The 144,179-nt window shown below is 37.4% G+C and overlaps 2 protein-coding genes across 2 annotated transcripts; one reads left to right on the top strand and one right to left on the bottom strand.

The window, feature by feature from the left end:
* The first annotated feature begins 65,426 nt into the window (after nt 1–65,426).
* ALDH1B1 (aldehyde dehydrogenase 1 family member B1) lies at nt 65,427–72,872 on the top strand. Its single transcript, XM_003341592.4, has 2 exons — nt 65,427–65,667; nt 70,959–72,872. The coding sequence occupies exon 2, from the start codon at nt 70,966–70,968 to the stop codon at nt 72,517–72,519; it is 1,554 nt and encodes a 517-aa protein (XP_003341640.2). The 5' UTR covers nt 65,427–65,667; nt 70,959–70,965; the 3' UTR covers nt 72,520–72,872.
* A 3,195-nt stretch (nt 72,873–76,067) lies between these two features.
* Nucleotides 76,068–143,824, bottom strand: IGFBPL1 (insulin like growth factor binding protein like 1). Its single transcript, XM_001372394.4, has 5 exons — nt 143,130–143,824; nt 88,053–88,162; nt 86,564–86,680; nt 79,255–79,408; nt 76,068–78,675 (listed from the first exon to the last, which is right to left on the bottom strand). The coding sequence occupies exons 1-4, from the start codon at nt 143,629–143,631 to the stop codon at nt 79,259–79,261; spliced, it is 879 nt and encodes a 292-aa protein (XP_001372431.2). The 5' UTR covers nt 143,632–143,824; the 3' UTR covers nt 76,068–78,675; nt 79,255–79,258.
* Nucleotides 143,825–144,179: the final 355 nt, after the last annotated feature.

Here is a 144,179-nt window from a genome sequence, read left to right as displayed (position 1 = left end):
AAATGGCATAAGTATTACAACTCCATCACTCTGACCATGGTATGAAGGGAAAGTGCAGGCACTACAAAGAATGACCAGGGATGCAGTGTCACAAGAAGGGAGGCAGGTGTCAATGAGTACCAAATGATGGAAGGGGTGAGAAAGGAAAAGATTTTAAATAGAATAAAGTTTGTTATTTATTTAGGGAATGGATAGTTCTGGAGTAAGACATTGGATCAGTTGCCAGTTGGGTTGAGAGAACAAGGGAGAAGATAGCTGAGACTGTGAAGAGTATTTTATTCAACAGGAGTTGAGTGGGAATAGTATCCCAGGGATGGGAAGAGTAGAAAGCAGGAGGATATGCTAGCCATGGGGGAATGAATCTAGGAAGTCTAGCAACAGTGAAGTTCCCTGATGAAGACAGGGGATTAGAAAGTCAATGACTTGTGTTAACACGGCCCTCAATGGCTTCACCTGTCATATTGCTATTGAGACAAGCCTGGTGGTGGTGTGATCCTGGCTTCAATGACCAGTTGGAAAGCCTTTAGAGAAGTTAAAGGGTATATTATTCCCGTTTGGAAGCTGTAAAAAGCCAGATAATGAGCCAGACAAGTGAGAAGCCACCCTAAATACACTGAGCCCTTCATGTTAGGAGGGAGCCTCGAACAAAAGGGTTACATACATAATAACTAGCTATGTGACTTTAGAGAGAATCACTTAGCATTTCTAGGCATCCATTTCTTCCTATGTTAGATCAAATTATAACTAAAGTGCCTTCTGTCCCCTAAGATTCCCTGATTGTGTGTCTAGGAGTAGCCAAGTACATAAAGGATGGGGAGCCCAGATGTGCCCTCCACCTCAACCTGAACATGCATACATGCTACCCGTAGGAAACCTTCCTCTCTGTCATTCTCCAGAGGAGATTATACAAATGCACACAAATAGAAATGCCCGGGGAGGAAGGTACAATTTATGGGTGCTGTACTCACTAAAGCCAGGGAATTCACAGGGACCAGGAGAGAAATAATTTTCCAAATGTCTAATACAATACTGAATTTTCTGAATTTCACAGCTAATTTGAAGGAACCTATTTAGAACATTTTTCTTGTCAGGGAAAATTTTAAAATACATTCATTCAGTGTGACATGATAATTGAAACTGGCTGCCTGATGAATTTTTTTTATCTGTTTCCCAGCTATTGCATGATGGGTATATATTTGATGGGCTGGAACATTGCTTTGTTAAACTGAGAAAATAATATCAATCACCAAAAGCCTCCGCCAGTTCAATTTTCTGGGTCTGTAGAAAGGTGCATGTTTCTGGGTTCTTTGTATACAGTCTTACTAATTCCTTCTCTAAAGAGCTAGATGTATCTGCCCAACAAATACACGCCCGTCCGTGTTGATGTGTGTGCTTCTGCAGACATACACGCATCTTTATGTGCTCTGTATTTCATGTGCACATACAGAGTACCCTCTAGTGGTTACCTCAAGAACAAAAGGAGTCATCCCCAGGAAAATATTGTTGGCATTACTGGGGCCCAATAAAAGCCCATTTGCTCTATTTGCCACTGGGGAGGATTTCTGGGAGTGTCAGTCTGTAGATTTATGACTGTCCCTGAAGGACCAAGCGACTAATAAAGACCCAGATTGGATATTGCATTGCCATGTTATGACAGATGTAATATTGAGACTACATTTACAAAGGGCGACCAAGGGCAATGTGACAAAGACACAGCCCCGAACCCTGGGGCTTTATAGTGCCGTTTCTCTCTGCCATACATGTGGCACGGGAGATTGGGTGTACTGCAGCCTAGCAGGAATCCAGGGAGCCTCTCTAGAGGGAGGCGAATGGCATGTCTCGTTTGTTTTTCAACTTCAATATATGATAGCTTCCAGAGTAGAAGGTAGGGATAGCCAGACAGTCAGATTGCTGTGATAGAATCTCTGTGGTTCTCTCTGGGGTACAATAAGACAGAACACCATCTGCCTCAATCAGGTACCCCGGGTGTATTATGCATCTTGGACCTGGTTAAAGCTTGTGAAATCCAGGACAAATGCCTCAGGTCTGTTGTTAGCCAGGGTGATATTCTATTGGGTACCTGGGTTGTTGGAAGGAGATGGATGGCGTCTGCCATTTTTGTCCCCCTCTCCATGTCATTCTTTGGGTGACCAGATCATTATATCCATTTGGGATATCATCAAGCTATATATTTAACAGGACAAAGCAAAGTGGCCATGCACATAGGCAGATACAGGGTAGGTGCTATTGACAGTATGGCATTATTCTGAACCCTTGAAGTCCATGAAATGAGCCTTGGTATGGCAAGAGCCTTAAAATAAATGATCCTAATAAAAGCTCATAATAATATTCACTTCGTCAAGCAATTAGCAAGTGGCACAGTGGGTAGGAGTTTAGGGCTTAGAGTAATACTGACCTGAATTCAAAATCTGCCCCAGGCATGAGCGATATGACCTTGGTAAAGTCACAATCTCCATCAACCTCAGATTCCTCATCTATAAAAATAGAGACAATAATAATAACAACTCCTTCCTAGGGTCGTTATGAGTTCCAAAGGAGATGACATGTATCTGTGTGTGTGTTGGAAAAAATAAACAAAACCTGTGAATGAAGGTAATAGTAAAGTTATTGCTTCCAACTTTCAGAGCTGGCATAAATCATATAGAGTATATATGCATGAATATACACACACCGAGATATGTATGGGTATGTATACACACATGTACACAGAGTAATCCCCCCTTAGCCACAGCTGTGCTTCAACAGCATGCAGTGTCCAAGTGGCAGCTGTCTGCCCCCTGGCACCATCTCTCTCCTCTAGTCAATTATTTTGCTTTCACTTGGAGAGTTTTTTAAAGGCTTTTTCTGGGGGGCTGCAGGAGGCCACACAGTGCCAAGTCCAGGGGCCGGAGCTGAGAGAGAGCGCAGTGCTGCACAGTACAGTTCAGAGAAGTGTTCAAAGGTAACGTGAGAGCTGTCCACAGTTTCAGGCATCCACCAGTGGTCCTTGGAACATCTCCCCAGAGAAAAGGGGAGGCTGCTCTACAGTACTGTGTAATGATGTACAGTGTGCTTTATTGTTACTGTTCTTAATGTTGGTAATGTCTCCTATGTGTTTAATTTATCAATTCAACTTCATCATATGTATGCTTGAACAAGAAAACCATGCTATATGTGCGCTCAACAGCTGTTGGCTCATATCCATGCTTTCAGTCGTTCATGGTATGTCTTGGAATGTATTCCTGACAGATACAGAGCCCTACTGTGTGTGTGTTCATATATACATGTATGTCTGTGTCTATATGTGTCTATATGCGCACACACACACATAGTGTTTTGCAGAAGGGTAAAGTATTTATTATACTAGCAAAATGGTAGCTCTTGTGTATCTATCTCCAGATCTCATTTTGTCCCTGGAAAAGGCTCAGATAGAGCAAAGCAACACAGTTCCTGGACAGCAAATCATGACCGTGCGGTCGTGCAGAGGCATTAAAAGATCCAAAAAGGGAAAAGGATACAGTTTCCTCTGCTCTCAAGCAGCTTCCATTCTCCTGGGAGGGGAGTGGTATGGCGTTCACACATAGAAATAAACCCAACGTACAAAATGATGTGAAGGGCTTTCCTGAAAGGGAAACCACTAAGGACTGGGGGAATGGGCAAAGACCATGCTTAGGAAGGACCTCCTTCGCTGGGCATCAGAGAGAATGGTAAGGGATGGCGATGAGGATAGAGGGTGAGTTCTAACTCGTACAAAGGCAGGAAGACAACAGAGAAGATTCTGTGCTTGGTGAACAGCTGGAAAACAAAGCCTCTTACGCATCTTAATTTAATTGACCCTCACACCAGCTGTGAGAAGATGAGGAAGCAGAATCTCCAAGAGGTGAGGTTGGATGCCCAAGGTCACTCGCCTATGAATAGAGCAGAGCCAGCTCTTAAAGTTCAGGTTTCTAATGAGAATTCAGTCAGTTAATTAGCATTCACTACACACTAACTATGTTCTAGGACTGGGCTAAAACCTGGACATACAAAGGAAAAAAAAAAGCTGCTCTCAAGGAGACAACATGTACATAGCTAAGCACCCTGTATGGACAGCGTAGAGAGTGAGAGAGAGAGAGAGTGAGAGAGAGAGAGAGAGAGAGAGAGAGAGAGAGAGAGAGAGAGAGAGAGAGAGAGAGAGAGAGAGAGAGGGAGGGAGGGAGGGAGAGAGAGGGAGGGAGAGAGAGAGAAAGAGAGAGGGAGAGAGAGAGAGAGAGACTGAGAGACAGACAGAGAGAGAGAGACAGAGAAAGAGACAGAGAGAGAGAGACAGAGAAAGAGACAGAGAGAGAGAGAAGGAGGGGGAGAGAGAGAAAGAGAGAGAGAGAGAGAGAGAGAGAGAGAGAGAGAGAGACATAGAGACAGAGAGAGAGACTGAGAGACAGAGAGAGAGAAGGAGGGGGAGAGAGAGAGAAGAGGGAAGAGGGGGAGAGAGAGAGAGAGAGAGAGAGAGAGAGAGAGAGAGAGAGAGAGAGAGAGAGAGAGTATGAGAAGCAATCTGAGGGAGGATGAGCTTAGTACCTGGGGAGACTAGGGAAAAGCCTCCTCTGGGTGGTGGGATTTGGGCTCTGACTGGAAGGAAGCAAGGAAGGAGAGCATTTCCCGACTGGAAGATAACCAGGCAAAGGCTCACAGAGAGAAGAATGAGCATTGGTGTCCCAGTTCCTGCCAGTGGGCCAGTATAGCTGTGAAGTGTGTGGATGGGAATGAAGTGCTGGAAAAGGAAGAGGTGACTGTATTAGGGCCTGGAGAAATTTCTTGCTACTCTGGGAGGGAAATGCAAATCTAGACCTAAAGAGACAAGAGTGTGAAACTCACTCTTGCACTCCTGCCTAGGTGGCTTATTTATGAAAATGAACAAAGAGAGGCAGCCCTGAGAATAAGCTACCCTAATCGCACATTGTGCCCCATGATTAACCAAAAAAAAATGCTTCCCTTTGGCAGAGAGCTCGGTAATTCCTGTGCATGATCACATGATAACGATGTGCTGTGCAGGAATTGTATTGTTTTTCTCTATTTGAGCCCTGTCTAGGGAAGAAAATGAGATCTGGAGATAGATGCACAAGAGCTTGGGGATGCAGCCAGCCAGGCAGATGCTCTGTGTGCGTATGTGGGGGGTGAGGGTTGGGGGCTCTGGGAGAAATCATCTACAGTCAGTAGGACAAGTCATTATATTCAGTTCTAGGAGAATGATTTGGGACATAACATGACAGACGTAAGTGGAGGTGAGCCCACGTTCCTTCTGTAACCATCCTATTTTCTTCAACTGATATATCAGGAAGGTGAGACTGGTAAATGCCAACAACCTGGTCAGCCAATCCTTAACGACCTTCTGTGGCTCCTATGCTTTGGTGTAAGCCATTTCTAAGTGGTTTACTTTCCTTCAGAGTTCATGAAAACTTCCAAATCTGAAAGTACTCATAAAATTCTAATGTAAAATTCCAAAGACTGAAGAAATGGCTCATCCTTTTGAGCAGCCTTAATGGAATAAGATAATCTTTATGTAGAGATCTTTGGGGAGAGGAAATTCTTTACAGGAATGGGCTCTGATGATGCTAGAACCCTGTATAGTGCCCATTATTGGAAAAACATTGGAAAGAGTCAGAGACCCTGGGTTCAAATCATGCCTCTCTCATTTTCTGCTTATGTAACCTTGGGTAAGTCATTAAGCTACCCCAATTTCTGCATCAATAAAATTGTTGGAATATAGAGACTCTAAGATCCCTTCCAGCTCTAAATCTCTGATCTCATAAAATCTTGTGCTTCTGTAGAATTTTAAGGGTTGCAAAATGTTTTATTTATATTATCTCATTGATTATTCTCTTCTTATCTGCCTTTTTACAAGTTAGAAAACTGAGTTGCAAAGAGTATATGGATTTGTCCAGGTTCACACAGATAGTAAATAAGCAATTTGGAGGACATTTCTAAATTGATGAGGAAGGAAATGACCATAACAAGGAGAATAATTTATATAATGACAACAGCAGCATACAAACAACTTCAAAAGCTACAAGAATTATGATCAACACAATGACCCTTTGTGATTCTAGCAGGCCAATGATGAAATATGGTATCCATGATAGAGAGGTGATGGATTTAGGATGCAGAATGAGACATCTCCAGTTTTGTGTATAGTCACTGAGGGAATTTGTTTTGCTTGGCTATGAATATTTGTTATGAGAAATTTATTTTTCCATTTTCCCCCAATATGGCAAGAAAGAATGAGAGGGAAAGAAAATAGATTTCTGTTTTTTTTTAATAGAGAAGGGAAGGCTATAGATGTGGAATCCTGCATGCACTTGGATAGGAGGTCACTGTAGTATTGATTTTACTTAATTGTTTTACTTAGGTTACAAGAGACCTTTTACAAAGTGGAAATAATCAGTAAATGTTTGAAATTTAAAAACAAAATACATCAATAAAACTTTTTAAAAAAGAAATCTGTGAAGGCAGCTATCTCCCATCATCAGTTTTAGTGGTATAGTCCTGGCCAGTCCATTTAGAGCATTATACTGAAGTACTAGAATAGTTGGTGGAAAATGGAAAGCATACTCATTGCTTTCAATGGAGAAGGTTAAATAAAAAAATTCTAATAACAGTATTTTTTTCTAGGTAAACACTAACAGTATGACAATGTGAAAAGAGAGACAAGAAAGATTAAACGGACTTGGTGAGGACAAACACTAATAGGAAAAAACACTAGAGTAAGAGTTGAAGAATCTGGATTCTAATATTGACTCTGCTATTATCTACCTTTGGGACCTTGGACAAGTTCCTTTATCTCTCTGGGACTCAGTTTCCCGTCTATGAAAGTTAGATGAGATAAGCTCTAAAGTCCATTCTAACTCTAATATCTTGTGCTAAAGTTAGATAGTGACTGAAATACATTTTCTATGATAAACTAAAATAAATAAATATATTGTATAATAAATCCATACAAAAACAAGTCCTCCAAACTCTTCATCTTACTTTTACTTCCGGGACTGGGGACCATACCTCTATAAATCTACCTGGTCTTGCATTCATTAGCAAAAGCTAGGATCTGCTCACCAGGCATTGTCATTATCAATCAATTAACTGATTGCCTCTGTAGGAGTGTCTTCCAATAAGCAGGCAACAAGGTGGCACAGTGGAATGCCTGGTTCTAAAGTCAGGAAGACTCAACTTTCTGAGTTCAAATATGGTTTCAGACACCAGCTGTGTGACCCTGGGCAAGTCACTTAACCACATTTGCCTCAGTTTCCTCATTCATAAATTGGACCAAAGAAGGAAAGGGCAAACTGTTCCAGGACCTTTGCCAAGAGAACTACAAATGGGATTACAAAGAGTCAGATGCAACTGAAATAACTGAATAACAAGTACCAATAAGCACTATTACTATCATTCTCAACCAAAGATGACTGAAGACTACAAAGCCTGGGAACAACTTTATGTTTCCCCTCTGATTTATATTACTTCTGTTTAGGATTATGCATACCATCTAGTCACTCATAGCATGTCCTAGACAATGTTCATGCCACCCATATTGTTTAGTACAGAGGGGTAAGAAAAAACAAAATTAAAACTCATGGGGCAGATGAGTACACCACACCATTTTCCATTTTTCACCCTTCTTCCAAAATTAGTTTCCCTAAATGCCACTCTAGTCTGCTCTCTGCTTTGACGGAGATTCTTTACCATGAGTAATAATATTAATTAGCATTTAGTGCTTTTAGCTCACAGAAAATTTTACATATATCACTTGTTTTTTTTGCAGCAATCTTGTGAGGAAGGCACTATTAATAGCTACATTTCATACATTCAGAAGTTAAGTGACTTGTCCAAGGGTAGACAGCTAATTAAGTATCTCTCATAGATACTCAGATCTTCCTGATGTCAAGTTCAGTGCTCTAACCACTGTATCACCTGGCTACCCAAGTGTGAAGACAGCTGTGCCCTGGGCAGTGATTTCAGCATCTCTGATGGGTTTGTGTATTGTCATCTGTGTAGATGACTCTAAGATGGATAGATCTAGCCCTAACCTCTCTCCCAAGTTCCAATACTCTTTTACCAAGTGGCAGGTCTACCCTACCTATCCAAGCCCATTACAGACTTCCTTCACCAGCTTTGTGCCTTTGTCTAGATTGTTCCTCCACCTGAAATGTTCCCCTTCCTCACCTCCACCTCTTCCAAAGCCCAGCTTCCTTATAGAATGCATGGACGAATGGACCAACAAATGCTTTCAAGTATAGCCCACTTTCTTGAAATGTCATGTCAGAACAGGTAGCAAGAGTTGCATTTATTTGGTCTAAGTTTCCACAATATTGCAGGCTGGGGTTCCCTCCAGCTCTTGTTGCTTCTCCTGGTACTGTATTCAACAGCTTTATTTACTGATCATTTGGCAGCACTCACCAGCAATCAATCCAGTCCTCATATCTGATTCAGAATGAGAAGAAAATTAGAAGTTTGATGCCAAACAAAACAACCCAGCCAGGCTAACCAAGGCCAGGTTCTCCCACGCTGTCATTCCCGGACCAGCAGTCTAGGTTCAACTCTCTCTTGGCCAACTGCTTACTACATTCAGGTTGGTCCTGGGATGGGACAGTGTTGGCCTCTGGAATTAAAATGGTTATACTTGATTCTTATTCTTTAGTTTTTATTAGAAACCAATAAGAAAAGGCACTGATGTCTTAGAACAGGCAATGGTGTCTAGTGTTATAATGAGACAAGAGAGAGGACTGGACAAGAATTCAGGAGATCCGAGTTCTAGTCTCACCAGTGTCACTAACCACATGACCCTACGCAAGAACTTTATCTTTCTGGGTCCTAATTTCTTTTTCTGTAAAAGGGTTGCAAGGTAACACAGTGGAGAGAGTGCTGAGCCTGGAATCAGTAAGACTCATGTTTATGAGTTTAAATCTGGCCTCAGAAACTTACTAGCTGTGTGACCCTGGGCAAGTCACATAATCCTGTTTGTCTATTTCTTCATCTGTAAAATGAGCTGGAGAAGGAAAAGGCAAGCCACTTTAATATCTTTGCCAGGAAAAACCTAAATGGGGTTATAAAAAATTGCACACAATGCAAACAATCAGACAATAAAAGATGGGGATACCTGCCTTGTTTATAACATCGGATGATATGAGGTTCATTAGAAATAATTCATGTGAAGATGATTTTAAAACTGTGAGGTTTTAATATTATCATTATTACTTAAAAGTAATAGAAATAGTGAGTATGGTGTGATGGAAATGTCATTGTTCTCTGAGCAAGAAGAACTGAGTTTGAGTCCTGAAACCTTTACAAATTAGTTCTGCTCACAGTTAATTCTTTTCTGCCAGGAACTCCAACAGACTTCTCTAGGTCCTCTGACTCTGCTTTGCCTTATTACATTCCAAAGCTCTGACTAGCCAGGCAAAGCATGAATATATGAGTATATTTATACACATGTATTCATTTATTATGTCTAAATTCCAAACATTCCTCAAGCCTACCTACTTAGAACTCTGCCATAACCTTTGAGAATCATTGCTCTGTCAGATATTAACTCCCCGATGTTTAAAACAAATCAAAACAAAACACTTGAGGTGGAATTCTTGAGTCTGGCCACTGGCCCTCCCTCCTCTGACAACAAACTCAGATTACACATTACCATTTTATCCTATTTCCTGGTCTTTATGACATATCTTCTTCCCCTTTTGAATCTCCACTTAATACTTACTTTTATGAAATTTTAAGAATAATAATTTAAAAATAATATATTTAGCATTTCTATAGCATGAAGGTTTGCAAAGCAAGACATCTTTCTAGCCCTTGAAACCCTCTTGTTACTTATTAAGCATATCACAGTCCGCTCAGGCTCAGAACCAAAGTATCAACCATGACTTCACTCTCTCTCACAATCCACCCCATATCCAACCGGTTACATCCATATCCAATATTTATATCCATATCCAATCTGTCCTGTCGATTTTACTTTCATAACATACATCTTTGGCACTTCTTTCTTCCTCTGATATTGTCACAAACCAGCACAGAACCTTATTACTTCACACCTAGACTATTACAATAGCTTTCTGGGTAATCACCTTACTTCTAGTCTCTCTTCTCTCCAGCCCATCAAACTGATCTTCCTAAGTTTCAGCTCTGACCATCTTTCTCTCTTTTTGTGTGTGTGTGTCTCTGTCTGTCTGTCTGTCACACACACACACACACACACACACACACACACACACACACACACTCATCAATTCTGGTGACTCCTTTTCCCCCTCAATGATAAAATATAAAATCATCTGACTTTTAAAGCCTTTTATTACCTGATCTCCTCTTATCTTTTCACTTTTCTTACACCTTACTTATCCTTACATACTCTGTGATTCAGAGATGCTGAACCCCTTTCTTGTTCTTCAAACAAGAGACTCTTTCTCTTGACTCTTAAGCATTTTCACTTCTATCTTCCATGTTAGAATTCTATCTTCTCACTTCTGCTTCTTGGCTTCCCTAGCTTCTTTCAAGTCCCAGCTAAAATCTCACCTTTTACATGAGTAATTTCCTGATCCGGCTTAATGCTAATACTAATAATAATCATTATTAATTAAGAAGTAATAATAATGTTTCTCTCCTCTGTTAATTTCCTCCAATTTGTTTTGTACACTACATGTTGATTCATTATCGTTTGCATGTTGTCTCCTTGATTTAACTTGAGGCCAAGGTCAGTCTTTTTTTACCTTGTTCAGTGCTTAGTATAAATGCCCCCAGCACATAATAGGTGCTTAACAAATATTTGTTGACTGAATAACTGATTTTATATATGTGATATCATTTGATCCTCATAACAGCCCTGTGAGACGGGTGCTACCATTCATCACATTCCATTTTATAGCTGATGAATTGGGACTGAAAGGATTAAGGAACTTTCTCAGGGAGACAAAGCTAATAAGTGTATAAGATACTCTTCTAAATTAAAGCTTTATTTAGTTGTCCAGTTGCCTCTATGACCCATAAGCAAGAAAGAGCATAGATGAATGATCTGAAAAAGAAATCCACTGGTCATGTGTCCAGTGTAAATATTCTGAGAATTGCACCTAAGATGAAAACTCGTCTAAAAGTCCAAGGATATTGGTTAGAGCTTCTACTGAGTATTTATTGGAAACCTTGGATAAATATTACATAACAGTTTAAGAATAGATTGCAGTCTGAACTTATGAAAGGAATATGCACATCAATGAGATCCTCTGAAATTGTAAAGTATATTTGGGTAAATTGTAGGAGGACCAAGGGAGTATTATTTCCCTAGTCTTTCATACCTCTAATAATAATCCTAAAGGTTGGCTAAAGTATTTTTAAAGCACAGGACAAGGGCTGGATAAGCCACTTATTAGAACCTCTGTTTATTAATCTATAAGATTAGGCTTTATTACCTTAAGGCAATATGTAAATGTGATTTATTATTGTTTAACCCATGGATAATTATCTCAGTGATCTATCACAGGGCTGTTGTGAGGATCAAATGATATCACATATATAAAATCAGTTAGTCAGTCAACAAGAAGCTTATCTATTTCTTACTTATTAAAATAAAAACTTTTATCTAGTAACTATTATGTATTTAACTGGAGAACAAGAAGAACAAGAAGAAATAAACATACATTGAGGGTAATGAATAATTTTTGTCATAATGCATACACCAATGATAGGCAACATGATGTAGGTGTAGTGGTATCACATTCTAATATAAACAGGGATAACTAACCATAAGGATCCCTGCAGGCCACATTGACTTGGAAAATCACATATTTACACTTTCTGTGTTCTATTGTACCTAGGGTAACAAATGATCCTGATGAAATTTTTCTGATTGTTTTTAATACTTCATTATTGGGAATTTTAATTTCTCCTTATGGAATTGATTTATCTTTTTTTCTATTTTGTGCATTTGATTTTTTTAATTATTGATTTCCATTTCTTTATTTTACAGTGTCAGTATTATTAACTATAATTTCACATAAAAACCTTCAAGAATATGCTACTTTTGTATTTGTTTCTGACCTCTCATTTCAATAATTTAATAATTCTCCCTATTGTATAAAAATCAGATTTGTTTTCTACTTGTAATTTTTAGTCATTTTTTATCAACTTGGTTGTAATTTCATTCATTATCTTAGAAATTTATTCTTTTATTTTGAAATTTTCTTGTTGATTCTTGCTTTGGTATATTAATTTCTTGATTTTACAATTCTCTAATTACAAACTAAAACCGCTAGTTTGTCTCTTTCCCTTTTATTAACATCAACTTCCAGGGACTACTATATATTTACTTCTGAGTACTACTTTGGCTATATCCCATAAATTTCAATAAATCATATTTCTATTGCTGTGATCTTCAACAGAATGTTAATGTTTCTATAATTTGTTTTTTTAACCCAAACATTAATCAACAATACATTTTTTGGATTACATATAGACTTGCACATTTTCACCACATTTTCCTTGTTTATTCCTTATGATCTATAAATGTCATGCTTAAAATATTTTACTTTTAAAATTTATCACTAACTTCTTCATGCCAAATATGTGATTAACTTCTTTGAATACATGTATATATTTTTGTCATTTATTTCTCTCCATATGTCTAACACATCCAATTTCTGCAGCATTCCATTTAAGTCTATAACTTCTTCCTTGTTTATCTTTTTATTCAATTTGTCATATGGTATTTAAAATATAGGAAAATTGCTCAATGGAACAGAAGATAATCTAGAGGTATAGAATAAATTCTAAATTATAAAACCCTGAGAAAAGGAATCATTATTCAGTTTAAATTACTGAGAAAATTAGTTTACAGTCGGTCAAGATATATGATTAGATAGACAAAATATAGCATGTAGGACAATAAATTACAAGTGTATCAATGACAATTTTTTAAAAAATACATCATAAAAACTTATAACAAAGGTGAATAATATTGTTATGGCAATTTTACAAAGGGAGAAAATTATTTTCTATTGAATAAATAGAAGAAATTACAGGAGACCTTGGCTTCAACTTTTGTCACTTTCTAACTAGACTATTTCAAAGAATTTCTGATTGGTCTTCCAGCCAAGCTTATCTATTTTCTCTTTGATGCATACTCTTCCCAGCTACAAAAATGTTTTTTTCTTAAACACAGATCTGATCATGTTACTACCCAGTCAATAAATTCCAATGACTTCCAATTGCTTCTTGGATAAAATATAAATTCTGCCTATGACTTTGAAATCCCTTCATCATGTGGCGCTATTCTGTCTTCCCAGGCTCTTCCTGAACTCTATGGTCTTTCCCCACAAATGATCCTTTATTTTTGATCTTTTTCTGCCTTTGCTCTGGTGATCTCACATGCCTGAAATGTATTCTCTCTAAACCTTTGCCTCATAGAATCCTTTACTTCCTTCAAGGCATAGCTCAAACATCTCCATCTAGATGAATGTTTTGTAGCATTTTATATAACATACCTGTAAAATTTATTTAATCCTTTTACAACCCTATAGTATAGATGCTTTCATTAATTAATTAATTTATTTATTATTAATACAGATTCAAAAACTAAGGCTGAGAAGTTGAGCATTTTGTCCAAGATCACATATCTAGTAAATATTAGAGGCAAGATTTGAACTCAGGTTTTCCTGATTCCAAGTCCAACACTCCATCTTCAAAAACTACCTATCCATTTCAGTTTGTCTTTTTTGAATCCTCAATTGTTATCATCCTCCTTCTCCCATTACCTTGTATTGATTCTGAATGGAGTAATAAATATATATATATATATATACATGAGGTTTTTTTTCTCCAAATAGACTGAAAGCTTCTTAAAAGTAGAAATTGCTTTATTTTCTACCTTTGGCCCATAGTTAGTATTTTGTGAATTCTTGTTAATTACTATAAAAATGAATAATTTTTGTGCACCAAAAGAAAAAGCATCAAAAATTTAAGTGGTAAGACACAGCATAAGAAAACAATCTTTCACATAAATATTCCTGAGAAAAAACTGAAATACAAAAGTTCCAAGGAATTGGAACAAGTTCATAAGAATATGATCTCTTTTTCAATGGATATAGAGTCAAAGGTCATGAAAAGATAATGAGTGGACTTGGAGCCATGCTCAAATCTTGCCTCTAATATTTAATAGCTGAGTGGTCTTAGGTGGGTCATTTAATGACTCAGATCTTCATTTCCTTCATATATAATGGTAATAAACCCTACAATCTTGCTGAGTTGTTGTTAGGATCAGGAAAAATAATTTATGTAAAGTACCTTTGAAAAGTTAAAAGTTCTATTTTTTCCTAGAAAGAATAAAAACAAAACTTTTAATTACCATCAAAAATATTCAAACTTCCTAATAATCATACTAATGTAGATTCAGGTAACTGAAGAATAATATTAGATTCATGAAATTGGCAAAAATAATCAAAAAGGATTGAAGTCCATGACTGGAGAAAAATAGGCACACTACAGCATACGTCTAAGACAAGAGTTGAACATACCCTCCTTATATCATGACTAATCTTTTATTTACTTTGCTATACTTCCTCTCATTTATTTTAATTTGATTATAAAAGAAATTATAAATCATTTCAATTACATAAAATCAAAAAATTAATGCAACTATGATAAGAAGGATAACAGTTGACTGGGGTTGGTGGTGGTGGAATCTTTGTATTATCTTTAATAGGGTATGAATTCCAATGGTATTTAGTCGACCAGCAGAAATATATGTCCTAAAGACATGCCCCAGTACAAATAAGATCTAAGGATATTAACAATACTCAAAATGAGATTTGGAAAATTTTAATAAACATTTTAGGGATAGCCACATAATACAGGGGATAGAGCACCAGGTATCGAGTCAGGGGACCTACATTCAAATCTGACCTCAGATACCTCCTAAGTAGTGTGATCCTGGGCGAGTCATTTAACCCAAATTGCCTAGTCCTTACCACTCTTTTGCCTTAGAATTGATACTAAGACAGAAGACCAGGATCAAGAAAATAATAATAACCTTGTGGGAAAATGTTTCAAATAACTGAAAATAAGTATGAAAATCAAAACAACTTTGACATTTTACCTCACACTCAGGAAACTGGAAAAGAAGAAAACATTTGGGAATAATCAGTTGGAAGGGTTTTTGAAAGATAGGAGTGCTAATGCACTGTTGGTGGAACTGTGAAATGGTCTCACCCTTCTGGAAAGTAATTTGGAATTATGCAAAGAAAGTGGCTAAAATATCTATACACTTTGATCTGGAAAACTCAGTGCTAAATATATATTCTCCAAGAAGATTAACGATAAAAATGAAGGGCCCCATACATTCCAGATTATTTATAACCACATTTTTTATAGGATCAAAGAATTGAAAACAAAGTGATTCCCAACAACTGGGGAATGGAAAAAATAAACTGGAACATAAACATAATGTAATATTGCTGTGCTAGAAGTGACGATGAATACAATAAATGTAGAGAAGCATAAGAAGGCATATAAACTGATACAAAGTCAAGCAAGTAGTACCAGGAAAATAAAAAATACATAATTGGACAACATAGTAACAAAACAATCCAAATGAATTGCTGCAAAATTATAATGTTCAAGTGGAGCCTAAAAGATGACATAGAGAAGGTATCTCTGTCTCCTTTTCAGAGCTGAGGGACTATGAATGCTGAACATTGTATATAATGTCAGATTTTATTTCAATATGTGGGTTGATTTTGCCCTGTTTTTTCTCTTCTTTTTATTCTTTGTTATAAGTATTGACTGAAATTTCTTCTCAATGAAGTAATATAGTTGATACAAAACAAAAGGTATCACAAAAATATATTTTGTTAAAAATGAGCTTCCTGATTTCCCCATCCACAGTTTGCATCTGAAGCTAATTTTTAAAGCTATTTTAAATATTAAATTGTATAAAGGGATTTTACTCTTGGAGCTGTCACAAAATAATGCTCCTCATTTGTGTTGCATGTAGGGAGCTTATGAGCTGTGTTCAATATTTTAAACATCATGGCTCTCTAGTTATTTAATATGACTCTTCTTTTCAGATATCTCAGGTAAAAACAGGTAAGTGTGTGAGCTGGCTCTCCCAGTTAAAGGATTCTCCCTCCTAGAGGTAAAGGTCCACTTAACTCCAAGGGAAGAAATGGGGGGAAAGTAGAGAGCGAGTCCCTCCCTAGCTTTCAGAAAATTCAGATTCAGGAAACTGAACCCAGATTATAGGGGGGAATGATTTGACTCATGTCCACTATGTGCATTTAATCATAAAGCACTCAATTAAGGAGGAGATTAGCTTGATAGGCCAGAAAATCATCCTGAAAAGTCGAGGAAGAATGGTAGGCTTTTAGGGAAAATGACAGGGTACGTGGACAAATGAGATCACAATCATTGGTCTCTGTTGGATAATGGGATGCTATTCATTTTCATGATAAAAGAATTCTCCCCTTTGCCTAACTTATTTCAAGACCTTGCTTTAAACACTTAATGTGAGTATTTTAGATTTCTAAAATGCAGTGCTTTTCTGGAAGTCTGCCAGGATTTGAGGGGGCAAAGGGGGGAGAGTGGGGAATGGAAGAAAAGGCACTGATTGATTCAGGTGGTACGGATGGAAAGTGTTTGTCGTGCTTGTATTGTCCCTCACTATTATTCTATGCATGTTCAGGGATGCTAGATGATAAGTGCAGAATTGCTACACTAATGAACATCTGCCTTCTTTTCAGAAGCTAAGCTTTAGTGCGTGAGGAATGAGAAATAAAAACTGAGAAATGGGAGCCATCTGGTGGAGACTGGGTTTCTCACATTCGCTTCTGCAGCTAACAAAAGATTGGCTTTCATGAATGGATTCTTTGTTAGAATTGTAGATATAAATAGATACACACAGACATATATGTATATATAATGGATTCTTTTGTTAGAACTATGTATGTGTCTGCATATATGTAATATATGTACATATTCTTTTATTCGAAGAATCTCTTCATTGAGTTCTTCATCCTAGATTGGTCCATTTTTCCATCTTTAACCCATTTCCACTCGTCCACTACCACACAGCAGAGACCAGTTCAGAACCTCAATATATTGGCTGGCCATTATCCCGCAGGGGCTGTACTAAACCTGTTCCCCAATCTCTGTCCCCGCCCCCTTTCCCTAGCACAGAAGGGAGATGATCCTCATCTTGTTTCTTGCCCTTGTTTTTGATCTCTTGTGTTCAGTACTCACAACTTGAGTTCAGACTGTCCAGGAAACAGGAGTAAAGAAGGTTGCATTTTTTTTGTCTGCTCCCTTTTCTTAATACAACTAGGCATAATTAGTATTGCCAATCATATAGTACTTATTGAAGAGATGAGAAAAAAATACCTTGAAGGAGGGGCAACCCTTCATTGTCCCTGGTGCATTTAATATATTCATATCACATTTGCACGTGAAATGTATATGGCAAGAGATTTCTAGGTAGGGATTGCATAATAGCCCAGTTAGGCTTTCAGTCACAATTAATAGATGTTAAAATCAAAGATACAGCAAAGACAAGAGCCAGTCTGTCATATCACCAGCCAGGGTGCCTTTGTCTTCATCTAAGATTTACTACAGTGCAAGGATCTGATCCATTGTGCCAGGACTCCAAACTGACCAGAGTAACTCCTGAACTTCGTGGCTTGCCTAGTTTTATACTCAAGAGGACAAAGTCCTTTAAAAATCTTTTAAGAATTGCCCACCTCAGCCACTTCCTAGCTGTGTGACCCTGGGCAAGTCATTTGTCCCCCATTGCCTAGCCCTTACCACTCTTCTGCCTTGGAGCCAATACACAGTATTGACTCCAAGACGGAAGGTAAGGGTTTAAAAAAAAAAAGAATTACCCAATCTGTGGATTGAGAGTCAGGTCTACAGATAGAAGAGGAACTGGGCTCAAATCTAGCCTAAGACACTTCCTAGTTGTGTGACCCTGGGCAAGTCACTTCACCCCCATTTCCTGGCCCTTACTGCTCTTCTGCCTTAAAACTAATGAACCATATGGATTCTAAAGCAGAAGGTAAGGGTAAAAAAAGAGAATAGACCAACCCCAAAGCCAGGGGTGCACATGAGTGGGTTGATAAAATTTCTTTTGTGACTTCATGGGTCACTTATAAACGGATTGATAATTAAGAGCATTTTCTATCTATGTGTTTATCCCTACTCCACACACCTCATTCCCTGGAAAGATGCCTAATCTGACCATACTATCTTAGGATATATATAATCCAGGAATGCAATAAGTCCCCTCTATGTGCCAGGAACTATACCTTGAACTAAGGATCCAAAGACAAAAGCAGAATAGCCCTGACCTCAGTGAGTTTACATTCTACTAGGAGGATATAATAATTAGGGATCTAGATATACAGAAAAATAAAACCAAGATATAAATACAAAGTAATTTTAGGAATTACAAGTACTGAGGGAGAGCAGCTAGGTGACACATTGAATAGAAATCAAGACAACTCTTCTTTCTGAGTTCAAATCTGGCCTCAGACACCTACTAGTGGTATGACTTTGGACAAATCACTTAACCTTGTTTGTCTCAGGTTCTTTATCCATAAAATGAGTTAGAGAAGGAAATGGCAAACCACTCCAGTATTGTGGCCAAGAAAACCCCAAGAGAGCTAACATGACAGCAAAGGAAAGTAATGAATGCTGGAGGGCATGTGGCAAAATTGGAACATTAATGCATTGCTGGTGGAGTTGTGAATTGATCCAACCATTCTGGAGGGCAATTTGGAACTATGCCCAAAGGGTGCTAAAAGACTCTCTGCCCTTTGATCCAGCCATAGCACTGCTGGGTTTGTACCCCAAAGAGATAATAAGGAAAAAGACTTGTACAAGAATATTCATAGCTGAGCTCTTTGTGGTGGCAAAAAACTGGATAATGAGGAGATGCTCTTCAATTGGGGAATGGCTGAAGAAATTGTGGTATCTGTTGGTGATGGAATACTATTGTGCTCAAAGGAATTCCTTGTGAACTGGAATAGGAATTGATGCAGAGTGAGAGTAGCAGAACCAGGAGAACATTGTACATAGAGACTGATACACTGTGGCACAATCAAATGTAATGGACTTCTATACTAGCAGCAGAGTAATGATCCAGAACTATTCAGAGGGACATATGAGAAAGAAGGATATCCACATCCAGAGGAAGAACTGTGGGAAAAGAAACACAGAAGAAAAACAATTGATTGGTCAAATGAGTTGGTGGTGCTATGACTGGGAAAGTAGACTCTAAAAGATCACTCTAGTGCAAATATTAATAATAAGGAAATGGGTCTTGATCGATGACACATGTTAAATCCAGTGGAATTACACATCAGATATGGGAGGGTGGTGAGGGAAGGGGAGGGAAGGAGCATAAGTCTTGTAACCATGGAAAATTATTCTAAATCATCTAATTAAATAAATTTTTTAAAAAGAGAATAAAAGAAAACCCCAAGAGGGGTCATCAAGAGTCAGGCACAACTGAAAAATGACTAACAAGTTCCGGGGGAATCAAGAATGGGCTCTTGAAAGAGGTTGTGCCTGAGTTGTGCCTTGAAGAGAGTGAGGATTTTCAAGAGGAAATGGTGAACAGGGAGAACAGTTGAGGAATGGGGAAGAGACTGTGCAAAGTCATTAAGGTAGGAGTTGGAATGTTGTATACAGGGAGCCACAAGAAAGCCACTTTGACTGGAGTATACCAAAAATGAGGGAGAGTAATAGGTAAATAGCCTAGAAAAGGAAAAGTACAGCTAGATTGTGGAGGACTTTAAGCATCAGAGAAATTAATTTGAGTATCCTAGAGGTACTAAGCTTCTTAAGCAAGGGAAAAACATGACCAAGACACCCCCAAGAGGCCAAGAAAAGGGGGAGATCTTAGGTAAATGACTACTTCTTAGACACATCTGTGCTGTTATCCCATATAAATTCTATTTTCATGTATTTGGATCCACTCCAATATAGTTTTTCCTTTGGGGGTACAGATGAAAAAAGAGAATGATTTGAAACATCTTGGGTGAGTTAGCAAAGCAACCATCACAGTCTAGTTTAACTTAAAATAAAATGCTCTGGGTTGGACTTAGCAGCTGGGCTTCCCTTGAACCTCTCACCTCCCATAATTATTCTCATAGAATTACAAAAAACTTCAGAGTGAGGAAGGATCTTAAGGACAGGTCTGATCTGTCCCTGAACAAGAATCCTCTACATAACATTAAATTCTATTCAATAGTAATTAATTAAATGCTCTAATTTATTAAATGCCTAAATTTGTTAGATTAATTTATTAATTTATTCTGTTCTAAGCACTATACTAATTTCTGAGGGTATAAAGAAAAAATGAAAATAATTCTGCCCTTGAAGATAATTTCTTTGCTGATAATTTCCACATTTATATATGTAACCCTTATCCATCTTACATGTCTAGCTGCTGCTAAACATCTCCAATTGAATGACCTTAGGCATTTCAAGTTCAACAAATGCAAAATAGATATTATGGTCTTTCCCATACATCCATTTCTCTTCTTAACTTCTATATTTCCATCAAGGGTACCGCAATTCTTCCAATCATCCAGAATCACAACCACTATTTAAAAAACAACAACAACTTTTTGTCATTTAAAGATATTTTATCTTACCAATTACATGTAATAAAATTTTTCAAAATAAGTTTTCCGAAGTTACAAGATCCAAATCGTCTCCTTCCCTTCTCTCACCCTTCCCAGAGATTGTAAGAAATTTGATCTTCATTATACATGTATTATCATATAAAACACATTTCCATATTGTTCATTGTTCTAAGAGAATACTCATATGAAACCCATATAAAAAAACAAATAAACTAAAGTGAAAAAGAGTTTATTTTTATCTGCATTCCTACTCCAACAGTTCTTTCTATGGCAGTGAAAAACATTCTTTGTCATAAGTCCTTCAGAATTGTCCGGGATTATTGTATTGTGGAGGGTAGCTAAATCTTTTCACAGTCGATCATCCCATAATATTGGTGTTACTTTGTAAAATGATCTCTTGGTTCTGCTTATTTCAATATGCATCTTTTTAGTAGAGATATAAAAAACTAGAAACCAAGGGGGTGCCCATTGACAGGGAAACTACTGAATAAAATATAGTACATAAATGTAATGGTACTCAGTTATGTATGTCTTTCCATGTAGGTTCACAATGGTCTTTCCAACTCTTTCTGAAATTGTCCTATCCAACATTTCTTTCAGCCCAAAAGTATTCTATCACCATCACATATCATAGTTTCTTCAACCATTTTCCAACTGATGGATATCCCCTTGATTTCCAATTCTTTGCCACCACAAAAAGAACTACTATAAATATTTTTGTGCAAGTAGGTGCTTTTCTCTTTTTTTATCTCTTTGGGATACAGACTTAGTAGTGGTATTACTAGATCAAAAGGTATACACAGTTTTATACCCCTTTATACCCGTTTTATACCCTTTGGGCATAGATCCAAATTTCCCTTTAGAATGGTTAGAGCATTTAACAACTCCACCAACAATGCATTAGTGTCCCAATTTTGCAAATCCCCTCCTGTCAGGAACTGGCCTGATGATATTTGGGGGTCAAAGGCGAATAATGTGTGGTAAGAAGAATGAGATGAATATTGTGGGATCAGGCAGGTCAAAATGCTGATGGCAATCAAGGCAACTTTATTGAGAGTCACTACTGATTTTGTAGGGGGAGAAAAGCAAGCTGGGCTTACAGCACAAGCTTTGCACATCAATAGTAACAAGTAATCATTGACAGAGAGACCTTAAGTGATCATGATGCAATCTGCCAAACCTCAGGGATTTTAGGGGAAACATTGTGCAGGAGTTTGAGAAAGAGGGAGAGTTTCTATAGGTTTCCTGATACATACACAAGAATTTCCCTGGGTTACATGATACATACACAATCAGGGGTTTCTCTGGGCATCAACCATAAACATGACTTAGAGGAGAAAGGAGAGAGGAGAGGAGAGAGGAGAAAGGGAGGGGGAGCATGGTTAGGATTCTTCTGCTTTATGTCCCAGAACTTTCCTCAATGGAGTCTCAGGCTGTGCCTGCTACACCCTCCAACATTTATCACTTTCCTTTCCTTTCATATTGACCAATCTGATAGGTGTGAGGTGATATCTCAAAGAGGTTTTGTTAAATTTAAATTAATAACTCCAAGTATTATAAGGTTTATTATTAATCACTTGAAATAGAAGAAACAAAAGAGCCAAAGTATAAAGCCTAAGTAAAACCAGGTGGGTAAACTTCTCCTGCCTGGCTCTCACCCAACCTCCACAACTGCCTTCCTGGGAGCAGAGAGAGAGGGAAGAGCTACCACCACAACTTTATCTTCAAAGCATAAGCATGTAACATGAGAACGAAAAATGGGAAGCTGGGAAAGAGAGTTCTGGGGAGCAGATTCTAATTATACAGTTTTAATTTGCATTTCTCTATTAAAGATAAATCATAACCACTCTTTAACTCTCACTCAGTCCAAGCACATCTAATCAATTACTGTGTCTTTTTTACTTGGTTACCTCAATGTCTTTTAATCACTTCTTTTCTCTACTTATATTGCAGTCTCCCCAGCCCAGGTCCTTGGTATGTCCTCACTGGAGTATTACAGTGACCTCCTAATTAATTTCACTTTATCTAGTCTCTCCTCTCTCCAGCCATTCATACAGGTGCCATAGTGGTATTCTCAAAGCTCAAAGTTCTGTCATGTCCCAGCTCAATAGGATTCAATGGCTTCCTACTGCCTTGAGGATAAAATACAAACTTGTCTGTTTGACTTTTAAAGCTTTCCATTCTGGCTCTAAGCTGTCTTTCCAAGATGAATACAGATTGTTTTCCTTCATGTGTTCTCAGTTCCAATCAAATTGTCCTGTTTGTTGCCCCTCATACATTAAGTATCATCTCTTGTCTTTGAGTCTTTGCATTAGCTATACTTCCCCCATGCCTGGGATGCACCTCATTCCTCCCCACTGCCCCTATCTTCTCAGATTTCTCTGTAACTATTTTTCATCATTTCTCACAGTATAATAGGGTATTATTACATTTATGTACTATATGTTATTCAGCAGTTCTTATGTACCCCCTTAGTTTCCACTTCTTTACCAAAAGAGATATTGTCAATATTCCTTTTTTTTAAATGTAGGACCATTTCTTTTTTCTTAACTCTCTGACATATAGACATATATTGAGGGTTTTTTTTAAGATTCTTATTGAGATTACAGACCTATGGATAGCTCAGTCCCTTTTTAGGCATGTTGTTTTCCAGATTGGCAGGCTAAGTCATTATTCTACTAATAGTGCATCAATAAACCTATTTTCCCACCAACCCTCCAATATTTGCATTTTCCTTTATTGCCAGTTTTGCTTATTTAATGGGTCTGGTGTAGATCCTTGTATTTAATTTAATTTGCATTTCTTAGTTATTAATGATTTGGAACATTTGGCTATAGAAAGCTTAGGTTTCTTTCATTGAAAATCACTTACATTTTTCCTTTAACCATTTGTCAATTGATGAATGACTCTTATGAACTAAATCAATTACTTATATATCTTGAAAAAATACTTTTATAAGAGGAACTTGATGCAAAGATATTTTTCCAGTTGTTTCTCTTCTAATCTTGGCTGTGTTGGATTTATTTGTGCAAACATATTTTAATCTTATGTAATCAAAATGTTCTTTTTATCTTTTTTTTAAAAAAACCTTACCTTCAATCTTAAAACCAATAGTAAGTATTGGTTCCAAGGAAGAAAAGATGTAAGGCCTAGGAAATAGGGGTAAAATGACTTGTCCAGGGTCACACAGTTAGGAAGTATCTAAGGTCACATTTGAATTAAAGACCTCCTGTCTATAGACCTAGCTCTCTTGCTATACCATTCATTTTATCTTCCATGATCCTTTCTAAACCTTGTTTGGTCTTGAACTCCTCCCCTATCCATAGACCAGAAAGGTAATTATTTCCATTTTTCTTTTATTATTTTTGTGACTTAAACTTTCATGTCCATATCATATACCTATTAAAACATATTTTGGTATATGATGTAAAAGGTTGATTTAAATCTAATTTCTGCAAGACTATAGTTTAGTTTCCCAGCATTTTTTTCATCTTGTGAGTCCTTATCCCCAATAAATAGAATCTTTGAGTTTATAAAATATTAAGCTACTAGGATCATTTGCTACAGAATATTATGTATTTAATCTGTTCCATTGATCATCATCTTTATTTTTTAATCAATGCTAAATTCTTTTGACAACTTTTGCTATGTAGTAGTGTGTGAATTAAATATCTGAGGGACCTCTAGCCCAGCAGAGTCCTAGAAGACTCATCACAGTGAGTGGCCATGGGAGTTGTAGTCATGCATCTGGATTTGCCACTGTGGTGGAGGAGGTTCTTGGTCCAGAGTAGGTCACAGAAGTCAGGGGAATCTGATGTATGGGAACTGAGGTCATGGGTCGATTGAAGGATAGAGGGGAAGGGCTTAGACTGCGCTTGAAAAGCTGGTACATGAAACTGGGTATCCCAGCCATTCCTGGGGGTCTGTGGAAGAAACTCTCTCTCAGTCTTCCTTGCAGCACTCATCTATGTAGCCATGCCTAATAAAGGATGGCATGGTGGAGACCATGCCTGGCTGAAATCTGGGACCTGATCTTACTTTAAGTCAGAAAAGCCTGGAAACATTATTTCTCTCTTTCTTTTTCCTTGTAAGTACTTATACATTTAGTATAAAGTTTCCAAGATTAATTTTTATTCAAAACAGTAGCGTTTGAGATCTGGCATTGTTTGACTCATCATTCTACTTTTTGTAATTCATTTTCATTTTTATTTCATTTCATTCATTTGATGCTCTAGACAAAATTTTGTTCTTTCAAGTGAATTTTATTTTTTCTACCTCAACAAAGTAATCCATTGGCAATATGATTGGTATGGCCCTGAATAAGTAGATTAACTTAGATAGTATTATCATTTTCATTATATCAGGTCAGTCTACCCATAATAAACAATTACTAGTTCTCCAATTATTTAGATCTATATTTGTAAAAAGAATATTTTGCTATGTATCTAACCAAGTAGAATCTCAAATATTTTATACATAATATATAAATAAGTAAATGGAATTTCTTTCTTTTTTTCCTGCTAAGTTTATTGATAATATGTAGGAATGCTGATGGTTTATGTGAATTTATTTTATATCCTGCAGCTTTGTTGAAGTATAATTATTTCAATTAATTTAGTCGATTTTCTAAGTGCGCAATAATTACTTGAAAAATGAATGATTTTATTTCTTCTTTGTGTATACCTATTCTCTTCATTTCTTATTCATATCTTATTTCTGTAACTAACATTTCTAGCACTATGTCAAATAGTAGTGGCAAAAGTGGATAGAATTGCTTTACCTCTGAATTTATTAGAAAGGACTCTAGTTATTTCCCTTTCCATAAAATTCTGGCTCTTGGTTTTATTTAGATACTATTTAATACGTTAAGGAATGATCCAATTATCACTGTGCAGTATTTCATCAAAAACTTTTTCTGCATCTATAACTTAACAATATGTTTTTGTTTTTTATTTATATGCTAAATAACATTTATAGTTTCCCTAATATTAAACCAATTATGAATTCCTGGTATAACTCTACTCTGGTCATATGTAATGTATAATATTTATGATATTTTGTAACCTTTTTGTTATTTTTTAAAGTTTTGCATGTGTATCCATTAAGGATATTGGTCTATAATTTCCTTTCTCTGTCATGATACCCTGGTTGAAATATTAAAATCATATTTATGTCATAGAAGGAATGATGACAATAGCTCCATCACTGTAGGGACAGGGTGGTGGTGGTGGTAGTGGACATTTTTATAAGGATTTTGAGTAATGTTTTAATTAATTGGATTCTTTAATATAAAATTTGCTTGCAAATCTTTTTTGTCTTAGGCATTTCTCCCTGCTCCTTTGAAATTCATCTGGGACATCTTTAAATTCTTTTTCTGAAGCTGAAATGCTTAAATTCTCTATTTCTTTTCCTGTTATTCTGGGAATTATCTGGTTTTATAAATATTTATCTGTTGAATTTAAGTGTTATTGGAAAATGGTTGAACAAAATAATTTCTAATAACTTTCTTTTCATTTTTATTTGTAATTTAGCTTTATTCTTTCTTTTTAAAATTAACTTACCCAGTGGTTTAATGATTTTGGTTTTCTTTCTTTTTAATTCAAGTTAACTAATGGTTTATCTATTTTATTGGGAAGGTTTAAGTTTCTAGTTCATTTATTAATTAGGTTTTTTTGCTTTTTAAAAATTTATTTTATGATTTTCTGGATTTCTAGTTTGATATTGAATTGAAGTTTTTTAAATTTATTAGTTTTCTAGGAATTTTTTAGTTTTGTACTCAATTCATTTGTACTCAATTTATTAATCTGTTTTCTTTCTCTTTTATTCATGAAAGTGTTTTATAAATAAAAATTTTCTCCTAAGGATTGTTTCAATTTCATCCTCAAAATTTTGATGTTGTCTCATTTTTGTAATTATCTTCAATGAATTATCTAACATTTCTATTATTTGTCCTCACTAATGCTTTAAAACTACATTAGTTTCCAACTCATTTTTTAATTCTTTCTTGATCAGCTCTTTTGAAATATAATTTCATTTTATTGTGTTCAGTAAAGGATATGTTTAAATTTTCTTCTTTTCTGTATCTGTTTAAAAGATTTTTGCTGGAGGCAGCTGGGTGGCTCAGTGCATTGAGAGCTAGGCTTAAAGACAGGAGGTCCTGGGTTCAAATCTAGATTCAGACACTTCCTAGTTGTATGACACTGGGCAAGTCACTTAACCCCCATTGCCTAGCCCTTATCACTCTTTTGCCTTGGAACCAATACATAGTATTGATTCTAAGGTGGAAGGTAAGGGTTTAAAAAAAAAGTTTAATTCCTTCAAATATGGCCAATTTAAAAGACATACCATATATAGTTAAGAAATATGCTTCTTTCCATTTTAATTCTATTATTACCAGAGATGTTTCACATTTAACTGTTCTAAAATTCTTTTTAGATTCTTAAGTTCTTTTTTCCTTTACTTTTGGTTATATTTGTGTAACATTGAAAGGAAAATGCTGAAGTCCCCCACTATTATAGTTTTACTGTTCTTTTTGTCCAAGGAATTCAGCTAGATTTTCTTTCAGGCATTTAGATCTTATGCCTTTTAACCCACATATGTTAAAAATTTTTATTAATCATTGCCTGAAGTACCTTTCATTGTAATATAGTTTCCCTGTTTACTTCTTTTAAACAAAGATATTTTGCCATTGCCTTGTCTGAAATCATGATTAACATTTTGAAGTTCAATTAAAACATAATAGATTTTTGCTTAAACTCTTTATTTTAACTCTATTAATCTTTATGTTTCAAGTGTGGTTCTTATAAACAATATATTTTTGGATTCTAATTTCTAACCCATCTGCTCTTCCATTTTAATGGGTGAGTTTATCCCATTTATATTCAGTTATGATTCTTAATTGTGTATTTCCCTCCATCCAGTTCTCTCATACTTTATTCCTCTCTTTGTTCCCTACCCCTCTTTATAAATTACTAGGATCCTTTCTTTCTTTCATTTTAAAGTTCTCCTCACAATCCCCCTTTTTATCTTATAGTTTATTGTGCTTATGACTAATTAATATTTTCCTGAATCTACTCTCTTTTCCCCTCTCTTTCTGTTATTTCTGTATTCTCTTGCTACTACATTCTTTGAGCATTGTCTGCTATATTTTTCAAGGACAAGAAGTGTGGCTTGGGCTAAAGTGCAGTAGATTCTTACTGGACCTGGTCAAGAAAACATTCTGACAACTGCCTTTCTGGGCTTTCTAGATTCTCAACCCTGGTTTGGGTCTAGTGTGCAATATAGCTGTAGATTTTACCCTAGTTTGTGTTCTAGTGGTCTGTGGCTTACATGAACCTGTTAGCAAACTGTAGGTTTAGAGGGGCAGAGTGATCTATGGAGCCAAATAGATTGCACAGGAGATAGAGTGCTAGGGCTGGAGTCAAGAAAACTTAAATTTAAATCCAGTCTCAGAAACCTCTTGGTTGTGTTATACTGGTCAAAATAGTTCAATCTCTATCTGCCTCAGTTTCCTCAACTATAAAATGGTGCTAATAATGGCACCTATTTCACTAGGTTGTTGGGAGGATCAAATAAGTTATTAGTCCCTTCTCTTACATCTCTCTCTCTCTCTCTCTCTCTCTCTCTCTCTCTCTCTCTCTCTCTCTCTCTCTCACACACACACACACACACACACACACACACACACACACACACACACACACACACACACACACCACTATGGCTTATTCTGTTCCCAGAATCTAGTTCAAGGATTCCCTCCCCTAGGTTGGGGTCACAATGCTATGGTTCTGTTCTGCGCCTGGGCTTCCCAGGGTCTGCTTCTGAGATCCACTTCCCTAGATTAGAATGACAGTGCCATGTGCCCTGAACCCAGGGGCTAAGTCTGAGATGGGGTCAGAGATACAGTGGATGACCCTTCTCTACTTCTGGGATTTGTTCCTTGATCCTAGTCACCTGTTCCATGGCTCCTGCTCTAGTCACTTGCCTGTGGGTCAAATTTTCCATCTTGTGCTGGAAAGCTGATCCACTATGGTTTTCTCTTAGATTTCAGTTCACTACTTAATCTGGTGCTATTCTGAGATCTTTGTAGGAATAGTTTCAGGGGAGTTGGTCTAGACTGCTTCCTCCTACTGTGCCATCTTGGCTTGTCCTGCTCGTTTCTTTTCACATCTGTTGCAGTAATCACCCCCTTGTGCCAATATATGGAAATATGTTGCCAAATGCTAGAGTTTCTGACATTGATTCTATATTTACTTCCCCACTAACAAATTGAAGGGGAAGATACTTGGCTGTGTATAAAAAATTATCTTGTGATCATTGAGATTAAAGAGGCCTGGATTTGAGGAAAATTAATATTGTTCTGTATTATTTAACAACCAATGTTACTCTGTAATCCATCTTTTTCCTCATTTGTCAGACCCCACTTTTCAATCTCAATTCAGAAGTACTAGGCTACTTCTGAAGGATGTAAAATAGTAGAGTGATCACTACTATCCCCCAAGACAGACATCTGTTCCTTAACCAGCTTAACTTGGGCCCCTCATCTCTGTTTACCTCATAAACAGAGAACCAGCTCAGGTTGGGCTCTATTGTCCTGAGGGGACAGCTCCTGTCTTTGTTTTTCCTCATCAGAGTTAGAGATGACTTAGCCTCCAAGGAAGAGGCCAAACCAGGGAACCTGATTGAGATTATTTTTTTTTTCTTTCTGGCAAGATTGTGAGGACCATCTGGGTCTCATAAAGTAACTAGCATTCCATAAGTGTCAAAGAAGGGAGCAATTAGCCACATCTGAACACCAGTCCCCATTCCTGACCACCCTCCTCAGCCACAGCCTAATCCTGTCACCTGAAGGTTACTCCCACTTCCCCTTGATAAAGTACTGCCATAGGAAGGAACTCTCAATCTACCTCATTAAAATGTCTACCAATCTGGATTTTCTTGCCTTTGTACTGCCAGAAGGAAAACACACCTAGGTTTCAAAGACCCACGTGTGGGCCCTCTCTCCAGGTCTTTGGTTATCAGTAGAAACCATTGCCTTTAATTATTCGTTGCTGCTAGTCTAACTAATAAATTGATTATGCTCTGGTCCCTGGCTTCTTGCTGAGGTGCCAGCACTACTATTTCACTAACAGTATACATGTCACTGTCATTAAAATTGATACTTGTTCTTGAGAAAACTGTACATCAGCATCATTTTTTACTCACTGCAGATTATTATTAGCAGCAGGATTGGAGGGGGTAGATATATGATGATGATGATATTCAAAAAAGAAATGCTAGACCTCGATGACTCACTGAACAGAAGAGATGAAGAAGAGAGATGAGTCAAAGATGATTTCATATTTTCTAAGCAAGAATGATTGAAAGACTGGTAATGCCATTGACAAAACAAGAAAATTAACAGCAAGATATGATTTTGGTGGGAAAGGGAAGAGTTTTACTTGGAACTGTTAAGTTTCTGATGGCAACGAGACATCAAAGTAAAAATTATCATCAACAAGCAGCTGAAGGTGAGGAGTCAAGTCCCAGTGAAAGGTAACAAGTGGAAATACTGATATAGGAATAATAAACATAGAAGTGATGATTGAAAACATCAGAATGCATCAGCTTTCTGAGATATGCTAGAGAATGAGATACATTAGCAGAGAAGAGAGGAGAAGAGCCAAACAGAAGATAAGAGACAAGAAAAATATCTATCTAATCCACTAATAATAGCTCAGTTTAGATAAGCCAATAAATCTACTGATTTGCTATTGCACAACTCTACTTTAAGCTATTACCTCAAAGCCTACTCAAGCTGACAGTTTTCCTGTCTCAAGAGTAGCTCACAACTGATGAATGATTTTCTAATATTAATGACATTCTTATTTCAAGAGAAATTCAATATGTCATTGATATCATCATTTCATTCATCTTCTACACTAGCTATTCTGAAATTGCTTCTTCTAGATTAATCATTTCATTTGACAGTCTTTGGAAAAGTGATGATATTCACCAAGCAGAACATTAATTTTCCAAGACTGTGACTTACACAGCAAAAAGGATACCTAATACTATAGAACTCACTCTGGCTCCAGAGATCATCACCGCAATTCAGGAAACAACTACAATTTGCCCCCAAATTCTCTGTTCTTTCATTTTAAAAATGATTTGTATGGCACTATATAGACAGCCACAAAAATTAATTGTTTCTTTAATAATATACATAGGTTTAAGTATGCATGACTTAGTCTTTAATATTATGAGAGAATGAATCATATATATCTAATCCTTGCCTTGGGGCTTAGTGACCCAACTTGCTAGTTGGATCCCCAAATACTACTGCTTTAGGATTATATTGGTGGCTATGCTTCTAACACCAGCTTATGAATCTTCTCAATGGGTTTCCCTTTGACAATCAGCTTTACAATTTATGTGTCTATCTTAAGTTCTTCTAGACCTTCAACTTTTTATGAAAAAAAGTTATTTTAATTTTTTCTATGGTTACATGATTCATGTTTTCTCCCTCCCCTCATCGCTCCCCACTCCTGGAGTTGACAAGCAATCCCACTAGGTTATATGTACATACATTTATATGTCTATATAATCACTTGAACCCATTTCCATATTATTCGTTTTTCTATAAGAGTAATCTTTTTAAAACCAAAACCCCACATCACATACCATATAAATAAGTGATAAATCATGTTTTTTTTCTGCATTTCTGCTCCCACAGTTCTTCCTCTGAATGTGCATAGCTTTCTTTCTCATAAGTCCCTCAGAATTGTCTTGGACCATTGCATTGCTATTAGAAGCAAACTCAATTACCTTTGATCGTCCCATAGTGTTACAGTTTCTGGACATAATGTCCTCCTGGTTCTGCTTATTTCATTCTGCATAAGTTCATGTATAGACTTTCAACTTTTGTTGCCCCCCCTTATATGTATATCACACCAATCATCTAAATGAAAATCAAAGACTTTAATCAATTGTATATATTTGTCCAAATAAATGGTTTGAGATGAACCAAATATCCATATATTGCACTGAACAATATATTCAGAGTGAATTGTGCCATTTGCCACTATTTGTGACTATTTCTCTTTGCTTAGAGAGGCTGATTTTTTTCCCCAAGGCACTGTGCTAGATGACTATCGAGGACAAACACTACTCCCAAGGACAGATACCTGACAGATACCGGAAAAAAAAAAAAAGAATATAGAACAGATTCAGGAAACCATCATTTCATTTCTTTCTTCCACTTCACAGCCAAACTCATAGAAAGAATTATCTCTAATCACAATTTCCTTTAAATCCCTTGAAATCTGGTTTATTTCCCTACTATTCCAAAGAAAACTTCAAGTTTATCAATAATATTATATTGACCAGTCCTGATGAAGGTGCCTCTCATTGAGCACTTTTGGCCTTTTTCCAGTTGCCTCAAGATTCTGATCCTATAAATCATCTTCTCTTTTAGATGCTCTACTTTAGGTTCTGCAGCACTGCAGTCCCATCCTTCTTCTCGGACCTCTCTGATATGTCCTTCTCAGTCTTCAATGTTAGATCATCTTCCATATTCTTCCCTTTTAGTAGGAAGCTCCCCAAAATATCTTTTCTGAAACTTCATATCTCTCTTTCCACTCTCCCTTAGTGACTTCTTCAGTGGGTTCTCTGTGGGTTCCATTTCTATTCTACAGCAATGACTCCCATTTCAGAAAGCCTTCATCTCTTTCTTGAATTGCATTTGCCATCCTCAACTGCCAGGTGACTTTCTTCACCACATATCTAAGGCATGATCTGTGGAGTCCTCACAAAGCTTCCCTTTGGGTCTTGGCTGGATAGCATCTGCTCTTCTCTGTATGTCTACTGTTGATTATACGGACGAGCTTTCTCTCATATGCTTAGACATTGATCTTCTTTGCTGCTAGAAGTCATTTCCTGAAGTCGCTTCTGTCCTCAAATAACTGTATTTTTAAAAATCTGATTCTGTCTGAATTATGTCTGTTTCTCTTCCCTCACCAATGCCACAGATTTTCGTGAGATAACTTTCAACTACTGTGGTATCTCCTACTAATTGAGTAGTTCTACTGTTAAATGCCCTGGTGGGCTGGAAATGAAGGGGGTGAAGAGAAAGAAAACCATTTCAACGCCATTATTGATTCTCTTTTAAGTGCCAATTTCTTTCACTACACTGACTCAAAGCATAGATTAAAACTGAGAGCACGTTTAAGGGTCACCTAGAAACAGACACCAAGATTCTGGACTTCACCAAACAGTAACCAAATCAAAAATGTATTAAAATTAACTGAAGTTGAGACAGTTACTAACACTAAATAAGTGACTTGTGGAGTCTCCCCTCATCCACCTCTCAATTGGTAGAAGATCCAAAGATAATCCTCTAGCAGACTAAGGAAAATAACCCCAAAAAAGATCTCTGAATAAATGAAGTAATATTATGGGATAAGAAACTGCCAGAATAACCAATGGCGTTGTTAGAAGGAGTTAAAAAAGAACTAAAGGCAGCAAAAAGAAACTGAACTGGTCCTAGAATAGAAGTTGGAAAGCTTTGGCAGGGCAGTGATTAATAAGGGACATGCATAGTTCTAAATGTTGGGGGTATAAAAGCAAAAACATGGTTGCTTCCCTTAAGGAGTTCTAGGTCTATGGGGAGACATAATGCAAATAACTAAATACATCCAGAATACATACAGGGTAACAAGAAGTGGGCAGTGAAAGAGGTGGATTTAGTGACTCAAAAAGGTTAGTAAAAGCAGAAATCTGTTGTCTCTGTTTCTCTCAGTCTCAGAGGGCAAGATGGGTACCCTCAGTCCTGGAGATCCTACAAAGCAATCTGACTGCTATATAGTTATCACAAAAACTGTTTTCATGAGGTAAAATAACAAGGACTGGGTGTGGGAGGAGGGTCAAGGAGGTCCCTAGGCTAAGGAAGTCTATGCTCCACCCACCAACTATGAGGCATGCAAAAAGCTTTTCTTCAGTGTCTTCTAAACTATCTCACACCCTAACCTGACTGTAATGTAACTCCAAAATCCCTATCCCAGCTTCCCTAATCTATGGCCTCTCCAAAATAGTCTTCGGAAAAGGTCAATAGATCAAGTTGGCTGGATAGGTTTTCATGACCAGGTGAAAGGGTCACCATGGTTTACAGGCTACTCCTTACAGAAGTTATGGAGTAGACACATCAGTTCAGGTTCAAGCTGGGTTTCCTCTTCAGAGTCATACAGGGACCTTTACAACAAAATCAGGAACAGGCTGGAATAATTCAGGAACAGACAGGACTCAAAAATCAGAACCTACCCCAGAGAGATAATAAGGGAAAAGACATGTACAAGAATATTCATACCTGCACTCATTGTGGTGGCCAAAAATTGGAAACTGAGGGGTGTAAAAAATGGATTTGAACTCTGGACTTCAATCCCCAGAAGCCCTTGCTCCACTTCCCCAAAATACTTTGTAATCTCACTGAATTCTCACATGGGCCGAGATCGAGAAGGTATTTAACCTGATTGCAAAGGCTTTTGTCTTTTTTTTGGACTTCCATTTTGGAGCAGACGCGTCTCTTTCATGATGTGAGGTTATCTTGTCTAGGCCTCTCTAGCCTAGGCATGTGCTTTTTATTCTGTAATTTCTTTAGTCCTTAACCTTTAATAAACCTCATAAAAATATAATACTCCTTGCAGAGAGAAACTAATTTCTACCTGCCTCAGTTTCCCTAAATTTTAATCTTTACAGGGGCTGCCCTTCAATTGGAGAATGGCTGAACAAATTGTGGTATATGTTGGTGATGGAATACTATTGTGCTCAAAGGAATAATAAAGTGGAGGAATTCCATGGAGACTGGAACAACCTCCAGGAAGTATGCAGAGTGAGAGGAGCAGAACCAGGAGAACATTGTACACAGAGACTGATACCCTGTGGTACAATCAAACGTAATGGACTTCTCCATTAGTGTCAATGCAGCGATCCTGAACAAATAGGAGGGATTTATGAAAAGGAACACTATCCACATCCAGAGGAAACACTGTGGGAGTAGAAACACCAAAGAAAAACAACTGCTGGATTACATGGGTCAAGAGGGATGTGACTAGGGATGTAGACTCTGAATGAACATCCTAGTGCAAACACCAACAACATGGAAATAGGTTCTGATCAAGGACACAAGTAATACCCAGTGGAATTGCATGTTGGCTACAGGAAGGGTGAGGGAGGAGGGGAAGGAGGGAAAGAATATGATTCTTGTAACTAAGGAATAATGTTCTAAATTGACTAAAAAAAAGAAAGAAAAAAATTATAGACTGTAGCTTACGAAAAAAAAAAAAATCAGAACCACACAAGGAACAATAAGCAGAATCAGAGAGAGAGAAAGAGAAATAGCAGTCCAGAAGCTGGGAACTTTTCTCACTGCCTCCCAACTGCTCCTCAGGGCTGGCAGTTAACTCCCACAAGTCTCTCAGAGTTCTGAGTGAACCAGGAACTCCTCAGCTTCAGCTTCAACTCCCCTCTTTATCCTGGTTTTCCTTTCTTTTTCAGAATCCTTCTCATCTGCAGTCCAGCCAAGACCTTGTGCTTTTCACTCTGCATCTCTTTGTATTTCTTTCTCTCTCACTTCATTCTTTCAGCAGCTAGGTGGCACAGTGTACAGAGCACTGGGCCTGGAGTTCAAATCTAGTTTCAGATAGTTACTGGCTATGTGACTCTGAGCAAGTCACTTTAACTCTGTTTGTCTCTTCTGTAAAATGATCTGAGAAGAAAAATGGCCAACAACTTCAGTATCTCTCCCCCAAAAATCCCCCAATGGAATCACAAAGAGTCTGACATAACTGAAAAAAAAATAAACAACAAAAATGGGAGGTGATCTCAGAGGGAAGGCACTAGAAGTGGGTATGGAAGGCTTGGAGAAGAAGAGCACCAAGCCAATCTTCTTGGTAAGATTGAAACTAAAGCTGAAATTAAACACGAGCAGTCAGTAGTCAGAGGGAAGAAGAGAAAGCATTTCAAGCATAAGAGATAATCAAGAGAAAGAGTGTCACAACAAAAAGGCCAATGGTACTGAGCACTGATAGCAAGCACAAACAAACAAAAATAGAGAGCTTCTAAATTTTACTAAACTATTCCTGTGGGCTGCATATTGACTTCAAAATTCGCAGGCTAACATTATCTTTGTTCTATTATATTTTTATTTATTTTGCTAAATATGTCCTAATGGAATTTTAGTCTGGTTCTGACCCCACTCTGGAGAGTTGACACCTCTGTTACAGAGAAGACAGAAAAGGTAGGAAGGAGCCAGGCTATGAAGGGTTTTAAAAGCCCAACAGAGGAAAGTAAAAGGAAGCTGCTGGAGCCACTCATGGAGTAGGAATGGTCAGACCTAAGCTTTAGGAATGTCTGAATGAAAATGCTGCAATACAGATGGAACAAAAGCCCTGACATGTTGAACTGAGTAGGGATTTAAGGGTCAGGTTAGATATTAAATATTAGTAAAGTTTAATTCCACTCTTTTTAAATTAAAAATTGAAGTTCTAATCATTTTTTCCACATCCTAATGGATCTTCTTTCACCTCCCATGTTAGAAACCTCTGATCTAGGTGGTACAAGTAATATTTTCCCAGTTTTACAAATGAGGAGCCTGAGATCCAGAGAGTGGCCATTTTTGCTTTTTATCTTCCCCCAGCAGAGCTCTGAGTCTGGGACCAGGATCTGTTCCCTATTATCTGACTTTGAGGCACTTAACAGGTAAGTATGAGCACCTTTACCTTATATCAAGGGGCAACTACATGGCTCAATGGATTGAGAGCGAGACCTAGAGACAGGAGGTCCCGGGTTCAAATCTGACCTCAGACACTTCCCACCTGTGTGACCCTGGGCAAGTCACTTAACCCCCATCGCCTAGCCCTTACCACTCTTCTGCCTTGGAGTCAATCCATAGTATTGATTCTGAGATGGAAGGTAAGGTTAAAAAAAAAATTGTTCACAATTCCAAGGAATTGAAGCTGAAATTAGAGTAAGCTGCCGCCAGGTGGAGGTGGTGTCTACCTTGGAACAATAGGCTTAGTCTGAAATTTGATTTACTTGAAATGGCAATAAAAACAAACTCTTATGTTTGCAAAACCAGAATTCGCTACTCAAGCAAATAAACCCCAACATTAAACAGTATTACCAAGTTTTAGATTTAAAATAAGATATTTAGCAATTTATTTTTAAACAAAATGAACATCTTAGTAACTAGCAGCTCCCTTTTTCATTGCCTTAAATATTATCCATTTATTTCCATTGTTAATCTTATTCTCAGAACTTGGCTTCTGAAAGTCTTTTATAGCTTATCGCCCTTTATCTTTATATGGAATATAAAATATGAGCTTCTTTAAGAAGAACCTGTTTAATTCTTGCCTTTGTATCCATAGCACTTAGCAAGATATCTTGCACATAATTGCCACTAAATAAATTGAAGCAAATCTTTTGTAGTTTCATCTGGCATTAAATCCTTTTCAATTTTTTTCTCTATAGAGAGAAGCTTCAAAACCCTTAGCAAGATAAATTTTGTTGCCACAGACTTTTTTTTTTAGCCCTTACCTTGGGGGGAAGCTGGGTAGCTCAGTAGATTGAAAGCCAGACCTAGGATGGGAGGTCCTGGGTTCAAATGTGGCCTCAGACACTTCCTAGCTGTGTGATCCTGGGCAAGTCACTTAACCCCCATTGCCCAAACCTTACCACCCTTCTGCCTTGGAGCCAATAAACAGTATTAATTCTAAGATGGGAGGTAAGGGTTTAAAAAAAACACTTTACTTTGTGTCTTAGAATCAAGTATAAGTTCCAAGACAGAAAACCAATAAGAGCTAGACAACTGAGGTTAAGTGACTTTCCCAGAGTCACATAGCTAAGAAGTATCTAAAGTCAAAATTGAACCCAGGTCCTCTTGACTCTAGGAGCTCTATCCTGGAGCTCTATCCATTGTGCACCTAGCTGCTGCCATTGCCTTTGAAAAGGAAGACTAATTTGACTCTATGACTTCCTAAGCCTTAATTCCCATTTTTTTCTAACACTGGCAATGTCAAGTGTAATGGCTACCAAAATGGCTACCATTTAGGTATCACTGATGGAGGTTATCTCATTTAATCCTCATAAATATAACTTCTAGACCAGTGTTAAATGGTAGGAAGAACAGCACCCACCTCACAGGGTTCTTGTGAATATAAAAGGACAAAATATGAATAAAGCACTAAGCACAGTCTCTGGCACATAGTATTCACTATGTACTTGCTTATTCTCTTCCTTCCTCCTTTCCCTCTGAAATTATCCTTCAAATTATCCTGGATAGATCTCATTTGTATATAATTATTTGGACGTTCCTTGAAGGCAGGGACTGTTTTTATGTTTCTCTGTATCTCCAGAGCTTAGCACGTTTCCTGACACATTGTTGTTGCTATTCAATTGTAGCCCCAAATATCTCTGGTATGGGGTTACAATTATAACATATATATTTTATATATACTTAATATTATAACTGTCCAAGAGTTTTTCTTGGCAAAGATATGGAGTGGTTTCCCATTTTCTTCTCCGGCTCATTTAAAAACAAATCAACAACAACAACTAAAAAAAACCCTTTACCTTTTGTCTTAGATTTGCTACTAGTATCAGTTCCAAGATAGAAGAGTGGTAAGAACTGGGCAACTGGGGTTAAGTAACTTGCCAATAATGGCATAGCTAGAAAGTGTGTGAGACCAAATTTGAACCCAGGACTTCCCATCTCTAGCCCTAGCACTCTCTCCACTGAGCCACCTAGCTACTTCCTCCAACTCATTTTACAAATGAGAAAACTGAGGCAGACAGAGGTTAAGCAATTTACCTAAGATGATAGAGCCAGTAAGTCTCTGAGCCTGGATTTGAATGCAGGTCTTCCTGTCTCCAGGTCCAGTACTCTATCCTGAGCCACCAAGCTGCCTGGCACAGAATAAGCATTTAATAATGTTTCTATGGCACTAGACATCAAGGACTTCCTGGGAATTTTGTTTCCCCTGCCCAAAAAAAAAAAAAAATCAATCACAACTAGTGATTTTCATCTCTGACGACAGCATCCTCAAAATCCCAGGATAGGGTCCAAAGTGAATTTTTAAACCATTAGCTAACTGAGAGAGGTTTTTGGTTTTGTTTTGTTTTAATTTGAAATTTTTTATTTAATTAATTAATTTAGAATATTTTCCCATGGTTACAAATTCATGTTCTTTCCCTCCCCTTCCCCAATTCCCTTCCTGTAACTGACACACAATTCCACTGGGTTTTACATGTGTCATTGATCAAGACCTATTTTCCCTATTATTGATAATTGCACTAGGGTGATCGTTTAGTGTCTATATCCCCGATCATATCTCCCTCAACCCATGTGATCAAGCAGTTGTTTTTTTTTCTGTGTTTCTACTCCCACAGTTTTTCCTCTGGATAAGGATAGCGTTCTTTCTGAGAGAGGTTTTCATAGGATTCCATGGCTATATCTTAGGACTACATTGTGGTCAGATCACCTTGCTTTGACAATATGGTCAGACTGGCTGAGTTGCTTTGTTTAGCATCAAACTTTCAACTTTTTATTTCTCACTCTGAATCAGATGTGGTGACTAGCCTGCAAGCTGGTAAAATCTGTTCAGCATGTGGGAAAAGAAAACAAGGCTGGAGACAGCCAACAATTGGGATAGTATCCGAGCTTTTAACAAAGAACGTCAACTCTTGCTCAAAAGTTCTCTACTGTGGCATAATCCTAAAGCATGGGTTGAAAAATTATGTCCATGGGTCAACTCAGTGGCTCAGTGGTATGTAAGAGAGAATTTGTAAGGCAAGCATGTAACACAAAGCTGAGGACAGAAGAGCTGTCAATCAAAAGGAACATTCCATTTGAAATGTTTCCGGGAAAGGACAGTTGGAGCCAAGCCAAGCTGAACTGGGCTGAATTTAGTTCTGACCTAGACTGAGAGACCTTTTTTGGCTTCTGGAGCAGGGGAAGAAGCTTTTGAACCAAGTTTTAGCTGTTTGTGGCTGATGGTGAAGATCCTGAAGCTTTTGCTGACTGACTGATATTTATCTGGTTGGTTAAAAGAAGAAAGAAGAAAAAATATTTGTCCTCCAAACTCTCTGACTGTCCCTGTGTCACAGTTGTGACAGAACTGCCATTTTCCCAATATCCTCCTAACCTTCCTTGTATAGACTAGGGAAAACCCCATCCCTCTTACCTCATTCTCTATCCTTGTCCTGTCTTCCCCAATAAACCTCCTTTCATGAGAAAAGAATATCTTCTTTAAATCATAGTTCACACTGAGTGAATTGAATAAGGGAAAGGGGAAGCTGAGGCTTCAGAAGTGGGAGTAAATGAAAGGCATTGAGGGAGGAGGGTAGAGAAAATCTTGGTCCATTAGTTATCCATTAGCTATCAATAGGCACCCTCAAAAGTACCTCTCTATCACAAAGTATCGCCTTTATTACAGTGGATAGAAAGCCAGGCCTGCAGATGGAAAATTCTGGGTTTAAATCTAGCCTCTGAGCAAGTCACTTAACCCTGATTGCCTAGCCCTTACATTCTTCTGCCTTGGTACTAATACACAGTATTGATTCTAAGATGTCCATCAAAGGGTTTTAAAAAAAATAAAAATAAAAGTTATGTCTACATAACCTAGAGGGAGAGCATTAAAATGGAACAGGCACTAAGATGGGAATCAGAAGAAACTATTGTTCAAATTACATCTCCCCCACTTTCTGAGCAGCTAGGTGGCACATTGGATAGAGTATACAGTTTGGAGAAGGAAAACTCATTTTCATGTGTTCAAATATAGCCTTAGACACATAATAGCTGTGAGTTACTTAATCCTGTTGGCTTCAATTTCCTCATCTGTAAAATGAGCTGGAGAAGGAAATGGCAAACCACTGCAGTATCTTTGCCAAGAAAACCCCAAATGCAGTTATAAAGAGTCAGAGCCAACTGAACAATAACAAAATCACTTTCTAATTATGAACCATGAGCAAGAGATTTATCTTTCTGAGTCCTACTTTCCTTACCTATAAAATGAGACCGACAATATCTCTGGTACTTAGACCTCATAAGCTCTTATGAGAATCCAATGAAATAATGTAAATGAAATCTTTTCAAATTGTAAAAGGGTATCATTGTAGTTAAATAATATTGAGTAAGAGTCTGATAAAGCTATCAGGGGTTACTAAATGTTGATAGGAGGTTGATGAAAGTTGCTGAGATCAGTTTGGTAAACCAGCACCACTGTTTATTACAGAGGAGAAGGTTGGATAGGAGTAGGAGGAAGGCAATAGGAGATTATAACTCTTAATTTCTTATATTATATCTAAATCCAAACCCTAATCTAAAATCTCTTAGAATTTTCTTGCCTGACAAAACAGGCCTAACTAAACTACACTCAGCAACTAATATTAAATTCACTATCTTTCTACCTAGTTAATAAAATAAGACTATCTCCTCCAATCTCCGTAAACGGTATCTGAATTCAAACTGGTACTCTCTCCACTACTAGCTCTCCATTGCATGTAGTTTGGACATTATGGATGAAGCAGAGATGATCTCATGGGACACTCACTATGGCTTCATGGGTATGTATGTGCTTATCGCTTCTTATGGAGGGATAAAGGCTTCACTTTGCTGAAATAATGACCATTTCTGAGTCCTATGACTGAGAAGTTGCCAATTGTCTCATCTCAGAAATAGGCAGCAACAACAAATCAAGGTTTGTTTTATTGTTTCTTTGATTGTCTAGACTTAAGAAAGTGATGGAGAAAATGTTAATAATGCAGATTAAACTTAAAAGTAGGTCCTGCATTTTCAGAAAACAAGTTGTTACCAAGAAACCCCTGATTATTTCTTGCTATTCTTGACTTTTTGTTTGTCCAATGAATTTTGTATTTATTTTATCTAATTCTATGAAGTATCCTCTTAGTAATCAAGGTGTTTTGCATTAGTTCTAAAGATTAACATGAATAGTGTTGTCATTTTGACCACATTGGTACAAATCAGCCTTGAACACTAAATATGCCTCCAAGTATTTGAGTCTTCTTATTATATTTCTAAAATATAGTAAATTATTTTGAAGTTTTATTTCAATAAATGCTATATGCATTTTGTTATTGTAAACGAAATTTCTGTCAAGTAGGTATTATTGATTCTCTAAGAACATCACTGTAATGTAATCTGTAAATTGAGAAAACTTTGCATATTTTCTCCATTTTTCTCTCTTCTAATTGATATTGTTAGAACTATTATAAATGACATTGGAGACGGTGGATATCTTTGCTTTTTCCCAATGTGTGGGAAAGCTTCTGATGTTTCTCCATCACAATTAATTCTGACCCTTGAGTTTAGAGAGCTACTGTGGTGTCAAATTCAAATAGAAAAAGGCCATTAATCCATATAATAAAGACCCTTGATGGCTGTATATTGGCTTAGTTTTTTTAAAATGTGATATCTGTTTTATTGTATTTTTATTTTTAAAATATTTATCAATTATATTTAATCTGGTTGGTACAGTACTCTGGAGTCATGGGGACCACACATTTGACACCACTCCTTTAGATAGCCACAAAAGGAAAAATTCTTTTAGTGATATGATTTATTTTTTATTTTTTAACACAAGTGAATTCTATTTTGAAGGGCTTTTTCAATCTTTTGGTGAAAATAAGTTTTTAGACTTAATAATATTATAACTGTTTATAGCTTTCTTTATGTTGAAAAATCCTTGCATTCACAACAGAAATCCACATTGGTCAATAATGAATGATTTTAAAATATATTATTGTAGTCTATTTCCCAACATTTTATTTAAATTTTATTTCAAAATCCATTAGTAATAGCTTATAATTTCTTTTTGACCATATTTATGACATTGAACAGATCTGGTAGAGTATCTTCTTTATTTTGCAAACAGTTTATACAGTATAGGTATGATTTAGTCTTCAAGTTTTTGTTTAAGTGCACTTTTAAATCTACCTAGACCAGGATTTTTTTTTTATCCAGTATTCCTAATATCTTTAGAAGTGGTCTATGAAAGAAATTGGGACAGCTAAGTGGCTTGAGGGATAGAGTGCCAGGACTAGAATCAAGAAGCCTCATCTTCCTGAGGCTGAATCTGGTCTCAAACACTAACTAGCTCTGTGACCCTGGATAAGTCATTTATCCAACCCTGCTTGCTTCAGTTTCCTCATTTGTAAAATGATTTGGAGAAGCAAATGGCAAACCACTCTGGTATCCATGCCAAGGAAACCCAAGTGGGGTCAAAGAATCAATTTATTTACTATTTTTCAAAATAAATCAAGTTCTCTCATTAGGAATATTTTATCAGTAATTCTCAATAAGCATAGACACTTCTAGATAACTATATTAGAAAAGAACCAGGAGGCAACTGTGTGGCTTGGTGAATTGAAATGAAAAGTCCTAGGTTCAAATCTAGACTCAGATCCTTCCTAATTGGATGACCCTGGGCAAGTCACTTAACCCTCATTGCCTAGACCTTACCAGTCTTCTGTCTGGGAACCAGGACACAGAATTGGCTCTAAGACCGAAGGTGAAGGAGTTTTACAAAAAAGAGACAAAATGCTCAGAATGAATTTTATATAGGTGTTCAGTGAAGGAAATAGCCAGAAACTGATTAAAAACACTAGAGTAATGGTGAAGCATAAAACAAGACAGCCAACATAGTACATAAAATGAAGGCAAAGAAACAAATTCCAAGAGGGACTAAAATGTAGAAAACTAGACACTGCCAGCCATGATCTTGAATAAAACTTGAGTAAATTACTTCCCAACTTTGGACCTCTTTCCTGACCAGCTCTAAGAATTGATGATTCTGGGCTGCCCATGGCAACATGCAGATCAGCTAAATTCTAAGTCCTCTTTCCCTGGGCAGATGGAAGACACAACAGAACAATGGCAATCCCTTACCCAAATCCACAACTTGGCGGTTTCTTTCCCTTCTCTCTCTCTGCTGAACTAAATCAGAGGAACTACCTCGGGGGACAGTCTTAAATATATATTAGCAAATTCTCCTTGTATGGGAATTTGAATAGCAATTCATCATATTTGTCTCAGTAAGAGATGCAATCTCACGTGAACCCTTGAAAATGATTATCCCCAAGGAGTCAGCCCATGATACTATCTAACTCAGTCTTGTGATGGTTTTGCCACATTAGAAACTGAGGCTCACCAAGACTTAATGGTCTGCCTGGCTAGACCTCCCATAGAGAGAGATTGGAATGCTTTCTGGTATGTATACTTAAAAAATAAAATTAAATAATGTTTGATTCAAAAGGTAAGAATATATATTAAGCAATGTCAATATTTAGTCATTTCAGTCATGCCCCCATTTGGGGTTTTCTTGCCAAAGATACTAGAATGGTTCATCATTCTTTCTCCAGCTCATATGACAAATGAGAAAAGTGAGACCAGTAGGGTTAAATGACTTGCTTAGAGTTACACGCTAGTAAGTGACTGAAGGCAGGCTCGAACTCAGGAACATGAGTCTTCCTGACTCTGGATCTGCACTCTATTCACTGAGCCACCTACCTGCTCAATCATATACTCTGTGATATAATTAATAGAAGTTTGATCTCAGAATCAGAAGGATCTGAATTCAAATTCTGCTTCTGTCACTGTCATAAGAGGTTTCTGGCAACCATGCTAAATTCAGGTGTTGGAATGATAGTCATTAAATGATCTGACATGAGCAAGGAGTATAAAAAGGGTTTATTCTTAGCTTGTCAGGCTACAGCTCTCATACACATGGATCAAGGAATCAATTTATTTATTAATGCCATATTTATGCTATGTGTATTATATATATATACATATATATATATTTGCAGGTCCTTGGGCAAATCACTAAATCTTCATTTACCTCTGTTTCTATATCTGCAAAAAGAAATGAATAGCATTATTTCATAAGAGTTATTGTAAGAATCAAATGAAATATTTGTGAAACTCTTAACACAGTGTCTGGCACATAGTAGGTATTATAGAAATGTTAGTTATTGTTATTGTTGTCATTGTTATCTCCAATTAGAACATAAACTCTTCAGGCTATTTACAGAAAAACCCAAAAAGACTTATGTGAACTGATGCAAAATGAAGTTAAGAGAATCAAGACAATATTGCATATAATAACAGCAATATTGTATGATAATGAAGAAAATTGATATTGAATTGTATTATTTATTAATAATAATATTTCAATATAAAACCTTTCTTAAACATAAGTTTTGAAAGCCAGCTTGCTTCTAAACTAATTTATTCCCAGGTCTCAAGGCATCTAAATGCTAAGACCTTTTGTCTTTTGTTAAGGCTTTGAAAGGATTGAAGTCTTATTTATTTGTAATCAAGAATTCTCTCCCTAATGCATTTGAAAGTAGGATGGACCAAGATTTCTCTCATTTGGTAAAAATCCACCTCTCCTGTGATGAAGTAATGAGGCCCCGTAGGAAGGGAAATTACAAGAAGCAAGAGAATGATTGACCAGGCTTGAGACTCAGAATCCTCCTGAGCCTGGTTGAGTCAGAACTCCTAGGAACCACTCTGGAGCTGCAAGCAAGGTGAAGGAGAAAGGTGTGTGGCTGAGACTTCCTGGAAATCCATCCATCCAACAACTGGCCTTGAGGATTTACTGGCTGTACTGAGAGAATATCTCCAATCTTCCTGGTGGACAGTGTGACTGGGAAAAGATCTCTACCTTGCTGGGACATCTGAGGACATCAGCTGGACTCCTGTACCTGACTCGCCAAGGACCCTTTGTTTGTGACATTCTGGTTACCTGTTGGACTTGCCCTTAGGAATTTATGTAATCAGTTAAGGTGGTTAAACAGTGGCTTTAATTAGAGGGTAAAGCAGTCAGATTTCCCTTCTCCCATTTTCCTTCCTCCCTTCTTAATATTATTTATATGTGCTGTTTTCCCTTTGTATTACCTTCCTTCCCCCTTTCCAAAATATAGATTTAACAGAAGGAATTGAGTTCTCTAAGTCCATTTCTTCTTTCAAAATATCCACCAATGGGGACTTCCATGGGAACAAACTATCAGACCAATTAGAAAGAGAACACACCTTCAAATAAGAGAGAGTTGGGTCTCACTGAGGGTCTTTTGCATGAGAGACAAATGCAAAACCCCATCCTTTGTTAGCAGATTACAGGTCCCATTAATAAATTGTTATTTCTTAGGGAAATTACCTCGTATCATTTATTGGGTTACAATGATCAACTGTGAATGGCTTAGTCATTTTCAGCAATACAACAACCCAAGACAGCTCCAAAAGATTTATAGCGAAAAATGCTATCCACTCTAGAGAAAAAACTGTTAGAGTCTGAATGCAGAGTGAAGCATACTTTTTTACTTCTTTTTTCATTTGGATGGTTCTTTTCTTTGGTCTATGTTTTCTTTGCTGACATAACTAATAAGGAAATAGGTTTTACATAACTGCACATGTATGTCATGTGTATATCAAATTATCAAATTCCTTGCCTTCTCAATGATAAGTGAAGGGAGGAAATTTGGAACTGAATGTTTTAAAACAAATGTTATAAATTGTTTTATAGGATTATAATTGGAAAAATATTTTATAAGTTCTTTGTGAAGAGGAATTATTTTTTCTTTGTATTTTTATCCCCAAATCTTAATATAATGCCTAATAAAACCTTTCTTAAGCATAAATTTTTAAGGTCAGCTTGCTTCTAAGCTAAAGTAATTTATTCCTGGGCTTCAAGACATCTAAGGCTAGGACCTTTTGATTTTTGTTAAGGCTTTAAAAGCCTAGTAGATGCTTGACCAAAACTTGCTCATTGATCTGTTGTAAATTGATAGTTCTGATAGTCTAACCTCCCTTGTCTCTCTATTATCCCAACAATGAATAGGGCAGTGATGGCGAACCTTTCAGAGACTGAGTACCCAAACTGCAATGTTCACATCACATGTGAGCCCCTCTTACCCCAGATGGGGGAGGGAGGAAGTGCACCCATTGGGCTTCTGGGCAGAGGGGCAGGTGATATAAAAAATGTCCTCAGGCATATGTGGTGAGGGAGAGGGAAGCAGCCCCCTCTAGCACACATGCCATGGGTTTGCCAACATGGGAATCCACTAGACTTAAGAAGACCCAGACCATCCTAATACCATTCCCCACTCCTCCTTCCAATTCTATGTGTAATTAGAAGTGCCAAGCACTATCCTAACAGTGTCCTGCTCTCTCCCTCATAATACATGGTTAGTTGTTGTCCTTTGTACCCAAGGGGTCAATGTACAGTTTGTCTGACTTTGGCAATATGAGCCCAAAAGGGCTATACAATGAGTTGGGCACAAGTAGCCCATGAGAAAATTTGGGCTGAAGATGTTCTAAATTTGTGCATTTCACAATCCTTTGGAGTTACTGCAATTATTCTTTGCTCATAGAACACAGTAATTTCTTTGATGCAGACCCATCATTCTTAATGGTCCTGTGCCAAGTTCTTCAGAGACCTTGAGAGAGTATCCTTATAACAAATATAGACCTGGCCATAGCCTACTGCAGATACATACTGGCTTCCCTGACCCAGATCAAGTCACCTGTCTTTTTAATGGTCCCAGGTTCTGATATTTAACTTTTTTTTTTAATTCATTGCTCAACTTGAGCAGCTAAATGGCACAGAGTAGTAGAGACTATGAGGTCTGGAGTCAGGAAGATTCAGCTTCTTGAGTTCAAATCTGGCCTCAGACATTTGCTAGCTCTATGGCTCTGAAGAAGTCACTTAAAATCTGTTTGCCTCAGTTTCCTCTCCTGTAAAATGAGCTGTAAAGGGAAATGGCAAACCACCCTAGGATCTTTGCCAAGAAAACTCCAAACATAGAATCAAAAATGACTGAAACAAATGAACAATAACACCACTTAATTGATTTGTTCATTTATGTCATTCACAAATTAGACATGGCATAAAGTTTTAGAAACCAAGCCCTGAAAATAGTCCTTTGAAACCAACCCTGTGAATGGTGTTCAACAAAAAGCCGTAAAATATACTTGAAAAGGGATTCCCTCCACTGTAATTAAAAAATTATAAAGCCTGTTTCTTTTTCAGAGAAGTATAAATGCAAAGTTCTTTATAAAACCCAACTGAACAGTCTGATTTTGACCCAATCAGCTTCATGAATGGCACCAGGACAGATGAGGAAATGGGAGCTGAGAGGGATGAACCTTCTTGCCTGAAATAAAAAAGCTAATAAGTATCTGAGGTAGGATTTGAACTCATGTCTATCCTGACTATAAGACCTGGAGTCCTTTCCACTGCTGCACTCAGCTGCCTAAATAATATGACATCTCTGTGCCTGTCTTTCCTAATAAGAAGAATGTGCCTTATTCTCATGATAACATTCACATAAGGTCACAGAACTGTAAAGCTAGAAGGGAACCTTGAGATAATAGTGCCCAGCTGCCTGAAATTTAAGATGAGGCTACTGATGTCTAGTAAAGTGAAATGAGTTACTTAAGGTCATAATAAGATTCTTCCTCTACAGAAAAAACAAGATACCAGGAACTGCTTTAAAAACTATAAGTACAATAGTGGGGTTTACTCATAAACTGTCTTCCTGAAAATGAAGTTCAGAAACTTGTTTTTAAATACATGTACTTCCTCATACAGATTACATGTTTTACAAGGAATATATCCGTTGACAGTTACAATAAATCCAAGGTCAGTGGAACTTTTTTTATCTTTACCTTCTGTCCTAGAATGAAATCTAAGAGAAGAGCTGTAAAGGCTCGGCAGTAAAGACGTGTCTGAGGCCAGATTTGATCCCAAGTCCTCCCAACTCCAGGTTATTCATTCTATCTACTGTGCTACCTAGCTGGAAAATAGCTTTTTTTAAAGTATACACACACCCACACCCACCCACCCACACACACACACACACACACACACACACACACACACACACACACACACACACACATATATATATAAAATTTAACAAAGTTTTAAAAAACACATAGCTTGTTTGCAGGCTAGACCTCTAACTAGGACTTCTGATGGCTAGAAAAACCTTCATAAAATATACTCATACTAATTTTTTAAGAAATATTGAAATGAAAGAAAGTGGGGAAAGCTGCTGGACACTTCCTCATGAAGAAGGGTATGAAAGAAACATTAAAGATGCACCAGAGGCACTACTCATCTGTAGCATAGTTACTAGAAAAGAGAACAACTTCCTATTTTAAGTAATTATTCTTGCTAACTAGTTGCAAAGTTCAATACTTTCCATCCTACAGAAAAGGTTTAGAAACAATCCATGCCCTCTAAATTTTGGTGACCCTGATACAAAGCCCCAACACCATGCCCTAGTTCCAGCTCTACTTCAAGCTTACAGAAAGTACAAAAAGTGAAAACTCCAACACCCCTCCCCTACAGACTGTACAGAGAGATCTTTTGTCAAAGCTAAAAGAGGGGGGACTGACAGAAAACCCCAAAACCAAAAAAAGAGAGGAGCAAGAAGACAGTCAAATACAGGAAGTAATAAGGGGTAAATATGAGCAAACAATAGAAAAAGAAGAAATTACAATAGACAGCTTCAATACAGGCAACAAAGAGCAAACAGAACAGAGGAGGAGGGATCATCAAACAATAAATCAGCAATCCCCGTGAATTGGATACAGGCTTTGGAAGAACTCAAAATGCAATTCAAAACATAATTAAGAAAGCCTGAAGAAAATTGGGAAAAGAACATAAAAACTAAGATAAGTCATCTGGAAACAGAAAATAGTGTCTTGAAAGTCAAAAAAAACAGCTTGAAAATGAGGCAAAGGAGATGAAAGCTGAGGCAAAGAAGATGAAAGATGAGGTAAAGAGGATCAAAGATGACCTCCAAAGAAAATCAGACCAGAAGGAGAAGGATGACCAAAAAGCCAGGGGTGAAATCCAGTCCTTAAGAACCAGAATACAACTAGAATTAAGTGACCTCACAAGGCAGCAGGACACTATAAAACAAAACCAAAAGAATAAAAAAAATTGAGGAAAATATGAAGCATCTCATTCACAAAACAGAAGAGTTAGAAAATCATTCTAAGAGAGACAATTTAAGAATCATTGGTCTACTGGAAGACCATGACAAAAGAAAAAGCCTGGGCATAATACTACAGGAAATTATTCAAGAAAACTGCCCCGATATTCTAGAACAAGGGAAAAAGTGGACATTGAAAGAATCCACAGATCACCTCCTGTACTTAATCCCCAACTGACAACACTCAGGAATGTTATAGCCAAATTCAAAAACTATCAGACCAAAGAAAAAATATGACAGGCTGCTAAGAAGAAGTCATTCAGATACCATGGAACCATAGTGAGGATAACACAGGATCTGGCTGTATCGACACTGAAGGACCGAAAGGCATGGAATATGATATTCTGGAAAGCAAGGGAACTAGGTCTACAACCAAGAATCAACTACCCAGCAAAACTGACTATATTCGTACAAGGGAAAGTATGGTCATTCAACAAAACAGAAGAAGTCCAAGAATTTTTAAAGAAAAGACTAGACCTGAACAGAAAATTTGATGTCCAAGCATAGAATTCAAGAGAATCATCAAAAGATAATTTAAAAAGAGGGGAAAAAATAAAAACAAAACGACCAAAAAAAATCCAAAAACTTTTTTTAAGAGACTCAATAAGTTAAAATGATATGTATCCCTATAAGAAAAGAGGTCATTGGTAACTCTTGAAAATTGTTGTTATCACCTGGGCAGCTAAAAGAATTACACTTAGAGGGAACAGTGACAAACTGTATAAGATGAAATAACAAAACATAAAAAGGTATATAGATATATGTGTCCATAAATACATATACATGTGTGTATATATACATATATATATATATACACAACTAGAGCTAAAAAAAAGAGGATAATACTAAAAAATGGGAAAAGAAACAAAAGGGGATAAATTTATATGTCACAAAGAAGCTCATGGCAGGAGGGGGCAGAACATCAATACGCTGGAAGTCTAAAGAGGTTGGAGATAAAAATTGACCCCAAGAGGGAAGAACAATTCAATCCATTGGATCAGAGAATAGATTTGTGCCCTATAGGGGAGTAGAAGGGTAACAAATGGACTGGTGGGGAGGGAAGTAGTATAAGGGAGGGAGAGGATGGGGGGTAGTCTTAGAAAGACTGCAAAAAAATAAGGGGGGAATAAGAAGGGAGGGGGTAGGGTAGAAAGGGAAGTAAAATAAGGGTGGGAGCTAGGGGGACTAATTAAAAACAAAATTTGGTGTAGAAGGAAATAGTGAAAGAAGAAAAGGAAGGACTAGGAGTAGAAATCAAAATGCTGGGAAATACACAGCTGGTAATCATAACTCTGAATGTGAATGGAATGAACTCACCCATAAAATGCAAATGAATAGCAGAGTGGATTGAAATCCAAAACCCTACCATATGCTGTCTACAAGAAACACACATGAGGGACTTCCAGGTAATCATAGTGGCAATCTAGATGCGAATTTCTTCCTCTCCCCCGAACCGAACAAAATAGACAACCTCAAAAGAACATAAAAATCATCTTTGGAAGATTGGAGGGCCTCTCCAGCAGCCCACAGCAATGAAGGTATGTGAGATTTGAAAACTTCCACACTGTAAGAGGGAGAGAAAGATCACTGCCAAGCGTGAGCTGAGCTGAGCTGCCCTCCCCCACCCCAGAGTAGGGACCAACACACTCACCGGAGACAGAAAATGAGTGAGGAACATCTCTGCAGTGAGTGGGGAGCACTCCAGGGTCCTTGGGATCTAAAGAGGACTCCCAGAGAACTACCTCTCAGAGTGGTTTCACTGGAGAGAGCTCAGACCAGATCGCGGGGGCTCCTACAAACTGCAAATGCTGAATGCGCGGAGGCTCTAGAAAGAGTCTGAGGCAAAATCTCCACTCTTCGCTGCAGTGAAGGGGGGGGGGCACACCAGGGTCCCTGGGAACTGACAAGGACTACCAGGGAACTACCCCGTGAAGCAGTTTTACAAGGGAAGCCTGTGCAGGGGAAGCCTGCGCGCACGGGAGAGAAGAGACCACAGACTGCGTGGGCGAGCATGCCAACAAACTTCGGAGGCTGGGAAGAATCAACCTGAGGCAAAACCATCAATATCTGCCCATTTCACTCAGATTTCTGAATGACCACCAAAGGGATGGCTCAGAGTGCCCAAGATCAACCCTCCAAGAAGAAAGGGAAAAAAGTGACTATTGAAAACTTTTATGGAGCGAAAACAGATGAAAAAGAGGATGGAATGCAAACAAAATTAAAACGCCCCCCAAAATGAACTATCCACAAGCTCTGGAAGAACTCAAAATGGAGCTTATTCAAAGGAAGGAAACCTCCTGACTAGAAAAATGGGAACAAATTCAAAAAGAGGTCGTCAGCCTGACAGACAAAATCTCACAATTGGAGAAAGAGATGGAAGCCTCTAACAGAAGGGTAGACCAAACTGAAAAAGCAAAACCACTCCTTAAAGATCATAATTAAGCAAATGGAAGACAGTGATCTTGCAAAACAGCACAAATTAATAAAGCAAAGTCAAAAAATTAATTAAATAGAAGAAAACATAAAATATCTCACTGACAAGGTGACAGACCAGGAAAACAGAGGGAGGAGAGAAAACTTGAGAATCACTGGTCTACCTGAAAAACCAGAAATTAACAAAAACCTTGATGCCATACTACAAGAAATCATCGAAGAGAATTGCCCTAATGTTCTCAAACAAGAGGGCAAAATAGAAATTGAAAGAGTTCATAGAATACCCTCTATACTAAATCCCCAAAAGACAATCCCCAGGAACGTAATCGCCAAATTCAAGAGCTTCCAAACTAAGGAGAAAATATTACAAGAAGCTAGGAAGAGAAACTTCAGATTCAGAGGCTTGTCAATAAGGATCACACATGACCGAGCAGCAAACACACTAAGAGAGTGTAAAGCCTGGAACACAATATACAGAAGAGCAAGAGAACTGGGTCTTCAACCAAGAATCAGCTATCCATCAAAACCGACTATATACTTCCAGGGTAAAGTATGGGCATTGGACAAAATAGAGGATTTCCAAATATTCATAAAAAAATAGAAAGTACAAAAAGTGATTTATCTTTCCCAAGTAGAAATGGGGATTTGCTTTCCATCAATTACTCTGATGAGAATGTGCCCTTGTTTTTTTATTTTAATGTTCACCCAGTTAATTTCACATTTTCTCATAGACCCCTTCATGGATTAACAGTATGAAGGAGAGTTAGACTTGGAGACAGAGAAACCTGGAACTCAAATCTCACCTCCAAGATATTGTGGGTAAGCCACTTAACTTCTATGAAACCTGGGTTATAAGTAATAATAATAATAAACACTTTTATGAAGCTCCAAGATTTGCAGAGTGTTTTACCTATATTATTTTATTTAATAGTCACAGCAATTCTATAAGGTAGGTTCTATTATTATCCCCACTTCAGAGATAAGGAAACAGAGACACAAAGTAATTTAGTGACTTGCCTAAGGTCACACACCCTAGTAAATGTCTGATGCTGGATTTGAATTCAGATCTTTCTGACTCCAAGTCCAGCACTCTGTACTATGATACCTGAAAGGGGGAATAAAAATGCCTAAAGAACCTGCCTCACAGGATTATTTTGGGAGTAAGGGGAGACTCAATGAGTTAATGGTTGTAAGGTATTCAATAAACCTCCAAACACTGTCAGTTATTTTTATTAAGTGATTACGATTAAATATATTACCTTTCCTGTGTAACATTGCTGTGTTTTATTTGAATAAAGGTTAAAATGAGTGCTGTTTAAGAGATTGTTTCATAGTGTAAACACCAATGTTGATGATAGATGGATAGGCTTGCTTAACTGAAGGAAATTATGACATTTGTCCCTCTTTAAAAATCCTTTATTTAAAAAACTAAGAAAAAATCATTAACCCAAGGATTAAAATCATTGATCACTACTCAAAAACATGATACAATCCTTATCTAGGGTCTGATTAAGAGAGAATTTTTAAAAATTCATTGTTAGGAATTCTTAGCCCTTTCTGTGTCCTAGACCACTCTGGCAGTGGTTAAACTAGGCTCCCTCACAAAATAATGATTTAATGCATGAAATAAATTACACAGCATTATGAAAGAAACCAACCATATAGAAATGTGGCTAAAAAAATACCTACAAAACAATTGCTTAATTTAAAACTTCTGCTCTTAGATTCTAAGCCTATTGCTCAAACATCCTCCCAGCTTCAAAGGAAATTTCATTAATCCAAAAAATATCTTTAACTTGAATAATCAAAGTTAAAATATCATTAAAAATTTATCTATAAGATTATTTCCACCTCAAATCATGACTTTAATCATGGGAATTTGAGGCATAGGAGTGCCAGACTATCAGGAAAGAGATTTATGAATAGGAAATCTACAAAAGGACCAACTGTGAATAATAAATATTCATCGATAAATATCCATTTATTATGATGATTCTGTGAATTTCAAAACTACTCAACCCTGTTCAAACCATTCTTTAGAGGATGGGATTTGGCTATTTCCTGATCAATAACAATGGAGATACTTGGAATGACAGAATCAGGTCTTGGAAACTAAAATCTCCACCCTACTCAGGGTAACAGGATTTAGGAAGGGCTGCAGCAAAGCTCAAGATTTAATTATTTGAGAATATGACCTTCAACAGACATGTGCAAAAGGGACAGACCTCTGGGCGGTCTTGGGTTAAGCTAGAGCCACCATTGGCACAGGGGAGACACAGGAAGTGAGGTAGAGGACAGCTGAGGAGTCTGGGGACTTCCTGGGTGGAGGAAAGGAGGTTGTTGGAGCCTGGGTGCTTGGAGTGGAGGCCCTGAGACTGTTTCTCCATTTTGGTCACGTGAGTGATAGGGACTGATCTCTTTTCTTTGCCTCGGTGATCCAAGGCCTTGGGCCTTTGGCCCAGTTAAGCAGAGGGGGTATTTAAGCCCTATATCCCTTCTCTCCCCTTTCTCTTTCCCTCTCTCTCTCTCTCTCTCTCCCTCTAATACCTTTCTTCCTCCTGTTAGTAATTAAAAACTCCATAAAAGGTTGACTGCTGACTTGAGTTTTCATTTAGGAATTACATAGCTGAATTCCTTGGTGACCTTAAATTAATATATATCAGTCTTTTAATGTTATTTCCATGTCACAATTCTGTCATAAAAGAACCATTTCAAATAGTTTATTGCATGTAATTATATTGATCAAAAAGATTTTTTTGCCTAGAATAAAGTTAAACCCTCGTTAAAAATTAATCTGCAAGATTACCTCAATCGTATATCACAAACATAAATTGCTTTATCATCCTCTGCCCTTTTGGATCTTGAGCTTGAACACATCATTGAATCATAACTTGGTAAAGAGAAAGGATGGTCTGCAACTTTTAAAGCAGATGGAATGAAAAGAAAGAAAGAAAGAAAGAAAGAAAGAAAGAAAGAAAGAAAGAAAGAAAGAAAGAAAGAAAGAAAGAAAGAAAGAAAGAAAGAAAGAAAGAAAGAAAGAAAGAAAGAAAGAAAGAAAGAAAGAAAGAAAGAAAGAAAGAAAGAAAGAAAGAAAGAAAGAAAGAAAGAAAGAAAGAAAGAAAGAAAGAAAGAAAGAAGATAAAAGTCCTTTCCAAAGGAAGCAAATAATCATGCTACTTGTTTAGATATTGTGCACTAAATCTCTTCTTCACTGGATCACAAACCACTCCAGTCTTCACAGCTCTGATGGCATCTTTCCTTTGTGCCTTCCACTTGTAATTCGGTCTAGCCTATCCTACCCTCTGAGTATACATGGATATGTATACTCAGGATATCAAGGGAATATCATGGCATAATGAATAGAGAACTGGAACTTGCTGTCACAAAGACTAACTAGCTGTATGATTGGGTGGCTAGATGATGTAGTAGATAGCATGCTGAACCTGGAGTCATAAAGAATCACCTTCCCGAGTTCAAATCTTAGCTAAGACACTCATTAGCTGGATGATCTTGAGCAAGTCACACACTATTTGCCTCAGTTTCCTCATCTGTCGAATGATCTGGAGAAGGAAATGGCAAACCACCCCAGTATCTCTACTAACAGAACCAAATGGGAAAAGAGAAGGACATGACTAAAAACAACCAAACAACAACAAAAATCTGTATGATTCTGAGCAAGTCACCTAAGATCTTTGAGTCTGTTTCCTCATTTGTAGATTAGGCATTGTAGTATCTACCTCAAGTTTCTCGATGATGCTCAAATGATATATAAATCAAGAATTTAGCACCGTTTAAAATATTGCATATAAATGGTAGATATTATATCAGCTGTGGAATCCAATTTTCACTTTCAGAATAATCTCATTAAGGAATAAACATGGTTACTGAGAATGGAACCATCATGACCAAGTAAATGAAAGAGAAGAAGAGCTAAGGTATCTGGCTCTATAATCTAAGCACTAGGGAAAAAGCAGAAGGCTCACCTCTGTCTTATGCACCAAAGCATTAAGTCCTAAGTTTAGACTGGATACACAACCTAGAAAGGAGGCAGGAGAGGGTGGGCTATGTCAAGAGGTTGGCTATATCAAGGGACAGCCCAGAACAGAAACCCTGAAGTTCAATAATAATAATAATAATAATAATAGCACTTATCTTCCAGAACTGTTATATATGGGGAGGGGGAACAAGCTTGAAAGGTTCCATTTAATTGGTGCATAAGGAGGTATTTCACTGTTGGGAAGATGATATATTAGAATGGGAAATTATTGCCTCTACACCTCTGAAAGTCTTTGAGGACAAAAATGGACAAGCCCCTGGCCTATCAGGAAGTCCTGATAACTTCATGAAGGCTAGATGAGAGCATCTCTCAGTCTCTTTTTGAGCACCATACTCTCAAGGAACAGTTTCAAATCTTGAGACAGGGTTTCTTCAGAGAATTTCAAATGAGCCTCACCATTCTTTTTTAAATGAAGTTTTATCTAACTTTGATTTTAGATTATCTGACTGATGTTGCTCTAAATTGCAGTTTTCTTTTCTCTCACAACACCAAATGCCTGCTGGGCATTTCCCAGTGGATTTCCCATAGGTATCACAAATTCAACCTGTCCAAAATAGAAGAATTCTTCAAAATACAGATTATACAAGTGAGAAATAGAATTACTTTTATTGTTGTTGAAGCATTTCAGTTGTGTATTCGTGGGACTTTCAATGCTTTCAATGCCAAACAGTTTATATTCCATTCGAAGGGCAATAGAGAATCACTAAAGTTTATTGACTGACATGGTCAAATTTGTACATTAGGAAAATCGTTTTGTCAACTGTGTGGACTATGAGTTGGAAGCAGAGCGGAAAACCATCCCCTTAACTCCTAAAGTGGCGAGGAGGCACTGAGCGACAGTGGCATTTCTCTAGGTGGGAGTGGAGGGAAGGAGACAAAGAAGAAACCTGGAGGTAGAAATGAAACGGCAAGGTTTGGTAACTGATGGATTATAGGGCTAAGTGAAAGGAGGGGCTCTCTAAGGTGATGAGGTCACAGGTTGATACTAAATAAGAAAAAAATACCTTCTGTGTAAAGTGATAAACTGAAATTCTGACCTTAAAAAACTGAGGACGGGGACTGCTAGGTGGCACAATGGATAAAAAGTCAGGTCTGGAGTCAGAGGATCTGGGTTCAAATGTGGTCTCAGACCCCTCCTAACTATGTGACACTGAGCAAGTCACTTAATCCCATTTGCCTAACCCTTTCCCTTCTGTATCAGAGTTATTACTAAGACAGAAAATAAAGATTTAAAAATTTTTTTAATTAAAAAAAAACCTGAGGATTAAATACTACAGCCAAGATGGGAAAAGCAAATGAAAGTGAAGCCATGTCTAAACAAATGAAGGCCCTTGTAGAACAGACACTAGACTTGTCATTTCATTGGTAGAAATTCTGAGATAAGGATACTCCTTCTACCATTGCAAATATGGGAAATTGAGTCTTAAAGAGTTGCCTGGCTGAAAAATGGAAACATGAAAGACATAATCAATTATATACATATCTGTTTGCTGGATCCTTCTATGACATGGGGGGGGGGGGAAGAAAGGCTGAGATACTCGGAAATTAATTCAAAAAATTAAGAAGTTGCCTAGAGCATAAGAGGGTAAGTGATCTGACCAGGGTTCCAGAGGCATGAGACAAAATGGTAGCCCTGTTCAAACTAGCTCTAAGAAGAACTTTGTTTCCATATTGTCACATCATTACTTTAATACTGAATCTAACACTGTTCAGCAACTAGGAATGGTTTACATGTTTTTCTTAACAAATCTTTGCAGTTTATCTTTTTTATAAATTGTGCAATAGTTCAGATGTATTTATTTTAAAAATGTGTTAAGATAAATAGTCTTCCTGCCTATCAATGATTGCTATGAAGCAATCAGCCATTGGCTGATAGTCTGGGAAAGTCAACTTGATTTTGTTTTGAAAAGAGCAGGCATCAAGAGGTCAAAGCTCTGTGGTTCCATGGCCTTCACTAACCTCACATGCAGGGAGTTTTGCCCCATTTCCTTGGACTTTTTTCAGCCTTAAAATAATTAACAGTTGCTTTGGATAAGAGAATACTTGAAGTGAAATGATTAGGGTCATTAAAGAATACAACAGTCATAAAAAAATAAAAAAAAAAAACTTTGTGCAAAAAGGCCATACTCCACTTATCAGCATTCTAAAACATAGAATTGGATTAGCAAAGATGCAAGCCTTCATGTTATGTCTTATTATTTGGTTATTCTCCATGAAAGACAGCATGGCCTAGTGAATAGAGAACAGGCATAAGAGCCAGGAAGACTTGGGTTCAGTCCAAACTCTTACACATAGTGGCTGTGTCAACTCTCAGGACCACACTCAATCTCTCAATACTCTAAACAACTCTAAGACTATAACTTGCAGAGAAGACCATCTGGTTTGGTAGAGAGAGTTTCCTCACCTGGGACTTCCCTATCTCAATGAGATCACAGATTTAGCCCATATTTATCACTGTTGAATAATGAAGTGATATTATGATAAGAAAAAAGAGAGTAGGCTCCTTACACGATCAGTTCGTCTTCTTTCTTGGTTATACATTTCCCTGATGGCATCTTTTACTCCAATTCTCCTTCAGAGTTCCTTCTTAGTTTAATGTTGCAAGTTTGCCCATATTGACCATGTATCTTTCCATTGCCTTATTTTTAATTCTTCCATGTTCTCCGTCTCTTTCCCACTCAATCAGATATTTACAGAGCATCATTCCTATCTTGAAAAGTTCTGTTCCAATAATACTAAGAGCCATAAAAATAGTCTCAACAGAAATCTGGCTTATATGACGAAACTTCATTCCTACTAGTTAATATTTATTGAACATTGCAGAGCACCCTAACAGATACTGGTGACTGGAGAGAAAACAGAGTAAGTTAAATCTGTCACTGATACCACTGAAATATATGATACAATAGTTAAGTACTCAAGCGGATCTTTGATTTAGACCTCACAGTCAGTGATAGAGATCACAACCCATTCATGCCTGCCAATCTTGTGTCTCTTGATCAATTACCCATAGAAGTTTCCCACATGGAATCTATCCATAATGTGGCGTCCATTCTTGGCTTCCAGCTGACATGGTGAGGAGGTTAATGGAGCTATTCCCTGCCATCTCTTATTCTCCTTACATGATTAGTTCATCTTCTTTCTTGGTTATACATTTCCCTGATGGCATCTTTTACTCCAATTCTCCTTCAGAGTTCCTTCTTTGTTTAATATTGCAAGTTTGCCCATATTGCCTTATTTTTTTCAGATTTGAACAATATTTTATTTGGTCATTTCAAAACATTATTCATTGGAGACAAATATCATTTTCTTTCCTCTCCCCCCCCCCCAATAGCTGACGCACGATTCCACTGGGTTTCACATGTGTTCTTATTTTTAATTCTTCCATGGGTTCCATTTCTCTTAGTCTTTTAAAACCAGTTGACTATTGGCATTTAAAAAATGGGCCTTTGTCCTTTGGGAAAGGTTTGGAGTCATTAAAAGATCTTTGTTAAATAAGGCAACTATTTAGACTCAATTGGTCTTCTTATTATAATAATTGATTTATGTTGGTCAGATTTATGTAGGTTATGATAGTCTATATCTGTGTCATTTCTTCCATCCATTACTTATTTTTCCTTATCACTACTTTTTAAAAATAGGTCAGGAGTTCATTCCATTATATGAAACATCTTCTTAACAATCTTATTTTCTTCTAGCTTTGTATTAATTTTGATCTTTAGTCAGTAGTCTGGACACAAGCAACTAATTCAAGAGTGTTCTTTACATAAGTAATGAGCCCATTCACTATCTGTTGAAATATAATCATTTTCATATTCTGTTATTTGGGGTTCACCATGTCTAGCACCTATTGATTCATTCTTAAAGTTATTATTTATTGAATGCAATCATAAACCTTCTCATTTGTCTACAAGTCTCTGGCCTCTCTTATTCCTTAATTCCAATCCATGTTTTCAAAGATATTTCTTACTTTTCTCACCTACTTGTACCTTTATATGGAAGTTTTGATTAGTATGTTAATTTAAACTAAAAGGATTTTATCAATTAATTATTTCCCTGCCTCTTTATTATTTGCAACAAAATGCAGGTGTAAAAGCTCCAATTATTTTCCTTGTACTCTTCTTGCAAACATCTATTATTATCACTGCAATATAAGATATCTAAATGTCTCATAATATGATGCCTTTGAGATTACAATTCCTTTATTTGTCTAAGAAGAATTTGTGAACTAACTTTCTATTTAACTATGGCTTCCTTCTTTCTTCTGCTTTCATTTATAATGTGAAACTAAAATTTGATATGATTCAGCTTTTCTAATAGTATGTCTACTAATTCACCATTAACAAAAGATCTCACATTTCAAGTACCAATAGCCAGGACAGAATTTATGGATGGTCTAATATTTTGTGATTCTAAGCACGCCCTTCTCTGCTTCTGTCATTGTGCCAATTTTAAGAAAGAAATAGAAAAGGATACATGGAATTTAAGGACATTTTGAATTTCTCTTTGTGTCCTAAGTTGCCATAGCAGAAGAATTCATCCGTAAATGGTCAGTCTCCTGTGATATCTGTCTGAGATTAGTTGTTTTGGACCTTGGAAATCAAGCTCAGTTTGTTTCCAGATCTTTACTAAAAAGTCTTTTTAATACTATGTATTAGCACAAACATTTACATACATAAAGGCCAGAAAATGGAGATTGTACATAAAACTGTAAGGCTACTATATACAAATATATATATATATATATATATATATAGTAACATATATTAAATTTAATGTGGTAGTACAAATATGACCCTTCTTTTTTGTGCCCCATTCTGGCCTTCTCTGGGAATTTAAAAAAATGTCATTGATACTTTTTCCTTTCTTATTCTTTTTTTAGGATAGCTATTAGTTTCTCTCCTTCCTCTAACCCCCTAAAATTCTTCATTTGTAATAAAAGTTCAATCAATCAAAATGAATTGATGTTGAAATGGTTGTGTCTAGAAATTTGTCTTATTCTGCACTTACATGCCATCACTTCTACATCAAGAAATGAGAAGCAAGTCTTCTTCATTAATCTTCCTGGAGTCCTAATTAGTCATTACATCATAATTCCAAGTTGTTTATTGCAGACATTGTAAAGAACAACTTTCTTATTCTGCAAGTTTCACTCTGCATCATTTCATACAAGTATCACCAAATTTCTCTGAATCCATCCTATTCATTATTTCCTATTGTACAATAACATTCTTTGACTTTATATGACATAACTTGTTGAGCCATTCTCCAATTGATAGGTGTCCTCTTTGTTTCCAGTTCTTTGCTACAACAAAAAAGTAATGGCATGTATTTTTATGTAAATATGTCCTTTTCAACTTTCTTTTTTTGGGGGAGGGGATATTTACCTAGAAATGGTATTTCTAGGTCAAAGTTTCAAGGTCACAGTTTAGTGTCTTGTAGGTTATTGTCCTAAATTTATTTCATCCTTTTTAAAAATTCTTTGCATATTTAACGAATATAAGGAAGGATCTGAGAGTAATTTTAATTTGCATCTTTCTTATAATTAGTTATTTGTAAATTTTTTTTACAAGACTATAAATTGCTTTAATTTCTTCCCTTAAGAACTGCCTACATGTATAACTCAGGTTGAACTGCTTACCAGCTCTAGGAAGGGGGAAGGAAATGAAGAAGGGAAACCATTTGGATTATGTAACTTCAGAAAACTTATGTGGAAATTTGTTATTACATATAATTGGTAAAAAATGATGATAAGAAGAAGAAAGAAAGAAAAGAATTGCCTATCATACCCTTTGGCTATTTATCTCTTGGGGAAGGGCTCTTATTCTCATGTATTTATATCAATTCTCTATATATCTTGATTATCATTCCTGTAACAAAGAAATGGGCTACAAATTTTTCTCCATTAACTATTTCCTTTTCTGAATCTAATTGCATTGATAATACATACAATTTTCTTTCAATTTTATGCAATAGAATTTTTTTTGTGTGTTTCCTTTGATCCTCCTTACCCCTTCTTTGCTCAAGATCTTTCCCCTGTCCATAGCTGTGAAAGGTACTTCCTTCCATACTCCTCTAATTTATGATGTGACCTTTGATACCCAAGTACGTATATCAATTTGGAGCTTTAGGGAGTATATAGCATGAGATATTGATCTAAATCTAATTTCTTTCAGAATATTTCCAAGTACAATTTCTTCCAGGAAAATTGTAGATTGAGAGGGTCACAGGGAAGAATAGATTCCTTATTTAGAAGGCACCAAATGCTGAAGAAATTTCCAGAGTGAGTTTGCAGCTTAGAAACGGTGCTAAAGTCCAGAGAATAAGAAGCACAAGTAGGAGAGGAAATGATGGTATTGGGAAGTTTGTTGTCAAGACCTTCCACAAGGATACAGCTCTCATGAGAACCCTTGATTTTCCAATGGAAAGCTCGTCCAGACCTAATCGTGGAGAATATCCCTGTCCACTCATGAAAGTCCTTTAAAGAAAAGTTTGAATGAGCAAACAGTGATGAATAATGGACATTTAAGAGCTTGCTCATTAGTTAAAGACTATCTGAATGAGAAACTTTCAGAGTGACATTTTCAGTAACTGAGATAATGAGTACTTATAAGGCACCTAAGCAGAGCAATAGGTAGAGCACTGGGATGGGAATAATGAAGAGCAGAGATCAAAGCTTGATACCGGCTAGCTGTGTGACCCTGGGATAATCACTTAACCTCAGTTTCTTAATCTGGAAAATAAGAATAACAAAGAATTTGCATCCCAGAGTTGTTGGAAGAATCCACTTAGCACAGTGCCTGACACTGATTATGATTATTATTATTACCAAGAGTAGAATACACACAGAAGTACTACTTTTCCTCTGGACTTCAGCCTTTGAGACTCTCCTGGTATGGAAACATGTGGCCAGAAGATAGGATAATGCTTATTCTTGTTTATTGCTCATCATATATTTAATGTTTATGACTATATGCTTTGCACATAATTGCACATGCTTAGTGGTGTATCTGGGCAGCTAGGTGGCACAATGGAGAGAGTGCCAGGATTAGAGTTCAAATCCAGCCTCAGACATTTACCAGCTATGTAACCCTGGACAAGTCACTTAACCCTCTTTACCACAGTTTCCTCACCTGTCAAATGGGCTGGGGAAAGAAATAGCAAATGACTCTAATATAATCTGCCAAGAAATCCTCAAATGGGGTCACAAAGAGTCAGACATTACTAAAACGACTCAACAATAGTGATAGATCTATTAACTATTGCATGTCCTGAATTTTGCTGGTATTTGCTAATTAGATACATTTTTTTCATCCACTGTAGCTACATTTGGTTCTGGTGCATTATATTGCGATTTGTTTTCATATTTGCTAATGTTTAGTCATATTTCTGCCCAGTGATGTCACACTGCTGTTGCTATTGTGCTTCTTTCCTGGTCATTTAGAGATAATGTTATGATATCCTGCATGTAACTTGTCATTTATATATACAGTCGCTGAAATAATCTGTCAAGTTGATAGTTTGCATTGTACGCTCACTCTTTTTTTTAACTCTTACCTTCTGCCTTAGAATCAATTTGATGTTTAATACTATATATCAATTCCATGTCTATTGACAATAACCAACATATGTATTGACAATATAATTATTAAAAGGCAGGAGTGGTAGAGGCTAAGCAAAGGGGGTTAAGTGACTTGCCCAGAGTCACAGAGCTAGGAAGTGTGTGAGGACAGATTTGAACCCAGGACCTCCTGTCTCTAGACCAGGCTCTCAATCTACTGCACCACCTCACTGCTCCCTGTATTATGTCTTGTTGCATACCTTTGAAGTAGCTTTTTCTATGAATGGCGTCAGTAGATGATTACTTAGGATACTAGGATAATCATCATTATTCTTTTATGTGTAAATGTTTATTTTGCTGTTTGTGCTGTGTATTTGCAGATGTTTATCATGCCACTGCTGATTTCACAAGGACTGGTAAATTTTCTTTCCCTGGGAAAACATGGAACCTGCCTTAAGGTGAAGAAACTTAGGGAGAGGGAGTGGCCTTAACTTCCAAGCAGGAAGAGGAGACTAGAGAACTGAGTAAACAAGAGGAAGAAGATGAGAGATAAATTAAGGTAGAGATTATAAGGGGAGATCTAGGATGACACTGTGCTCTGAAACTGCAAAGAAACAGAATTATAGTGCTAGAGTGGTATGAGTCAACCCAAAGAGATGGACAGAGCAGGTACCTTTTTCACTTCCTGTGAACTAGGTATATGCTCTATTATCTATTGATTTCTTTTCTTTTTTTTTTAAACACTTACCTTCAGTCTTAAGAATATATACAATGTACTAATTCTAAGGCAGAAGAATGGTAAGGACTAGCAAAGGGGGTTAATTGACTTGCCCAGGGTCACAGCTAGTAAGTATCTGTCGGATTTGAACCCAGGATTCTCATTTCTTAGCTCAGCTCTCTATCCATTGAACTACTTGACTTCCCCGTATATCTATTGATTTCAATTTAGACTTTCTTTTACTTAAGATAAAGTCTCTTCAGGGAACAAAATAAGTAGAACCAAAAGAACAGTATATACAGCTATAGAATTAATGTTTGAAGAATAACTTGTGAATGTCCACCTCCAGAGAAAGAACAGATAAATAGAAACATGAAAAACAGTTTATATATATTTATATTGTATTAAATATATTAAATTGTTATATTATATTACTAATTGATAAATTATCATATTATATTAAACATATTATACATTTCTATTTTAATTTATTTCTATATTATAATAAATCCTGTTTTCTATATTAATATATATTTCTATTTGGTTATACATATTATATATTATTTATATATTTACATATATAAACCATCTTTCCTGTTATATATATGTATGTATGTATGTGTGTGTGTGTGTGTGTGTATATATATATATATATATATATATATATATATATATATAATGATGGCTTCCCTAATGCAGAGGGGAAAATACCCTAATATTTTAATGTAACCAACAAATTAATTAGTAGAAAAATTTTACAGAGGCCACAGATGCAAGAATTGTCCACTGAAATTGTGATAAAAGGCAGACCAAAAAAAAAAATGATAAATGTGAAAGTCCAACTTCAACATCCTCTATCAGAAGCACAATGTCAGCAAAGGGAGCAAAGAGCGCTAAATGGTTTCGCTTTGGTTTAAGCTCCCAGATGCAGTTACCAAAGTAACAAAGGCACTGGAGGTTGGGAAAAGGTGAGGAGGTCCTTCCTCCCGCTAAGGCAGGAGGTGGGGATGTCCCAGGTCCGGATCTCGCGCTAACACTGGGGACAGAGGGTGGAGACACTAAAGGTGCCTCCTTAAGTGCCTCTATAAATGGGCTGCACACAGTAAGGGGCTGAGGATTTGCGCCCTGGATACTGCTCACGTACTGGACCAGAAGGTAACGGCCCGACCGGAAGCACAAGGTAAAACGCACGCTACAGCGCAGTTTCTCCCACTTCACTGAGGGAGGCACCGTTTCTGGGCGGTTGAAGCCGACAGTTTGGGGGATTTTATTCCCAGCTCACAGGGAAGACATCTACCTGAGCCCAGGGTGCGGCAGACAGTTATTTCTACGTGGCGCCAAGAGGCGGATGCGAGAGGGCGAGCATCTCCTAAACTCTCAGGGGGAAGGGGGTGCGGGGGGAGGGGGACAGAAGCCTGCTTCCGCGGACCCTGGCTTCCTGAACCCTACTGTCCCTAGATGCTGGACTGAGGTTCTGGCTTCGCAACTTGGTTCAGCCTCCTTGAAAGCTGCCTGTTTAATGTGTGCCTAGTAGCTGCGGCAGCTGCTATTGGCAGCTGCTCTCTGCATGGAGTCCTGTGGGAACAGGGCTCCCTGGAGGCTGGACACCTGGTGCTTCCCAAGCTCCTGAAAGCCCCTATAAGGAAAAGGCTTAGTTAGAGATTCTGAAAGGCTGGAAGGGACCTCAGAAGAGTATACATGCCAGGGATTCTTAACCCTTTTTACGCGCTGATCCGCTTTGAGTGTCTAGTAAAGCTCGTGGATCTCTTTTCAGAATAATGTTTTCAAGTGCATATAAATATAAAAAATTATACAGGAAATAAATTATGTTTAAATAGCAAACTAGATTTTTTTAAAAGTCTGTGGATTCCAAGTTAAAAATCCCTGCTCTAGTCCAATCTTTTATTCATTTTTAATTTAGTGCAAAGGACCCCAAGATTGGGAGTCAGAATACCTATACATATTCAAATTCTGACTGTTACTACCTTGAGTAAGTCACTATACCCGGTAGGTCTTTGTTTTTTCCTTTGTTAAACTGGAAGTGGAGAGGGTGTGGACTAGCTGATATATAAGGGTTCTTACAGTTCTCATTCTTTTGAAGTTTTGAAACTGACATAACTTAATAAAGATCAGAAACTGTTTGGGCATCTGTTTTGCTCTAATGAATGGAGGTAGGTAATCCACTTGAACGCTTTTTCTTCATCCCCATCCTACTAGTGCAGAAATGCTGAAAGAAAGACCAAAGTCCCTCTCCTCACCCCCAGGTTGTGGCTATGCCCTTGACCTAACTTACTCATTGGGAAAAGTTGGCAAGCTACTAGTACAAATGAGTTGAGATAAAAAAAAAATAAGACTAGTGAAAAGGATTGTTGTCCTAGGCTGCTGTTGACAGCAAGGATCAGAATGTCCAGATTGTGGTCTGCCCCATTCAGACCACATTAGGAATCTTGCATTCAGAAAGGAGCTGGAACTAAAACATTCATCTTGTGACTCTCAACTCAGTGCAAAATGTTTAGAATCCCACAGTTCTCTCTGTACTCTTGGGATTTTCTTGCTATCTATAGTTTAAGAAGTAGTGTTTTCTTTACACTACATTGTCCTACAATGAAAGCTCATTGCCAGAAAAATCTAATGAAATTCAGATATAAAAATCTTAGACACTAGAGCATTCTTTTTATTAAGCAGTCACTCTCTTTTCTTTCCATAATAATGTAATTAAGAATCAACTTAAAACTTGAGTAATCACAGGAGAAAGAATAGTGTCTACTAAATCATAGAATTTTTTAAATTATAGAAAAATAGTATATCTACTGAGAGGAAGAATGGTTTAGTAGGTAGAGGACAGATCACAGGACAAGAATACCTCAGTTCATATCCTATTTCAGACATAAAAATTATGTGACTCTGGGCAAATCACTTTTCCCCTCAGTGTCAGAGACAACTCTCTCAACTAATAATTATAGATTAGTTGCAGATTTGTATCTATATGCCCCAGAAATTTCCCACACCAATGAACTCACAGGTTAAATCCTTCCTCCCCCACCCCAAGATAGCTCTACTGAGTTTTCTAGGGAAAGAAAATAGGTACAGGGCTAGAGTGTGATGGTTAATATTTAACCACAAGTTTTCCAAAGGAAAAAAAATATGTCACCAACACACTGGAGCTTAATCTACATTATTAACGTTCATCTATCACTTCATTAAAACAAGATTGTTAACAAAACTATAAATCAAGTCATGGTTTGTAGCATTTCTCAGTTTTAAAGATGTAAATGTTCACATTGAAAATTTAATAATCAGTTCTCCTGAGCAGGTTTGAGATGGTTCTATCACATATCTGGTCCAGGGAAATTCTCTTGGGAGAGAAAGATTTGTAGGTACCCATAGCCAAATGACACAAAAGGAAAAACTTTTTTTTTTATTAGTAGTGGGCTAAACACTCCTCAGCCCATCTTGGAGGCCTCCAAGGATGTTAAACTGATAGAGATGCCAAATCAAAAAACAACAGAGATTGTAGAATTTGAGACAAATAATCCAAAATCCACTGTAACAAACCTAATGTTTTCAAAGAAATCTCAAGAGAAAAAGGATAAAAAAAAGAGCCAATATATCTCTTATGGTCCAAGCTTTCAGAAGATCAGGCTTCTAGGAGGAACTCTGAAATTAATGAGCTATGTGACCTTAGGCAACTTTAATCTTTTTAGACTTTGGCACCCTCCTCCATTTTGACCCCTTCATGAATGGGTTCAGCTCCACAATCTTGTGCTCTTTGCCTCTTTATCCCATCAGTGTAGCACTGCCAAGCTTCAGCTTTATATTATTCCCAACATCTGCTGTTTTCACTGCTATTTCGGTCCTCCTCCCTGCTGCCTTCACTCCCATTCACTGAACAAAGCTATAGAAAATCATACAATATGTTGACGGGGTCCATTACAAATTCACGTTACATTATTTCCACCGGGCTTTCACTGCTCCTGAAGTAATCCTTTTACATCTCCCTAACTGACACTATCCCATGTGTGATTTTTCCAGTACTTTTCATCCCTTCTCATTTCCCAAATCTCCCCTTCCCTTTCAGCTCATCTTGCCTCATATTTCACTGAAAAAATTTGAAGCCTTTTGCCAAAGGTTTTTCTTCCTTCCTCCCCATCTCATATCACTCAGACATCTTTCCTTACTATCTTTATTTTTACCCTTGTCTCACTTGAAGAGGTGATCCATGTTGCTAATACAAACCTTTACATGCACAAGTAATACCATTCCATCTTCTCCTGCAGATCACTCACTTTATCATTCCCTCTCTCATTAATCTTCAGTCTTGTTCTGCCTACTACTCTACTTCCTATAAATATGCCCATGGCTCACCCATCTTCAAAAAATCCTCACTTGATCTATCCACTTCTACTAGCCATTATCCTTATATTTTTGGCTGTACTCCTTGAGTAGTCTATAATTGTTGCCTCCACTTCTTTCCTCTAATCTCTTTGTGACTTTTCTGACACTGAAGTCATGCAGGCACAAGCCTTCATCATTTCTTGCCTTGACGATTACAATAGCCATTTGATTGGTCTCCCTGCCTTAAGTATTTCCCCTACTCTGGTCCATCTTTCACTCAGCCATCAAATTGATCTTACTAAATTATAGTTCTGATCACATGATTCCCTCTTCTTCCCCCTGTCCTTCATTGAGTAACTTCTAGTTACTCCCCATCATCTCCAAGGTCAAATATTAAAATTCTCTATTTGGTGTTCAAAGTCCTTCATAATCTGCCCCTCACTCATTTTTCTAATTGGCTTATTATACCTGTGTTGTTTGGTTGTGAACAACTCTTTGTGACTTCTCTGGGGGTTTTCTTGGCAAAGATACTGGAGTAATTTGCCCTTTCCATCTCCAGCTCATTTTAGAGATGAACTGAAGCAACTGTGTTAAGTGACCCACCAAGATCACACCACTAGTGTTTCAAGGTCAGATTTTAATGAAGGTCCTCCTGACTCCAAGGCCTGTGCTCTATACACTGTGTCACCTAACTTCCCAGTAATGTATCCCTACTTACCCCTATATACTCTGTGATTCAGTGATACTAGCCTTTTGCTATTCCCTGAACAAGAAATATAAATTCTCAACACTATACATTTGCACAGGTTGCCCCCTGGTGACTAGGATGTTCTTTCATCATCTTTCATCATTCCTCCTGGTTTCCATCAAGTCCCATTAAAATCCCACCTTTTATGAGAAATATTTTCTGATCTCCTTTAATACTAATATATTTCCTCTGATTAAATTTTTCCCATATATATCTTTTCTTCTCCTTCTTGACTACCTCATTTTACTGCTGATTCACATTAAATTTGTGGTCCCCAAAGCCTCAAAATCTTTTTTTAAAAAACTGACAACCATGCCTCCCCCGACTTATATTTCTGAAATATTTTTGTTTTATTTTTTACAATCCAATACACTTGGCATTTATCTTTTCATTAGATTAAGCCCAACGCTCTAATCTGTCAGGATTGTTTTGGATACCAACTCGGTCATCTAATATTTAATTATCCCTCTCAACTTTGTGTCATCCACAACTGATGAGCATTTTATCTATGTTTATTCAAATCATTGGTAAAAAAAAATATTAAAGTCTTTATTCTGTTTTGGACAGGATGAGTTTTAGATACTCATAGTTTTAGGGCATCCAGACAGAGATGCAGTCAACTGGCAGTAAAGGCTAGAACTGGGAGTTACCATAGGGTCAATCAGAAAAAGACTTTAATGATCTGTAAAGTACCTTCCAATTTCCAAATTCTTTGATTTTATAAGTCATGACACTGAGCTTGATTCAGAATCACAGAGAATCTAAAATCTCACCTTCTCCAAGAAGCCTTTTCCATTCCATCTTAATGCTACTGCCTTCCCTCTGTTGATTATCTGCAATTTCTCCTATGTAAGTCTTCTTTGTGCGTAGTTGTTTGCCAATTATTTCCTCTACTAGATTGTGAACTCCTTGAAATCAAGGACCATTTTTTGTGCCTTTCTCCAAATCCCAACAGTGATTGTTGACTTGATTTCATTCCAAATTGAAAGACATTGCAGAAGGTAACCAGTTCAGCATGAATCCTCTAAAATATCCCCCAAAAGTAGTCATTCAGTTTCTGCTTGAAGACCTTCAGTAAAGAAAAATACATGATCTTACCAGATAAACTATTCCACTTTTGAATAGTTCTAATTATCAGGAAGTTTTTTTCCTTATATAAACCAACCCTAAATTTACCTATTCATATTTTGGACATATTTTGGGCTTTTATATAGTGAATCAGGAATATACCCTTTTTTGTTGTTGTTTTTAAGACACTATGTGATAGAGTTCATTATGATCTAAAACACTTTCAGAATTCCAAGTAATAAGATAATAAATGTAGTTCTTTGGTCCAGAAGGGTGCTTTTAAACCTAATGACTCATGGCAGCTCTTGTTCCTTCTCCAGAAATACCATGCTGCGTCTCTTGGCCCCCAGATTATCCAGGCTTTGTACAGGGGTTGCTCCCTACTCCTCTGCTGCATCTCTTCCAAACCCTGTGCTACAGCCAGAAGTCCGATATGACAAACTCTTCATCAATAATGAGTGGAGGGATGCAGTCAGCAAAAAGACATTCCCAACAGTCAATCCCTCAACAGGAGAGGTCATCACTCATGTGGCTGAAGGAGATAAGGCAGATGTAGACTTGGCTGTGAAAGCTGCCCGGGAAGCCTTTCGGCTAGGGTCTCCATGGCGACAGATGGATGCTTCCGAGAGGGGCAGGTTACTTTACCGCCTGGCTGACCTAGTAGAAAGAGATCGCATATATCTGGCCTCACTAGAGACCTTGGACAATGGAAAGCCTTTCCAAGAATCCTATGTTCTGGACCTTGATGAAGTCATTAAGGTGTATCGGTACTTTGCGGGCTGGGCTGACAAATTCCATGGGAAGACTATCCCTATGGATGGAGAGCTCTTCTGCTACACAAGGCATGAGCCCATTGGGGTGTGTGGCCAGATTATTCCATGGAACTTTCCTCTGGTCATGCAAGGCTGGAAACTTGCCCCAGCCCTGGCAGCTGGCAATACTGTGGTTATGAAGGTGGCTGAACAGACCCCGCTGTCCGCCTTGTATCTTGCCTCCTTGATCAAAGAAGCTGGCTTTCCTCCTGGCGTAGTAAACATCATCACGGGCTATGGACCTACGGCAGGGGCTGCTGTGGCCCAACACATGGACATTGATAAGGTGGCCTTTACTGGCTCCACAGAGGTTGGCCATCTGATCCAGAAGGCGGCAGGGGACTCTAACCTGAAGAGGGTCACCCTGGAGCTGGGTGGGAAGAGCCCCAGTATCGTCCTGGCAGATGCAGACATGAACCATGCTGTAGAACAATGCCACGAAGCACTCTTCTTCAACATGGGCCAGTGCTGCTGTGCTGGCTCTCGGACCTTCGTGGAAGACTCCATCTATGATGAATTTCTTGAAAGAACTGTAGAAAAAGCCAAGAAGAGGAAAGTTGGGAATCCCTTTGAGCTTGACACCCAGCAAGGGCCCCAGGTAGACAAGGAACAGTTTGAAAAAATCCTGGGTTACATCCAACTAGGGCAGAAAGAAGGTGCCAAATTGATGTGTGGGGGAGAACGCTTTGGGGAGAAAGGTTTCTTCATCAAGCCCACTGTCTTTGGCAATGTACAAGACAACATGCGGATTGCCAAGGAAGAGATCTTTGGACCCGTGCAGCCTGTGTTCAAATTCAAAAAAATCAGTGAGATTATTGAGAGGGCCAATGATACCAAGTATGGGTTAGCAGCGGCTGTCTTCACCAAGGACCTGGACAAGGCTATGTATCTGACCCAAGCCCTGCAAGCTGGAACAGTGTGGGTCAATACCTATAACATTGTAACATGTCACACTCCTTTTGGAGGGTTCAAGGAATCTGGAAATGGGAGAGAGCTAGGGGAAGATGGGCTCAGAGAATATGTAGAAGTAAAGACTGTAACAATCAAAATTCCTCAGAAAAATTCATGAAAAATGAACTTCAAAATCCTCTTGGGTTAGACTTCATGGATCTTCTAACAATTTGGATTTTACTAATTTCTTTTTTGTTCAGTGTAATTACTTTCAAAAAGATGGTGATTCTGATTCAAAGATGGCCTTTTGGCATACTTCAAGAAAGCCCAAAGTATTAAAGTTGGCAAGCTTTTCCGATCTTGATTCTTCTTCACTTTGATTTGTTGGGTTCATTGGTTTAAGTTTTTGTTATCTTGCTTGATGCTATTTTCCTAACTTACAACTTGAACCTCTTTCCCCTTTACTACTAATTTGTACTTAATTTCACATTCTTTCTTTTAAAAAAATAAATTCTGGCTTTTATAAATAAACATTGTAAAATGACTCTTGTCTCCAAATACATCAATGGTGCATTTCAAATGGATATTTTAATAATGTAACATAATTAAACAAATACACTAGAAATATAAGAGCCAAGATGGTCTAGAATTCTGGAGCTGGAGTACAAGGACATAGATTCAAATCTAACTCTGCCACATATCTGTGACCTTAAATAAGTCATTTTACATTTCTGTGTCTCTGTTTCTTCATGTGTAAAATGAGAATTTGGACTAGATCTGGGCTTCTTGACTCAGGGTCCATATACCCCATATTTCAGAGGATCCATGAATTTCAGTAAGGAAAAAAATGACATTTTTATTTCAGTATAATTGTTTCCTTTTAAAGCCTATGTATTTTACACATTTTAAAAATTCTGGGAAGGGGTACTTAAGTTTCAACAGAATGACAAAGGGGTCAATGATACAGAACCAGTCAAGGGTCCCCACCCTAGATGCTTTCTATAATTGCTTCCAACTCTAAATCTATTGTGCTAAATTTAATGTTAAAAAATTTCCTATTTTAAATTTTGAACTGCAGTTTCCACATTTTTAACATATCCTCTTCTTTTTTTGCTTTCTTCTCTTTATTTTTATTTTTTCCCTTCCCTCCTCTTAAAATCAAAAGTTAGACCTGAATGTAACCTTACAGCCCATCAATTCCTCTCATTTTATAGTTTAAGAAACTTGAAACCTTGCTCAATATCTTTTTCTCCTCTTCCTTCCCCAATAGAGTCCATAACATTGTTGAAAGTTCTATTAGTGTTTTTCTAATCTCATTGATGTGGGATGTAGGCAGTAAGGGGCAGTAAAAGGAATGGGAGCCTCATTCTATCACTAGTTGGTATTAGTTAAACATCAACTGCAAAACCTGTAGTTTCAGCATTAGTCAAGCATGAATTGTAGATTGTTCAATTATTTACTCTGTGTACCAGATCGTTAATGTTCTTTGCTAGGAATCAGTTTTGTGCCCATTTTCTTTTATTAATTGCTTATATTATTCTTAGAAATAATTATCTATTGTAATAATTAATATTAAATTATAAGGCTGTTAGTAGCTTTAGTAGCTTTATTACATTAAAGTAGTGATAGTAAAGAGAAGGAAATATAGGAAATAGGTAGAGAGTGGGCTAGCGTACCACCCTATGTGCCATTCTGAGGGAATCAAGCTCACCACCAACAGGGATTCTCCCTCAGGTTCCAATCTCCAGCCAGAAGAGTGTAAGAGTATGTGTGCAATTGCTAGGTCTCAGCTTATAAGCAGTTTTCTCCACCCACTAGCTCTTCCATGTCACATCTCAGGAACCAGTCATAGTTCCTTAATTTACCTGACACTGCTCAGGGGGGCAGTGCCTGTAGGACCAGTTTCCCATCTCCTTAGTTTCAACTTCCTTTCTCTGAGGGCCTGTCTATCCCTGCATATCTCAATGGTAAACACTGATTGATTACATCAAAGGTTGCTGATTGGTTACATTGAAACAATGGGAGGGAAATTCCAGGTCCCTGATTGATTAAATCTAAACAAAGGAAGAATTCCCTTCTCACACTATAGTGGTCCTCCAGTGTACCATATGCCCATGCTCCCACTCTGGAAGAGCATCAAGACCTCTCTGACAAATGATGACAAGGTGGACAATGGAAGAAATTGTAACCTACTCACTAAGGCTCCCAGTCTTGCATGAGCTCCTTATTCCCTATGCCATAGGTCCCCAAAGGTCCTATGGCAACAAACCCCAAAACATATACTTCCACCTGAGTTTGGAAAGGGAGATGCTAAGCAACCAGATCCCCATAATTAGCAACCCTGATCCACAGGGTATGGAAGCTGCCCCTCCACAGTGAAAGCTGCTACTTCACTACTCCTCAGTGGAAGCTGCCACTCCTTGGTGGAAGTTGTCACTCTACAATGGAAGCCACCACTCTTTGGTGGAAGCTGCCCCTCCATGGTAAAAGCTGCTACTCCTTGATGGAAGCTGTCACTCTACAATGGAAGCTGCCACCCTGCAGCAGAGCTGCAACTCCATATCATCAGCTCCAAAAAGGCTCACCTACTAACTGCTAGACTTATCCATCAGCCCTAAGGCCACCTGATTAGCCCCCAGTCTACCACCATAAACCACTTTTTTTTTCCATAAACCACTTCTTCAAAAAAAATTCTTTTCTGGACTGAATGGAGTTTGAGTCTCCCATTCTTAGTGCGAGACAAGGTTGGGTATGTTTCACCCACATCATCACGACCACCACTACCCCTTTTCCCTCCCTCCCCCCTGCAAAAAAAAAAAAAACCAGTTCTTAATAAAAGTCTAGTTCAACCCCTGCATAGCATTTCTCCAATAACTGAATAATCTTGGTGGCTTACTTAACTGCATGACCCCAAGCAAATCCCTTCATTTTGTTTGCATTCATTTTCCCATCTATAAAATGAACTGGACAAAGAAACAATGCATCATTCCAGTATCTTTTCCTAGACCTAGTAAAACATCAAACAGGGGGATAAAGAGTCAGACACAACTGAACAACAACATACTTTTTTTAAATTCAAAACTATTTCTTTTTCAGGATAAATTATTTTAAAATACATGGAATTACCTTTAAAAATGTCCTAAAGAGATAACTAGATGACTCAGTGGATTGAGAGCCAAACCTACGAGCAGAATGTCCTGGATTTAAATATGGTCTCAGATGTTTCCTAGCTGTAGGACCCTGAGCAAGTCACTTAACCCCACTTGACTAGCCCTTCCTGGTCTTCTCTCTTAGAAATTATCCTAAGACAGAAGATAGGGCTTTTTATAAGTCCTCAAAAGCTATTTCTGTCCTTCATGAAATCGTTTTAATCTTAAAATGAAGAATAAACACCTTTGGAATTGATGAGTTCTGGAGGAAAGGGCCACAGAGAGAAGAAATATAAGGTAAAGCAAGCAAACTATGAATAATTTAGAGAAGGAATCAGTATGTTCACAAGCAGATAAAAAAGTAAGTTAGGAAGATTAATCAGTTTTCAGGTGTGAGGGGTAAAATAGAAAGGGAGAATTGGGAGGCAAACAGACCCCAGCTATAGTACCAGGTATGAGGTGAAGAAGGGCCAGAGCATGGTGGTGTGAATAATAACAAGAAAGGATATTGAAGGAACCATTACAAAGACAATAAATACAAATGCATGTGTCTAATTCCAAACAACAAGACTGAACAGACAACTTCAAAATAGTTTATTTTCAGTGTACAGAACTATGTGACATCACAGTATCTTATGAAAATAAACTAGCAAAAATTTAGGATTAGAAAACAGTGTTTGTTTTTTAAATCACAATAGCAACCACATTAAAAAATCTCCTGGTCTAGATCTAGCCTCCCCTAATGGAGGAAAGGATGTCACAGTATAAATGTCAGGGAAGAAGGACTATGATGTCTAAATACAATTTTAATGCCTTTGGGGGAGAGAGAAAAACTCCAGAAATAGCTACAGGGACACTTAAGAAAGATGAAAAACAATTAGAGGTTCCAGTATTGTCAAAATAACCAAGAATCCATTCTAATCCTTAAGGCTGGGACATTATAGCATTAACTGAATTTTTGCATTCAATAAAGATGTTGATATTTTTTCTTCCCAACCTCCTAATTCCTACCAAATTAGGACTGAAAAAGAAGGTCTTGTGGTCTGTTCTATGCCTTCAAACTAGACTTCCCTTAGACTATCAAAGATGGAGTTAACAATCAAGTGGCCAACCTTGGCTCCAAAAGAGAGATGAGAAAAAACAGTCTCCCTTCCTCTCAGGGCCAAGGTGGGCAGACCACGATGTTGTCAGGTGCTTTGCTGTAGCAACACTTTGTTTCCATTAGCTGTTGCTCTTTCTTACAAGGAAGGGTTCTTCAAGGAAACATTTTTAGAAGTGACACTGAGATATATATATATGACATCTAAATATATATATATATATATATATTTAAGTATTACCAAATCATTTTTAAAAGAAAGAAGCTTCCCAGGCCTTGAAAATCTTCCAAAAATGAGATCCCAGAATCTCTTCTAGATTGGGATTTGATTTGGGTATTCCATAGTTAACCCAAAATGCTGATTTCAGTGTACTTAGTTATTAGTGGACCCAGAAATGTCCCATCTAATTTTGGATATTTCTGAGTATTTCTTAAGTGATCCGCAGCTATGGATACTACATCATTCTTGGGACCAGGATGTACAATGAAACTCCACTTACTAAAACATGCATTTGCCCTTTGAAATATCAATGTTTAATAGTCATGCATTTCAAACAGGTCATTGACGTTCTCAAACTACTACATTTCCCCAAGTACAGGAATCACCTAACAGGAACTGGTAACACCTTCTGCAGAAAGAACTTGATCAAAATGTCCATAGTGTTTGTATTTGTAAAATTCATTACAAAGAAAAGTACCGTGACTTGTCCCAGAAAAGCATGGAATTTTAAAATAGCAAATTAAATTTTTAAAAATCTCCAAAGTCTGAAATTTAATTCACTTATTTTTGACCAGGGGAGTGGACTCTCTTCTGTCTGAGTGGCTGCAAAGGGGAAGTCGGGAAACCAGGATTTAAATCTTAACTCTGACCCCTATTAGCTGCAATTTACTTTTTCCTCTCTTAGCTTTGGTTCCTCATCTATAAAATGGGGATAAAAAATATTGGTACTGCCTATATTACAGGTCTACTGCAAAAAAGTGTTGTAAGTTACTATTATTCTGAGTCTAGAGTGTTAGACAGGCAGTTAGGTGGTACAGTGAATAGAGCACTGGGCTTGGAATTGGTCTCAGACACTACCTGTGTCATCCTGAGCAAGTCACATCACCCTTATGTGCCTCAGTTCCTTAAATGTAAAATGGGAACATTGGAGAAGGAAATGGCAAATCATTCCAGTATCTCTGTCAAGAAAACTCCATGAACAACTCCACTGGGTCACAAAAAGTTGGGCATGATTAAACAAACAACAAGACTTTTAAACATGCTAGGATTGTGTTATATAGCTCAGACTGAAGTGATTTTAAAAAATTATCTCATCATATTCTTTGACAGAGTAGAAGCACCTAAAAGTAAAATCTACACAATGACAAAATTCCTATTTTCATATCCCACTAAATGCAATTAGCCTCTGACACAGTAATTCTAACACAATGTTCACCAAACAATACATAGGTATGCTCCCAGGTAGAAACCTGTTTTTACAACTTAGCATCGTGATTGCCCAACATGATCCTGTAGAAAGTACCTTGTAGGTTTCATTAACGTCAATTGATAGAACGTTAAATGCTCCAGAGTAAACTCCAAGGCGATGGGGGGACCTTTCATTACTCAACAATTTATGCTGTAACCTGAAGCCATACAATTTTTTTTTAAAAGAGAAATTTTCATACAAATTGTGTACCTTTTCCCCCTACAAGGTCACCTGAGAGGTAAGGACACATCATTTAAACAAGCATGTAGTTGGGAAAAAAGAAGAAGCAAGAGTGTGAACAATTCCACGTAAAGTGTTGTGTAAATGTACACTAGGGAGAGAGGTCCCTTGGGAGCAGCTTAAGAAAAAAAAACCCACAGATTATGTACAAAAAAGCATTTTGCAAAAGCTGCCTGTGATTTTGTTTTGATCTGTATTCCTTGTTCATTATTTCCTCAGCTAAAAATTACAATTGTGTCCTTTTTGTTCTAGTTTTTAATCTAAATTGAAAAGCACATAGAAAATGGGGAAGTGTTTTCTAGTTTATGCTGCACAATAAAAACGAAACAATTCACTAATTGACTCTTCTCCATTTTGTAATCGGGTTCCCTGGCACCCTAAAAGAAAACAAAAAGAAGAACAATTAGTTTAGGGAAAAAGAATCCAGAGCAATGTGACAAAACGTAACTTGATTTATATCTACAAACAAATCAGTTTTTTAAAACTAGATTAGATCTTAACATAATTGTTTAAAGTTATGGGGCAGGGGGCAGCTGGGTGGCTCAGTGGGAAATGGGAGATTCTAGGTTCAAATCTTCCTCATTGTGTGACCCTGGGCAAGTCACTTAACCCCCATTGCCTAGTGCTTACCACTCTTCTGCCTTCTTAAGTCTCAAAAGTTAAATTTAAGAACTACATTCTCACTTTCTCCGTCATTTTGTGTTTCTAATGAATGAGAAATTTCCCAGCATGGACTTCCTCATCCACATATATATCTTGTCTCTTTGAGCATCACTGTCAAATTCTTTAGTTGGATTCAGACACCTAAGTTCATATTTTCTTGTTTATAGATTGCAAGTTAATAAAAGGAATAATCCCAAATTGCTTTTCAAAACAACAGCCTAAATTGAAGATATTGATGCCAGTGAGATTATGGATCCCTCTAAGTATCTAAGTCATTATAAAATTTAGATTACCTCATTACATGTCATCATCTGGTCCTATGAAGTTCATTTTTTTGTATTTACTCAGATCTGTAACCTTTATTGTACCATAGGACTGTGTCTCCCCAACCATGTTAGTGGCATGGCACTGGTATACACCTTCATCCTCTTTTGTCAGGGGGTTGATCTAGAAAAAAAAGGTCAGAGAAAACATTAGGGTAAACACATTAATAACAGTGCCTTGCACAGTTTAAGCACTTAATAGATATTTTAATTGAATTAAGTTGATTAATACCAAGAAATATTGGTATTAGATTTTTGTAGAAGTAATGAAAATGTTGAAATGTGCTATAAAATGGAATCTTCATAAATCCCTTTGCAGGATTATTCTTTTTTTCTTAAAAAGAAAAGGAAATGTTGGTCTTTTGTTTGTTTGTTTGTTTGTTTTGATGTTATTTTTTTATTTGGTCAATTTCAAACATTATTGCTTGGTTACAAAAATCATTTTCTATTCCTCCCTCCCTTCCTCCCACCCCTCCCATAGCCAATGGGCAGTTTCATTGGGTATTAATTGTCCTTGATCAGAATCCATTTCCATGTTGTTGGTATTTGCATTAGGATATTCATTTAGAGTCTACATCCCCAATCGTATCCCCATGAAACCCATGTCATTAAGCAATTGTTTTTCTTTGGTGTTTTTACTCCCACAATTTTTCCTCTAAATGTGGATAGTGTTCTTTCTGGTAGATCCCTCCCAGTTGTTTAGGATCACTGCATTGCCACTAATGGAGAAGTCCATTACATTCGATTGTACCACAGTATATCAGTCTCTGTGTACAAAGTTCTCCTGGTTCTGCTCCTTTCGCTCTGCATCACTTCCTGGAGGTTGTTCCAGTCTCCATGGAATTCCTCCACTTTATTATTCCTTTTAGCACAATAGTATTCCATCACCAACACATACCACAATTTGTTCAGCCATTCCCCAATTGGAGGGCATCCCCTCATTTTCCAGTTTTGGGCCACCACAAAGAGTACAGCTATGAATATTCTTGTACATGTCTTTTCCCTTATGATCTCTTTGGGGTACAAACCCAGCAGTGCTATGGCTGGGTCAAAGGGCAGACAGTCTTTTATCGCCCTTTGGGCATAGTTCCAAATTGCCCTCCAAAATGTTTGGATCAATTCACAACTCCACCAGCAATGAATTAATGTCCCAACTTTGCCACACCCCCTCCAGCATTCATTATGTTCCCTACTTTCATGTTAGCCAGTGTGCTGGGTGTGAGGTGATACCTCGGAGTTGTTTTGATTTGCATTTCCCTGATTATAAGAGATTTAGAACACTTTTTTATGTTCTTATTAATAGTTTTGATTTCTTTGGCTGAGAACTGCCTATTCATGTCCCTTGCCCATTTATCAATTGGAGAATGGCTTGGTTTTTTGTACAATTGATTTAGCTCTTTGTAAATTTGAGTAATTTAACCTTTGTCAGAGGTTTTTGTTATGAAGATTGTTTTCCAGTTTGTTATTTCCCTTCTGATTTTGGTTACATTGGTTTTGTTTGTACAAAATTTTTTTAATTTGATGTAGTTAAAATTATTTATTTTACATTTTGTGACTCTAAGTCTTGCTTGGTTTTAAAATCTTTCCCTTCCCAAAGGTCTGACATGTATACCATTCTGTGTTTGCCTAATTTACTTATAATTTCCTTCTTTATGTTCAAGTCATTCACCCTTTCTGAGTTTATCTTGGTATAGGGTATGAGGTGTTGATGCAAGCCTACTATCTCCCATATTGTCTTTCAATTTTCCCAGCAATTTTTGTTGAATAGTGGGTTTTTGTCCCAAAAGCTGGGATCTTTGGGCTTATCATAGACTGTCTTGCACTTACCCCAAGTCTATTCCATTGATCTTCCTTTCTGTCTCTTAGACAGTACCAAATTGTTTTGTTGACCACTGTTTTATAGTATAGTTTGAGATCGGGACTGCAAAGCCACCTTCCTTTGTATTTTTTTTTCATTATTTCCCTGGATAACCTTGATCTTTTGTTCTTCCAAATGAACTTTGCTATGGTTTTTTTCTAATTCAATAAAAAAAAGTTTTTTGGAAGATCGAAGGGTATGGCACTAAATAAATAGATAAATTTGGGTAGGATGGTCATTTTTATTATGTTACCTCATCCTACCCATGAGCAGTTAATGTTTTGCCTATTGCTCAGATCTAGTTTTAGTTGTGTGGAAAGTGTTTTGTATTTGTGTTCATATAGTTCCTGTGTTTGTCTCGGGAGATAGATTCCTAAGTATTTTATATTGTCTAAGGTGATTTTGAATAGGATTTCTCTTTCTAGTTTTTGCTGCTGAGCTGTTTTGGAGACATATAGAAATGCTGATGACTTATGTGGGTTTATTTTGTATACTACAACTTTGCTAAAGTTGTTGATTATTTTGACTAGCTTTTCAGTTGATTCTCTAGGATTCTTTAAGTAGACCATTATATCATCCACAAATAGTGATAGCGTGGTCTCTTCATTGCCAATTTTAATACCTTCAATTTCTTTTTCTTCTCTAATAGCTATTGCTAGTGTTTCTAGTACATGGTTAAATAATAGAGGTGAAAATGGGCATCCTCGTTTCACTCTTGATCTTATTGGGAATGCATCTAGTTTATCCCCATTGCAGATGATGTTTGCTGATTGTTTTGGATAGATACTGTTTATTATTTTTAGGAAAGACCCTTCTATTCCTATACTTTCTAATGTTTTCAATAGGAATGAGTGTTGTATTTTGTCAAAGGCTTTTTCTGCATCTATTGAGATAATCATGTGATTTTTGTTGGTTTGCTTGTTAATATGGTCAATTATGGGGATGGTTTTCCTGATATTGAACTATCCTTGCATTCCTGGTATAAATCCTACCTGACCATAGTGAATAACCCTCTTGATCATTTGCTGGAGTCTTTTTGCTAGTGTCCAATTTAAGATTTTTGCATCTATGTTCATTAAGGAGAATGGTCTGTAGTTTTCTTTCTCCGTTTTTGACCTGCCTGGTTTTGGAATCAGTATCATATTTGTGTCATTAAAGGAATTTGGTAGAACTCCCTCTTTGCTTATTATGTCAAATAGTTTGTATAGTATTGGAATTAGCTGTTCTTTGAATGTTTGATAGAATTCACTTATGAATCCATCAGGTCCTGGGTATTTTTTCTTAAGGAGTTCTTTGAGGGCCTGTTCAATTTGCTTTTCTGATATGGGATTATTTAAGAATTCTATTTATGCTTCTGTTAATCTAGGCAATTTATATTTTTGTAAATATTCATCCATATCACCTAGATTGGTGTATTTATTTCCATATAGTTGGGCAATATAGTTTTTAATGATTTCCTTGATTTCCTCTTCATTAGAGTTCTCCCTTTTCATCTATGATACTGTTAATTTGCTTTTCTTCTTTCCTTTTTTTAATTAGATTGACAAATCCTTTGTCTATTTTGTCTTCAAAATATCAGTTTCTAGTCTTATTCATTAGTTCAATAGTTTTATCACTTTTGATTTTATTTATTCCTCCCTTAATTTTTAGGATCTCTAATTTGGTTTTCTTCTGGGGGATTTTAATTTGTTTGCTTTCAAGTTTTTTGATTTGTATGTCCAATTCATTAATCTCTGCTCTCCCTAATTTGTTAATATGTGAACTCAAGAATATAAATTTTCCCCTGAGTACTGCTTTGGCTGCATCCCATAGAGTTTGAAAGGATGTCTCATCATTATCATTTTCTTCAATGAAATTATTAATTGTTTCTATGATTTGTTCTCTAACTAACCAATTTTGGAGCATGATATTATTTAATTTCCAATTAATTTTTGATTTGGCTCTCCATGTATCCTTACTGATCATCCTTTTTATTGACTTATGATCTGAAAAGGTTGCATTTATTTTTTCTGCTTTTTTGCATTTGTATGCCATGCTTTTATGACCTAGTATATGGTCAATCTTTGAATGTACCATGTGCTACTGAAAAGAAGGTGTATTCCTTTTTGTCCCTATTTATTTTTCTCCATATATCTATTAACTCTAAGTTTTCTAAGATTTCATTCACATCTTTTACATCTTTCTTATTTATTTTTTATTTGATTTTTCTAAATTTGATAGTGGTAGGTTCAGGTCTCCCACTAGTATAGTTTTACTATCTATTTCCTTTTTCAATTCTACTAGTTTCTCCATTAGAAATTTGGGTGCTATACCATTTGGTGCATACATGTCAATTAGTGATATTTCCTCAGTATCTATACTCCCTTTTATCAGGATGTATTTACCTTCCCTATCCCTTTTAATCAGGTCTATTTTTACTTTGGCTTTTTCAAATATCATGATTGCAACTCCTTCCTTCTTTCTATCAATTGAGGTCCAACCTTTAATTCTGACCTTGTGAGTATCAACCTGCCTCAGGTATGTTTCTTGTAGACAACATATGGTAGGATTTGGATTCTAATCCACTCTCCTATTCATCTACATTTTATGGGTGAGTTCATCCCATTCACATTCAAAGTTATGATTGTCACTTCTGAATTCCCTAGCATTTTGATATCCTCTCCTAGTTGTGTTCTTTCTTCTTTTGCTATATCCTTTTAAACCAGTGGTTTACTTTTAATCAATCCCCCTATTCCTTTCCCTTGATATGCTTCTCTTTCTGGTCCCTCCCTTTTTGTTCCCTTCTTGTTTATTTTTTTAAGGTTTGTTAAGTTCCCTCCCTCCTCTCCTTCCCTCCCTTTTTGTACTCCCTCCCCCAACCCCCTTAGTTTTCCCTTCTCCCTTACCCTGTAGGATAAGGTAGAATTCAAGATCCCAATGGATTTAGATGCTCTTACCTCTCTGAGGTGATTTCACTGAGAGTAAGGTTTAAGTATTACCTATTAACACTATCATCCTCTCCTTCTTATAAGAGTATTCTTTCCCCTACCCTTCCCATGTGTATTTTTGAGTAAAAAAGAATATTCTTTTCATTTTATTTCATCAAGTATCTCTTGATACCATCATCACTTCCCCCCACCCTTTTTTCTTTTTTTTGCATATCATCTTATAGCCCTTAATGCCCGAATCTTTTCATCTGAGTGATTCTTCTAATTACTATAAAAATGAATATAATTTTTGAGAGTTACAAATAACATTTCCCCATATATTAATATATATAATTTGATCTAGTTGTAGCCCTTAAAGAAGAGAGTTTGAATAAAAAAAAAACATTTTTCTCCTTGTCCCTCTCTTTCATATTTACCTTTTCACGTTTCTCTTGATCTTTGTATTTGGATATCAAACTTTCCACTTAGTTATGTACCTTTCTTTAGAAATACTTGTAAATCTTCTATTTTGTTGAATGCCCATACTTTCCCCTGGAAGTAGATAGTCAGTTTTGATGGATAGGTGATTCTTGGTTGATAACCCAGTTCTCTTACCTTTCTGAATATTGTATTCCAGGCTTTGCAGTCCTTTAGTGTGGAAGCTGTCAGGTCTTGTGTGATCCTGATTGGTGTTCCTTGGTATCTGAATTGTCTCTTTTTGGCTTCTTGTAGAATTTTCTCCTTAGCTTGAAAGCTCTGGAACTTGGAAATTCCATTCCTGGGAGTTGTCTTTGGGGGATTTAGTGTAGAGGGTGTTCTATGAACTCTTTCAATGTCTATTTTGCCCCCTTGTTCAAGAACATCAGGGCAGTTTTCTTGGATGATTTCTTGTAGTATGATGTCATGATTTCTGTTTATTTATGGGTTTTCAGGTAGACAAATGATTCTCAAATTATCTCTCTTTGCACTGTTTTCCTGATCTGTCATCTTCTCAGTGAGATATTTTATGTTTTCTCCTATTTTGTCAGTCTTTTGACTTTGCTTTATTAATTCTTGTTGTTTTGCCAGATCATTGTCTTCCAGTTGCCTAATTCTGGTCTTTAAAGACTGGTTTTCCTTTTCAGTTTTGTCTATTCTGCTTTTTGTGGCCTCCAGCTGTTTCTCCAATTGGGAGTTCTTGTCCTTTAAACTGTTTTTTTCCCTTTGAATTATTTCCCACTTTTCTTGCCAGAAGGCTTCCATCTTTTTAGTAAGCTCCAATTTGAATTCTTCCAGAGCTTGTGGGCAATTTCCATTTTTTTTTGAAAGTTTTGACTTTGCTTGAATTTCCTCCTCTATTTCCTCTGTAGCCTGGGTTTCCCCTCCATAAAAATTTTCCTGGGTCAATGCCTTCTTCCTTTTTTTCTTGGAGGGTGTTTGTTGGTCCTGGGCACAATTAGCCATCACTATGGTGGTTTTTCCTTCCCTTTTTAGTCAGAAATCTGAGTGATATGGGCAGGTTCTTTGTTTATAGAGTTAAGGAGCAAGGTTTTTGCCTGAGGCAAGCTCTCAAATCTCCACAACCTCCTCTATTCACGAGAGAGCCCATGGTCTGTGCTCCCCAGTGAGCCAGGGTTTCAGATGTAACTGCTCTTTGGGATAGGTCCCCAGTGGTCCTAGTCAGATCCCAAGGACTGAGAGGTTCCCCTTGCTCACTCTAGAGGTTCCCCTCACTCACTCACTGATTCTGGCATGAGCTGTCTCCAACTCTGGCTCCATAGGTGGGGTGGGGAAGGGTAGATCAGCTCACGTTTGGGTGGGAGCTTTTTCACCCTCTTATGGTGTGGAATTGCCCAAATCCCACATACCTTCAATGCTGTGCCCTACTGTAGTGTTCCTCTGTTCTTCTGAAAATTGTTTTTATGGTCTTTTTAGGTAGTCTATTTCGGTGGGTGCTGGGGAGAGGAAGGTTCCTGAGTCTAGGCTGCCACCATGCTTACCCAGAAGTCTGTCTTATGTTTTTTAAAGACACACATTCACTGCATTTTTTTCATCTCATCTGGACCACAAAGAGGCTGCCAGGCCTTACATGTGTTACATAAATAATAAATCCTTAATAAATGTTTGTTGAATTGATTTGTTTGCATTAAACTTTCAAGGGTATTAGTATAAATTATATTTGAGCAGTGGATAAGGCATCTTCACATTCATTGTCTTTCTACTGTGAATGAAAAAATGCACACAGAGAAGTCCCCAGAGAAGTAGATAGTCCACTCTTTTCTCTTTAGTAACCACATCATATAAGTCAAACTTTATTCCCTGTCCCTTCATTGCCCTTATTGTACTTTATACTTGAAATCGAATACCATGAATGAATGAATTAATGAAAAATGAATTCATGAATAACATTTTAAAATCCATTTAATGCCTACAATATGCCAAGTACTGTGCTAGATAATGAGAATATGACTGCAAAAATGAGAAAAGGGAGCTAGTGGTGGCCAAGGATGGGCACACGAGCAAAAGTGATACTCACCAAAACCCAACCTGTACTTTCATGTTTGGATGGACCACCACGAACCTGGACAGCCATATTAACTCGGTCTCCTGGCAATTCCTCCAGCAACTTGACTCCCTTGGGAGATTCTGTGATCTGTAAAAGTAATCATCATCAGTCAAGATTGACATTAAGAGGTTTGGATAGCCAGCATGTTGCCACCATCTTCTTCAGTTTGTCCAAGCCTTAGATCATTAGTGTGTCCTTTATGTGTATGCAAAACTATTTCATTTATTTCATGATGGCTTCATTGGGTATCAGTTGCTTGTAGTACTATTAGTGACTAAGTGAGTTATAGTTTTTATTACCATGAGAATTCTTGTCCCCAACCTTGTTTCAATCACTCTGCATTCTACAAATACAAGGCAAATTCTGCAACTGGATTATTATCCTAGTTGAAAAAAGAAAAAAAATGCTAAATACTGTCACCTTACTTATTTATAACAAAGTTTCTTGGACTATTGAAAGTTTAAGAGCTATACTTTAATCTGTGCTCTTTTCACATAGTACTTCATACACCTGAGACAAAAGGCAAGTTCCTAAATCATGGATGGGATCATGAGATCTGGAAAAGGTATTAGATGCCATCTTGCCAGTTATTTTATATAGTAGATCTCAGTTTCTTAATTAATATATAGTATCTATATTATGAGGGAATTGTGCTGGAATCATCTAGTGCCCTGCAGACATTTAGTCCACTATAAATTGATGATTTTATAATAGGTTTTAATTTCATGGAGAGAGTCTCACATTGGACATGAAATTTAATTTTCTTAATAAATGGTCTGTACTGAATTGTGCAGCACAGAAAAAACAATATAGATGAAAGTATTTTGAAAATGTTTAAGTATTACATAAATACATAATAAATAACAATGGTATACAGCACCATATTTGGAGTCAAAGGATATGGGTTAGATTGTTGACTTTGCAATTTACTGACTGAATTATCTTGGACAAATCACAACCTCTCTGGGCCTCAGTATCCTTAGATGTAAAATTAATGGACAGAAAGAAAGTCTCATTCTGAAGAAGAATTGAGTTACTTCTTTATTTCCAGAGACGGGGGACCATGGATATGGAACACTTAATATTGTTGGACACATGTTTCTAATAGTGTATACGAAGGAAGGAAGGAAGGAAGGAAGGAAGGAAGGAAGGAAGGAAGGAAGGAAGGAAGGAAGGAAGGAAGGAAGGAAGGAAGGAAGGAAGGAAGGAAGGAAGGAAGGAAGGAAGGAAGGAAGGAAGGAAGGAAGGAAGGAAGGAAGGAAGGAAGGAAGGAAGGAAGGAAGGAAGGAAGGAAGGAAGGAAGGAAGGAAGGAAGGAAGGAAGAAGGTAGGGTGGCTTGTAAGCCAGCTTAAGTTGTTACATTTGCTATAAGACTCCAAAGAACACCTGTGATATTCACCAAGTACCCACATTGTGAGTACCTGGATGGCACAAGTCTTGTCAGTATTCTCTGACATACCTTCCTCCAGGTAATGATGGGTGTTGGCACAGCCTTCACTTCACAGGAAAGGTATACCTGGGCCCCAGTTACATTGTGGATCTTTTTGGGTGGCATAACAATCACAGGAGCTATAAAGAAAACAAGTGAATAAAACCATCAATATGACAAATTCTTTGTATTTGGGGCTAATCTTAAAGTATAGAATATATCCTTCCTTCTCCCTCCCAAATTCAGCTTGCTCATAATCTATCTGTTTTACTAATAGTAAAAGCTGAAATGTATATAGCACTTTAAGGTTTACAAAGAACTTTCATACCTCTGAAGTAGACTAGAACAAAATCAAAGCACTTTCCCAAATGTGGGTCATATTTATTTTTCATTTCTTTTGTTTGTTATTTTAAAGCAATTATAGTGGAGGAAGACAACAGGCCAACAATTATGTTCTTCCGTAAAACCAAATGTAGGTGTATGGATAAACCAAAATAAAAAGGCAATCAACTATATGGAAGGACCATGAACAGCTTCTCTTGGGAGGGAGAGAGAACCAAGCACCTACTATGTACCAGGCACTGTGCCAAATACTTCAGAAATATTATCTTATTTGATCCTCACAACAATCCTGTGAGGTAAGTTTGATTCCCATTTCGCAGTGAAGAAAACTGAGGCAAACACAAGTTAAGTGGCTTCTCCAAGGTCACAGAAATGGTAAATATCTGATGCCAGATTTTAATTCAGGTCCCTCAGACTCAGAATAGGTCATTACCCTACTAAATGTGCTGCTTAGTTACCTTAGCCATTAAAAACAGAAAGTTTAATCTGTTCATAAGAGAGATAATTAGGAACAAATTGTGTTAAAGGAGTTGTGTTTTACAAGTAGCATTTTAGAATTGAAGATTTTTAAATGATTTCAGTAGATATTATTAAATAGTTAATTGTTAAATCAGGGGAACAGTAACTCCAGGAATGTACAGCTGGATCCTGATTAGTGTGAATAATTAATCCTATAAAGTGGTCACATATTTTAATTACTAGAATTTGAATTGCTATATAAGTATAACTATTAGAAGTTTTATGTGTTTAAAATATGGTCATTGGCTTCAATCCAATGGAAACATCAGTCTGAATTTAAAATGAGGAGAGAATTTGAAAAATGCCACCACATCACAGGATCCGTAACCATTATTACTCAGGACCTAACTGAAATATTTGAATTCACATTATATTAATATATATGTGTATATATACATGTGTATATACTGTTATTGATGATATTGATCTTGTTATTTGTTGTTGATATAGATGGCTGATTATAGGCTTGAGCTGTTAGGGTCACCTGGTGGTAGATGGTGTATGAAGCTGCTGGACACAGTTTAATCCAACACCTATTTATTATTCACTATCAGGAGAGTAAGGGATTAAATCTAAGATTTCTAAATATACCCCCCCCCAAACTAATCCGCAAGGATTTTCTTCTTGTTCACCAAAGGTGAATCTCCTTAAACTATTCTACAACTATCTACCTAAACCCCAAATCTTTCTAAACTTACTTTAATATATTATATAGATATATGTGTGAATATATATATATATGTATAAACTCCAACTACTCTTAACCTCCTTAAAATATAAATCAAAAGTAACAAGTTGTCGTTTCTAACTGACTAATGTGACAGTTAGAAATCAAATGGTTTCCTCTGACTCTTTCCAGCTTGGAGTCAGAATTCATGCTGTTCAGTGAGAACAAACAGCACCCTCTCCTTGGCAGCTGCTTCTCCCTTTCAGAACAGCTCTGACAGCAAACAAAACTCTTCCCACCTTCACAGATGTGCTCATAAAGTTTCTAAGTTAAGTTTAACCAAAGTCACTAACAGATTTTACCCAGAGAAAAGTCACCTACCACCTCTCCAGACAGTCACTTTCCAGAGAGTGGCCAAGTTCTCTAACTCTCTTCCAAAAAATTCAATCTTCCTTTAAAAGCCCACAATGATTTTTTTCCTGGTCTTGCAATAAAAGGAGACAAGGCAAAAATCCTTGCTCTGGTCTACATCTCTATTTCTAATTATACTATATAAATAATTAATAACTAATTAAACTTTTCAACACACACGTGTTTGTGTGTCTAATCTTAGTTCCAGGGAGTCAATGATGAGACATTGACCTCTTATTTGTATAGAAGAGATGAACTTTGGGTTTCTAAATTTCAAGAGAGGTTTCTACAGGGAGCAGGAAAGAGGGATCATTGGAAAGTGACAGTAGGATAAAAAAAGTCAGACAACAAAACATATATGTATAGTTTTGAGTGGATGCAAATTACCTTGTATTGGAATAGTCAAAAAAAGATGGGGATAAAGTGTCTCCAGGTGTTTTAAAAAATAGGCTCCTTATTCCTTGATTTTTAATAATCCTTAATAAACCTCATAAAATATAATATTTTATTATTAGAGATATACATTTAATTTTTACAAATGGCATAGCTAACACAAATTTGTAAATAAAAGTAGAGAAGGGGAACGAACCCTCATGATTTTGCACTTGAATAAATGCTGTGTTTGTGAACTATTCTTTCAGTGTTATATTAGATTTAAGTTGAAATTTTTCATACTAGGCTTTATACCCACAGTAGAGCAAATACTGCTAAGTAAGACTCCATAGGTGGAGGCCACCACTGCTCAGCATGCACAGTTACTTCTACTTTGCTACGTCTGGTGCTTAGTCCAGGAGCAAAGGGAATATGGAAAGGGAAGGTAGAAAGAGGATCTCATTAACATTTTCTTTGATCAAATAACTTATTATCTTATGATTTGTCCTATGACTCACTCATTCTTTAGTATTATATGGATACATATATTATATATGGTTAGATATACAGACAGAGAGATAGATAGATAGATAGATAGATAGATAGATAGATAGATAGACAGACAGATAGATAGACAGATAGAAAGACAGACAGACAGACAGACAGACAGACAGACAGACGGACAGGTGGACAGGTGGGTAGATAGATAGAGAGATAGATAGATAGATAGATAGATAGATAGATAGATAGATAGATAGATGGATAGATAGATGGATAGAAAGACAGAGATAATATTATCTCATTTGATCTCCACAACTCTGCATGGTAGGTACTATTAGTATTTCCATTTTACAGAGAAGAAAACTGAGGCTTAGAGATGTTAAATGATTTGCTTAGGGCCACACAGTAAGTGCCTGGGGTGAAGTTTTCTGTTGGTTCAAGGTCAGTGAAAGATACAAGTACTATTTCTGCTTTTCTGTATTTGTTAATGAATTTGATGCCCTACAATACAGTGAATTTTTGTAAAGGAGGCATGAAAAGTTGAGATATTTCTATATTCTCATTCTAATTTCCAAAGATTAACAGAAATCTGTCATTTTGAATTTTTCCTAGCTGTGGGATCCTGGGCAAGACACTTAAACCCCATTGCCTAGCCCTTATTACTCTTCTGCCTTAGAACCAATACAAAGTATTGATTCAAAGATAGGAAGGAAGGAAGGAAGGAAGGAAGGAAGGAAGGAAGGAAGGAAGGAAGGAAGGAAGGAAGGAAGGAAGGAAGGAAGGAAGGAAGGAAGGAAGGAAGGAAGGAAGGAAGGAAGGAAGGAAGGAAGGAAGGAAGGAAGACAAAGTGAGAGAAAGAGATTGAGTCTGAGATCCCATTCTATGTGTCCTCTCCCTTGCTACCCTAGATGGACTAGACAATCTGGTATACCATTGGTAATCAGATTACTTATGACACCATAATTCTGGACTAGGACTCTGTGCCAAGTTCAAGCTTTACAAATGAATAGATTCAAGTCTTAATATCTGTCACAATTCCAGAGTTTAATTCTGAATGGTACAGTGGGGGAGAGCAGCAGAAGGAAGCAGACCCCTCCTGGTACTAGCTCATATATGTAGCTTGTAGAAGTGGTGGTGGACTTTTTTTTTGAGAGGGAGACTGGAGAAGGGAGGTGGCAAGGATTAGGTCACCCTCATAGGTGTTTATTTCAATGAAGGGGCAGAGCGTTATTTTTTATTGGACTTTAGGTCAGTGGTGACAAACTCATCTAGAAACAGACCCTTGTGGGACCTGTTTATGGTTTTAGAAAACCACAAGTTATCATTATGTATGTTTTACTCTATTTTTATTTATTTAATGACATTTTAATTTGGTTCAGAAAATGGGTTTTACACCTCTGCTTGTTCAGGGAGCAGGGCTTGGCTGAAACTCTTCATTTGGCCCTCTTGGGCATTAGCGTTATTTCTGTATTTCTCCATTGTGTCTTCCTTCCTTATTCCATCTGCCTCTCAAGCTCTCTTTGTTCTCATTTTTCATTATACCTTCCTGCCAACGGGGGTCTGAGGGGAATGTTTTCCCCTCCCCTCCGCCTCACAGTCCTGGAGAGCCACCATCAGGTGTCACAAAGGCTGGCTAGGAAATAAACACTGCTATGGTTGGTTCTCGATGACAGAAGATTGCATTTGTGATCTTTTGATTTCACTGTGACAAATGGGAATGACATGAAAAGATAGAGGATGCAGTGACATTTGGTAGCCTGGAAATGCATTTGTGTTAAACCTTAATCAAAAGGATGCTTGAAAATCTTCCTGAGATGATGGCATTTTCAAGCATATTAGAGTATTTAATAGTTTCTGAATTCCTTGGATTTTCAAAAATTCATTTCCAGTTCCCCTCCTTCTCTGTCCACCACCTGCACACTATGCATTTGATTTGATTGCTCATAAAATGAAAGAATGGATTTTTTAAAACTTTTAGTAATGTTTTATTTTTTCCTATTTACATATATAAAATATTTTTGGTATTTGGTTTCTAACATTTTGAGTTCCACATTCCCTCCCTCTCTCTCCCCTCCCTCAAATCTGAGAAAGAAAGCGATTTGCTATTGGTGGTACATGTTCTAAAAACAGCTCTTAATTACCTTAGAATTTCATGTACTCATAAAAACCCAGTAAGACTAACCAACATGTCTATAGCACCACAAAGCACTTTCCGTGTGTTATCTCTGAAATGGGACTTTGGCAAATGCCCAGATTACCTAAATTGGACACACTTTTGTAGAAGACACCAGGGAGTGGAGGGGGGGCTGACACTGTGAGAAGGCATTCTGTGATCACCTACAGTGCAAATGGAACTGGTCTCTCCAACGATCAGAGTGGGACCAGTCTATTTCTACTGGTTACATAGCAAAATAAGTCTCCATCCTTAAAATGACCAGACTAGAAGAAATGATGAGCAGGTTAATTAAAAGAAAAAAAAAACCATGGAGGGTGGACCTATATGAAATTATGAAGAGCAAAACAAGTAGAACTAAGAGGATATTATATATAACTACAGAATTCATGTTTGAGGAATAACTTGTGAACGTCCACCTCCAGAGAAAGAACTGATAAATAGAAACAAGAAAGACAAAGATGACACATACATGTATCTTCTCATCAAACGATGCCTTCTCTAGTCAGGAGAGTAGAAAGGTGGAGGAAGAGAGATATCTGGGAATTTTAATGTCATCCACAAATAAATTAATTAATAAAATACTCAAAGAAATCCAGCCTACCAGCTTGAAACTGATTGTCTCCCTTTCTCAATGCTAACAGCCCTCTACCCTTCCCTTGACAATGATATTGAGGAATGAAGAGGCATCTGGCAAGAGCTGGGCAGAGAAGGACCATAATCCTCTCCCCTTAAACCCTGTGGCTTGAGGGCCTCCAGAAACTGGCTTTACTTAGTATTGTTTTGTTTTCCTTTTCAGTTTCTAGGTGCAGTGAGTAGAGTTGTCACATCCTTGAGTACAAAGACTCTGGGCTAGGAATCCAGGCTGGATGTTGTAATCAGCTCTACAAGGCAGTTCTGAGAAAGGAGAGTCCCAGAACATAAACCCAGAGGGGTTTTGGATAAGGGACTTAGTGGGACTAATATTATATAGAAAGAGATCTAACATATAAAACCAATGATCCTCCCCCATCTTAGAGCTTGAGGGGTGCTGATGTTCCCAGGTATTAAACTGAAATATTTGCTTCTTTGTTCTTGTTATACCTTTGAAGTAAATATTCTTTTTAGAAAGAGAAGATGCCCAGAGAGGGGAGGTCCTGGATTCAAAACTGGCCTAAGACACTTCCTAGCTGTCTGTTACTTAATCCCCATTGGCTACCCTTTATCATTCTTCTTCCTTGTATATAGTATTGAATCTAAGATGGACGATAAGGGTTTAAAAACTGGGGGAATATATGAAACTGGGGGAAAATATAAAATGAAACCAGGATGCTCGAACCCCTAAAATTAGGGGGAAAATCATCAATAGAGTCTTGAGTCAATGGCAGAGACTAGACACTCCCCAATCTTCTAAAGATATCAAACCTTTGGGGAAGATTGGAAATGTAGCAGACAAAGTAATCCTAATTAAAATTTATTTGAGCCTCACAGGTATTATTATCTCCACTTCGTAGTTGAAGAAATGGAGGTTCATAGAAGTTAAACTTGCCCATTGTTGCACAGCCAGTGTCAAAGAAAGGCCTTGGAAACCCAGGTTCTTCCTCAATCAAAGCCTAGTCCACTCTCCACTATTCCACTCTATCTCGTCAACTTCTAATAATATTTCTACTTGTTTCTAAAAAATGAACATTCACATTTGACCCATAAGATTTGAACTAGAGGATCGGAGACTCAGAATTGGAAAGGACCTTGGAAGCCATGAAGTTTATTTAAAAAAAAAAAGAAAAAGAAAAAGAACTGGATATAGAACTGAACAAAACTAGCTTTACTGTAAGAGCCACGGGTTACAAAAGCCAGGATCTAAGAGCCAGAGTCTGAGGTCTTACATATTGTATAAGCATCCACAGTGACTCAACAATATTTAACCCAATGAGCAGAGATTATGAGAGGGCAAGGTGTTCCAAACAGGGGGGTCTCACCAGGAGTGATGAACCGGGCACCCCCACTTTTCCTCCCTCCCCTTCTTGGGTGATTTAGTCAGGAAATCCTGGATCTAGGGAGGTTACAACCTCCAGAATGTGTGACAAGGAAAGGGGAAGTGTACAAGCACTTTCATCATTGCAGAGGCTTTTAGTATTATTCCTGCTATATCTTATTTAAATCACAGAATTATAACATCAAATTATTATAGAGGAATCCTTATAAGTGATTAAAAGCTACAGAATTAAATTTCTTCTTACAAGTCCAACCCCTCTTTTTAATGATGAGGAAACAGACTGAAAGGGTTTAAGTTACTTGCCTAGGGGCACACAGCTACCATGTTTGAGGCAGGATTTGAACACAGGTCTTTCTTATTATAATATTAGAATTCCCTCCACTATACTAGTCTGCTTCTCTTTCTTTTAATACTATTTTTATCAGCTCCCAATACCGAAGACTGAAGTTTGACATGACAACTCTTTTCAAAGTTGACCCATAAACTAACAGTAGCTAATAAATGCCTAACCTCTCTGTAAAATATAAAATACTACAATTGCTAACAAAAGTAATGATGACCACATTGGTATTAATAAGGATCTCTTTCCTCAATCAGAGAGAAAAGTTGCTTGGGGTTTTTTTATGTCGATTAGTTGGGTTTGATTCTTCATGACCCTGTTTGGGGTTTTCTTGGCAAAGTTGCTAGAGTATTTTGCCAATTACTTCTGCAGTTCATTTTACAGATGAGGAAACTGAGGCAAGCAGGGTTAGGCAGCTTTTCCAAGGTCACACAGCTGGTAAATATCTAAATCCAGATTTGAACTCAGGTCTTCCTGATTCCAGGGCCAGCACTCTATCCACTGCACCACCTACTCATTTATTTACATCACCTTAAAACCTAACTCTGCTTGTTAAATCTAATATAGAAATTGTGCTTTGGCAGGTGGTGTTCATTAAGGAAAAATGTAAATGTAAATATAATACCCACATACTTTAGACTGATCTTCAAATACAGACAACTGTCAGTAATAAGCAACTGGTTTCCATTATATTTACTTGAAGTATGGGTGAAATGATGAGACAGTTATCTGGATCTGATAATGTTTTTAAAAAGAAAAGAAAGCTCATGTTTATACAGCATTTTAAGGAAGGTGAAGCATTTCACATACATTATCTCATGGAATCAACAGCCCTGTGAAGTTGGAGATCTAATTATTCCCATTTTATAGGGAAGGATCTGAGATGGCAAGTTTTAGAGATTTATCCAGAGCATCTCAGGCAATAAATTATGACAGGATTTAAATCCAGATTCCAAATATCCATTAGGTCATGCCACATCTCTTATTAGAGGCAACTAGGTACAGGGGAGAGAATGTGTGCCAGAAGTCAGGAAGACTTGAGTTCAAATTTGACCTCAGATACTTACTAGCTATGCGACCTGGGCAAGTCATTTAAGCTTGTTTGCCTTAATTTCCTCATCTGTTGAATGAGCTGGAAAAGGATCTGATAAACCACTCCAGTATCTTTGCCAAGAAAACCCCCAAATGGGAACATGAAGAGTTGAAAACCACAGAAACATCTGAACAACAAAATCTAATCTTATACCATACCCAAAGATGTTATGATATTGTTGGTCTAGAAGTATCAAGCCCCTGCTGCAGTAAAAACTCCTTAAGGGTCGAGGTTATTTTCCCATTTTTGTTTTTGTTTTCTAATATCCCCATTACCTCCATAGCACCTTGCACATAATGAACCCTCAATAAATGTTTTTTTCAACTGGATCTACAGGTTGATTTTTACTGGCATATGACAGGAGCCTTTGCATAGACTTGTTATTATTAAATATTTTGATCACAGGTCTAGACCACAGGAGGAACCTATCAACCATTTTGACTACCACTGAAATGGGAGGTAGTCTGTGCCATCATCAGATCAAACTTGGCAGAAGTCCCCAAGACTAAAATAGCCTGAACTTATCAGTGGTCAGTGAACTAGCAGTTCAACCTCAAAAAACTGTCTATGAGTTGTGGAAAATTAATATTGAAATTGAAATAATATTTCTCCCTTAGCCCCTCCTGGAGGAAAGGCTAAAAAGTCTGATTCTAAAGTCAGGAGGAAACAGTTTCTCCCCCAAGCTATGAAAATGAGCTGGGTCCTCCCTTCATCTGTTTAGATCTTTGTAATGGATGAAAGAATTAAGGGCAAGGTACCCAGTGACCCCCTGGTGAGATTAAAGGAAGCCAGTGTGCTCTGGCCTCCAAGTTGGGAAGGAAAGGGTATGTTGGCATCCTCCTGAGAACTGCCTCTTCCTGGGATGAAGTAAGGAAAAAGGAATTAGAGTCTCTGAGACTCTTCAGTAGCTGTTTACCCATCAGATATGTCTTGGATTGTCCAAGGGAGAGACCGAGTTGGGATTGGGAGGAAAGAAAGAGGTGGGAAAGTTCTTACATTTCTGGCATAAGGCTGACCATGAGCAGAGGCAAGATTCATTGGGTGTGCTTTCTTTACTCAATAAGTGTAGACAAGTGAATGACTGTATCTATCCAACCAGAGCTACAGTACACCAAAACTGTTCTACCAAATCAGATGTATCCTCCATCACATCAGTATTTAAGGACTAAAAATGTCACATTCTATCATAATTTGTATCCCTCATTGGAATCAAACTATCTGATGGTTAGTTACCTTGGCTACAATTTTAGGGCTGTAGGGAGCAGGGTGAGAGGGTCATCTTATTGACCTCCTAGAGAAATTTATCCTCATAATAACTGGATCCATAAATTAAAAGGTGACCCAGTACCTTGCCTGAGCCACTAAATAGGACACTAGGATGAAAATTCCTTTTATTTAGTATTTGAGAAATCCCTGGAGTTCATCAAAAACTTCAACGAACACAGTAAGGCTGGGAGTTGTTCAACCTTACTAGTGAAAGCATCTAGAACTTCCAGGTTCTATCTAGGGCAAGTATTTGGCCTCTAAGGTTTTCCTAAATCAAGAATTTTTGGATTTTCAGGTTTCAGATATTCCTGGATATAGTGCCAGTTTGGGGTTAGATCAGAAAAGTGCTGTCCTCTGTCTGCAGTCTCTGGAGCCCCCATCTGGCAGATATACGCATAGCATCCCTCCCAGAACAATGTAACAAACTTTAGTGACAAGATTTCTTTCCTAGCCCCCATGCCCATTCATTGCCTTACACACAGTAAATGCTTAATGATGTTGGTTGAAGTAAACCAAATTGAATAACAGACATTGTAGCTGCAAGTTCTCGGTCTTCAGAGTTCAGACATAAATAGGGTCATGCTCCACTGGAGGCAAAGCATATTCTAATAATAACAAGGGAAATGCAGTAGAGGGGGTTTTCTTAGGGCTGAGAGGCAAAGGAAGGTTTGAAAAGAATTCAACTGTAACTCCATCTAGAACAGGGTTTTTGTTTGTTTACTTCTTTTGTTTGGCAGGTAAAAAAGGAGAGAGTATTAAAAAAAAAAAACAACCCTTACCTTTTGCCTTGAATCAATTGTTTCCAAGGCAGAAGATGCACTAAGGATGAAGCAAAGTGACTTGCCCAGGGTCACACAGCTAAGAAAGTCCTCCTGACTCCAAATCTGGTTCTCTGTCCACTGAGCATACATTTTAATAACTTGTTTTAATTTTTTCTCTTAGATTTATCTATTTAAATTTTAAATTTCTTATTATACATAGGGACAGTTCCAATATTTGTCCTCATAAACTCAGTGCCTAGCACAATGTTTGATACCTAGAAATCACTTACCAATTGATTGACTTGCCAATTGATTGATCATCTTTCTTTTACATTTTCTGATTTATTAGAATTGTGTTGTTTTCATAGTGGTGTTCCTAATTATTTTTGTGTCTAATAAGACTTTGGAATAAACCCAGAAAACCTAAGATGTAGGCAACCACATGAGAGATGTCAGGGACTTTCTTTAACATCTTTAAACCTACTTGATTTCAAAAACATAGTCACTCTCTTTTTTGTGTCACTCAGATAAAAAGGATTCATTCACTCATATCAAGGAAACCTGTAGTAAGCCATGTGGAGAAGGGATACCTTCCCCTTCTGCTTCCCCTTTCACTTAGACTCTAAAGCCCCAAGAAAAGGAATTGAAGTTTTGCTCTTTTTAATATATGTCCTTTTCAGTTCTAGGGACAAGGAACAAAGTCCTAACTGGAGAACGTCAACCATGGGGACAGGCACAAAATTCCAGGCTGGAAAGTGTAACCAACCTAGTAGGGAATCCTTGAGAGTCCAAAGTCTTGGGGCACATTCCCCACTTCCATCTTCTGGATTTGGAACTAGGTAGGACAAATGCTAGGAAACGAGTTAAGATGTTAGCCTATTCTCCCTCCTTTCCCCAGAAACTGAGATGATGTAGGGACAATAATAGTCCACCAGGTGTTGCGGTGAAATGTTGGTATATTTGTTCTCTCTTGTTATATCTTTGATGTAAACATTTCTTTGTGAAAGCAAATTTGACTTTTAAATGGCTAAATAGACCTGTGGTGCTTGGACACTTAAACCTGAAGAGAACATAATTGGTAGGGTTTGAGCCAATGACAGAGAGGAGAGACACCCTACTCCTCTAGCCCCCACACAAGGGTACCAGAGAACCCTGAGGTAGAGAGATGGAAATGTAACTGAGACAGCCTTCAGGCAGTAGGGGGCCAGAGTAATCACTATCATATGGGTTTTCTATGACCTTTTTCTTTTCATTTTTTATTTTGCTGAATTGAGATGTCTTTCTCCTTTGATTAAATTTGATGATGGTTTTTCAGTTTTGTTAGCCTTTACAGAAAAAAAGTTTTTTTATTGTTTTATACATATTGTCTCCTCAATAGCTACCTGGATCCAGGGGCTCTCATTTTTTCCAGGTATCACCAACCCTTAATGCAATGCCTGGCACATAGATACCTAAAATGCTTATTGACTATTTTTTTTCTATTTTATTCCTCCTCTGAATGCTATGATTTCTTTTTTTTTTAACTTTTATGTGGACTATTACTGTTTTGTCTTCCTAGGTGCAATTTTAATCCATTATTTTATTTTTTCCTTTCTTATTAATAAGGAGACAGAGAAATAAGCTTGCCTCTAAGAAGAGCTTTGGCTATATTCCATAGACTTTAATATGTGGTATTATTTTTGGTCTTTTAAATATTTTAGTATCATTATCCTGGTTTCCTCTTTAACTCAACCATTATTTCATAGATTTTTTTTCTGTTCCCATAGAGTCTTATAACTTTTGTTCATATTATTGTTCATTCGAATTTTTTTACAAAGTAGAAATGAAAATGAATGGTTTGAAATGGAAAAAGGGAAATCACAATGAAAAGAAATTTTTAAGAATAATATTAAAAAGTAACACAAATGGCTACATTCAAATAACTTAGAAAACTCAAAGGAAATAGATGGTCTCCTACATGACCAGATGTTGGTGGAAACTTAAATACAGTGGTAGGAAAGAATTCTCTAATAGAGCCCTAAAGGATTCAACCTCTCCTATTCCCTAAGAGAGAATGAGAAACAGGCAATACAACAGAGCAAGGTGGGGGGGGTGAGTATGGGACACCCCAGGGAGAAACTGGGGCTAAAACAGGCTTTTCCAGTAGCAGCACTGAAGACCCAAGAATTTGAAGTAGAGTTGCTTCTGGGACAGGAAGAGACAAAGAAGTCAGCCCTGTCATAAGAATCAGAACATAAGAGTTGTAATAATTCAGAGGAATGAGGAAATTCTGTGACACAGATACAGAGAATGTACAGAGACTAAATAGATGCTCTACAGAGAGGATATGGAATAATGGACCCATTGTGTTGTTGAGTCAAAACCTGGTGATTTCTGCTCTTTCATCTTCTGCTTCCCTTATAAAAATACATAATAACTATAAGGCAAAAGGAATTCTCAATCTCTCATCCTCTCAAGGGAGAGCTTGAGAATTCATTTTGCTCTATATTTCACAATTGGTTTAGAAGAAACTAATTTCTCTAAGACAATGTGGCCATTCATTGAAAAATGGTTTTTGTATACCTCTGGGGAATTATGCAGCCCAGAAAGGTGAAATTAGATGGTAAGAATATACAGAAGAGAGAAGTAGATTTTATATTATGATATATAAAGAGAGTCTAATTGCTGGGACCGTTTTAGCTGAGAGGTTGAGATGAAGAGATTTTGATTCACACCAAAAAAGAAGAGAACATACACAGCAGAGAAGAATAAGTAAATGTGGCTCAATATCTAGATCCCTATTAGCTTTGGAGATTTGTGTGTGTTGTTGGATGAACTGGAGTTGGCACAGGAGGTGGTCACTTGGACATTGTTTACCATTGTTCTTTCTCTAGGAAAGTTTGAAAGGAAATTCATCCTATCCACTTCCACACCTCTACATCCAGGAAGAGATAAGGGCATTGACTAAAGAGAAAGCAGAAAGCCATGCCTGAAGGACAGTGGGAAGAATGACTGGCTCTACTCACAATAAGATGGGATAGATAGCCAAAAGGAAGTAACTAGCTCTGTTCATCAATCTGTTACTTTCAAATCCACACACTACTGGAAGCTTTTTATTTCTACCCTATTCATTTCCTCCCTTTTCCACTACTGCGTTTATAAATATGTTACTAGACCAACAACAATAAATCAATCATTTAAGTTTAAAAAAAATCTAAGGACTAAAGAATACAAGTTATCAAATAATAACACACACACACACACACACACACACACACACACACACAGCCTCAATAGAGAAACAGAGTACTTTTTTTTTCCTATAAAAAAAAAAGCATCTACCTTGGGCCTTAAAGTATCTACCAACATAATACACAATGGAGAAATGAAACATATTTCCACTAAAACAGCTATAAAAGAAGGATGTCTATTTTAATTACTTTTAATCAACATACAAAATGCTGACAATTACAATTTATATCAAGAAAAAATTATTAGAGGGAGTAACATTGGTAATAATAAAGCAAAGATGTCATTATTTATGAATGACCTATCATGCCTAAGAAAATTAAATTAACCAAAAATTAATACAATGATAAGTAAGTTTAACCAGTATATAAATAGATTCATAAAAATAATTTTTGCTAAATAATAAAAATATACATTAAAATCCTATTTATAACAAGATTCAAAATATCTGAGAATTAAATTAACGAGAAATACAATGGTCTGTATAAAATCCAAGTATGAAATTATAAAGTTTGCAATAAAGATCTAAGGAATGTCCCAGGTGCATGGATGGGTTGGACTAACGAGGTAAAGATTATAATATTCCCCAAATTAGGAAATATTTAAGATGTTATCAATCAAAACATAAAGGAATTCTTTCATACAGCTAGGCAATATTTTTATTAAATACATTGAAAATAAGAGACAAAGTGGGAAAAATGTTTTTAAAAGAAGCTAGTCTTGCATTCCTAGACTTTAAAACATAGCAATATTGTTGGGATCAAATCTGATATTTCAGCATTTCAGCAAAAAATCTCCCCCAAAACAGAAAAATGGAAAAATGAAATAGAGATACCAAAAATCCAACCACACACATACATAAAACTAGTGCTTGGTTGGTTTATAAAAAATCAACACTGAATAAAGGAGTCATTATTTAAGAAATGCTTTAGGGAACCCTGTTGGCAGGAAAGAACAAAGCAATGTGGAAAGAGCTGGAGGTAGGGCATCTGGCTTCAAATTCCTACCTCTGACATTACAGCCTAAGTGACTTTGGGCACATCACTTAAACTCCCTGGCCTTCAGTTTCCTCATTTGTAAAATGAGGGGACTTCATTATAAGATCTCTTCAAGCTTCAGATTTATAATTCTATAAAAACTTTATATATAAAAGGGGGAAATGTAATATGACTTGTTTATAAATTTTTAATTAAAATTTTAAATTAAAAAACAACAGAATTATTAAGGACAAGATAGATGTCTAATAATGTCAAATTAAGAAAAAATCTGTACAAAAATATTATTAAAAGAAAAAAGTAATAGATAAAAATATTTATGAAAAATGTAAAACTTTTACAACTAAAATACATAAGGGCTTTCTAAAAATTTAACAAAGGTAAATATTTATTTAGTGCATAAAATAAAAGACAATTTTCAAAAGATACAATTATTTATAATGCCTTGAAAAATATTCAACTTTATGAATAATCAAAGAGATGCAAATTAAAACAATTCTGGCATACTTCCATATACTCACCAAACTTTGCAAGACTAATTGTTTCCAAAGAAAATGCTGGTATCGTTACAGGGAAGAGAAAGGAATAAGCATTTATTATGTGTCTACTACGTACCAGACACTGTATTAAGTGCTTTATAAATATTACCTCACAACAATCCTGGAGGTTAGGAACTATTATTAGTCCAATTTTACAGTTGTGAAAACAGGCAGAGAGAGAGGTGAAATGACTTGCCCAGGTTCCCATAGCTAATAAGTATCTGAGGCTATATTTAAATTCAGTATCTATCTACTACTTCATCTAGTTGCAGTCATTGTTGATGGAATTGCAAATTTGTAGAATTTTTTGACAGTCTGCAGTGAAAGCTACAAAAATAATTATAACAATGACCCAATAATTTTGCTGTTTGATAATACTCTGAATTTTTTTTAAAAGGGAGTTCATAGATTTTCACATAAGCAATATCATTTATTGTAAATAAGTACTTAAAAAAACAAAATTAGGAAAATAAACATATTGAAGTATATTCGTGTAATAAAATACTCTAATGCCACTGATACTGACAAATATGAAATCTAAGAAGAAATCTGGAATGATCTTTATGAAATAATTTGAAATAAAAAAGAAAGCAGACAAATAAGAGCATATAGTAAATACAACCACAAAAAAGGAAAACTAAATATACAAATGGAATGAATGGACAGAGAATTATGATAGAGGAAAGGAGAGACTTAAAAATTATGCCATTTAATGCACTGACATTGTTATTTAAGGGTAAATAGTTACAAATCAAGTATAACTTTTTGTTTATGCTTATCTGATGTACACCATTTAACACCAGAGGGCACCATGGGTATCATCCTACAAGTTCTTATTGTCCTCAGATTCTTGAGCAGCTGTCACTAATGCTTTGACTCCCCATGTTCTTCCCCACCCCCACCCCCACCCTGTTCTTAAAATCAATGTAGGAATTGTGTTTGTTTCGTCCAAATAAATCTTATGGCCCCAAACTCCATCCCTTTGCCCCCTCCCACTCATCTCCTACCTGCTATTTCAATTTAATGGTACTTACAAGATATACTGTATAAACACTTTCATCAGAATGACAGAATCATAGCAGAGTTCATTTCTACCCACTTGGAAATCTTTCCATTCCCAGTTTAACAAAAATGGCAAATGTTGAACCCAGGGAGTCTTAAGTGGGCTGGCTTCTCCTTCTCAAATAAAGGGGTTCTCTCAGCTGTGAATTCACACACTCCATTAAGGTTTAATTCTAGGGAAGAAGCCTTCATAAACTCTTTTGTATCATGGACCACTTTGACAGTCCAATAAAGATCCCTTTTCAGTCATTCATTAAATACCTAAAATAAAATACATAAGATGGTAAAGGAAACCAATTATATTGAAATATGAGAGAAATATTTTTTTTAATTCATGGACTCTTGGTTTCTCCTGGCTACTACTGGTTAGCAAGAAGGATCAGACTCTTTTCTCACCCATTCTAAATCTTCACACATATCCAACTCTTGCATCTCAGGGAAAATTACTGAAAACATAATTTTGGCTAATATATCCTTTAAATTGATAAAGGGAAAGTATTCAATGTGCAGTGTAAATCAGCAAAAGGACAGCTACTTATTAACTCCACCCAAAAGAAATCCTTAACACAAGAGGCTCACAAGCACACATTAACAAAAACTTACACAAAAAGCAGTAATAATTGATAGCCACGCCTATACTCTTCTGGGAGACTGCTACACAAAGCATCAAATTATAAAGCATTTTGTGAATCTGCTGAATTGGCATTTGGCTTTCACCATTGGTTCCCCACTGTTCCAATAATTTCCTCAAGGTGCCTATCTCCTGGAAAGCCAGGCCAGAGGTTAGTATCATCTTCCTGTTGGTGGTAATCTCCAAGAACTGATGTAAAATCTTCTGGGGGCTTCTTCTAAAATGAAACCTGCATGAACTGAGGACTCAGGAGCTCTTGAACTTTTCAAACTGACCAGGTTGACTCCAAGGTTGGAAAGGTCTACTTTAGGATGGCTATTCAGTCATCTAAGTTTTCCTGGTTCAATAGAGGGACACAAAGAAGAGCTAACTGGGGTTTTGAGATCTACTCTGGGGTTTTCCTAAGCCAACATGTGCTTTGGCTGCCAAGTGCTCACAGCCACCATGTTGCTGGGGTATGGAAAAGGATGTGTCTTTCTATGCCCTTACGAGAAGTCAAGGAGAAGCTCAAAGAACCCTGACTAACTAGACAGGAAAAGGGAGAAGCTTGAAGAGTCCTGACTAATTAGACAGAAAAGGGAAAAAGTCAAGAGCATGGGGTCACTCCATTTAAGGTCTACTAAGTGGTTCGCTTTTCTAGACTTTAGTGGCCAATTCTCTGGCTAAGTTTTGACGGCCTTCTCAGATTCAGCTGTTGGAAGAAGGGAAACCTTTACAGGACTACCTAGGATTGGTTGTATCATCAAAAAGGGAGAAGCTCAAGTCGCTGAGGAAGTTAGCAAATTCTCTATGGGACAGATGCCTTCATTTCATGCAATCTCCATGAGGGATGCTCTAATCCAATCCAACCAAGCCCACACTCACAAAGGAAATACAATACAAAACGCACTCCATAGCTTCATTTTAGGGCCTGACTTCCTTCCTTTGAGTAACTTTTGCTATGAACAACCACGTCAGTAATTACAGAAAAGGTTATTAGCAATGGCTAACACGAGCTAACTGGTTTGAATGGTAATACTCCAAAAAGGGCAATGAATGCTATTATCAGGGAATAGTGCAGAGTTCATTTCATAATGTTTTCCTTGCATGTCCTTCCTTCCTTTAATTTTATTATATTTTCATCTTTTTAGAAGGAAAATTTTCAAAGAGGTGACCACTCAGTGATGTCAGCAGACAAACTTTCTTTTTTATTTATTTTTTTAATTATTTATAAATATTTTTCCATGGTTACATGATTAGCAGACAAACTTTCCCAGGAGAAAGTTTACATTTCTAACATTATTTTCTACTTTAAGAAGTTCTTCAGAGAACCCAGGAAGAGAACTCAAGATACAGAAGGCATAGATACCGCTAAATCCTCAGTAATCTGCAAACAAGCAGGGAATGATTATTTTTTAGTTGGAGTAGGAAAAAAGCATTCCTTTTGGTGGGGAAGGGGATACTGGGTGGCAGCTGTCCTAAGCAACAACATCTTTTGATAACATGCACAAGGAAAATACCATCTGTTATAAGATTTTCTGACTGGCAGAAATCACTACTGTGATAATGTTTGTTACCATTACTATCTGTGACAAATTCTTTTCATGGAGTCCTTAAATAAGTCAGCGTTATGTTACAAAGGATCTCAAGTTTGGGCCTTTCTGGGTGGATGTATCATCATTCCAGAGCCCTTTCTGCTAACCTTCCATTTTGATCATTAAGTAACCTAAAGAGTAGAAAGAACACTGTCAAACAGTAATCCTAAAATGTTAATATTAGTTTGAACAACATATAGCTGAGTTCGTAGTAGTAAGAAGCTTTAGAAAAGAAAAAAAGACTGAAATCATGAGAATTATGTATCATTGCAAGATCAAAGAATTTTAAAGCTGAAAAATTATAGGAATTATGTGTCATTGTAAGATCAAAGAATTTTAGAAGTTGTGAAATTATGGGAATTTTGTAACATTGTGAGAGCAAAAATGTTAGAGCTGGAATGTATAATGATCTCATTTTGCAGATGGCTAAGGTCAAAGACTTATGAATCATTTGCCTCTAAGACCAATGCTCATTTCACTGTACACAATCATTACTTAAAGGTGCAGGAAGTCCCATAAATCCATACATTTACATGGTTAGTATTTTATTTTAGTTCAGGAGTTTCAGTTGTGTTTGACTCTTTTGTTTACTCCATTTGGGATAACTCTGGTTTGGATATGTCATTCCCCTATGCAATTAACTCCAGTAGCTCTCCATTAATTCTAGGATCATCTTCATCTCATCCGTTTTTAGGTTCTACTTTTCATCTAAGCTTTATAATATGCATAGTTATTATAATAATAGTACAGTGTGTCTAACATAAACGCATATGAAGGTTCATTTTTTTAACTGATGAGAGTGTATGATCAAATAAGTTTGAAGGCCACTGGTAAAGAAAGGTCTTTGCAAAATCCTTTATCAAGATGACAGTTACCTTTTTCACCCAGGACTTGCATCGATCCAACTGGAGGCATTCTGTCTCTGACTCTCCATCATACAACTCCTTACCCTTGAGCCAATTAATCAATGATCCAGCATTTGTTAAGTGTCACTCTATGTCAGACAGAGAGAGGTAGAGACAGAGACAGAAAGAAAATAAAAATAAATATAAAATAAATACACAGTAACTTGAGGAAGGGGAGAAGTAATAGAAGTCAGGAGAAGGGGTCAGGAAATGCCTCAAGTAGGAAATAGTATTTAAGCAAGCTAGCTTTGAAATAAACACAAAATTCTAGGAGGTGGTCCACTCAATCAACTAGCTGATATGAAAAGTCTGTGAAAAGGCATGCATTCCAAGCATGGGAGGGGAAGAAGAGGGAAAAATCATACAAAGTCACGGAATATCCAGGGTTTCCTACTCAAATACTACAGACTTTTCCTCCTTATTCCTCTGCTTCCTCATCAAAACTTAACTACTCGGTGTTAATTCACTTAGTATCTGCTGGGTGAGGACTAGATAACCTGAAAAAAACTAAATTAGAATAAAGTGTCAATGACTAACCATGGTATAGAGTATTTACTGCCCTTCTGAGAGGGTTCTCAAGATCTGAGGGTAGAGTGCCTTAAGGGCACTGACAAGAACATGTGTGTGTGTGTGTGTGTGTGTGTGTGTGTGTGTGTCACTCCAAACCTTTTCATCTCTCCTCAAACTCTCATGACTTCCCAGGCAACTGAGAACCTTATGTCATATTTTAGAGAAAAAAAACTTGAGGCCATTGGCTGATACCTTCCCCTCATATCACTCAAATGCTTCTCCTACTATTACCTCCTTCACCCCTGTCTCAAATGGAGAAGTTATCCTTCTTCTTGCAAAGGGAAACTCTTCTGCTTGTACAAAGGATCCTCACATCTTCTCCACCTCTTTCCTCTTCATTCTCATTTATCTTCAATCTCTCCCTTCCTAATGGCTGCTTTCCTATTTTCTACAAACACATTTATGTATCGTTCATCCTCAGGAAAAGTCCTCACTTAATCTGTCCCTCCATGCTAGTTCTCTTCCAATATATCTTCCTTGCTTTCATAGCTAAACTCCTGAAGAAATTGTCACCAATTTTTGTTCCTTTGTTTCCATTCCTATCACTCTCAACTCAATAGTCTGGCCTTCAACTTCATCTACTACCCTCTCCAAAACTACTAACGGTCTCTTCATTGAGAAATCCAATGGCCTCTTCCCAGTGTTCACCCTTTTGGACTTCTCTGCTAATAACCCTTTTCTCCTTGATAGTCTTTTCTCCTTAGTTATAACATTTCCTTCTTCTATTTCTCCTAACTGTCTGACTCTTCCTTCTGAGTCTTCTTTGCTGGATTTTCACCTATTTCACATTTGCTAAACTATTGTTTTCCCCATACTATCTTGCTTAGTATTTTCATCAGTAGTCACAGATTCAATTATCTCTATGCGGATAGTTCCCAAGTTATCTTCCTAAAGTGAAGGTCTTACTACGCCACTCTTTTCCCCACCAATTTTACCTACTCAATCATCTCCAGGAACTTTCTATTGCCTTTAAGATCAAATATGAAGTCCTGTTTAGCTTTGATTGCCCTTTAAACCTACTCCTTATAAGACCTTTCCTGTTTTATAATTTTCTCTTCACCATATACTCTTGTACATGGCTCTTGTTCACTGTATGACACTATCTCCCATCTCAGGGCATTTTTATTGACTATCTTCCAAATCTAGAATATTCCTCTTCCTTCCCTCCACCTCCTGGCTTCCTTGGCTTTCTTCAGTTCTGAGTCCAAATTTCACACTGGGCAAGAGACTTTTCCTAAACCCCCTTAATACTAGTGCCTTCCCTCTATTCATTATTTTCAATTAGATAAATAGATATAAAAATCTAGATATTAATATCAATAGAGATAGGAATATAGATATACATGATATATACAAATACACATACACATACACACACACATGCATACAGCTAAGTAGTACAGGGCTGAACCTGGTGTAAGGAAGACTCATTTTCATGAATTTAAATGTAGCCTTGGACACTTTCTGGCTGTGTGACCCTGGGCAAGTCATAACCCTGTTTGCCTCAGTTTCCTCATCTATAATGAGCTCAAGAAGGAAATGGCAAACCATTCCAATATCTTTGCCAAGCACATCTCAAATGGGGTCATGAAGAGTTAGACAAACAACAACAAAAAAGAATGACATGAAATGATATCAGACACACATGTGATATTACATACAAGAAAATATATTTCATATATGTATACATATTATATGAAATATATGTTGCTCAGTTGTTTTAGTTGTGTCCAACTCTTCAAGACCACATTTACAATTTTCTTGGTGGAGATACTGGAGTGGTTTGCCATTTCCTTCTCCGGCACATTTTACAAAGGAAGAAACTGAGGCAAACAGTGTTAAATGACTTTCCCAGCATTACATATTGAATAAGCATCTCAGGCTAGATTTGAACTCAGGAAGATGAGTCTTCCCAACTCCAAGCCCAGTGTTCTGTGCACTGTACCACCTAGTTGCCCTTAATGAAGCAGATATGTAATATATATATATATATACAACATATATGTGAAATACATGGATATATATGGAATCTATTTATTTCTTGTTTGTACATTGTTGTTTGCCTCATTAGATTAAGGTTTGTGAAGCTGAGGATTGTTTTTGTCGTCGTTTCCATAGCGCTTAGAACGGTATATACTGAAATGGTTCTTGACATCCGACCAAAGTTGGGGGAGAACAATAAACTGTAAGTTTGTCATGCTTTCTGCTTCTGAGTTGATCTGATTTTTCTTCAGCTTATCTGACACCTGTGTCTTCCTCTGATGCTTTGCCATCAATTAGCAACTCTAATGTGTTTGAAATTCCCTTCCAGACAAACGATTCTCCACTCCCAGTCATGCTATGATATGGTCACTCCTTGACCCTGGGCTTCAAACACTGACCACCACCTGCTTTTTGCCGCTTGCTTCTTTCCTCTTTATAGTCTATTGCCTGACAATTACATACACCTCTCTATGCCCGATTCCTCTTTCTGCCCCTCTCTGTTAGGTAGTAAAGTCTCGGTCGCCACTTCAGCTTAACTAGACAAATCATATCCCAGATGGAAAATAAGCTCCAAGAGTGCAGAGACTTTCATTTTAACATCTCTAATGTTTAGCATACAGTAAGTGCTAAATAGATGCTTGCTAATTTTAGTCCATTTTAACCATGGACTAAAATGCTTTAACTTGAGATATATTGAGAATACTGTGGGAACTACATGACAGAGTAAATGAGATTATTTTCAAATTTAATATCTTTTGCAAGCTACCCTTGTCTAACTCATATCCCACAGATAGTAACCTGCTGTTGACCTATGAGACACATTCTCCATCTGGATGGGGGAGGGAGGAAAATTGGAGAACTCTTATTGGTCCAATTCATGTCTGCCCAAAGCATGAAAAAATTCAGTGCCAAGAACAAGGGCCATGGGTTATTTTCTGCCTGCTTCAAAAGCCTCAGGTGAGAGAATAAACATTTTAGATCTTCTGAAAGTAGAGAAGGACTCCATTTCCCCTGAGCACAGACATCTCTGGCCCTATAATATGCTTCCAAAGCCAGCCTCACTTTCATTTCCTAGAGTGCTTGAGCAAAACACTCAGGAAAAGAGACATCCTTGGCATAAATTATCTATGAAGAGGTCCCTTTGAAGAAGCTTCATCATTTATTAGACTCGGAATTCATAATCATAGCACGTAGGTCTTTGGGTTTGGCTAAATGTATATTTTAATGGATTCCGTATACCAATGCTTTCAACTTTTAAAGTGACATTTTTCTGATACAAACAATCCCCTGGCTTCTATAGCCCATGTTTCCATGCAACAAAAGAACTAGACTGCAGCTTAAGCCAAGACTCAATTGGCGACATACCCCTGTCTCCCGCTGATAATGAATTATACTGTATAATGTATTCATACTCTTGCTCCTAGAGCCTCATTAGGAATGCACAAACCAGGCAAGGTTTGGAGTTCAAAGCAATATCCCAAACTGTTTATCAAATGCTTCAGTTGGGAGAAAAGCAAGATCATAATTTATATAGAAATGCTAGGGGGGGGGCTGGATTTCAAGGGGGTGGGGGAAGAAGGGATTCCTGGGTTCCAGGCTTCTACATATTTACTTTCTAAAATTTTTCATGAGTTGATGTTCAACAACCCTTTGTAAGCTTAATGAATATTCATTCACATTTCTCCCCCCTTTTCCTGGCTCTCTATAACTGAGAAACATCTTAGTGAAAAACCTGCTATTGTCCCTGACTTTTTTGTCACTGGAGAAAGACTCCATGTGTCAGAATTAAAGTTAAATCTTTGTTATCAGTTCCAGTGTGAATCAGATCCATTATCTAGAAGAAAAATGAAAAATCCCCAAGCTCCATCTGGAAGCCATATTTGTTAAGACACCACAATCATGCCCTACAGCGATGGGGTCTTCGGATCATAGACTCAGAGCAAGAAGGACCTCAGCTGTCATTGAGTCCAACTCCCTCTCTTAAAGATGGGGAAACGGGGGCCAAGGGAGGTTAAGGGATTTCCCCAAGATAACAGAAGTTGTAAGCATTGAAGATGGTTTAAGAACACAGTTCCTCTGGCTAAAACCTTATGTAGATGCCATTCCTGCCTTCTGCAAGTTTCCACTCTAAGATGGAGTCAATTCACCAGAACAATAAGAGCAAAAAATTCCAACTATTGTGCATCAGAAATGTGTGGGAGACACTCAAAAGTCTATTTATAACCTCATTACTTGCATGAAATCCTGACAGGAAATCACCAACTATAACCCCAGTGTTGTTGTTCCTTTGTGTTTGATTCTTCATGATCCCATTAGGGGCTTTATTGGCAAAGATATTGGAGAGTGGCTTGCCTTTTCCTTTGCCAGTTAATTTTATAGATGAAGAAACTGAGGCAAGAAGGATTATGTGACTTGCCCAGGGTCATATAGGTAGTAACTGACTGAAGCCAGATTTGAACTCGAAAAGATGAGTCTTCTCAACTCCAGGCATAGCACTCTATCCACTGTGCCACCTAACTGCCCCATAATTCCAGTAGGATGGTCTTAGTCCACCTACCTGGGAATCTGAGGATAGATTGGAGCCACAGGAAGAAAGCCAGCAGAGAAGACTGTCCTGAAACTCTTTTTGGAAGGGCTACTAGTGAGATGAGTTTTGACACAGGTTTCTTACTCTTTCCGGAATAACTAAAATCCTTAGGAAAGCAGGTTAAGCCATAAGAATCTCAACACTCTTATCAAGTTACCTAGAGCAGTAGTTAAAACTCTGATGCCAAGCCAGCAGTAGAGAGTGACTATAATCATATTCTTTGCCCCTTTGTTATCTGAACCAGGAAACCAAGGAATTGGTATGTCTCCAAACACAGGCAAACCGGTATGCTGAGATTGTCTAGGGTCAACTAGCAGACATTCAAATTCTCCATAGTTTAAAAAACTTAATTACCCCTTTCTTCTCCTTCTGTGATCTTTAGCTTTAGCCACACAAATAAATAGTTCAAAATCCTCCCTTCCTTCATTCCCACCAATTTGTCATTTCTAGTAACATTCTTTTACTGCCCCTTTTTTCTAAGAAGTTTTCCGTTACTTTGTTCTCATTATTTCTCTTCTCTTCCAGCAGAAGTATGGTTTCGTGCAAGTTATTTTAGCTCAGGTTCAGGATTTATCTGGCAAAGTCATATGGAGTAAGCCCTTGTATACCCAATCTACTTATTTTGAAAATTCCTTCTGCCTCATGTTGCTTTGAAAGTTAGCCAGGCACAGGGATGGCTAGATGGCTTAATGGATAGAGAGCCAGGACTGGAGATGAGAGGTCTTGGGTTCAAATGTAACCTGAGAAACTTTTTAGCTGTGTGACCCTGGGCACTTAACCCCAATTGCCTAGCTCTTACCATTCTTCTGCCTTAGAACTGATATTCAGTATTGATTCTAAAAATGTAAGGGTTTTTAAAAAGAAAAAAAAAAGAAAATTGACCAATCAATTCTGAATTTCATTACATCTTACCCAATTCTCTTTTTTTCTCCTATTCTCCTTTCTTATAAATATATAACATTGTACAGAAACTGCATTCTCTGTGCCCCCGGTATACACCATGGGCTTTTTCTCTGTCCTCTTTTTGAGTATCTATCCCTAATACCACATCATTGCTCCTTTTGCAGCGTGAGAGATGAGAGATACGCAACTCAAGTGGTACCCTAGTACCTTCAGGATATAACATGAACAAGAAGCCCTATTAGGTAACTTTTCCCCATCATGCTAAATGCCAGTAGCCTTTAGGAACTCTCACATTCCTTCCCCTGGAACAAAAAAAAAAACAATTGCCCAAGGAGGCACAATAGTCTCTCGCCCTTCCAATGCAGACTTTTTCCAGACTAAGACTTCCAATTCCCCCTGAAATCTCATATCCTCCATGCCATACGTAAACGTTCTTCAATGTCACTCCATCCCTTCTGGGATTAAAACTCTCCCTCCCCATTTCAGTCCCCTGATCCAAATTTCTCATCTCATCTCATCTCATGCCTCCAATCCACTCTATACCCACATCCATCTTGCCAATGAAAAAAGAATCACCATCCCTTCATCACTCGACCATGACCTTGAAAGAGGAAAAATGTCCATTCTCTTTTCAATCAATAAACATTTATTAAACAACTACTATGTACCAGGCACCCTATGAGTGAAATGAGTGAAACAAAAGAGGCAAAAGTCTTTCCCTGTCCTCAAGGAGTTTCCAATCTAATGGAGGAAACAACATGCCAAAAATATTTATAAAGCCAGCAGAAATAGGAGATAATTCACAGAAGGCAGGCAGTAAAATTAAGAGTTTCTTATTGAAAGTCAAGTTTTAGTTGGGACTTAAAGGAAGCCAGGGAGTTCAGCAGTCAAAGCAGAGAGAGCACGGGGGAATGACCAGAGAGAAAGCATGGAGACAAGAGATGGTGAATCTTATTCATGAAACAGCCAAGGGCCACTGTCATGGGTTTGAAGAGTGTTCAGAAGTAAAATGTTAGATGATTAGAAAGACAGGAGGGGGCTAGATAATGAAGAACTTTGAACAACAAGCAGAGCATTTTGTTTTTGATCTGGAGACAATAGGGAGCCATTGGAGTTTATTGAGTAAGGGAGTAACATGATTGGACCTGCATTTTAGGAAAATTGCTTTAGAAGATGAATTGGAGTGAGAAGAGAACTTCTCTTTTAGGAAAGCTTCTGGAACTTGGCTGTTCCCTCTTAGGACACACTAATTCAATGTTTGATAATCAGGATATGTCTTCCATCTTTGCTACTCCTGAGACTGTAAGAAGTTCTTCTGGAATCTATCTTAGTCAAGTCTCTCTAGCCCTTGAGGTCTTTTTTATTTCTTCATGATTTCTCTTTCTGTACATCATAAAACAAGCTCTTTTTTCATAAAAAGAATAACCTGTACATGAGATGATTGCTTTCATTCCTTAATCTTTTCCTGATTATTATAATTTGACTTTCTTCTGCTTCTGTTTATTAATCACTTACAGTTTTCAAGAACAAAGGAGGTGCAGTTCCTTCCCTCAAGGAGCTTACATTCTATTAGGAAGAGAGGACATATATGAGAGTGCTGGCCATACTAGGGTAAGCTTAGTTTAGGAAATTGCAGGAATAATCTGTGGAATCATGAGAAAATTTCTTGGCATGTTCTTTCCAGGAAGGGTAATATTGATTTGATCAAAGTGCACAAATATTAGAGCAAGGAGGGCCCAACTTAGCTAACTGCTTGTTTTACAGAATTAGGGCCCAGAATCATTTAGTGGTGTACCTAAAGACATGCAGCTAATTAAATGGCAGAAATCGAATCTATATCTATGTATCTTTGGGGACAAGATGCACCATTTCAGTTTCCCAGAAAAATGTTAAAGATAGTGATTTTACATGAAATACTAGTCCTCAAAAACTCTAACTTGACCCCAGTGTGGAGCTAGTGGGTAAAACTTGTCTTCATATCCATTTGTTGTGCTTTCCATCAATTCTTCATGACCCCCTTTTTAAGGGTTCTCTTGGCAAAAATACTGGAGTTAAATGCCATTCCAGTATCCAGCTCATTTTACAAACAAGGAAACTAACACATATAGGGTTAGGTGACTTGTCCAGGGTCACATAACTAATTAGTGTCTGAGGCTTGATTTGAACTCAAGAAGATGAGTCTTCCTGACTTTAGATTTGTCACTCTTTCCACTGGGCCACCTCACGACCCAATTTAGTCCTCACCTATTTACAAAGGCGACCTTTTAGAAGTAAAATAAATCTAAATCCTTTTCACTTTTCAGTAAAGGACAAAAACCATTGTCCTACATGTCATGTGCATAGCAGTTCAGCAACCTTGCTGGAAGAGCAAAATATGTTGTGTTTTTTTTTAACTATTCTAGACTCAAAGAGGCTCAAACTACAGGAAAAGAAAGACATCTGCTTCACCCAGGTTTCCTAAGGGATAGCATAAAGACCTCCATTGTTGCTTCAATCTAATGTCTGGATTAACCCCTTCCCTTACTACTTGGAATGTCCTGTTTCACTTCAACAAGTTCCTTTGCGATCTGCACCTGCAACTACAGAAAGTGGAGACAAATTGATGTGCTTTGACATGTGAACCTCACGAAGATACAGCGTCCTTATTTAATTATTTACACTTTTCTTTAAAAACAAAAGATGGCGGGGAAAACTGAGTCAGCAACCCTGCCTCTTCCTGGTCTTCTTTGAATTTGCAATATGACCCAAACCAAAATGGGACACAGCTTGGTGGAGAGAAGCTGCCCCATTAATTTTGTTTAGAGTTAATCATCCATGGAAGTGTAAGGGCACCTCAATGGGAAAGTTTGCCATTCTCCCAGCTTTGCCTCAGAATGAACATTGCTGCTGCAGTGTTCCACTACGTACTTTCTTTGCATTCAATAAACTGAGGAAGACTAAAAACAGGCTCTTAGTGAGAGGACGGTGTCAGAGTGGACGGAATATCCATTATTTCTTCCACTACGAAGTCCCTTTCAAGAAACAGCTAGGCAGCAGCCATCTCATTTCCTTGTGGTTAATTAAACCCAAGATGGTTGCTCATTTTCAAAAATCATTCACTTGCCATTCATAAGTATGCTCTAGTTATTGGATTTCAAATTGGTTTTGTTCTGATATTTTAAAAACACATTTTGATATCTAATATCATCTCTTTTCTCATCTCTCTTATTCCCCCTTCAGCAATTCCTTATTAATTCTTTCATAAAGTGGGACTCATGCTAACTGTAGTACTCCGTCCAAAGACCAAAAAGGCTCCCATCTATTCGTCAGGGCTAAAAAGAGTACAGATGCTTTCCAATGGAGCATCTTCTGGTTCTCACTGGGGTGGGGATACGGAGTTGTTCCCTCAAGAAAGAAGGGAGAACTGGGTCCCTAAGTTGACGAAGGCAGAGCTTTCCACTCAGGAATCATTCACGGTTTGTTAGGCGAGCCTTCATGGCTCACCAGAGTCATCTGGGGGTTATATTATGATCTGAGTTTACAACAATTAGCCACTTACTCAAGGGAATTAAGCTTGAACTTGTTACGTTAGGGCAGATAAGGGAGCAAAGCCTATGCATGAGAACTTTCTTAGAAGTTAGTCGTACAGGACCATTTTTCAGCTCTCCCTATCAAGTAACCGAATTTTCCTAGCTCTTGATCATGCTGAAAAGTGCCGCAACCCATCTTCAATGCCCTTCCCTTGAAAGATGCAAGAAGTCTTCCTACCGATTCGCTAAGGAATTCCTCATGAGATACCTGAAGTCATGACAGAGTATGCTGAATAGTGGAGGCAACTGTTCAAATTTCACCATGAGTCGTTTACACTTCAGAAATCATCAAATGATACAAATCACTTGATTTGTTTGCTTGATTTGTTGCTTTCTTGATTGTCTAGACTTAAAGTGATAGAGAAAATGTCAATAATAGAGATTAAACTTGAGTGGGGCAAAGCGTTCTTCCCCTCGCTAAGAGCTAGTTGTTAAATATTTACCAGCAAACCCCTGAATGAAATTTACCATTATAGATTAATTCCTTTATGTTAAAGTCTTGCCTCTGCTAATTCTGCAATTAAAATGCCAATACTATATGTACTTACATCGATCCATTTGGAAAAATAAGTAAAAAATGATAGAATTCATATTGGGTTTCTCCTACGGGGAAAGTTGCACTCATACATTGCCAATAGAAATGCTAACTAGGTACGAGGCATGATGTAATGGAAAAAGTGCTGGAACTAAAACTAGATGAAACCAGAGCTCATTTCCTGGCTCTGAAAGTAGCTGTGATTTAGGAAAAAATCATCCTACCTTTCTGAGCCTCAGTTTCCTCATCAGTAAAATGGAGGTGATAATACTTATAAAACCCACCTCCCTGAGCTATTGAGGAAGGCATTTTGCAAACCTTAAATTACTATAGAAATGAGTTGATACATATTAAGAGTTGTAAAATTTGTGACCGTGAGAATATATTCCACAGAAGTAATTAAGAAGAAAAGAAAGACCTGTATAAACATGTTTTCTATGTAATAATAGAGAAATGGAAACAAGCTCAGTAACTAACAATTGGGGAATGGCTGTAGTACATTAATGCAATGGTCATAAAAGTTCACTTCTAGAACAAGAACTGATAAAAAGAAACATGCACAATATAGTTTTTTTGCAGATAGACAGACTGATAACAGGCAGACAGATAGATAGATAGATAGATAGATAGATAGATAGATAGATAGATAGATAGATAGATAGATGGATGGATGGATGGATGGATGGATGGATAGATAGATAGATAGATAGATAGATAGATAGATAGATAGATAGATAGATAGATAGATAGATAGATGGATGGATGGATGGATGGATAGATAGAAAAATAGATAGATAGATAGATAGATAGATAGATAGATAGATAGATAGACAGACAGACAGACAGATAGATAGATAGATAGATAGATAGATAGATAGATAGATAGATAGACAGATAATGCCTTTTCTAGTGTGGACATGGGGGGAGATACATTGGAAATTTAATGTAACTAATAAACAAATAAATTTAAATGGAAAAAAGAAAGCAAACGAATATTTAAAAACAAAAAGACTAATACTCAGGGATATGGAAATATTTATGCAAAATGTTTTAAAATTTTTAAAGTAGAACCTGCAGTTCTATAGACAAATTGACTCTATAATTCTATAAAATATTTTTAAAAGTATACACACAGGGGGCAGCTGGGTGGCTTGGTGCATTGAGAGTCAAGTCTAGAGACAGGAGGTCCTGGGTTCAAATGTGACCTCAGACACTTCCTGTCTGAGGTCCTGCCAATACACAGTGTTGACTCCAAGATAAAGGTGAGGGTTTTAATTTTTTTTAAGTATACACACAGATAATACATGTATAACCCAGTAGAATTGCTTGTCAACACTGGGAGGAAGAGGGGAGAGGGGTCCATGAATCATGTAACTTTGGAAAACTTATGTGCAAATTTGTTGTTGACATAAAATAAAGACAATTTCTTTTAAGTTTACACACACAGTGATATTACTGAATGTGCAATCATCAGAACCATAGGTCAAGAGGGAGTATAGAATAAGTAAATTATTGACAAGCTGTTACAAATACATGAATATTCTTAACCAAGGGCCCATGAACTTTTTAAAAATATATTTTGAAAACTCTATATGAATTTAATTGCTTTTCTTTATAACCCTATACATTTATATTATGTATTTTAAAACATTATTCTAAGAAGGGACTCGTATGTAGATTTCACCAGGCTGTCAAAGTGGTCCATGTCATCAGAAAAGGTTAAGAAAGCCTAGAGTTGGTGTACTCTTTATTGTTAGACAATTAATCAATGGAGGGGAATGATGGTGGCTGTCACTAGTGATCACGGATCATTATCTCTTTAGTAGATATTAGTTTACTGAATCAGTGCTACCATGATAGCTAGCTAGGGCCAAATGGGATACAGAAGAAGGTCAGTTTTACCGAATAAGAAGGGAAAGATCCTCAGTGGGACTCATTGGGGGGATAGGATGGGAGAGAGAAGAGGTGGAAAGTAGGAACAGAGCACTATGATAACACACTAGTGAGAAATTATATCCATAGAATCACAAGGGGGAACACAGATATTTTGGATAACTAGGTCTTGGGGAGATAAAAAAAAAACCAATACCTATTTTAGAGACCTTGGAAAGTTACAAAAAAGTGTTGGTTTTCCTTTCAATGGCCCCATGTCGAAGATTTTCTTCCTTTCTGTTTTTGCAAACAATTGATACCATTCATGGAACTGATTAGTTTTAAGCCCAGTCTTGTAAATTTGCATGCAGCCACATATGCAAGTTAGTCATAATGAGTAAGTAAGGCTTTTAGCAAAAATTGAAAATATATGTTGTGGTGTTAGTGGATATAGTAAACTGGCACTTAGCTATAAAGAAAACTAATCCTCACATTTCTCTGAGGCGGATTTGAGGTTCCTGGAAAAGAAATTAGCCAAGAAATAATGTCAAAAGGCATCTGAGTACTCTTTCTTTCCATATTATAACACGGTAACCAAATAACTGAATAACCAATGAGCCGCACAACGTTAATTTATGCTAATCACTGCTGAAGTTACATTTCTGAGGCAGAACATGAAATGGCTTCATCCCCAGCATGGAATTTGAAATCTCAGCATGAAAGGTTTCATGCATGAGACTCCTATTTCTTTGTTCCTCTGACAAAGTGGCATTCACAGTCTGTCCCAGTTACTTAGTAACATGCTACAAAAGCAAATCTTGACTTGTCAGTAGAGTTGGGGTTTCCATTGGTATGAAAATACAAAAACTTCAGTATTTACAGCAAGGCAGCCTTCAGGTTCTTAATTCATCAAGCATTCAAAACATTAGTTCAATTTACTGTTTTCCTGATCCTTCCCACTGATAATGGACAAGAATTAAGGCAGGAATACAGCACGCTAAACAAGTGAGCCTTTTAAAAAATAATTGCCTGAGACTTCTTGCAGAAGATGCATTAAACAGATTGGAAAAGGGAAAAAGAAATAATGAATCCTTTGTGGTTTTCTTTCCAGTTCATTCCGTCTCCACATCCAAAAAAAAAAAAAAAGAACCCTTTGTTTTGGTGTGAACTTAGGCACGTCAAAGGAGAAGGAGATGAAGCATGAAAGGAGGAGGTTATGGTGTTTGTTGTTTTGTTTTTTAACTGATGACACAGAGACTCTTTAAAACAATTTCTAAGCCTGTCCTTTCATTACAAGTGTTATCTTTGAAAGAGAAAACCCCCAAATGTGCATACATGTCATAAATGGAAGGCTTGGTGACCACTCCCTCTTAATGGTCACCAATTTTCATCCTAAATTCTCACAAGCCATCTATTTACCAAGTTCTATAATTTGTGTAAAGGACAGGCAAATGCCCCACTTTTCCAAAAAGGATAGGAAAGGTACAGTATACAAACTTTAAGCCAGTGAGCTTAATTGAATTTTCTGGAAACTATCCCCCATCTTCTCTTCCTTAAGATTTCTGACCAACTGCCCTCCTTCCTTCCTAATCACATAAGAGAAAGAAAGCATCTCTAATTCTTCACCAAGACTAAGCCCCAAAGCTTGAACCTTAATCCCTCTGAATCTCAAAGCTGTAATGGACATCAAGGGCCATCCTGTTCAATCCATATCCAAACAAGAATCTCATCTCCAGGGGGAAACTGGATGGCTTAGTGGATTGAGAGCCAAGCCTAGAGATAGAAAGTCCTGGGTTCAAATTTGACATCAAACATTTCCTAGTAGTATGACCCTGAGCAAGTTGCTTAATCTCCATTGCCTAGCTGTAGAATCAATATTGATTATAAGATGGAAGGCAAGAGTTTAAAAGGAAAAAAAAATCTCATCTATAATATATCCAAGTGATCATGCAGCCTCTCATTGAAAACTTCCACTGAGGAGGACCCCATTGCCTCCTGGAGCAATCCATTCCACTTTGGGATAGGTATAGCTGTTAAAAAAAAAACTATTTTTCCTCTCTAATTTCTACCCATTCCCTTAGTTCTGCCTTCTAGTGATTGCATACAGTCCTTCCAAAGTTGGAGACAGCTACCATATTGTCCTCTACTACTCTCTTCTCCAAGCTAAGCATCCCCAGTTACTTAAATTCATCCTCGTATGTCATGGCCTCATCCTTTTCATCAGGCTGAATGGACCCTCTCCAGCTTGTCAAAACAATTCCTAAAATGTGGCATCATATATAGAACATGATACTTCACAAATGGTTCAAGCAGGATATAATATCGCAATGCTATCACTTCACTAGATCCAAGCACTAGACCTTTCTCAATGTAACCTAAAACACTAGAGTGAGCTTTTTTGGCCACCATGTCACACTACTGGCTTATCTTTTTTTTTAACCCTTACTTTCCATAATAGAATCAATACTAAGTAGTGGTTCCCAAGGCAGAAGTTTGGTAAGGGCTAGGCATTTGGAAGCAAGTGACTGCCCAGGGTGCACAGCTCAGAAATGTGAGACCAACTACTGGCTCGTACTCTACTAAAGCCCCACAGATGCTTTTCAAACTACTCTCTAAACACATAATTCCCTATATTATACTTGTGGAGTTTATTCATTGAATCCTCAGGTCAAGGATATGAAGACTGCTTCAGCGGAACAGGCGGAAGAAACCAATAAGAAGGTTCAACGGCTGAGATGGCGACACAGCAAAGCACTGTGGAGTGCTCAGGGCGTGTTGGAGCACAAAAAGATCCAAGTATAAGACTATATTATTCAGTCAGCTAGGTGATGCTGTAGTAGTAGAGCAGTGGGTTCAGAATCAGGAAGACCCGAGTTCCAATCTGACCTCATATACTTTCTAGCTGTGTGACCCAAAGTAAGACACTTAACCTCTCTCTGCCTCAATTTCTTCATCTGCTAAAAAGGAGAGGTGATAGGATCAAATGAGTTCCTAGTGCTCAATGAATATTATTTATTATTATTAGTTCCATTAAATTTCATCTTATGAGATTCAGTCTATTTATTGAGATCTGGAATATGTCATCCAATATATTAACTAATCTTCTAGCTAGATGTTACTGTCAGAGTCTTTTTCAAATATAAAATTAAAATGATTAATGGCATAGTTAAGCATGGAACCCTGGGACATTACATTCCTCCTTCTGAGCTGATTTTATCCATTAATGACTAAATTTAGGCTCTAGCCATTCTCAACTGACTGTTAACTTTATCTTTTCCAAAAGAAACATTTTCAAAAGTTTTATTAAAATCAAAGTCAATTTTATATATGTACCATACCCTTTAGCTATCATTTTATCTATAGCACCCCTTTTCTACCTGGGAAAAAAAGTAAATCAGATTATTCTAGCATGAATTCTTCTTGATGAAAACTTGATAGGTCTTTGTAATTACTGCTTGCTTTTCTAGACATTCACTAACCATCCTTTTAGCAATAATATATTCAATATTTGGCCAGCATTTGAAATGAAGATTATTAACATGAAGTTAGTACATTATATTCTCCTTTCCTTTTAAAATATTATAACTAAAAACTATATAAAATATTACAAAATAATTAGGTTGTAAAAATTTAAGATGGCATCTGGTCATCTTTAGAGCCAGTGATCACCAGGTCTTACATTTTTTTTTTTACAAGGTTACTAGATAAACAAGTCAGAGGAATACCATCAACGTAGCTCATCCAGATTTCGCCAAAATGTCTGACAAAGTCAAATAGGAAAAAACATAAATATGTGGGCTATTTCATGCCAATAGGTAAATTCAGAATTAGTAAGCCCAAATAAAAGCAGGCTGAGTTGTGCATTTATGATGACAATATAGATAGAATACATCCAGCGTAGAGTGGCCTTTATGGCAAGGGATTATGCCAAATGAGATCCAGTTTAAGAAAATGAGAATGTTAATCCTAGAGAAGGAAAGTCTTGGGGGTGACCTAATATCTGTCTTCAAGTATTTAAAGGGATTAGACTTGCTCCACTAGATCCAAGTGGGTAAAAATTGTAGCCATGGATGAATATTAAACAGAGAATGTCCTAACAATTAACACTATCCCAAAAAAGATTAGTAATAAAAAAAACTCCAATTCACATAGCAATTTAAGGTTTACAAGATATTTTCCTCATAACAATTTGGAACTCGATTTTTTAAAAAAAGATAAACTAAGGTATAATTATTTTAAAAAATAAAAGATCAGAGATTAATAACTAAAAGATGCCTTCGATATGGTCTTGTCTGACTCCCTCATTTTATAGATGACACAACCAAGACCCAGATAGGTCCCACAGGTACTAAGAAACATGAACAGGATTTTAACTCCATTCCTCTGCCTCCAAATCCAACACTGAGCATGCAACCTCCTTCCTTCAAGATAGGTATCACAAGTTGTTAATTTTAATTTTTATAGAAATCGAGGAGGGATCTGTTATTTCATCTATGTAGGGAATTCCCATTATGCAACCCCCCTCCACCAGATCCATAATTCATGCATAATTTAGTCTTAGAGAAATAGTAAATGGCTTGCCCTTGTGCACAAATGCTTGTTGATTGATTACTGAAGTGAAACTTGAACTCATATCTTCTTTGTAGAGCAGAAAGTGATCTTACAATTGAATCCAACTCTCTCATTTTACAGATGAGGAAACCAAGTCCCAGGATGATAAAGTGACTTGCTTACTCCAAAGTCTATCTTCTATCCATTACACCCTGCTTCCTTTCATTGTGTTATTATTCCCATTTTACAGAGAAGAAAACTGAGTCTCAGAAACGTTAAAAGACTTGAAAATTACACATAATAGCAAGCCCCATTATTTAATAAGTATTTTTATATGAACATACCTGGGCATTTTATGACTTTTCTCAGCTATATCAGAGCTACCAGCATCACTACTCTGGGGACATAATTAATAACTGACTAGCATTAATGAAACAAAAAAAAAAAGAAGCACTGCTCTGGCAATGGGACTTGTTACAAGCCAGAACTCTGGACAAAAACTGATGCAGAAGCAAATGTCTGGTGGAAAACAATGTAAATGACTCACACTAACACTTCACAGAGTGAGAATGAGTGTGATTGGGCAAACTGCTGCAGGACTTTATGCCACGTTGGAAAATGGTGTAGATTTAGTGTGGAATTGAAATGTTTCTTTTACACATTTTTCTGCCCTTTTTTTTTTAATTGTCAGTCACATATACCTGAATTTTTGTGTGCTGAATTCACAGAGAACAAGGTCCTACTATATTAGGATTTGAATTCGCTTCTCTCCTGATCTTAAGAACAAAATTCTTCCAGTATACCTTGCTTGCTTCCCATCCCTTTAAGTCTCCAAGTAGAGACTGGAAGCTCACCTCTCATGAATTGTATATTAGAGAATCTATATGCCAGCTGTGTGATCCCTTTCAACTCTGAGATTCTGTTATTCCTATCCAGTTATTAGGAGCTAGGCATGCCGTTTTAATATTTCCTCTCATAATCGAGCCAAGAGGGATTAAGACCTGGCTGTCTCAAGCATGTTATCAAATTAAGTACTCCTATTCCTTGAATCCTCTGGGGTTAATTTTATATCACACTCTGACCATCATCTCTGAAACATCTCAGGAAAGCAATATGGGAAGAAATAAGCCCAAGATTCCCTGTGTGGGGCTTCAAGTTATTATAAATTTCATTGATTTAGATCCAGCTAATTCAGAATGTGATTATTCCAAAATCAATCTGTGCCTCCAATTTACCTTTATGTTATGAAATTAATAGAGTAATGAATCAAGGCAACACCAGCATTTGTAGCCAACAATAAGAGCATTAATTATTAATGATTCTCACCTACTTACAAAGCCCTACGAAGATGAAAACACTCTCCATTTCTATTTCCTGTCAATGCTACTGAAAGTAATTAGAAGTCATAAGATTGTGTTTCTTTGGAAATACTGTCTAATTTAAACTTTGCACGGTCACTATCATCTTCATAATTAAGGGAAATCAGCAAGGTTTTAGGTCGCTTTTTCTGAGTAGCTGGAATCACACATGAGACCAGACCTATAAGGAAGGTCAGATTTATATGGGAAGCCAGTGAGCCCCCCTAAAATATTTGTTTAGTCAGCTTATTAACTCTTGTTTTAAGCAATTTCCTCTGTTCTTTCATTACATGAACTGCTTGATAATTGTAGCTACTGACATTGTCCATCACCTTAATCATCATCATCACTGAAATATTATTAAATGCCCACTAGAAGCACTGACCAAGTGAAAGTTAAATGTGGGATCTGTCTTTCAGGAACAGAGAAATGAGACCAAAGATTGAGAATATGTAAATAAATAACCTTTGATGTCCCCATTCTTCTACCTGCACAGTGTTGCCAGATTAATCTATCTGAATCACTTAGGGAAATTTTTAATACTGAGGGTATAAGAGAGGATCAGCAAGGAATGGGACCTCCTTTGAGGGTGGATGGGATAATTAAAGTGGATGACAGAGAGGAGGATTTTTTCCTTTTTTTCCTTATTGAGGAAAATTACTTTTAGATTGGAATGGAAGGAAGAAAAATATCTTAATAAAAAAAGTTGATGCCAAAAATAATTATGGATGTCGTAAAAGGGCACAGAGCTGCCTTTGATGAGTTCAAGATGAAAAAACTACCAGATTACTGATGGGTACATGGTGAGTGACCACACAAGGAGTGTGGAGAAGAAGAGGACTGAAAAAGAAAAAATACTGTCATTTTTTCATAGGAAGAAAATGCGATTTGCAACAACAAACCAAACTGAATTTTTATTCCTAGAGGAAACATTCCTAAAACATGTTATTAAAAGGTTTGTTTACAGAGTAACTAGAAAATGGAGTGGTAATCACTAAGGTCTAGCATAGTTGCATCAAAAAGTAGCACAATGGATGGACCCAATGAGCAATTAATAATAAATAGCCCAATGTCAACTTGAAGGCAGGTTTCTACTGAAGTACCCCAGAGGTTGGTATTTGAATCTTGATTAAAGAAACACATATTAAGTTTGTACGTGACAAAGAACTGGAAGGAATAGTTAAAATGTTAGATACTTTTACTGGGGCCTGGGAGGATGTGTATGAACTGAGGCAGAGTGAAATGATCAGAACTAGAAGAACAATTTATATGATAATAATATTGTAAGAAGATCTCTGACTAGCACAGTGACCAAATATGATTCTCCCGTACTTATGACAAAGAATGCTATCACCATGATGTGATGGACTAAATATACAGAATTTCAAAATAAAACACATTTTCGTTATTGGGCCAATAAAGGGAAATTGTTTTGCTTGACTAAACATGTTTGTCACGAGGGCTTTGTATTCTTTCTTTTTCCTTTTGCCAGTTGTAAGTAAACAAAGGGGAAGGAGAGAGGTGAGAAGGAAGGAAGGAAGGAAGGAAGGAAGGAAGGAAGGAAGGAAGGAAGGAAGGAAGGAAGGAAGGAAGGAAGGAAGGAAGGAAGGAAGGAAGGAAGGAAGGAAGGAAGGAAGGAAGGAAGGAAGGAAAAAAGGAAGGAAGGAAGGAAAGGAAGGAAAGGAAGGAAAGGAAGGAATTCTATTTTTTTAAACCTTTACCTTCCACCTTAGAATCAATACTATGCATTGGTCCCAAGGCAGAAGAGTGGTAAGGGCTAGGCAGTGGGGGTTAAGTGACTTGTTGAGGATCACACAGCTAGGAAGCATCTGGGGTCACTTGAACCTGGAACCTTTTGTCTCTAGGCCTGGCTCTCAATCTACTGAGCTACTCAGCTGCCCCACCAAGGAAATTCTTTGAATTTTTGTGTTTTGTTTTTTTTTTTTAATATACAGAAGAGAATAGGGAAAAAAAAAAGAAAATCCAGAAATTTTTGTAAGTTTCTTTAAAAAGCAAGCTATACATAATAGATATTTTTGATTTTCCTGTTCTACTATTATTATTTCATGTTTGTTCAGAACAAAAGTAAAATAAAATGAGTGCTGTCCAAAAGTAATAATACAATAATAATTGTATCCTTCACTAGAAGTCTCTAAGCAAAGTCTAGATGACCATCTGTTGGGGATTAGCTTCAGCTAATGGCCTCTTAGGTCTTCTCCAAATATGAGGTTCTATGATTTTGTGAATTGTCAAATGAGCGGCACAAACACATATAACATATTCTGAATACCAATCAGTATAAGACATAATTGTGCTAGATCATGTGGTGCAAACTAGAGGTTCTGTTGAAGGCTCAGAAAGCAGCAAGAAGTCACCTCAATTCAGGGCTGCAGGGGACCTCGGAGTTTTTTAATCTAAAGTTTTCTAATTTTCTAAATAATATAACTGGAGCCCAAAGACGCAGACTGACGTGTGAAAGATCTCACAGCTAATCGGTGGCCAAATCAGGAGAACCCAGGTTTCCTAAATCCCAGTCTAATTTTTTTCCTTCTATACTTGGCTATCCAAATGTGCCTGGATGATTCTTTTCCTGTTGTAGATTGCCATACAGACTCGAAGTTCATTAAAATCACTAGATATAATAAACATTTACTAGTCAGAGTTATAAAAATGCTGCTAGAGCAAGATCTCTTTCGAACTCTTCTCAATACTTCTTAGGTTCACTCAGGTTAAGTAGAATTCTATCTGACTCTTTTAATTGGCAGCCAAAAGTTCTTCCTGCACAAAACTCTTTCAGTTTGCTTTGGGGTTTCAAGGTAGTTTGGCATCAAAAATTAATGGGCTGCCAGCTGTATCCATTTAGTCTAATTAAAAAGATGATCTAACCATTCCCTCCAGCTCCTCTGCTCTCACCTACTGGATTTGGGAGCTGTCAAGCTTGTCCTGGGCTCAGTTCTAGTTTCAGGGAGCCTTAAAAGACTGTTCTTCATAGCCTTGGGCAGAGTCTTAACTACCACTGCTTTCTCAGCTTCTTTCTTATTCCTACTAAAGTAATTCCTCCCTTCTCTTCTGACTTCAATTTTCCCCTTCTGTATAGCACAGCCCAAACCAAAAGAGACAAACATCAAAGCCATCCCTTGTGTCTGGGCATGCACAGAATACATTTTCATCCTGATCTTTGGAAGGAGTTTTCTTCTTCCAAAACAGCAAACCTCCCTGGATCCTCCGACCCCCTTCCCTCCTTTACCAGTTGTTCTCCCCTTCTCCCCATATCCAATTTCTAGATATCTATTGGCTTATGGCTCACATAGGACTAGCCTGTTTTAAATATAGGTTTTCTTCTTCTGTCTCTTCCCCAAATATAACATTCAAATAAACTTAAAAATAAGTCTTTTATAAAGTAATAAAACAACTTTTTCAAAGTATAGAGACAGAAGTTGAAATCATGGTAACAAGTGCTTTCATGGGAAAGAGAATGTAGCTCAAAGAGAACAAAGGGAATATCCACAGTTTGATGGCAAGAAAAAATGAAAAGTTATTAATAAAAAGTGAGAAGGAATAGTTGGAGAGGTCAGAGGAGCATAAAGAACATGGATTATTTCAGAAGTCAAGGGGAAAAGCGCCACAGCTAAGTGGTTCAGTAGATAGACTGGATAGATAGATAGCCAGACCTGGAGTTGGAAGCATCTGGGTTCAAATTTGATCTCAGATGCTTTCTAGCTATGTGACCCTGGGCAAGTCACTTAACCCCAAGTGCCTAGTTCTTTACTACTATTCTGTCTTGACATCTAGATTCTAAGACAGAAGATATGGATTAAAAGAGAAAGAAAGAAAAAGAAATCCAGGGAAGAAATCATTTCCAAAAGAAGGAAGTATGGGTACAGAATGCCATATTCACTGTCAAATATTGTAATTGTATTGACTGATTTTGCTTAATTTATTGCTGTTAAAGAGAGGGTATCCGGAAATTGTCATTATTGGGAAACTAAACAAATCAACAAAACATTTTAAAAATAAAAGTAAAGAAATGGTAAGTGGTCCCAAGTGCCTGAAGGAGGTTGCAAAAAAAAATGAAGATGGAAGGAAAGGGCAATGAAATATAGCAATAAGGAAATAGATATTGACAACCTTTTATAAGGCCAATTTCAGGAGGGTTGTGGGGCTTTCAGGAAAATATGGATTAGGAAATAACTAAAAGGAGAACTAGATGTAATCCTACTTTGTATGACAGTCTTACTAAAAATATCCAATTCAATCAAAACACAGGTACTTCTAAGATTCCCTTTTTCACCTGTGTTATTGTTTGAAGCTTGGGGAAATCTCCAGGGAGGCTGCATTGCTTTAAAAAAAATAATAACTATAGCTTTAAAGGGCATTCACTTAACTACTATTCACATGCAAAATGACCTGTTATCTTTGGACTACAGAGAAAGGCTATCTGATACCAACTGCCAGAACCAGGAAGCAAGATCTCAGGATGCCACAAATAATTCTCCAGGCCTCTTTCCAAGCTCTTTTCTATTCAGGAAGGAAATTCCAGGGCCAAGAGATTCATGGCTTCATCTATTTTTCTGTATCTGATACTGCATTTTAAATTTATTCCAAACCGGAAACATCAACCTATAAATAAAGTGGGAAACAATTGCCAGTTCTTATATCATTTAACAGTATTTTATTTTACTTTTAAATCAAGGAGATCGTTTCCTTTAGATAGCTACCTTTCTTTCTGGATTCATACAGAATTTATGCAAATTCTGAAAAAGTCCCTATTTTTACTTCAACATCTCTGTGATTGAAGTTGAAAAAAAATTCAAAGTGAACTCCAATAATTAAATTAAGCTCCCCTACCACCCTTCACATGCTTTACAACATGGGTGAAACACTTGCTTCCCACCCACCACAGTAATATCGGGGCACAAGAAAGCTAGAAAGAACAACTTTTGATCCATTCAAGGGATAGAGCACTAGACCTAGAGTCAAGAAGACCTAAGATGAAATCCCAGCCTCAGACATCCTAGCTGTGCAACCCTGAGCAAGTCACTTAACCTCTATCTACCTCAGTTTCCTCAACTGTAGAATGGAGATAATGAAAACACCTGCCTCCCAGAGTTATGAGAATCAAATGAAATAATGATTATGAAGCACTTAGTTGGTACTATATAAAAGTTAACTAGAACTAAGTGTTTGATAAGCCCAAAGATCCAAGCTTCTGGGGAAAGAATTCGGTATTTGGCAAAAACTGTTGGGAAAACTAGAAAATGGTATGGTGGAAACTAGCCATAGACTGACATCTCACACCACACACTAGGATAAAGTCAAAATGGATACTTTTTTCTCCAAATAAAGGGTGGCACCATAAACTAATTAGGGGAACATAGAAGAGTTTACCTGTCACACTCACTATGAATGAAAGAAAAATTTATGACCAAACAAGACTTAGAGAACATTATGAAAAATGAAATGGATAATTTTTGACTATATTAAAAAGGTTTTGTATAAATAAAATAAATGCAATCAAGATTAGAAGAGAAACAACAAATTTGGAGAATTTTATAGCAAGTATCTCAGACAAAGTCCTCATTTTCAAATATATTGAGAACTGAGTCAAATATATAAGTCAAATATATAAGAATATAAAGCATTCCCCAACTGAAAAAATGGTCAAAGGATATAAACAATCAGTTGTCAGCAGAAGAAATTAAAATCATCTATAGTCATATGAAAAAATATTCCAAATCACTATGATCAGAGAAATGCAAATTAAAACAACTCTGAGGAACTACCTCATACCTATCAGATTGGCTAACATGACCAAAAAGGAAATAACTATTAGAAGAAATGTGGGAAAATTTGGACACAAAATCACTGTTGGGGTAACTGAACAGATAGAACCATTCTGGAGAGCAACATGGAACTGGGCTAAAGGGTCATAAAAAAACTGTCTGCCCTTTGACCCAGCAATATTACTACTGGATCTGTATCCCAAAGAGATGATAGATAAGGAAAAAGACCTACTTGTACAAAAATATTTTTAGCAGCTCTTTTTGTAGGGGTAGAGAATTGGATACTGAGGAGGAGGTGTCTATTACTTGGGAATGAATGAATAAGTTCTTTAGTTGTAAAAGAATTCTATCACACCATAAGAAATGGCAAACAGGGGGGCAGCTGGATAGCTTAGTGGATTGAGAGCCAGGCCTAGAGACAGGAGGTCCTGGGTTCAAATCTGACCTTCCAGCTGTGTGACCCTGGGCAAGTCACTTGACCCCCATTGCCTAGCCCTTACCACTCTTCTGCCTTGGAGCCAATACAAAGCATTGATTCCAAGACAGAAGGTAAGGGTTTTAAAAAAAGAAAAAAGAAAAGAAATGGCAAACAGAATGAGTTCAGAAAAACCTGAAAAGACTTATATGAACTGATGCAAAGTAAATGGGGCAGGACCAGGAGAATGATGTATACTATGAGAGAAATACTAAAGATGATCAAACTATGGACTAAATCATCAGCAAAGCAAGTTCCCCAAAGGATTCATGATTAAAAATACTATCACAGACAAAGATCTATTGGAGTTTGAGTGCAGATCAAAGCATGCCATCTTCTACTTTATTTTCTTCATGACTTTATTTTTATTATATGTTGTTTCTATCACAACATGGCCAATATGTTAATATGCACTGATTGAAAGCACTGTTTTAATCTATATCAGACTATTTACCACCTCAGGGATTGGGGAGGGGAAGAGAGGGAAGGAGAAAAATCTTTATCTTAAGATGTCAGAAAATAATTATCAAAAATTGTTTCTACGTATAACTGAAAAAAGAAAGAAAGAATAAAACTCTTTAAATGTTAATTGGTAGTATATATAAAGTCAATTGCTTTTTGTAATATGATGGGAACTTATGCACTTTTTTAAAAAATTCTTTTAGGAACCAAATTTAAATTTTACAGAAAGGATTTACAGTCAAATTCACATTTAAGTAAATCTAGCCTAAGACCATCAGTATAACTACCCACAAGCTTGTTGCTTAATTGTTTCAGTCATGTCTGACTCTTTATGATCTCATTTGAGATTTTCTTGCCAAAGATACTGGAGTGGTTCCTCTCCAGCTCATTTTACAGATGAGAAAACGGAGGCGAATAGAATTAAATGACTTGCCTAGGGTCTTGTCGCTAAGAAATGATTGAGACCAGATTTGAACTCAAGAAGATGAGTCTTCCTGGCAACAGGCTGGTCATACAATCCTCTTTGCCACTTTGGCTCCAACCCTATCTACAAAACTCTTCAAATTCAGAGAAATACTTGGTCAAAGTCATTGGGACTACTATCATTGATTTGAATTAGATAAACAAATTCCTGGTCAATAAGGAAAAAGTTACATTATCTTCCTTAGTCTTTCAGAGTCATCAAAGCATACTTTTTAAAAAATATTTCATGATTAGATTTATCTTTTATGTCATGGCAAATGTAACCTGAAAGCTTATGTTCTCTCAACATATGCTGACAAGTCAGTTGATTTTGAATAGCCCAAAATGTTTATCTGAGTTTTTAAGAGGTTTTCTGCAAATGGCCCAACTCCTCTATAAGTTGGCACATACTTGTTTATCAGGGGTGAGTTTTGGACCTACTTCATCAATTTGAGGAACCTCTGGTGAGGAACTTCCTCTAATGATGGAAATCTGCATCCTTTAATGCTAAAAGAATTCCCAGAACAATGAAAGGGTAAGTGACTTGGCCAAGGTGATATAGCCATTACAAATCAAATTTGGAATATAAGTTTTTGTGGCTCCAAGTCCATTATTAAACCATGTGGTCTCTCTTTTCCTAGAGAAAGCCTGCAAAAGCTCTAAAACCTTGTAATTATATCAATAAGAGTACTCAACTATACAAAAACAGGTTGTAGATCATCCATTTCTGAATTGACTATGTCATTACTTTCTTAGCAAAAGAAATTTATTACCAAGTAGCCAGACTTCAAATGATGAGATTATAAGGATTTCATTAGGCTGTTCCTAGTCATGCAATAAAAGAAAATCATACCACTAGAGGGTTTGGGATGCCTCTTGTCCCTCATTTATTAATAAGAAAGGCTAACCAATTTGACTGAAGATCTGAGCAAAGTACATTAAGGTCAGAGTTAAGCAAGCTTTATTCTTAAGCTCTTTGGATCTACACAGGTCCTGTTCACAACAGAAACCCAAATGAAGGAGGTAGGAGGTAGGAGGTAGGAGGTTAGGAGGTAGGGCTAGTTGAAAGAAAGAATGGACTCCTTAAAAAAATACCTTGGCTTACTCATCTTGATATAATAGAAATATACTAATTCCCCAAAGCAGTGGCTGCCCTAAATCATCCTCAGAACTCCAAGAGCTTTGGCACACTCTGCAGAGACCCTTACCATTTGTTATTGCTGTTGTCAGAACCTAGGGACAAAGAGATGCAAGGGGAGCCAGATAAGACTGCAATTAATAAGATGCAATAAGACTGTACTCTTAGTCAATAACATTCCAGCATCCTTTGATAGTCTTAGTAAAGGTATAATTGGCCCTAATATAGTCAGAGAATATTCATTCTGAGCCGAATCTGGAACCTGATGCCCCTCAGGGTGAATTCATTACATATTCCTGAAAAGAAAATTCCAATTTCCTCTTTATAATGAGGGATTTGGAAAAGAATGATAGGAAGATCTTTGTTTTCCTTCTATTAAAAAGTGCCCTCCTCTTACCCCCAGGGACCTCATATTTTATGATTGATAGATTGTGAGAAAAACCATAAATGGAAGAAATGCAAATGAGATTTAAATATCTTTTACAGTTATTGTTTCATTCACAAACATAACTTCATTTGAGCTATATGATCATATACTTTAAGGAAAAGCTTTCAAATAGCATAAATACCTTATATATTTTGCATCACTAGAGTTTTTCCACATAATTAAATTTTCCAGATAATTCTTTTTTAAGTTTTAAGTGATTATCAGTTAATTCTATTGGTGGAAAAAATGTAATAAACAAATTAATTCTGGTAAACTCAACAACTGCAATAAGCAATACTGGTCTCAGAGAACAGATGGCAAAATATAATATTCTCCTTTCAGCAGAGACATGGAAGACTATAAAGACAGGGGTGCTGCATAGGCTTTCAAATGAAATTACTTTGTTCTTCCCCATACCAATTTTCATACCATTAGACCCTAACTTCAGATCCTCTGTGCCTGATGACCAGTTCTATGGGGTGTAAGAGTCAAATCTTCTTTAAGAACTGTGTTGTTCCGCGTCTTTGTCTGTTTGAGGGAGGACTAACCTCTAAAAATCCTAGAACTCTAGGTCTAAATTTATTATATTATGTCTGGGGTGGGGGGGAATTATGGAATTTAGCCACATGGTAGATATTTACTATTTTTTATTATGCATTGTCTCTTGTTTACTAGGGGGTCTTTTGAGTTGGTTTTATGCTAAGAATAAAAATACTGTAGGCATTATTTTAGCATGCATCTGTTTCTATGGAAATTTGCTACCATTATACCAAAGTTCTATTCCTAGCACTTATTGAAATACAATATGGTGGGAGCTCAGAGCTAAGTTAAAGCAATTGATTGAAAATGAGTTAGTGCTGCCCAGAGAAAAGCAGATCTGAGGGATAGGAGGTTATCACAAGCTTTAAGAACCATAGAGACACAGTATCTAGTCAGTATTCCTCAACAGACCACATAGAAACTACAAAGGTGATTTAATATTTTTAGATACTATCCCTTGTGGCAGCTGTCCCTTCTTTCAGGTGCACTAAAAGGATTTTTCTCCCCTCAACAAGAGGAAGAGAAAGAATAACCATCTATATAGTGCCTACTGTTGTGTTAAGAGCTTTTACAAACATCACCTCATTTGATGGTGCTATTGTTACCCCATTTTGCAGTTGAGGAAACAGATGAAAAATGTTTAAATTATTTGTCAGATAGCTAATGTCTGAGTCCAGAACTCAGATTTTCTTGTACCTGACTCCAGATACAGAATTCTATTCACTAAGTCACCAGTTGTTTCTAACTTCAGTCAACTCTTCTTGTTCTGTGTGCTGTGCAAAAGTAACTAGGTGAACTAGACATGGTTCAGGAGAGTGAATCTAACCTTTTTTCAAATAACTTGCTCAGTTACCCAGTTTATAATATATTTTATATATGTATATATATATATATATATATATACTGTAGAGTTGAAAGAACACTCTCTACCTTTGATCTTTCAAAATCTTTATTTAAAGAAAAAACACTGGAGTTTCCCTAGCCTGAAATTGACTACCCCCTCTAACCCTAGTCAGAGTCAAAGGTCCCTCCTTGGCTGATTGGTGCATTGGAAATGGGAGGGGGCGTGTTCTATCCCTATCACGGGATTGGTCCATTCAAGACCAATCCAATGCCAGTAAGTACAGGGGAGGGACCCCTGGGGCATGCTGTGGGATGCAGTCCCCTAGCTACAATATTTTTAAAACCCACAATACCCCCAAAGTCTCAGGAGTCATGCTCATGTCTTTTAGCTCCAAGTTCACAAGACAAAAGAAATGAAATTTAACACTAGGAGGCATAACATAAATTCACTTTGGAATAGCAACATCAGTGATAAAAAAGACCATCATCATTGTAAAAGCTGAATCAGAGAGTCTTCTTCCATTATGAGAAAAAATGCTTATGAAGCCAAATAGCACACCTTAATAAATTTAATAATTATTCAATCTCCCCAGCATTAACATTGGATTCTTTTAGAAATTGAAATTAAAAAAAAAAAACCTTCTCCATTGGAACACATATAAATGTTTAATTAAATGTTTGAACATTACATTTGCTGCAAAAGATTTAAGTCCACACTCTCTTGTTTAATTTGCATTAATTAGATAAAGACAACATTAAGAAAAACAAATAAAAGCTAGTTACACTTAAAGTTTTCCTGTTGTGAAACTAGTCAAGAATTATGGCTTGCTTTGAATCATTGTCTCTTAAAGACCTTAATCATCAGCACAATACAGTGAAAAGAACGCTAACTTTAGATTTATAGGATCTGGGTTCCAATTATGACATTTGTTACCTATATAACCTCTACACAGTCACTGAATATCCTTTCATCTCAGTTTTCTCATCAGATTCAAAGCAAATTCCTTCAACTAGTTTCACAGCAATACTTTGACTATTACCAGCTTTCAGTCAGTTCTATTTTGCCATTTGACAAAATAATGAAGGAGCTCAAATAGATGGCCCCTGGGGTCTCTTCCAGATATATATCCAAGAGCTAATGTACTTTTACTACCACGTTCCAGGAAATCCACTTGGACATACTTTACCAGCCTATTGGACACCTTTCAATAGATATTTCCTATCCTATTGAAGATATCTTTTTTTTAGGCCAGTTACTAACTCCATTTTACAGGATTAGGAGGCTAAGTCTGTTGAGCATTCATATCTATTTTCCTTTTGGTGAAGGAATTAGAGAAATGGAATATTTATAAGTATCACCCTTCTTCTAGTTTCCAATTCAGTTTATCCTAAGTTATGGTACCTGATTAAATTTCTAGGCATCTCAACTTTTCAAGCTCAGGTCTAACTCCAAAGTCTGTACTTGATGCTGTCTCTTCATAATCTTATTTAATCATGAGATCCTCTGACATCCTGTTTGTTTCTTCCCTTGCCAACACTATCAATCCCAGTCATCGCCAAAGTCATCTCCACCTTCCTCAGATCTATTCCTTATCAGGTATTCATGGAGAACATCCAGGGCTTTTACTAGGTGATGGGTGTTGGCAAAGATGATCTCTCCAGATGATGACCTGATTCCAAAGCACTTAAATTTTCCAATCTTCATAATTTAGAAATTCATTCCACCAACATCTTTCCACTCACCCTCCAAATCTCTCCTGTTTGGAGAGAGTGGGTAGGTTCAAGGAGGTAAAATGTACAGCAGAAAGAATACTAAACTTGGAATTAGAAGACCCTGACTCAAATACTGGCTCTGACATTTGTTAGATGTTTGAAAATCATTGAATTTCTATGAACCTCAGTTTGTTTATCAATAACTTGAGAGTATTTGCACTATCTGACTTACAGGACTTATAAACAAATTGTTTCTTCCTTTGCCAACCCTTTCATCTCAGTTATCTCCAAAGTAATTTGGAGTATAGCATTTAAAATAATATATAAAGAATCGTTTTTGCTCTTTTTCTCTCATAGGTTCTTGGGGGGAAATTATCTGGAACACTTTTTTTTCCACCCATCTTTCAAGGCCTAATTTAATTTAATTTTTCTTTTATGGAGCCCTCTTTTTGACTATTTCAACCTGTATCTTCTCCCTTCTCTGAAATCTTAGTGCATTTAGAAATTTTAGAAATTAAAGGGACCCTAAAAATTACCTAATTCTGTGGTTCTCCAAATTCTTGCAGGGATAGCAACTTCATCTTAAACAAAACTTTCGTGGAGCCTTTCCAGTTAAACCTTGTAGAACAAAAAGGACTTAATTCAACTAATTCGACTTTCTTGTTTTGCAGATGAGAAAACTGAGGTCCAGTGAGGTGCCCAATGTTACTTTGGTAGTAAGGAGGTGTACCATTATTTGAACCCAGGAATTCTAGCTCTAAATCAGCTTAAAAAATTTTTTTTAAATCATGATTTTTTTTTAAAAACTTGCCTTTTGTCTTAGAATTGATGCTAAGGATAGATAGGTTCCAAGGCAGAAGAGTAGTAAGGACTAGGCAACTAGGGCTCAGTGACTTGCCCAGGGTCACATAGCTAGGAAGTATCTGAGGTCAATTTTTTTAAGAAACCCTTACCTTCTATCTTAGAATCAATACTCTGTATTGGTTCCAAGGCAGATGGGCGGTGAGTGTTAGGAAATAATGGGTAAATGACTTGCTCAGGGTCACATAGCTAGGAAATATCTGAGGCCAAACTTTTTTTTTTAAATAAACCTTTGTCTTCTGCCTTAGAATCAATATTGTGCATTGCTTCCAAGGCACGTGGGCTAGGAAATGGGGTGGGGGGGGGGAGGTAAATGACTTTGTCAGGGTCATACAACTAGGAAGTGTCAGAGGCCACATTTGAACCCAGGACTCCTGTTTCTAGTCCTGGATCTCTATCCACTGAGTCATCTAGCTGCTCCCAAATCAGCATCACTTTTTCCAGGTTCTATGACTGTTGTGAGGAACCAAAGGGATCTTGGGAAAATCTCTTAGAGCAAAACCCTCCTTCAGCTCGGTAGAAATTCAGGCAGAGAATCAAAACCTCTTTCCAGCTAAGTGGAAATCCAAGAAGGAAGAAAAGTCAGTTATTTTCAGTTCAAACTCCCACAGTTCCTTTCTCCTTCCCAGAATCCTCTCCCAGGGCTTGTATCCAAATTCCCTTTTTTTTTTTTAGCTAATCCTTGTAATTGGTCTATCCCTAACATATTCCTACATTTGAAAAGCATTTTGTAAGTCGTATACCATAGACATAATGTTTATCATTATCATCATCATCACCACTACCATAAAATAAAGAAGTATAAAAAATAAGAACTATCAAATAATTAAAATAGATCTTTTAAATAGATTGTAAATAAAATATAAAAATTAAATAAGGAATACAGCTTTTCTCAAACTTTGTTTCTGAGAAAACTGGGCTTTTGAGCATCTCAAATAGATGTTGGCTAAAGAGTGCATGGATTCAGTCTTGATGCTTTATTATACATTTCAAGAAGTTTTCAACTATAGCAAAGGTATTGATCATTCCATAAGGCTGAAAACAAGTTTTTGATGTATCCGTCTATCATGAATGAAACAGCCCTGCCTAATGGTACTTACTCAAACAAGAAGCAGCAAAATCAGTGTTTCTTTCAATCTTTTCCCCTATAGGAAAACTGAAGTCCTCATTTCAAAACTTTAAATATTCAAATGAAAAGGGACAGTTTTATTACAGATACTGGGAGCAGAACAGCTGCTACTCAGGCTTAGCTCTTCTTCACTCAACCTTCCTCCCAAAGGGGGCTGTTAAAACACTGTTCCTGCTGTTTATGGCTGAGTAAATGGTTGCTCTGGGTCAGCATATAATTAGGTACTTACTGGTCTATAAAATGACCCCTCCTGGCTGCATTTTTTATCTTGCTTTCACCAGAAAACTGTCAAGGAGTACAACAAAATACGCTTCAATGCAAAAGAGAAATTGTGGCAAATTCTAGAGAGAAATGTGCAATTTTTAATGGAAAACATCAAAGCCCAGGTTGACATCTGATCTTGACATGACTAATATGATATAAAAAATAGCCTCTTAAATTTCCTTGGTTTGGTAACGTAGAATGGCACTCCCATGATAACTGACATATACAGAGTATTTAATGGCTTACAGGGTACTTTCTTTACGATAACCCTGTAAGGAAAGGAAAGGAAGTATTACTATCATCTCCCTTTTATAGACAGTAATAACAATTCACATTTATATAAGCACTTAAAGCTTTACAAAGCTTTTTTCTTACATCATCTCATCTGATCGTCATTACAATCTGTCTTATTGTTAATCCTGTTTCACAGGACAGGGAACTTAAAGCTCAGAGAGGTTGAGTCACTTGCCTACTGTCACACAGTTAGTAAGCATCTGAGGGAGGATTAAAGACCAGATCTAGTTGACTCCCCAGTCAATCACTTTATCCACTGCAGCATACTAGGGGGGGGGGGAAAGCTTTACTGAGGTTTACCCAGCTAAAGAGTGATTAGAAATTATATCTTTCCTAGCTCTAATTCAATAATTCAGTTATTGTGTATTAAGCTTGCCAGCTGTTTCAGGCCTCATACAAAGAACTGAGGATGCAAAGGAACAGGATCTATTCTCAAGACGTTTATAACCTACTGTCGGAAAAAACAGAAGTATAATTAAATACAAAATCTGAGAATACTCTTAAAACTAGGAGGAGTAGGAAAGGTGTCCAGTGAGAATGGTCTCTGAACTGAGCCTTAAAAAAAGCTAAGAATTCCAATGAAGAGGAGAAGTGCCTTAAGGGGAACGATTGAGGAAGAACAGTCTATGCAAAGGCATGAAAGGAAAAGATAAAATGTTGTTCTTGTTTAGTAGAATCCAACTCTTCCTGACCCAATCTGGGGGTTTCTTGGCAAAGGTACTGGAGTGGTTTGTCATTTCCTTCTGTAGCTCATTTGAAAGATGAGGAAACTGAGGCAAACAGATTTGCCCAATATCACACAGCAATTTGAACTTAAGCCCTCCTGATGTTAAAGCTGATTTTCTATCCATGGAGCCATCTAGCTAATAAGTCAATTGGATGGTGTAGAGAAGAGAGAAATGATAAGAAAATGCATGCAAAGGTCAGAAGCTGGAGATGGGTCAGCTGTCAATCAAAGGAAAATTCCATTTGGAATGTTAGCAGGAAAAGCAGTTTGGAGCCAAGCCAACGGTGACTGTTTTGAGGTCTTTGGGCTGATGGGGGTGACTTTGAAGGAAGAAGCTGGGTTTATCTCTGGGACTTGGGATAATCAAGTTGGAGGTGGCCTGGCCATCTCCAGCTTCTGTCCTTTGCATGCATTTTCTTATAAGCTCTCTCTTCTCTACAATGGGATGGAAAGTGAGTGAGCAGGTAAGGTGAAAGTAGTCTGAAAAGGTGGGTTGGAGCCAAAGTGTAAAGGAGTTTAACTGCTTAGCTGAGTATTTCATTGAGTGTTCTTCCCATATATCACACCACTTCTCAAGAGGATACTGCAGCTAAGTGGCACAGTAGATAGAGTACCAGGCTCCAGAGTCTTCCTGAATTTAAATTTGGCCTCAGGCACTTACTATTTGTGTGGTGCTGGGCAAGTCATTTAACCCTGTTTGCCTCAGTTTCCTCATCTGTCAAATGAGCCTCAGAAGAAAATGGCAAACCACTTCACATATCTTGGACAAGAAAACCCTAATGGAGTCACAAAGAGTTAGGCATGACTGAAAAACAATTGAACTCAAAAGGTCCTTTCCTAACAGGACTGGAATTCAATGTAGAGCTAGGTATGAGAAGGGTCAAGTTAGTATCCAACTACTGAAACTCTTCTTATCATAGGATCATAAATCTAGAGTTGAAAGGGATTGAAAGGGTCACAAGTCTCTTCATGGTTCAAAAGAGGAAACTGAGGCTCGGAGAGGTTAAGAGACTTTCCCAGGGACAGAAAGATAGTAATTGTCTGACCAGATGCTCCTGACTACAAATCCAGCACTCTAGCCATTACACCTCAGAACCTCACTCATTATGAGGTTTATTCAGTACTTAAATTTGGGCGCAGAAAACCATGTTTGCTTCTATGAGGAATCATTTGTCTTGGGTTACTAGTTTGGTCCAATTCTAAGTCTTAAACAAAGAAAAGATCAACATTTCTTTTTCATCTATTGAGCAGTCTAGGAACTTTTTAATTGTTTCTCCATTGAGATAAATTATTGTGGTTTAATTGTTGAGGAATGCTGCTTATGAGATGCACAAAAGAAATGAAACAAAAAGAGTATTTTACAAGTTGGTTCTTCGACATCTTGAACACCAGATATATCTAAACTTACCCATTTTAGATGGGTTATGTGGAGGAAATAATTGTCCTTTATCTGATCTACTTTGTATATTGAGTCCCCTTTATTAGTGGTATTTCAATATGGTGGGAGAGGGAGATTTAAACAAGAGTCTTTTAGATGCTTTGCTTTAGAGATTTTCCCTTTAGTTTTGCTCTGGAGTGGGGGCATAATGAGCCAGAGTGTGAAAGAAAAGCCTGGTCCCTTTTCTTTGGAGTCACCTCTCCCAAGATCGATCCCTGTCAGTCTGAGCTCAGAACTGGGTCCCCCGTGGGAAGAAGGCACCCCTCCCCAACCAACAAAGCAAAGGAACTACAGGGTTTCATTCACAGCTCTCTAAGTATATCTTCTGTCTCATCTCCAGTTCTTTTGATTTCTTTAATCCCTTTCAATTTACCCAAGCATTCTTTGTTTATCCATCTCGGCTTCCTAATCCATCAATCCATCTGCAGAGAAATACACAGAATCAAAAGGAAATCGATGTGCACATTTTAAAAGTTATTTTAACGTTATATACATCTACTTGTTTCCTTTCAGGAAGGGGAGGAATCTTCATTTTTGGAACAAATAAACCCTTTCAGGCTTAAGAGGTTTTCTTAGCCCAAGAAAGGAGTAAGCAATGTTGAAGGACAGCGGTTAGTTGTTACAGAAGTCATTGATTCCCAAGAAAAAGGAATCAATTTAATGCTGGCATGATTCAAGCCGGAGCTAAAGCACTAGGGAGGAAGATGGGGAGAGAGGAGAGGGAGAGAGAAGTTGGACCGCCAAGACCAAGAACCGAGAATGAAAAGTCCTTCCCGAGCAAGAAAGAGGCCACTTAGGTCATTCTGGATTCCTGCCCCGTTTTGAATGCTGAGATCCTCTTATAAAGAAACAAATAAATGAATGAATAAACGAACGAACGAATGAATGCGGCAAAAAAAAAAAAAAAATTGGAAGCGTGAAAGTCTGACAAGTTTGTCAAAAGAGACTCAAGTGTGGGAGGGGATGGGAAAGAGATGTAGGGGACCTTGGACTTAAACACATTAAGAGGCCTTTTATGGGTTCCGAGTTCCTGCATTTTCCTCTATTCTCTAAAGTCCTTGGGACTCTTGATCTGAAAGGGCTGTGCCCAGAGCAGGCGAGGGGACCGCCTCCTGACTTTGTTACATCCCCGTTAGCAGCCTTTTCTTGTCTTCTCCCCCAGTGTACTCCCTCTCACCCCCTTCCATTGTAAGTCTGGGATGTAGTCAAGAGTTGCACCCCTTCCCTTCTAGCTCAGGTTCCCCTAGCTCGGTCAGATATGGGACTCACCCAACTTGCACTCGCCATCGTGCGCCTTGTGGACCCGCTCGCGGCCAGCCCGCACCGAGATCCAACTGTGCAGGTGCAGGGCGCACACGCTCTGGTAGGAACGCCCGTCCGACCCGCACACAGCGCCGTCCTCCTTGCACACACACAGCCCGGTGCCTTCCAGCTCCTCGGGGAGCGGCGCCTGGGACGCAGCCGCCCCCAGTACTTCCCGGGACTGGCTCACACAGACCAGTCCGGGGCCGCAACGGGCTTGGCGCCTCCTGCCCGCACCGCCTCTGCCTCCGCACAGCTCGCCCTCGGCACCCAGGCACTGCTCACAGCATCCACAAGCGTCCCGCACAGAGAGCTCGGGAGCCTGGCATCGCACCGGCTCGCAGCTCTCCGGGATGCATGGACCGCACTCGCTGGTGTTACCACCATCGTTTGCCCCCGTCAAGCGATAGGACCTGAGGCAGAAAAGCAGCGAAAGCAGCAGGAACGGGGGCAAAGTGAAACCGGGCATAGTGGGGACGGGAGGCTAAAGAAAGAGAGAAAGAGCGCTGGCTGGGAAAGAGGCACTCTTTGCCTGGACTGCTTCAGAATAGACGGTAGCAGCTGGGTGGCGGCGGAGGAGGTGGAGACACACCCAATTTCTTTGCCGGGGGCGGAGAAGAAGCTGGCAGCCTCCGACTAGCCCCAGCTCTCCAGAGCAAAACGTCAAGGGACTGGAATAGTCAGAATAGAAAATAAGGCCATCACACTGAACGGAGTCAGGCTGTACTGTAATATCCCTTACATTTGTCCATTCTCTCAATCGCGAAATTGGGGACACAGAATGTTAGTCGAAAGGAACTTCGAAGCGTTCCAACCCTCTCATTTCACAAATGAGGTCAGGGAGATGCTTCAAGACACATAGCTAGTAGGTCAAAGAGCTGCAAGTAGACCCTTTTAACTCCAGTTCTGGTATCTCCTCGAGGTTTCTCATCCCATTCTAAGAAGCCTACATCAGCTCTCTTTGACCTGACAATTCGTCTGTTTCAGTTTTATAGAAGTTGAGGAATTCTTCCCAAG

The sequence above is a fragment of the Monodelphis domestica genome, chromosome 7 (assembly GCF_027887165.1).
Source record: "Monodelphis domestica isolate mMonDom1 chromosome 7, mMonDom1.pri, whole genome shotgun sequence".
Classification (NCBI taxonomy): Eukaryota; Metazoa; Chordata; class Mammalia; order Didelphimorphia; family Didelphidae; genus Monodelphis; species Monodelphis domestica.
Note: the sequence above shows the minus strand (reverse complement) of the source record. Positions and strands in the feature narration are given on the sequence as shown.

Coding starts and splice junctions, on each gene's coding strand:
- ALDH1B1 (XM_003341592.4), top strand. CDS start 70,966: ATGCTGCGTCTCTTGGCCCCCAGATTATCCAGGCTTTGTACAGGGGTT.
- IGFBPL1 (XM_001372394.4), bottom strand. CDS start 143,631: ATGCCCGGTTTCACTTTGCCCCCGTTCCTGCTGCTTTCGCTGCTTTTC. Junction 88,163..143,129: donor CGATGGCGAGTGCAAGTTGG/GTGAGTCCCATA, acceptor TTTTCTTTATAG/CTCCTGTGATTGTTATGCCA. Junction 79,409..86,563: donor AAAGTACAGGTTGGGTTTTG/GTGAGTATCACT, acceptor TTTTTTTTCTAG/ATCAACCCCCTGACAAAAGA.